The sequence below is a fragment of the Mustela erminea genome, chromosome 7, assembly GCF_009829155.1.
Source record: "Mustela erminea isolate mMusErm1 chromosome 7, mMusErm1.Pri, whole genome shotgun sequence".
In the NCBI taxonomy this organism is placed as follows: Eukaryota; Metazoa; Chordata; class Mammalia; order Carnivora; family Mustelidae; genus Mustela; species Mustela erminea.
In genome coordinates, this window is record NC_045620.1 from 84029672 (window position 1) to 84173850 (window position 144179).

Consider the following 144179-nt stretch of genomic DNA (forward strand, 5'->3'; position numbering starts at 1 on the left):
GGGGACCCCCCCCCCCATAGACACACTGGAATTTGGTCTTAGAATCAGAGCTAGCCACTTTGGGTCTCTTCTTAGCACATGTGCCTTCTTTCACTATCTAGTTAGTGCTGTTGACACAAAACCTCCAGGCAGCTGTTAGTACTTATATTCAAACTTCTGCCATCTGCCTTTTTGTACAATAAAAGTATACTATGTTTATTTAGTATTGTTCTGTACAAAGCTGATAATGCCTTTCACATGAGGAATTACAGTCCTGAAGAAGAGTTAACATAGGTGTTCTTTCTTTTTTCTGTCTTTTAGTAATACCCATTAGTCAGTACATGGAGAATTACCCTGTGTCCTCAGCCAGTGAGAGCTCTCATGGCATGCCCTATTGTGAGCTCTGGATCGATGAGCACTTGTGTTTACTTTTTCATTTTGAGTCGTGGAAGTCAAAGTGGGTATTTCCCCATGGTGTTTCTGTTCTCGTGGCAACAGCTATTAAAAGACATCCAAGTGACAGGGCGAGAAGTGCCACAAACGTGTCAAGGAAGAGCGTCCAGCTGGATGTCCAGATGAGCCCCTTCAAGGAACCGGATGAACAAACAAGACAAAAATCAGCAGTTAGGCCTGGAGGCCGGGACCCCTCTAATGAACATCGGAGCACATGAGCATATGAAACTGTGAACAGTTAACTAGAAGGAAGAGTCACAGGAGACTTGTCACAACTTTAGGGGATTTGAAGAGAAGGATATCCCGATGCATCTCCTTCAGACCAGGCTGAATAGCTTTGATCCGGACAGAGTCCCCTACTAGTCAGTGTTCTAAGTTACAGACAACAGCATCCACTGTAGTGGCAAAAAGCAAAAAAGCACTGATTACACAGTATTAGGAGTACACTGAATTTCTGAGGAGGGAAACAGGTGGGTTGTTAGTAGCCAGAAACAATGCAGCTAAGGGTTCTGAGTTCTAAAAAACTTTTAACAGAAGTTACATCGCTGCCACTGCCCACCCCCCCACACACCTGGGGCATTAGGAACCAGTGTAGAACCACCCCCCATCCCCCACCCCCTGCCAGCAACTGCAACCTCCCAGTGTAGCTCTACCCTGTATTCCTCAGTGCTACCTTCACAGGCTCGCCTCTGAATTTCATACAGGTGCCTCTGCTTGGCAGGGCTTCAGGGAAATCCAGGAAGGTCGTCTCTAGTTTTCTTAGCCCTCACAGATCAGGAAGCTACACCTGAGGGAGGTTAGAAGGGGCCTTGAGCCAATGGGTCTGCCACAGCCCCCACTTAGAGGACACATGCCCCTATTCCAGACAAGGTCAGAAGTTCCCTAAATGCTTGTTAGGACAAACGCAGACTTTCATATGAGTGAATGAAACACTTCAAACCCTGGCGGTGCTACGCCCGCCAGCCAGTGGATCTCTGTGGTATCACCATCTTTGTTCAGCAGTTTTCATTTGACAGTTACATGAACTTGCACTTCTTTTTTTATCCCGCAAATGAGCAGAAAAGCAGAACTGAGAGGAATGATAGTTGTGATATTAAGCATAGGCCTCATAAGTTTAATAAAACTGAAGGAAAGTTTACCAGGAGTACCAAAAGCAGTCAACCCATAGCCTCAATGAGACCCTTACTGAGGAAAAAAAGTTGAGTTGCTTATTCACATGTAAAGAACACATTTAAACTTGTAACACTATATATGTGTGTATATACATATGTGTATATGTATATATTTTTTTGATGATTTTATTTTTAAGTAACCTCTACACCTAACATGGGGCTCGGACTCACAATCCTGAGATCAACAGTCACATGCTCCACTGACCAGGGCAGCTAGGCGCCCCCACTAAAACTATTATCATTGAAAAATATGTCTGATGGACAAAGTATCATTAGATGAGCCATTTATCTGGATGAGAGTGAAGTAAAGACATGAGGGAAGGACAACTGAGGGAAAGGTGCCTTCCTCACCACAGCAGCAAGGGATTCGAAGGGGTGTCAGGGGCTGATCAGTCTGGGCTGATCAGTCTACGCCATGTCTATCATGGTCAGGGCTCCATGGGCTACACAGAGCTAAACACTTGTCCTGTGTATGCTGCTTCCTTGTTGGCTACAGTGAAATCTCCTTTCGCCTTCTGACTAATATCTTCTCCCACTTACAAACATACTTCCCCCTGCATCATTCCCACCTTAGGGATGCTGGTATCTTCCAACAGAGCCCAGAATTGCTCATTGCTGAGGTAGCCACTAGCCTGCTCCTGAGACTTTCTTTCTGTGAACAGCAAATGACTGGTCCTAGTACTGATCCTACGACCAAATTCTCTTCTTTTCCTTCTTTTTTTCCTTTGCTTTCTTCTTCTCTTTCTTTCTTTCTTTTTTTTTTTTTTTTTAATATTTTATTTGTTATTTGACAGAGATCACAAGCAGGCAGGGAGAGAGAGAGAGGAGGAGGAAGCAGGCTCTCTGCTAAGCAGAGAGCCTAATGCGGAGCTCTATCCCAGGACCCTGGGATCATGATCTGAGCTGAAGGCAGAGGCTTTAACCCCCTGAGCCACCCAGGCACCCCTTCTTTTCTTTTTTAAAAAGAAATGGATTGGAACTTCACCAAAGAAACAAAACCATCTTAATTGGGACCAATGGAGTCATTACTGGAGCTAGGGGGCCACCCTGTGGCTAAGTGTCAAAAAATGAGGTCCAAGGTCCCCCCACCTACATTTCTGCAATTAATCTTTTCATCCTAAAGAGCAGACAGGAACACCAAGACAATATTTGCTAAGTTTCTGTTCAGAATGTTCTATTGGCTTTCCTAGATAAAAGATTTAGGCCAAGTATGTACCTAGACCAGCATCATTAGCATCACTTAGGAACTTACTAGAAATGCAGATTTTAGGTCCACCCAAACCCACTGAATCAGAAACTAGGGGTGGGGCCAGCCATTGAGTTTTAATAACCCCTCCCCTAGGTGATTCTGATACCAGGTAGACTGAGAACCACCAGTTTAGACCATCTAGGTAAAAGATCATCTCCCTGGGCTGGGCCACCATAGCAGCTGTACTAACTTGCTGATTGTAATCATTGTGTCATTCATTCAGCAACCGATGCATTTCATTCATCTAACAAATGCCTAGCATGAAAGCCTATGTGATTGGAGCAGAATAGCTGAGGGGGAGTAGAGGAAAGGAGTTTGAGAGGCAGGCATGGGCAAGGTTGTGTAGACAAGTAGACCACAATGAGGATTGATGGGTCATGGGAGCTGCTGGAGGGAACTAAGGGAAGAGAGAAGACTGTCTTATAAATAATCACTTTGGCTATAGATGGAGAACAGATTGTCATTGGAAGCAGAACAGGTAAGAAGCTAGAACAAAACTCAGGAGGGGAATGGTGACTTGGATGGGGTATGGCAGTTAGATGTGTTGAGATGGCTGGTTCTGAATGCATTTTGAAGGTAGAGCCAGTAGGATTTACGGATGGATTGGATGTGAGATGAGGGAATCTAGGTGGACTCCAAGGTATTGTGCCTGAGCGAAACATATTAAGTGAGAAATAATTAAGTGCCTACTAAGATATACTTAAGATGTATTGCATAAAGATCAAATGTTTTAGTAGGCAAGACCAATTAAATGAAGATAATGGGTTGTTTTTCTTTCCACATAATTTACCCAGTTCTTTTAGTCAATATATCTCTTCTTTTATAAAAATGTTTTAATTTCAATAAGCTACTCAGTGGATTGTCACAGACAATACTTTTATGCACTTGTATCTACAATGAACATAGAGGTTGTATACAAGGAACACAGAGGTTGTACTTAAGGTAATCAACGGCTATTCTTCACATTAGAAGTAGAAACAACTCCTTTACCAATTTGCTACTTTTCTTCCTGTGGTGCAAATTAGCAGCAATTATGCATACCTGCAGACATACATTTTAATATCTAATAGAGCCATACCCTCCCCCACTTAATTTAGCAGCCAGATACCTGGCAACCTTAACCATCTGGAACTCCGGTATGAATTCCCAAACTATTCTCAGCAGCTTAAGTGATTTATCTAAAATTAGGGTTAATGGTTTAATAAGCTTAATTATTTGATTTCCTCTGGCAAACTTCCATTTTTCCCAGGTTTAATCTAATTCAGTAAGTGGTTATTGAGTGCCTACTGTGCACAGGGCACCCTGTCAGGCTGCCATGAGGAGTGTACAAGGGACAGCAGAGAGCAGATTACATTCACCTGGAGGGGAAGGAGGCGGAGGGGAGCAGACCCACTGGCTGGCATAAGGAGGAGAGAACGCGGGCAGAATACCACCTAGGAAAGAAGTCTCAGAGCTTTTGATTCAGCACTAATAACACCAGATAAAATTAAAGAGCGCCCTAGGCTAAATTACAGCAAGCTCGGTGCCTGAGCTTTCCTAACAACGACAATGAGTCGTAAAATTAAAAAGAAAGACGATTGTTAGTAATTTAATTTCTTACTGGGAAATGATACAGACATTTTGGAAAACATTTAACCAAAATAATTAGCATTTAACTTAAAGGGTCTTCTCTGGTTGTCATAAATGATTAATTAAATTTGGACTATCTCCTTTCCATTAGAATTAGTAGGATGTTAATTAAGTGTAAATGTATTGTAAACGTACCTGAAATGTTCTATTAAGGAAGAATTTGAAAACTGTATATTGACTGGCCAAATAGACTGCTAGTTTGATCTTTTCATATTAATGGGCTGTGGGCTAGATGTACTGGGACTGGGGAGCAATTGCTAAGTTGTTGTTACCTTGGGTTCTTTCCTTTATTTCAAATTTCCCATAATAAAAGTTTTTTTGTTGTTGTTGTTTGTTTTTGTTTTTTAAATACACAGAAAAGGGGGTGCTTGGGAGGCTCAGTGGGTTAAGCCTCTGCCTTCAGCTCAGGTCATGATGTCAGGGTCCTGGATGAAGCCCCACATCAGGCTTTTTACTCAGCGGGGAGCCTACCCCCCCCCCCCCGCCTGCCTCTCTGCCTACTTGTGATCTGTCAAATTAAAAAAAAAATCTTTAAAATACACATTAAAGTAATAGAATAGCATAAGGAACGTCCATATAGTATATTCATCACTCATTGTTCAATCTCATTTCATCTACATCCACTCACATCCCCCTCCTATATTATTTTGAAGCAAATCCCAGACATCATATAATTTTATCCATGAATGTTTCAGTATATATCTTTAACAAGTAAGGACTCTTCTTTTTTTTTTTTTTTAAAGATTTTAGTTGAGTGAGAGTGCGCATGCGCGGGGTGGGGACGCCAACTCCTTACTGAGTAGGGGAGCTCAGCCCAGCCTGACAGGGGGTCTTGATCCCAGGACCCTGTTAACCGACTGAGCCACGCAACCGCCCCCAGGTAAGGACTCTTTAAAGAAATCCCCCAAGCTCTGTTATCATGCCTTAAAAAATTAACAGTAATTATGTAATAAAATCAAACTCTGGTCGGCTTGAATTTCATTTGCTTTGTAAAGTTACGATGTGTATTAGTTTGATATGATTTCAACTCCATTTGTCTACGAGTTGAGTTGTTTTAATCCACCTGCTTATGACAAAGACCCCCCAAAAAGTTCTTAGAAGTTAAGTTGTTTTGATATGAGATAAGTTGTGTCAGGATGGTATCATCTGTTCTCACTGAGAACAGGCAGGGAACTCAGTGCAGGGGTGGGGGCCCTGTTGGGGCTTATCAGTAAAGACGTAAGAAGCGTCTACCGCAAGTTAGTCTATAAATAGCGAGAGCGAGAGACGGTGAGGACTATCAGAGAGGGTTTGTCCGAGTTCAGCTGTACTTTGCTAATGTAAATAGCTCTCGGAAGACCTTGGGGCGATCAGCTTCTGCCTGGGTCAAGGCTGCGGTAAAGGTGACTCTTTCCTCCAGTCGGGAAAGCTGAGTAGCAGCCATAAAGGAGAGCCTCTGGCCCGCGTCCCCCGCAACGCGCCCTAGCAACCAGGGATTTTCACTTTTGCACTGGCAACAGGACGGCAGCCCTGAGTTGGTTAAACCATCTCTCCTGAATACCAGCTAAACATAATCATATACCACAATTAAATTTAGACTTTACTCCTTTTGTCTTTCCTTGTCTGAACAATTATGTGATTAATCTCTCATTGGTTTGGAGTGTGTTGTTTACTGGCATGAGACATTATCCTGTTTGCTATTGGCTTGTGACATTCCCACACTGAACCTGTGTTAAACACTGCTGACCCTTGAACAACATGGGTTTGAACTGCATGGGTCCACTTCTATACAGTTTTTTTTTCTATACAGTACTGTAAATATATTTTCTCTTCCTTAATAGTTTCTTTAGCTTATTGTAAGAATATAGTATGTAATGTATATGACATACCAAATACATATTAATCAACTGTTATCGGGAAGACTTCCAGTCAGCAGTAGGCTATTAGTGTTGAGTTGTGGGGAAGGCAAAGTTATATGTGAATTTTCGACTGCATGGGGTTTGGTGCCTCTAACCCTCACGTTGTTCAAGAGCCAAGTGTAAATTGCTGGCAAAGTCCTACTCAGTCTCTGATCATTGACATGCCTCCCCAAGAAAGTTACAACTTTTAAAAGGTTTATCTGAATTAGGATCTGTATCAGATCCACACTGCAATTGATTGGTATGTCTTAGTCCATATGTTCCCCTATACCACCACTGCCTTGCTCTTTAAAACTTTCAAACCACTAAACAAGAACTTCTCCCTTCCCTTGAGCAATGTGGTTTGAAAATGTATGATTTGGGACAGCTACAAAACATTTTACTACTGTCCAAGGTGAAAGCCTGTCAAGGTCCCAGCAGGAAACAGCTGCTACAGCCAATTTGAGGAGCAATGAATATATATAAATATATATGGGGTGCCTGGGTGGCTCAGTCGGTTAGGCGGCTGCCTTCAGCTTGGGTTATGATCTCAGAGTCCTGCACTGGGCTCCCTGCTGAGCAGGGAGTCTGTTTCTTCCTTTCCCTTTGCCTCTCCCCCTCATCCCCCACTTCATGCTCTCTCTTTCTCTCAAATAATAAATAAAATAATAAAATCTTTAAAAATACACATATATACATATATATATATATACATGTATAAACGCATAATCCACAATCATGGCAAAGTGTAGGGAAAACTCAAGAATAATGAAGTATCTTGGGACTGTTCACACTCTAGACCTCTGGGGAGAGTGATGACCAGAATGCAGACAGCAAGGTCTGTATGGAGAGGGTCACCTCACAGGTGAGGGCTGAAAGCAATGTGTTGTAAGCCCCAACAGAGACAGAAGTTTAATAAATACTCCCAACCATGCTCTGAGCTCTCCTGGTGCTCCACACTGGCCAAACCCCCAAGTGGAAGGCAGAGGGCAAAGGAGTGCACCAGTGTAATTCAGGTTAGCCTCCAAGGTCACTGAAAAGCACGTAGAAGAATAGAAAGACATGAAGAAACAAAAAGAAGGTATAGGGGAAAAGAATGCCAGTTGCAGAACCAGACTATTTAGGTTCAACTTTTGGCTTCATCACCGACTAGTTTTATAACCTTAGGAAGTTAATCTCAATGCACCTCAGTTTCCTCATCTGTATAATGGGGATTTTAAAAGTACATGAATGCCAATAATAGTATTTGATAATAAAACCCTTGGTGAGATTAAATGAGATTATTTAATTATTTTAATAACTTATCATTAAATTATTAAAATAATTAAATTAAAATTAATTTAATTTAATTAATTATTATGTGAATTTCTTAGCATTGCCTAGTACATAGTAAATGTCCATTAAATGTTAGCTATTATTGTTGTAATGGATATTACCTTAGAACTGTCAATGGAGATATCAATATACAATAGATTAGGGTACTAATGTAAGTTGGGAGACTAATTTGTAGTATTTGCAAAACAGAGGGCTGAGATCTATTAGACAAATTGCCCAGACTGAGGCTGTCAGAGGGTACTGGTGGTTGGAATTGAAGAGAGAATTTCCACAGCATTTCTTTAGAGTAATAAAGAGGGGTTTGGCAGTCATTGAGCCGCGGTCCCTCGGCTATGAACCCACCCTCTGCACTTAGGTTTCACGGTTCTGGCGGGGGGGATCTCTCCCTGGTCTGCGGCTCCATTTAAGCTCTGCCAGTAGGGGGCAGCAGAGGAGGCCACAAGGGGGAGCAAGAGGGCTTTTTTTTTTTTCCTGTCCGTGTACTCCTCCCATCTCCACCACCTTGGCAACGCTTCTTCACCTTCGCAGCAACAGTTCATGCCAGTGGCATCAGCTGTTTGCAGTTTAGTTTCCCACCTCTCTCTGACGTAGCTGCTCACACCCACTTCGGCATGGAGAGCCATCTGGCTGGCACCCTGTCCCCAGACATCTGAGTTTCAGCTCTACGGGCCCCTGGACAAGCTCCTACATTAAAGAATTCCAACAGCTTGTCTTTGTGCTCCCAGCAGTGGTGTGGTAGTGGCCTCCTGCAGATGCGGTGTCCATGGAACCTGACTGTTCTTTTGCCATTCAGTTTTGCCCAGTTAACAACTCTTACGTTAACTTTTCTCAGTTAAAATAATGGCCGTGGTTTCTGTCTCTGGACTGGACCCTGACTCACGGGGCAGGGTCGTGCCTCTCCTCACCCAGGCTGAGTGAGAGGGGCGTCAACTAGAGGTCTTAGAGGGCTGGCTGTGTCCCCTGCAGCTTTGCAGGCAAGTGGATGAGTGTCTGCCCATCACTCAGGAAATCTACAGGCAAGAGGCGGGCTGATGAGCTGCTTTGGAAGAAGGATGGGTGACCCCTGCAACGCCCCATTTCTCAGGACATGGAACACAAGAGTATGTCTCATGGACATAATGGTGGCTGAACAAGAGAGATGGAGCCAGTGGGATTGTCTTAGCCAGCAAAAGGCCCATCTAGAGGAACAATGGAGGAGCAAAGGAGAAGGTCAAAGTAGATTTTTAGGGACTGTGTGGAACAAAGAAACTGCTGCATTTCTAGGTGGAGAGAACTCAAGTGAAGCCAGCAGTATTAGGGTTCTTGAAAGAGAACCCCATGAGAAAACGAGTTTTTTAAAATTATGCACATCATTTTCTTCCTTTTTAAAGATTTTATTTATTTATGTGACAGAGAGAGAGACAGCAAGAGCAGGAACACAAGCGAGTGGAGGGCCGGTGGTGGGGCGAGGGAGAAGCAGGCTTCCCACTGAGCAGGGAGGCCGATGCAGAGCTTGATCCCAGGACCCTGGGATCATGGCCTGAGCCGAAGGCAGACACTTAATGACTGAGCCACCCAGGTGCCCCCAGAAAAATCAGTTTTAAACCCTTCCTGGCCTGAAGAGCATGAAGCCCTCCTACCATAGTACCAGGCCAAAACATACTTGGCCCCATCTAACCCTGACTCCTGTAATCTGGACAGGTCCAAAAGCAGAGTTAGAACACTGGGTGGGGGTGGGTTCTTGGAGCTGGGAGCAGATGGAGGCTTATTATTTCTCCCCCTAACACACACACACACACACACACACACACACACACACATCCCTCATAGCATGCCCTTGTAGGGAGGGGGAGAAGATATAAAATCAGATTTGGAGTTCTGAATACTTAGGACTGACATCTTAATGGCTAAACTGAGACCGTTTATGATTTAAAGCTATGACCTCTGTTTACTTAAAAGTAATGAGGCTTGCAGGGTTTGGTGCAGGTGAGGGGGAAGACTTACTAACACCCCCACCCCAATCCCCGCAAAGGGGATGGGATTTAAAACTAAAGTTGTAGCAACACCTGGGTGGCTCATTCGGTTAAGCGTCTGCCTTCTGCTCAGGTCATGACCCCAGGGTCCTGGGATGGAGTCCCACATTGGGGTCCCTGCTCAGTGGGAGAGTCTGCTTCTCCCTCTGCCTCTCCCCTTGCTCATTCTCTTTCTCTCGCTCTCTCAAAAATAAATAAATAGGGGCGCCTGGGTGGCTCAGTGGTTTAAGCCTCTGCCTTCAGCTCGGGTCATGATCTCAGGGTCCTGGGGTCGAGTCCCACGTTGGGCTCTCTGCTGAGCAGGGAGCCTGCTTCCCTCTCTCTCTCTCTCTGCCTGCCTCTCTGTCTACTGTGATCTCTCTCTGTCAAATAAATAAACAAAATCTTTAAAAAAAAAAAAAGTTACTGTGGGGACTCTCATGCAGGCATTTTAAGCACAATTTGCCTCAAACTGTTGTGGGACCATTGAGCACGGGCAAGAGAATTCTTGAGATGTACCCAGCAACTTAGTAAGTTTATTTCAGTAGGGCAGGGACAGGACCTGTGGGCAGAAAGCTGCAGATTCACTGTATAAAACTGGTCATTATATGCTTAGTAGCTCTAGGGGGAAGGGACATGCAGGGAGTACTAGATCATAGATGTTTTCTTCGAAATTCTACTTTTAAAAATACTTTTGCAAGATTTCTCTGGTGCTTATCATCCAGCTTGATATTAACTATTGGTAAGACATACAGGCAGTCACAAGACCCTTTAAGAATGTAGCAACCAGGGCGCCTGGGTGGCTCAGTGGGTTGAGCCGCTGCCTTTGACTCAGGTCATGATCTCAGAGTCCTGGGATCGAGTCCCGCATCGGGCTCTCTGCTCGGCGGGGAGCCTGCTTCCCTCTCTCTCTCTCTGCCTGCCTCTCCATCTACTTGTGATTTCTCTCTGTCAAATAAATAAAAAAAATCTTAGGGACGCCTGGGTGGCTCAGCTGGTTAAGCGGCTGCCTTCGGCTCAGGTCATGATCCCAGCGTCCCGGGATCGAGTCCCGCATCGGGCTCCTTGCTCAGCCGGGAGCCTGCTTCTCCCTCTGCCTCTGCTTACCACTCTGTCTGCTTGTGCTCACTCTCACTCCTCTCTCTCTGACAAATAAATAAATAAAATCTTAAAAAAAAAAAAAATCTTAAAAAAAAAAAAAAAAGAATGTAGCAACCAGTACGTATTTGATCCTTGTCCGAACTATGCGGGCCCTAGGTCAGGCTTCTGGGCTAACGGTGAACATTTTTCTGCTTCTGTCGCTCATCAGAACCATCTATATTCTTTATTCTCCAAGTCTCTACATTCTCTTCTACCACTATTATCCATTTTCTTTGGTTTCTTCAAAGTCACAACAGGCCAGGTGCTTTAAAAACACTTTCACATTTAATCTGACAATAACCTCCCAGACTGACAATTGTTACTGTGGCTGTTGGACTGGCAGAAAGAAAGGGCTACTTAAGATGGCGAAAGTCCCCGCCACCAAACCTGAGCTTGGACAGGAGAACAAAGACCCAAGCAGGAATCTGAAAACCCTCCGGCCCCGGGCTCCCGTGGACCAATGCGACCCCGATAAGCAGGAATCTGAGACCCCCGCCCTGGGCTCCAGTGGACCAATGAGACCCCGACGAGCAGGCGAAATATCCAAATAAGGGAAACTTGCCAAAAGACCCCTGAACTCCCTCAAGGCCCCTTAAAAGCCCCCTTTCTCCCTGCCTTGGGCGCGACTTCTGCCATTCTGCTTTCCAGACTCGCGGAACCTCGCCTGAGGGTGTCCACCTCCTCCTGGCGCAACTTTCCTGGCTCCCCCTCTCCTGAGCCCTGAAACTTCGCCAGAGAGTGTTTTTAATAAATCTTGCCTTGCACCCACTTTGCCTGGTGTTGTGTTTATCTCACCAGAAAAACTTTACAGTGGCCATTTCACAAATGAAGATATCTAGGCGAATGGGCCCTGAGTTTCAATAACTCACCCAAGGCCATACAACTAATGAGTAGGAGAGTGGAATTTGAACTAGGCATATTAGATTGACAACTCAGGCTCTTTCCACTAAGCCACGCTCCCTCTTGGTTGATAGGATTTTCATCTACTCAGGTTTGGAAGCTGGAAACCAGTAAGGTGTTCTTGATTACTCTGTCTCCTTCGCCCCGTGTGGAGATGGTTTACTGGCCCCACCTCCTAAAGGACACTGAACATGTCCTTTCCTCTTTCCCACTGTCATCATCTTCCTTTGGCCCTTCCCTTTGTTCCTTGTATGAAATCCTGCACAGTCTCTTAACAGTTCCCATCCTGTAGGGGCCTACTTAGCCAGAGCGACTCCATCTTGGTTAAACAGCCATTTTGTTGTTTGTGCAGTAAAACTTAAACTGACCCCTCCCCGGATTCCCCCCCGCCTCCCGGGAGGAACTTACTTAAAAGCAAGTCTGGGAAAACAGTAAAATATGGTCGACTAGTCCCTGATAATAGAGCCCAAATACAAGGTCGGGTCAGGTCAGGTAGAGATAACAGAGCCCAGAATGCAAGGACAAGTCAGGCCAGGTGGAGGCAATCTCATTGGCCAGGCTCAACCACATGGCCTTTGCTCTATAAAAGCTAGTCTGTGAAGCTGGGGGTCGTTGCTCTCTTCGTAAGAGACGGCCCTGGCTGGTTGGTTTGATTCTCCGTGCCGGCGCAAAATAAAGCTTTGCTTGACCTTTGCTTTGTATCAGTCTCGCTCCTTTGATCACAGCTCCCATCAGTCCCTCTTGCATGCGACCCTGCTGAAGAGACGTCCTCATTTTAAAATCGAACTCTAAAAAGGCACAACACATCCAGAACATGTATCGAGAGCCTTAACAATGTCTATACCCTTTTGGGGCACCTGGGTGGCTCAGTGGGTTAAAAAGTCTCTGCCTTCAGCTTGGGACATGATCCCGGGATCCTGGGATCGAGCCCCACATCAGGCTCACTGCCCTGTGGGGAGCCTGCTTTTTCCTCTCTCTCTGCCTGCCTCTCTGCCTACTTGTGATCTCTCTCTGTCAAATAAATAAATAAAATCTTTAAAATTAAAAAAAACACAATGTCTATACCCTTTCAATCAATAATTCTCTTTCTATGAATCTACTTCCAAACAAAAAAATCCTGCATATATAGAAAAAGTTAAATGCACAAAGATGGCGGAGGGCAGTGTTATTGATGTGGAACAGTCATCCTCTACCGCTTTTTAAAAACTCCATTATGGGATATATTATATATTAGTTCATTTCAACTCCAAACCAACAGGAAAACGTGGCCCAGGCCATCCTGGGGAGGTCCTTGGAAGACCCTGCGGCGTGGGTCCTCCTTGGTCACTGTGGAAGGCCCCCACCCCCTCAGTTTGCCTGGTTCCCTCAGTTCTAGGAGCTCACCAGCCTGCATGTCACCCTTGGGGACACACAGATACACAGTGCGGCTGGCTGTTCCTCGCTGTTCCTCTCTGAGGTCTGGCCACCTCCCTGGAGTGCTGCCTTGACAAGCATGGACTCCTCCCCCGGCCTGAGGATCTCTCGCCTGGGGAAGGTTCCCCAGCCCCGGCTCAGCTTTCCCTCAGAGCCATTTCCTGTCTCCTCTGCCTGCAGCCATCACTAAATCACCTCAGGGGGTTTCGGCTTTTGAAAACAAAGGCAGGAAGGGAAGTGTTTTGTAGACAACTTCTTTCAGCCTGCCACAGACCTCCCTGGGGGAAAGTAAGCACAATGCCCAGCTACCAGCTGGAGGAGGAAGGCAGAAACCTGGAGGGGGAAATCCCATCAAGGTCAAAATGTGAATACTAGGGGCGCCTGGGTGGCTCAGTGGGTTAAGCCTCTGTCTTCAGCTCAGATCATGATCTCAGGGTCCGGAGATCAAGCCCTGCATCTGGCTCTCTGCTCGGCGGGGAGCCTGCTTCCCTTGCTCTCTCTGCCTGCCTCTCTGCCAACTTGTCATCTCTCTTTTTCAGTCAAATAAATAAATAAAATCTTTTTTAAAATTGTGAATACTACACATGAAGTCTGTGGGCTGCGCAGAGAGGCTGATGTAGTCTGGACATCACACAGTTTGTACAACCGTTCACCCCACTTGCTTATTCCAGGAGCAAATATCTGAAGTTTTGGTGAAGGTGGTTGAAAGAAGTTATTTTTACAGCAATGGCACTTGGTTTTCCCGGCTTTACAGTGTCTTCCATGCCTGTGGAAGTCCCTCTCGTCTGTGGCTTTAATTGTCTCGGCCATATGACCAACTACCCGAGCTCCATCTCCAGCCCTGACCTCTGAACTTGAGCTCCACGTCTCCAAAGGACTGAACAACAGCACCACCCAGACACCTCCTTTCACTTCTTGTCCCAAACCCGCCTCACTGTTGTTCCTGAGACAGCTTCCCCTGCACGTGTCTTCTTTCTGTCAGTGCAGTGGCAGTGTATATAAGCCAAGCAGCATTCCTCTCTACACCGGCCCCTTCCAGAAGCCTCAAAATGCCTGCCAGAGGCCCCAGTTTAGGGGCTTCTTTACAAACGTTGTCCTGTTACCACCTCAAAGGCAAACAAATGAACTGGGAAGAGCCCAAACCCAAGGGCATCCGAGCTAGTGGCCAATCTAGACCTTCTAAGTTGCTTGGAGTGAAAGCCCTGACCAGCCAGAACACCCTCGATACCGAGAGACAGGGAAGCAGGGGAGAAACGACCAGGAGGGACGGGAGATGGAGAAAGAGAAACACAGAGACAGAGATCGAGAGACAGGAAAAGTCAAGAGACAAAGGTGAAGCAGAGGTTCAGGAATAGAGACGGTGAGGGAGACAGAAGGGATGAGAGACAGAGACAGACACCAAGACATAACAAGACAGATGGCAGAGGCAGAGAGATAGACAGAGGCGGACTAAGGAGATGGAGAGAAAGAGGTGAACAAATTGGACAGTCAGTTAGCATCAAGGAGAAAGGTTCAGACATGGGGAGGGGGGAGAGACTCAGGGTTAGGAGACAGAGTGGCGCCCAGCGAACCTCTCTTACCCCAATCCTACCACAGCCCAGCCCCCACCTCCCCTCTCTATCCCCCATTGGCCCTCTTATCTGAAGCAAAAAGGTGGGGGGCAGTAAAGCAGATGGTGGGCAGCCAGGCATGGGGAGGGGGGAGTTCGGTGGAATGCATGTAAGGAGAACAGCCAGTGGGAGGGTAGAAAATGATAAAGACCAAGGTAAAGGTACACACCCAATGTTGAAGAGTTCCAAGGATGGGGTAGTGGAGGTCTGGTTGAGATAAGGGTGGGCTTGATGAAGGTGGGGGATTTATCCTGGGACCTGATACACAGTGTGTGGACTATACTGGTCTTTTGCTAAGCTCAGAATTACTTTTCTGCTCGTAGTCTGCTTATCTCAAATTCTACTACCCGTAAATTCTTGGCTTTTTGAGACCTTTTTTATTTGACCGTGATTTTTTGTTTTTTGAAGTTCCCTTTATTTTGATTTGGTGTCCTGTTTCTCCTTTTGACCTGGTTGCCTATTTGGACTTGGCCCAGTTCTCTGTCCAGCAGAGTATCTGGGCTGGAAAAGACCCAGATCTCAGCTCCTGGGGTTAGGTGACTCCCCCAAAGGTCTTCTGTGTATTCAGTGAAGACCAAGGGTCACATATGCAAATGCCTTCTGATATCAGGCAGGTAACAAATGTGAAGAGGCTGGCTGTTAATTAATCCCTGTTAATCAGCCAATCCCCCAAAGCCAATCCTCTGGGCCTCCTCACCCCAAATGAGGCTGACTCCTTCGCTCCAGCAATTGGATATTTTCTGTTTTTCTTTTTGTTGTTCTTTACTCTTCATTTTATAAAAGTCTTCTGCCTCCTACCCTATTTCACAAGCAGTGCTCGTGGGATTTAATTTTTATTAAAAAACAAAAGCAAATGGGTTAAGCCGCTGCCTTCAGCTTGGGTCATGATCTCAGGGTTCTGAGATCGAGCCCCATATCGGGCTCTTTGCTCAGCAGGGAGCCTGCTTCCCTCTCTGCCTGCCTCTCTGCCTACTTGTGATCTCTGTCAAATAAATAAATAAATAAATAAATAAATAAAATCTTAAAAAAAAAAAAGCAAATAAAATCAATGTGCAAACCCAAACAAACCCATCAGTGTGCTACTTTCTGCTTTTGCTGTGACTCTTGGTTTAGACAAAACCTATCAGGACAGGTTCAGGAAAACCCAAGTCTACTACGTCCTAACTGCCTGAGGCCCCAAGCTCCACGAGAAGGTTATGTGCACGCTATTTATAGCTGGGGTTCAGACTTTTACAGACCTATTTTATAAACGAATGCGGCATTCAATGTAACCCAGACTGCTCAAAGTGCTGCTGAGCAAAAAGATCAGAAGGGATGAACCGGTCTAACACAGGTCACGTTGTGAATCCCCTCCCCCACACCCAGCCCAATGGTAGTTCTCTATGCTCCAGGATTCCGCAAGGCAGTAAACGCTAAAGAGCTGGGTCATTACGGGCCTGTAGGTTATCACTGCTGGCGGGGGTGATGGTGGAAAGGGACAAGCATCAGAGCCGTCCACCCTCGGAGTCCACCACGGATTCCCCATCAGACCTGGCTGCTCAGAGAGCCTCTAAGCGGCTCCCGGCTCGTGTATCCACACGCCTCCCACCCTTTACGAGACTGCTTAAGTCCCACCTCACCCCTTAAGTTTTCCCCAACCACTCCTGCGCTTGTGCCGGCTGGCACCAAGTCGCGCCTCTGTCACACGCCCGCGTGTTTCGATGCGAGTGCGGACGCGAGTACGCAAAGACCGTGGGACCGCCTCCGGCGTGGCGGCGCTCCTCGAACGCTACCGCGTGCCCTGCGCAAAATGAATGAACGAATGCATGACTCAGCTTGCGACCTACGCAGGACCCCGCTCTCCGGCAACAGACAAACATGAGCCCCGAGCGCGGAAGGCGAGGACTGACGGCCGAAGAAGATCCGGCCTCCTATAGGCCAGAACGGCACGAGGGGTGGGCTCTTTGGGGGCACCGGTCGTATATTGGTCGAGCCTCCAGTCTTAGGGCTGGGACTGGCCGCGCAGCTCCAAAGACCGCCTCCGCGCGGAGGAGGGCGTGCCCTAGGGGCGTGCCTGGCGCTCGGTCCCGCCCCCGGCGTAGCGGGCTCGGGCGTGAGGGCCGCGGTCTTCACCTGGGACCCCCGTGTCTGGGCCGCCGCGTCGGTGTGCTGTGGTCGCAGGCCTGGTCGGGGCCTTCAGAGGGCTTGAGGCGAGGTAGGTAGCTCCGGCGCGCGGGCGCGGAAGTCGAGGCTTTGCAACCCCCGCCCGCACGGCCCGTTCCCCCTGCCCTGCAGCCTCTCCGGGTCTACGAACGGGGCGCGTCGCCGGGCCCCGCGTTCCCCGCCGGGAAGGGCACAAAGGGCTCCTGGGGGCAGGGGGGCCTCGTGTCTTCGCCTCCATTTTGCAGGCGGAACGGCGAGTGCCGGGCGCGGAAGCGAGAGGCCGGGGTTGGAAGCGCCTGAGCGCGGGGAGGCCGGGCCGAGGGGGGCGCGCGTGCCCACGTATCCTCCTGCCCGAGCAGCTGCGCTGCTGGTCGGCCCCGGCCGCGGACGAACTCACTTTCCCTCGCGGTCTGTCCTCGGGCGTGTGCTGTTTACCCTGCGCTCTCGCCGGGGGCCAAGTGGCCTCGGGAGTCAGGCGCTGGCGCTGCTTGCGGTCGGTGCTAACGCGGGGACCCTCTCTCGCCCGCTGAGGGTCATTCCCACGGGGAAGATGGAGACGAATGATGCTTCCTTGGTGCCGTGAATGCAGCAGCTGCCGAGGGGGGAAAAAGTACAATGTCTTGCTTTTTTGTCTGGAAGGGCCACCCTTTCCCACTCTCATCCCCGGAACTGTGCTCAGCAGCCTAGGGGCACATGCTCTGGTCCTTTGTAATTATTTGGTTGGGCTCCGTGTATTGTTTATAATAAAAATGAGCGGAAACCTGCCAGTGCCACAGCAGTTTGAACCTCACTGGGAATTCAGTGAGGAGTGGGGCCTGCGCGAAGATTGGTAGTATTCATAAATACCCTAACAGCTCCTAGATCTAGGGTGGGAAGGGTGTTGCTAAGATGCATGACAGAATCTATAGGTCATTTTGCCTAGGGTTTGGTTAAAAGAAGTAGAGGTCACCACTTAATCCTCGTTTGTGCGTCACCTGGATCAGTTCTAGGTTACTCAGTACTGAAAAGAGTAAAGAACTCAGTTTCACCTCTCCTGAAAAACTTTTTTTTTTTTTTCTCCTGAAAAACTTTTAAAGCTCTCCCCCACCCTACAGCTAATTAATCACGTCTTCCTTTAGGTTAGTTTAGGTTAGTTTCTACTGCCTCTGCTTTAAACATCACATTGTAGTTTCCCTAGCTCCTAGAACAGTGCTTGCAACATAGAAGATACTTGGGGACTAAAGCCAAAACAAAACAAAAAAACCCAGCAGTGTAGCCAAACCTTGACAAAACAAAAATTTTCATTCCTTTAATTTTTTAAAAAAGATTTATTTATTTATTTATTTATTTATTTATTTGGGAGAGAGAGAGAGAGAGATCACAAGTAGGCAGAGAGGCAGGCAGAGAGATGGGGGGGGGTGGGGAAGCAGGCTCTCTGCTCTGCAGAGAGCCAGATGCCGATGCAGATGCCAGGCTATCCCAGGACCCCGAGACCATGACCTGAGCTGAAGGTAGAGACTTAACCCACTGAGCCACCCAGGCACCCCTCATTCCTTTAATTTGTTGGGCCACTTATTTTTACAGATTAGGGATGCAGTTTACTTCTGGCTCTTAAGTTAAATTAGGCTTTATCTGTCATGTTACTAACTCTGGATAAGTTATTTAGCTTCTCTGTGCCTCAGTTTCCTCATCTGTAAAATGGGAGTTACAGTAGTACCTAGTCCATGGGTTCAGAGGATTGAATAAGATATTGATATAAAGTGCTTAGATAGTTCATGGCTCAAAGAAAATGTTCAGGAGCTGTTAGGAGTCATTAGGATAAAAATAAACAGATATTTAAATAGATTTACTCATGTTAAGTTTCTGTGTATACTTGACCCTTCAGGGTCTCTCTGCCTGTTAGTCCTTATCTGTTGCTTGATTTTACAAAGTCCTTAAGCCTCTTCTGACTCCTCCACAGTGAACATATTCCAATGAGTATCTGTTATTCATTTAGAGTCTCACCACCTACTAAAAATTAAGTGCCTGGTAATAATTTGGCCAAGTACTATAGTAGTAGTTGATACACTATTAGTGTGGTCTGATACTCAGAATGATCCTGTAAGAGCAGGGGAATAGATGGGGCCTGTTGTGGCTAATAAGAAATCTTCAGGATGATTGGTTCAGCCAGAAAGGCGGAGGTTGTGGGAATGGACTTGGAGTGGCTTTTCTCCTTGTAACTTAACTGTTCTCATGAAGAAACTGTCTCCTGTCTTTGGAGTTATTCACAGACACTGCGTAAAGTGGAATAAGCCTTCTCATTGACTTTAGACCTGTTGGCTTGACCTAGAGGTGACAGAACCTGTAGGGGATGTTGCCTCACTTCCAGGTTTTCCTGTACCACTTTCTGGGGGCAGGATGCAGGCAAAGTTGTATATTTCCTTCCAGCTGTAGGTCCCCTTGGCACATCAGTTTCTCTTAAATCATTTGGAGTCTCCAAAACAAATACTTTCTCCTTTTCATTTTTAACTGTCACAAGAATTCTGGTCTTTGATTCTGTTTTTAATGTAGCCATAATGAATCCTGAATCCTTTCTAGGGAATATGGTTCTTTTTGGGGTCTCCTTTCCAGATCTGACATACTATAATTAGCTATTAAAAACCTGCTCAGGGTGTGAACTTTCTCTGGTGTCCTATTGCAAAGACTTTAAGGGCAAAGACCATAAATTTCCTTTTCAAATGCTCCTGGCATAGGATAGGCACTCAGTGGAGTGTGCCGTTGGCTCAGTCTGTAGAGCATGCAACTTTTGATCTTGGGGTTGGTTGTAAGTTTAAGTCCCACATTGGCTGTAGGGATTACTTTTTAAAGATAAAATCTAAAAAAAAAAAAAGACAGTGAATGGTTGTAAAGCCACTGTAGTAGTTCTTTCCAGTATGCCAAAACAGGTGTGCTGATTAACCTGGTGCTTCTGAAACATTACCAGTCCCTTGGAAATCTTGCTCAAATATAAATTCTGATTTCAAGACTCTGGTAGGGCCGGAGAATCTACATTCCCAGTAGACTCTGAGGTGATGCCCATGCTTCTGGTCTTCAGACCACACTTTGAGTAGAAATAGAAACATGCTAACATAAGTATCTGCATTTGGTTTTTACTTTTTTTTTTTTTTTTAAAGATTTTATTTATTTGAGAGAGAGAAAGCACAAGCAGGAGGAGCAGAGGGAAGGGGGACAAGCAGGCTCCCCACTGAGCAGAGAGCCTGACATGGAGCTTTATCCTAGACCCTGGGATCATGGCTGAGCCAGCCGCAGAACACTTAGTGACTGAGCCACCCAGGTGCCCCTGCATTTGGTTTTTAGAAGTACTGCTAAAAACAGGCTTTGTTTTCTTATGGTTTTGAGATAAAAGTCTTGAATATATGATCTTTTTTTATTTATTATGTTATTCTATTTTTAACAATCTTACATTTTGTTCCAAAAAACTGTTCGTGAAATCATTCCAAGATACTTTCCATATAACAAGATTTTTAATAGAAGTAATTGAGGCATATAGATTGAAAGAAAAGTAAGATGAAGTCAAGGGTAAGATTAGTATAAAAGGTGTGTGCCCTTCTGTCGTAAGCTTTTTGCTTGGATAGGATTGCAGATTTGTTGCTGAGTTTCCTAGTATTCAAAGCAAAGAGGAAAATTTTACCAGTTTCGCCAGTACCTTTCAAGTAAACACAAACTGGCTGTTCAGTGAAACACTTGTTTTTGTTGTGGAGACCGGAGAATTCTCTGGTACCTTCTCCAAAAGAGGATTCTTTGGTACAGTGAGCAGCGTTTTTATCAGTAAGATTCTTATCGGTCTTCATACATGTAATCTGACTGCCTCATAGAAAACACTCAGTACTGTGGTACAAGCAGTGGCTTGTGGAACAGCAACCATGGTTCCAGGACCGGCTTGCTCAGACAGTAGGAGAGATTTTTGTTACAGGAAAGCTGTTTTTCTGCCTTGCTCTTTGGTGGGAATAGACGGTATGGTTATTAACACGTTGAGTCCTGAGTATCCTCATGGTTTGAGTTTTGTTAGATGGGGACAATCTGCTACGGAGACCAGAGAGCTTGTGGTTGAGTGGACAGGGGGCCGGAAGCTCAGCCAAGCTCCTTGTAGATATGGCAGGGGCATCTCTTTAAAGGCCTTTCATAGACCTGCGTGATGAGTTAGAAGACCGGCCTTCCTGTGAGGCTGTCTGGTGGTCCCAGTCAGTTGCCAGCCAGCCTGTGTGTGAGTGAGTGAGAAAGCAAGAGAAGCAACCTGGCCACAGCCTTCCCACCATATTGATTTAGAGGGAGCCAGTGGCTCCTTCCCAGGTGCTGGAGGATTTGTTCCTGACTCTAAGCAAAACAGAGGGGAGTAGTCTGAGGGGAAGGAAAGGGGCTGCTGGTGCGGGAGCTTTTTTCTGAGGATGGGTTCGGGCCGTTACCAAGCCATGGGAAACATGTCTACCCTCTGCAGCTTTGAACCTCTTTTTCCTTATCACTTGGCTTTGACCTTCCTTTTTACTTGGCTTATTCCTTTTACTTGGCTTTGACCTTCAAATAAAAAGGTGGACACAGCACCCATGGTGCTCTGCCCCACAGGAAAAGACAGGGTCCATGTGGAAGACTAAGGGACTTGGGGCTTCAATAGCCAGGGAGGGAGCAGGTAGAATGGCGGTTGCTCTTGGCTGTTGACCTCCCAGTCTCAAACTTCCAGCTGCAGTATTCCTGGCACCCACCCAGCTCTGAGGCAGGCCCTGGCCTCTTGTCACTGTCCCTTTTGTTAGCTCCCCTGCATATGTATTTACCCCCTATCATGCTGCCTCCCACGCCTGGATTGGCTTCTGCCTTAAGTTCTTTCCCACAAATATTGTTCCCCACCGAAGCTTCCCAGCAACCTGACAATGTGGGGTCCTACCCCGCCCCTTCCCCTTTTCCTTGTAGGCAGTTTCATGTTTTTAGAGAAAGAGCAGTACTAAAGCCTCTTTGTCTGGTTCTCTGGTCGGATTCCGCCACTATGTGTGAATGGCATTCACCACCCATACCTGTGGCCTCCTGTGAGAACCCGGGGAGTCTGAGGCATTTGGCTCTGCAGTGGTAGGGCTTGCTCTGTGAAGTGACACCTGCCCTGTGTCGTTGGTATAGGTGGCTGACTGTGTGCTTGGGGACAGAGATGGGCCTTGCCCCAGCACAGCTTCCCTGACAAAGTTGGTATAAATCAGATTATTTTGTACGGAGGTGGTGATTTAACAGATCCTGGAGATAGTGCTCAGTTTGATTAGAGGAGGCTCGCTCGCTGGTTGGTCATTCATTCCTCTATCCGAACAGTTTATTATTTATTTATTTTTTAAAGATGTATTTACTTATTTGGCAGATAGAGAGATCACAAGCAGGCAGAGAGGCAGGCAGAGAAGGGGGAAGCAGGCTCCCTGCTGTGCAGAGAGCCAATGCGGGACTCCATCCCAGGACCTTGAGATCATGACCTGAGCCGAAGGCAGAGGCTTAAGCCACTGAACCACCCAGGTGCCCCCATCCGAATGGTTGAGTTAGAGGAATATCCTGTCTCTCCTAACGCAGCCCTCCTTTCCCCCTCCTGGGTAGGAGTGAGTGGGAAGACGTGCCGGCAGCTGTGACAGGGCTGCACCAGGCGGGGGCATGTACTACCACGAAGGGTCAGGTGTCCAGGCCTGCAGAGTCAGCATTGCCACATAGGTGACGTGGGAGCATATTTTTACTGTAGGGCAAGCGGATGCCAACCCTACCTCACTCCTAATTATATGTATCTGGTAGCTCATATGGCCTCTGTGGGAGACTGATAGAGAATTTTAATAGCAAAGTCCAGATGGTTGCTAGAATATCCTGAAGCTTATGTGGCTTGTGTCTTGGTTTGGCCAAGGACAGGGCAGTTCTGGTGTGTATAGACTTTTTCCAGATGGAGGGTGGAATTTACTGTTCGTTTTCTGCGCTCTGAGACCTTAAGGCCCTCACTTCAACCTTGCGGTACTTCCCTGTTATAGAGGAGGCCTCTGCTCATCGCAGAGCGGCTAGCCTGTAGGAAAACTGTGAGATCCGTGATCTCTGAGCAGGAAGGCCCCACACAGAGTTATAGGTTCTGTAAAGCTATTGGCCTGGGAGGCAGTGTTGGTCCAACACCACAAGTCCTTTTCATCATCAGGAGCCGTCCATTGGAAGAGGAGTAAGTTGCTTCTCATTGAAAGTGTCTAAGCAGAATCCGCAGCTCCATCCTCACCTCAGAAGGTTAGAAGGGATGATGATCATGTAAGATCTAGAACCTATGGAAATGAGGGCTGGACCTTCATGCCAATGCCCGCCTGGCAAGGGCTGACAGGACTGAACCTCAGAAATCTAAAACTTGTGCATTTGCTAGGCTACTTCATCAAGAGTGAAGTTTTAAAAAATTCTTTTTTGCCTTCAGCAGTCACTACTTCGAGGAGTTTTCCCTGCTTTTTTCTATCCTTCGTGCTCTGTAGCATCTTATATACAACTTGGAACTACCCTCGTGGACTTCTTTTCATTCACTTCCTTCACATGTGTCTGTCTTCCCATAACTTGTGTAGTTGGAGGGGCATGGTTCGTCAGGCAGATTAACAAGTAAGATTATGAAGAGACTGTTTATCCACACTGAGAAAATAAACCTGCCTTTTCCAAAGCACTGTTTCCATGAAAATCATCATTTCAGACCATCTTAACCTATTGCTGAAGGGTCTCTGGGGACAGTGTTAACCTAGTTCCAGTTTGTATGCACACTTGAAAATGTGTCCTGAATAAGCTTATAATTCTAGCTCACCACTCCCCACCCCCCAGGATAAATAGGTACCTTCTTTTTTGAATGAGTCCAGACAAGACATAAAAATTACATCATCAAACAAATCATTTGTTTGCACCCTTTTCTTGTCCCAGCATCATCTTCTTCCTGCTAGGTCACAAGACCACACCCGTCAGTGGATGGGGAAAGCGGGTAGAAGGGGAATTAGCCACCCATCATGGCCTGACTGTAGCCATTGAGAGAGTTTCTAGGAATGGAGCAAGAAGTCGAAATTGGTGTCTGCAGGTTATACTCTTCCAGCTCATGGGCTCAGCTTACACACATTTTTTATGTGTAGCTTTTTTTTTTTTTTAAATTTTTATTTATTTGACAGATCACAAGTAGGCAGAGAGGCAGAGGGGGGTGGGGAAGCAGGCTCCCCGCCGAGCAGAGAGCCGGATGCGGGGCTCAATCCCAGGACCCTGGGATCATGACCTGAGCCGAAGGTAGAGGCCTAACCCACTGAGCCACCCGGGTGCCCCTGTGTGTAGCTTTTTAAACAGCCACAAGGTGAGGCTGTGGCTCCATGGAAACCTGTTTTAGCCGGCCTTGGTCACTCATCTGTCTGTCCTGTCTCTTCCCTCTTCTCTGTGTGCTGATCTGCTCTGTAACTTGTTCCCTTGATGCTTCATAAAGAGCTTGGGTTCTGGAGTCATAGCGTCCAGGATTTGAATCTCTCTCAGCCTTGGTTTCCCCCTCTGAAGGTAGATAAGGGACCTGCCTCCCTTGGGAAAACCAGCTTGAAGACTGCTGGCGGGGTGGGTTGTAAATCACTGCCACCCTTAGAGGTACCACTTGGTGACACAGGCGAAGGACATGCAGGTGCATTCCCCTCAGCCACTGAGCTGGACGCCAGTGCTGTGTGCTCTGCCCGCTTCTGCCTAGTCGGTGGTGGTTCCTGGCTGCCTTGCTTGCAGTGAGGAAAGATGGGGAGTAACCACAGCATCCCCCCATAAGGGATCTGTGAAATAAACCAAAAGGCACCCTTCCAGCGGAATACAGTGCTGGGCAGTGATATGAAAGAAAGGAAACTCTCTCTGTGTATTGCTGAGGAAAGGTCTCCGAGATCATTGTTTTTTTTAAAAAAGGAAAGAAAACATTCTGAAAACAGTGCACTGCTTTCTTGTAAAGAGGGAGAAGGATGAAAGATTTTTGTGTTTGTTTGCAAATGCATCAAGAGGTGAGAGACATACACAAAAATTACTGAGACTCTACACCTGTTTTTATGGGCTTATCTAATAATAAATATTCTGCCTTTGTTCTGTGAAACATTGGCTGTTTTTTCTCCCTCAGTTGGATTCCTTTGTGGCTTGCAAGGTGACTTGTTGGCACTGATTCGGTACCCCACACTCCCACACGACGCTGATGACCCCTGCTGCCACTCAGTATTCACCGGGCGTGGGCCACTGTCGGCTCGCCCTATGTGCGGTAGCTGGTTTTAGTGAGGGATGGAGACAAGGGCAGAGGGAGACTTCTGCAGCGCATTTTATATTACAACTACCTGTTACCTGTCCAAAAACATTGTTCCTCTGCCCCACCCGGGGGCTGTGAAAAGTAAGAGAGTCCGTGTGAAGTGTGTGTGCTCTTCTGGGGTCGCCTCCGATTGGACCTGGAGCCTCATGTGCCCAGGCAGACAGAGCGCTCTCAAGGGGCAGCTGTGCCCACCCAGTTTCCCAGTGTGCGAGCTGAGCCCTTTCCATGGCCAACCCCACTTTCTCAGCTTCCCCATTGCTCCCAGCACCTCCTCTTGCTATCCCTCCAGCCTCTGGTCTCCGCGGAAGCAGGACTATTTTTGTCCAGGTTCTAGCTTTGAGGTTGGCCCAGTGCATTCCGGGTGGCCTCTGAAATCCCAGGCACTTAGGTTTCTGTTGTGCCCCTTGCAAATCCTCCGGGAGTTGTTCCGCTCTCACCAGCCCCAGCCCCATCCACCAGTGCTCCCAGCCTGGACTTGTTGCCTGTACCCTTGGGCTCAGGGAAGGGGGTCTCTGTTATCTTTGCAACTCTTAAAGGAATGGTTGTTATTTTCAGGTCCAGTTCCCACATCATTCCTTCTTCCCCCACCAGGTGCTCACCCTGGTCTCCCTTGCTCGCCTGTGCATGTGCATGCGTGCTCGTTGGCGCGGGCTCTCTCTCTCTCCCTGTCACTGCCACATGCATACATGCTATGTGGCCATTGTCCTTGTTACCCACCTGCATTTCCCCCCCTTCCCTCAGGTGCCAGTTGATCATACCCCAAGCTAGTGGGAGAAGAGTTGCTGCTTGCCCTCTCTCTGGTCACTGGCCATCCTCGGAATGAGAGCTGGCCACCTGCTTCACAGCCCGAGGTGGGGTTTCTGTGTTTTGAGAGGATCCTTCCCCCTCCGCTGGGCACAGTGGGCACTGCGGGAACACCCGAGGCACAGCCACGGCCGGAGCCCTGACCTGCTGTTCCCTGGAGCAGAGCAGCCAGAACCAGGCCAGAGCGGCCTGCCGACAGGAACATTGCGGCAAAGGAACTGGGTGTAAGCCTTGGCTCTGATTGGGACCTGCCTTCACCCGCCTGGGCACCTGCTGCTGGGTCTGGTGCTGGCCTTGTAAAAGCAGAGGACATAATGGTCTGCTCGTCTGTCCCCTTCAGAAAACTCCAGGGCCAGGGAAAAGCCAGACCTGTGTTCTCCTCTGAGGAAATAAACACTATTTATTCTTTATTTTCCTAACAACAACAACAAAAAAAGTCCTTTTTTTTGACATACTGGTTTCATAAGTACGACATAGTGGTTCCACAGTTATACGTGTCACAAAATGCTAACCACTGTAAGTGGTTAAGTATAGTTGCTACCTGCCAGCGTACAGTGTTATTCCAATATTATAGAACATATTCCCCATACTGTGCTTGTTTACTTTATACATCCCTGTGACTGACTGACTTTCTAATGGAAGTTTGTACCTCTTAATCCCTGTCACCCACTTCACCCATTCCCCACCCCTTCCCCTCCGGCAACCACTAAGTTTGTTCCCTCTGAGTCTGTTTCTTTTTGTTGCTCTCTGTTTTGATTTTTAGACTCCAATTGTAAATGAAAACATAGGGTGTTTGTCTTTCTCTGACTTATTTCACTTAGCCTAATACCCTCTAGATCCATCTGTATTGTCAGAAATGGCCAGATTGCATTCTTTGTTTCCATATTCTTCAGCTGTTTCCGTATCTGGGCTTTGGTCGTAATGGTGTGGTGAGCAGGGTGGCATAGATCTGTTCAGATTACCGTTTCCCTTTTCCCCCGGGGACAGTCCACGAGCGGGCGAGCCGGAGCATACGGCACTGCCAGTTCGCCTGTTTGAGGAGCCTCCCTATCGTGTGCCATGGGGGCTGCTCCGGTTTTGGGAATTTACCGGCACTCTGTGGGGCTCCCTTTTCTTCACCTTGCCGCCAACACTTCCTGTGTTTTGTCTTTTTTGATTTTGGCCATTCCAACAGATGTGAGGTGAGCTCTCATTGTGGTTTTGATTTGCATTTCCCTGATGATGAGTGATGTGAACATCTTTTCATGTGTCTCTTGGCCCATCTGTGTGTCTTTTTTGGAAAAACGTCTGTTCAGGCCCTCTACCCATTTTTAAAAATCAGATTGGTTTTTTGGTGTTGTGTTATATGAGTTCTTTATATATTTGGATAGTAAAACCTTATTGGATACATGATATGCAGGTATGTTCTCCCATTCAGTAGGTTACCTTTTCTTTCTGTTGGTGGGTTTCCTTTATTGCAGATGTCTGTTTTAATCATTAAAAAGCAAGGTTTCCTGGACACAGATGCAGAGAATATATCTTTTTCTTTTCCTTTCCCATTCTGTAGAGAGCTGAAGGCTTCAGGGGAACTCTGACCTAGGGACATCTCAATGGCCTTGGGAGAAGAAAAGGCAGAGGTGGAAGCATCCGTGGACACAAAGCCCCCGTCTTATGGGCAGTGGAGCTGCAGGGAGCAGGAGGTGGACATCGTGGGGCTCGTGAGCAGGGAGCAGGAGCCACCACTGTGCCTAGAAGCTGAGGCAAGGACTGCCTCCCCTGTATGGGGAACAGAGGGGCTGTCTGCCCCTGCCTGCTGTGATGGGGCTGACCCTAGTACCTCTGCATCCTGCCAGCCACAGGCCAACGCCAGCAGCAGGGAGCCAGTGGCTGGTAGAGCTCAGCTCGCTCTTGGTTGCCTGCCTCCTCCTGCTGGCGCGGGGACTAGAGACCTTTTGCACTCTGTGGGAAGCCAGGTAGGTAATAAGGCAAATGGGACTGTAAGTTTAATGTGGTCCTTTGGGATTATGTTCTAGCATTTTCTTACCATCTTACCTGCTTTCCCAGCCCCTGTACAAGGTGGGGAATTGGTGGGCGAAGGTGGAGTGTCTGGGTATGATGATTTCTGTTTAATAGGCTCACCTAATGCCCAGAGGGCTGGGCCAGAGGGAGCTGAGTCCTATTTCTGCCTTGGTGATCTGAACTCTTCGGCGGCTGGGGGGGGGGGGGGGGGAGAAGACCCTGAAGAGACTTGAGGAGGGAGGGTCCAGGGCTGTGGGCTCCTTGAGGCTCTGAGACTGTATCCCTTTGGGACCCAGGAAACCTGGCAGAGCCCTGGAGCCCCCGTAGTGGGCGGCACTGTCCCTGGGTAAGAAGAATTTCTTGGGCCTTGCTGATTGCAGGGAAGCCTTGCCTAGTCAAGTCACGGGGAGCATGCAGTCCTGCTCGGCTCTGTGACGTCAGGCATATCATCAAATCTTTCAGGCCCTCAGTATAATTGGGAAGGTGACCTGAATGATACTTCCCAGATCATGAATATCCTTCCCAGCTCTGACATCTTGTTACTTTCTACTTGCCAAGGCCTCCCACAGGAATGGCTTTGGTCTCTTCAGTATCCCTGTGGCCTTGGCTGCTGCAGGCTGCCGCCGGCTGCCGCCATATGGTTCTGTCCTGTGAGGATGGGCTGATCATGACTGTCTGGGAGGAAACAGCAGCTGGGCCCATCTGCCTGGGAGCCAGGGGTGGTGGGAAGCCCAGGGCACCTGTGAGTCAGAGATTTGGTGAGGCAGGAAGCAAATAAGCAAACCTGGAAGTAGCTGTTTCATGAGCTTACTACAAATGGACTTATTATTGTGGTACCTGTTGTTCATTGAGCTCTTACCCTGTGCTTCTCACACCTGAGTTCCTTTAATCCTCGTGTCCTGAGGAAGGGGTACTTTTTTTTCCCTTTTTAAAAAAAATTTCTTTCAGCATAATAGAATTCATTGTTTTTGCACCACACCCAGTGCTCCATGCAATATGTGCCCTCCACAATACCCACCACTTGGCTCCCCCAACCTCCCACCCCTCGCCCCTTCAGAACCCTCAGATTGTTTTTCAGAGTCCATAGTCTCTCATGGTTCACCTCCCCTTCCAATTTCCCTCAAATCCCTTCTCCTCTCCATCTCCCTATGTCCTCCATGTTATTTGTTATGCTCTACAAATAAGTGAAGCCATATAGTACTTGACTCTCTCTGCTTGACTTATTTCACTCAGCATAATCTCTTCCAGTAGGAAGGTGTACTATTACTATCGCCATTTGACAGACCAGGGAAGGGAAGCCCAGAGTCCTCCGTCCGGAAGGTGGCAGTTGGGTTTGCATAAGTCTTTCTGGTTCCAAAGCCCACGCCCCTAGCCATTGGGTTGTCCTACCTTCCTCAGGGGCAAGTTCTTCATCAAACAGACTGGAAACTCAGAGTTGAAGAGGCTGAGATGAGGGACTCACTGATTTCGTTTATAAGAGGCATGAGCTGAGCAGGTGGGGCTGGTGGGTCCCCTGCCTGTTGGGTGTGGATGTATCTCAGGGCAGGGGTTTCTGCTGCCCAGGACACGCTTCTCCACGGTTAGGTGGTGTGCCCCAGCATGACAGCCGCGTGAGCTGTGCCTGCTGTCTGCTTGCATGAAGACTGGAGGGTAGGAGTGGTTTGGGGACCACGGTTGGCTTCCCAGAGCACGAGGAGCTTCCATGCTGGCCACTCGCCACATGCTGTCCAGTTCTCGCATCAGATGGCAGACTGCTTGCGAGAGTTCTCCTGAATATCATCTGGGTCCCCAAGGAAAATTCCACAGCTCTCCTCTGAGAAAGACACTTGGTTTGCTTATTTTCACCTGAGTGCTTTTTCTTCCCTCTTCTCATTACAGATGGAGGAGACCAGGCTTTCTGCCTCAGAGGATCTACCTCAGGCTCTCAGTGTTCCCAGAGCTACAGGCCTTTGCTCAGGACACGATGCCGATAGCGAAGATGACTCATCCCCGGTTGAGTCGCCGCGAGCGCTAGACCTCAGCCAGCAGCCCCACTACTCAGGTTTCCCTTTCCCACCAAGGTGGAGGCCGCTGGCAAGCCAAGCTGCCCCTGCTCCTCAGTTCTCCAGCTGCAGCGTCTCTGCCTCCTCCCTCGGTAGTCTCCAGGGTCACCGAGAGAAGGCAGAGTCTCCAGGTTGCTCCATTGCCAAGGTCTCCTCCTCTCTGCAGCTGGTCGTCCCCCCGCTGGCCCCCTCTGTGGCGGGGCCGGGGCTCCAGTGGTCACCACAGCCCCCATCTTCTGGGGTTGATGCTCCGGGGCTGGGCAGGAGGCGCCTCTCCTTCCAGGCCGAGTACTGGGCCTGTGTGCTGCCAGACTCCCTGCCTCCTTCCCCCGACCGCCACTCCCCGCTCTGGAACCCGAATAAAGAGTATGAAGATCTGCTGGACTATACATACCCGCTTAGGCCCAAGCCTCAGCACCCAAAGCACCTTGACAGCCACACGCTGGCTGACCCTGTCCTGCAGGACTCAGGTGTAGACTTGGATAGCTTTTCTGTTTCCCCAGCAAGTACCCTGAAGTCCCCCACTAATGGCTCCCAGAATTGCCCATCAGCAGAGGCTTTCCTGCCATTCTCTAGGCCCAGAGAGCCAAGCCTTATGCGGTCACCCTCTGGAGTACCCCAGAAGCAGGGCAGCCTGGGACTGGCATCTTGTAACCAACTCGCATCTACGCCCAGAGCCCCAGGCCGTAGGGACGCTCCTTGGGAGAGCAGAGAGCCAGCCCTGAGGGGTGTGAAGGACTGGCTCCCCGTGGGCAGGCACCTTGAGGTGGGATCTCCCCAGCTGAAGACAAGAGGGTGGTCCTTGCCCAGGACGGAGAGAGAGAAGGGGGCCAGCCGTGGTGCCTGGCACCCTGCCTGCACAGAGTCCAGATGGAAATCAGAAGAGGAGGTAGAAAGTGATGATGAGTATCTTGCCCTGCCCACTCGGCTGACGCAGGTTTCTAGTTTGATTTCACATCTAGGTTCCATTCCTACCTTGGTGACCCTGCCCACCGGGGCTGCCAAAGGGCAGACCTCCCTGGATCCGTCAGACAGTGATAGGCCAGCTTCTCTCCCATCAGACTCGAGCCAAAGCCAGCTTCCTTCGGGGACTGTCTTCAGAGGGCCCAGGGGCCCCGAGGGCCAGAACCACTGTTTGCTGCACTCCTTCGTCCAGGCAAGGGGCCCTGGAGGGGACGGCAGTCTGGGGAGCAGCCAGGCGCTGGGGGTCTCCGGACTGCTGAGAGCACACTCTTCCTTGCCAGCTGTGTGGGACCAGCGCGCGTGCTTGGACCCAGATGCTACAGGGCAGCCTCTCGGGAAGGGAGAGCAGGGAAAAGAATCGCTCATGCAGTGTGTGAAGGTAAACAACGCTCAAGGGGCTTTGCCTAGAGGTGTGTGTTCTGCCAGTGCGTGGAATCAAACGTAGTAACCTGGAGCACTTCTTACGGGCTAGGCACCGTGCTGTGCCTTCTCTTAGTGGATTCTCACAACTGGGCCCAGTAAGGACTGCGGTGGTCGTTTCACATGTGGAGAAAAGGCAGTGAGGGGTTAGGTAAGCTGCCCACCCGAGGCGGGAGCCTGACTTAACCACCACTCCAGGCTGCTTCCTGGGGCTCTCGACCTTGAGGATTGAGAGGTACTCTGCACAAGAAACGTCCGTGCTCACATGCCCTTAGGAAATACTGAACTGAACCAAGGTAAATGGTTTTCTTTCTGTAGGTCTTCTGAGAGTTTTAGTTTGATAAAGTGGTGGAACCGCTGAGTTGAAGTCCTGGAGACACTGTGTCCTGGCCATCTTGGTCACCAGACCTCTCGTCGACTGGGGGCTGTCTGGAGGTGGAATTCACAGTCTGTGGAACGGGGTCACCAGCATCAGGCAGATCTGAATTTGAATCATGGCACTGCCATCATTTGGAATTTTGGCTCAGTCTTTTGAGTTTGCTCATTTGTGAAGTGTGGAGCCTTGCCTCTTCGGGATGATGTGTGGATCACATGAAATAATTCATGCTGAGGGCTTTGCATAGTCCCTGACACAAGGATATTCGGGAACGTGACTCTCCGCACACACACAGTCCATGCGTGGCCTCGCCCTGGGTGAGCGCACGGACACTGCACACACGCAGTAGTAGGCCGGGTGGCGAGACCCAGGGCCGGCACAACAGACATTTCCTAGCATTTGAGGGCTTGAATCAGCCCCGTGATATCCATGTATGATTCTGTTTGTCCTGGGAAGCAGGAAGGACAAATGTTAGCATGTGCCTCTTCTGTGGTAAAATACTGAAGACAGTCTTTGAGGCAAATGCAAAACAGGGACACACAGTTTTGATTCACTTGTTTCCTGCCATGGGTTCCGGTTTGTCACGATTATAGTCCTTTATTTTGTTTTCCTCAGGGACATAAAGTTAGCAGTGGTGCTCACCCAAGAATTGGTTCGCATGTCAGGGGTGCCTGCTCTGGGCTGGATCCTGTTCTCCCCTCGTGCAGGGCAGGCTTCTCTCAGCCTGTCATGTTTGGTGTCACAAAGGCTGAGGGGAGACCAAAACCATATTGCCTTCACGGAGGTCTGGAGTTATGGGGTGGGGACAGGCAGGGAAGGAGGGAAGAGACTGACTCCTCAAGGAGGGGAGGGAGGGAATGTTCAGGAAGGGTACACAGTCTGTCTCCCAGAATCCCCTGGCTTGAACACCTAAACTGCAGTTTGGTCGGTAACACCAAACTTGTGTTCTTTTGTCTACACAGACATTCTGCTGTCAGTTGGAAGAGCTGATCCGCTGGCTGTATAACGTAGCGGACGTTACCGACCACTTGATTCCATCTAAGCCCAATCTTACAGGTCTCAAGTCTTCTCTGCAGCTTTACCGGGTAATATGTGGTCCTGGCTTCTGGCTGTTCACTCACCAGAGTGGTGGCTAAGTACTTGATTACAAAGTAAAAGCTCAAATAACTGATACCCGGTATGTGATTGCACAATTGACTGTTTTACCCGAAATTTAATTAGAGGCCCTTTTCAGATTTTTACTGCTGAGAAACCAAAATGTAGGAGCGATTTCCCAGGCCAAGCAGAGTTTGGAGAAAATATATTGATCCTCAATCAGATCTACTTAAGGGAATTTGCCATGTAATTTTGCAGATGTCTCGGGGTTAAATGTAGAACTGCACTACTACGAGTCACTAGTCACATATGGCTATTTAAATTAAGTACAATTAAAGATTCCTATTTTCCAGTTATACTAGCTACATTTTAAGTGTCCAGGCATCATATTTGTCTAGTGGCTACCGTACTGAACGGTGCAGATAGTACATTTCCATCATCATGGAAAGTTCTGTTGGACAGCCCTAATTGGAACCTGCTTCTCAGTGTATTTGGTTTTGGGTTTTTTCTGTTTTTGTTTTTGTTTTTGCCTCTTTTTCATTAAGGTTTTGTTATTTTTAAAATCTCTTTAATTATGAGTTCTGGTTAATTTGACTTTAGAGTAGGTGTTTGGTGTGATAGTGTGTGCCTGCTGTTATGGAATAGTTGTCAATAGGTCCCCCTTCATTTTCAGAAGTGTTCTGAGATGTATGATAAATTGTACAATTACCCTAAGTGTAACATTAATCTTGACTGAACTACCCACAGACCTCTAGCATGTTTGGTTGGCCAAGCATTTCTAACCTCTTTTGAAGGAGCACAGGTAGTGTGTGGGGTCTGAGCCTGTGAGGCTAGTCTAGAAAGGGTTTTCTGAGACAGTTCTTTGGATTTCTGTCACCTTATCAATTGCCTTTAGAGGCACCTTAGCAGAGCAGCATACCCCAACACCCCCCCCCACACACACCCTTTCAAGAGAGCGAGCCTTTGTCTTCCAACGTGGCACCAACTAAAATGTGAGGGTAGGGACTTCCCTGAATGGGCCAGCTTTTGTACTTTAGTGGGAGTGCTGTTTACTGCTTTGTGGAGAGATTGCCCGGAGTTCCTTGCCCAGAGTATGCTTGAGGAAAGAGAAGGTTGGGTGGGACAGGGTCCTCCATGTGTAGCTTCCGAATGTGTGTGCAGAGCAGAGCAGGGCCCACTCCTTCGGGGCTCAGGGACAGTACTGCTGTGGGGAGAGAGGACACTGCCTGAAAGTTGCTCAGAAGTGTGGGCCCAGTGTCTGAGCTTCATCCCTATCAAAGCAGGTGCCAAGTAGAACAAGTCCAGTCCCTCCATTTCATCCCTCACTCTGTCCTTCTCCCCATCATCGTGCAGGCTAGCCAGAGCAGCTTTCTTGCTTTGTGGGTAGAACTGAGATCTGAGGGACGCCTGGGTGGCTCAGTTGGTTAAGCAGCTGCCTTCGGCTCAGGTCATGATCCCAGCGTCCTGGGATCGAGTCCCGCATCGGGCTCCTTGCTCGGCAGGGAGCCTCCTTCTCCCTCTGCCTCTGCCTGCCATTCTGTCTGCCTGTGCTCGCTCTCTCTCCCTCTCTCTCTCTGATAAATAAATAAAATCTTTAAAAAAAAAAAAAAAAGAACTGAGATCTGAGCTGGGCGTTATCCTCACAGGTCATTAAGACTAGCCCTCTTGTGTGTCACCCACACAGCTGTGTCACAAAGTGGGACTGCTGTCGGCCCCTTCCCCACACAGATTGGTGCATGCCGCATGTGTGGGGGAGAGCTAACTCGACCCCTGCTGAGATGATAGCTCATATAAGCATGTCTCTGTGTGTGCTCACATATTGTCAACTCTGACTTCATCTCATGTACTTTGTGTCCCATAAACACAGTGGGTTTATGGCAGCATATAAACTACAGAAAATACTAAAGAATAAAATAATAAGTACAGGTATTAGGGCAGCAGAAAACTAAAGATAGGAATATAGTTAAATCTAAGATTAAGATTTTTTTTTAAGATTCTATTTATTTATTTGGCAGATCTCAAGTAGGCAGAGAGGCAGGCGGAGAGAGAGAGGAGGAAGCAGGCTCCCTGTTGAGCAGCGAGCCTGATGTGGGGCTCGATCCCAAGACCCTGGGATCATGACCTGAGCTGAAGGCAGAGGCTTTAACCCACTGAGCCACCCAGGCGCCCCTAAGATTAAGATTCTAATTCCAGGATGTGAACCACCAAGTTCTGTACCCTGTACTAAAGGTCGTCATGGATTTGACTTTACACATCTTAGCAGCTAGAGGAACGTCAAAAACAACTACAAGGCTTGGTACCCACAAGGGGAAAACAAATCAGCTGTTTAGGAGACTCACAGCTTTCCTGAGGCCCAAGGTCCGCACAGAGTAGGACACTGAGGGAAGAAGTGGGTGGGGGTCCCTCTCTTGTGGGTCTTACTAGGTTCGTTAGAATAGAAGTGTTTTGAGAATCCTGTAGCCTCGTGAGTTTAAAGAAAACTCCATGAGATAAGACAGAAAGAAACCTGGACTCCCAAGCTGTTCATGAACCAGGCTCTGTTGGGGAGAAGAAAACTCTTACTTTGTCCGACTGTAAACGGAAAGAAGGATGGAGTATTTCCTTTGGGCTCATAGTAGGTGAAGTTAAACTAATGCACTGCTTACTTGGGGAATTGTGATGATTGGGTGGGTTTGTCTTCAGGTTAGAGGGGAACTGAGCTACTGCTCCACAAAGGATCATTTTGAGTAAGTTTTATCAAACGATAGTAACAAAACTTCTTTCTTTTCTGATATGCTTTAAGCAATTCAAGAAAGATATAGATGAACACCAGTCCCTGACAGAGAGTGTCTTACAGAAGGGGGAGATTCTTCTTCAGTGCCTGTTGGATAACACCCCAGGTGAGATGCCTGAAGTTTTGAATCGAGCCGGCTCTCATTCCCTCTCAGCAGCTGGTCCAGGGGCCTAAGGGTCACTGGTAAGGATCCAGCAGTGCAAGAACACCACCCTTCCCCCCACCCCCCTGGCACCCACTACCTTAGATACTGATGGCTGCCTGCCAGCCCTCACCTCATCACTGTCCCTGCAGCCCAGAAAGCTGGTCACCTAAAGGTAAGCGGAGTCGAGCCTGCGAGGAGACACTCTTTCACCTTCTCCTAATACTGACCTGCATGGGAATGCTGGTTTTCATCCAGTCACCCTTGGTTCTTTAATAGGATGTTCACAGTAGGGGGCCCTCAGGGGTTCCCCTCCTTTCCCAGCACAGGCTGAACCCCTCTCTGGTTATCTGCTCTCTGGCTTTCTGCTCTGAGGAAGTATCCGTTTCTGTAATTGAGAGCAGTCCATTCTAAGGGAATGGGCCGAAGGAAGAAGTGCGCTGATGAGAGGGGACAGTCTCGAGTTCATTTTGCGGGGTGGCTTACCAATTTAGGAAAACGTAAAATCAGACTTTGAGAGTACACCTAAGCGTGCAGGGTTCAAGGATTTACGATTGGTGTTGCCCTTGCTGTGGACAGATGGGACATGGAGGATGAACTTGGGAAATGCTAGGCTAAAGCAAAGAACTGATAGATTGCCAAAAGCAACCCCTGATTTCCCGTAAGACTAAAAAGCAAGAGCTAAAAGATCCCCTTTATATTCTGCCTCAGTTTGGAGTGAGGTGGGGCTTCTGCTGGAAACAAACCACAGAAGCAAAGCTGGGCCAGACCCTTGGGCTTGGGAGGCGGTGAGGTGGCACTTACCCGACCAGATGGGTGCCTGCGAGCGAGGTGACCTAGAGCAGTTTCTCAGCCTGGGTGGTATCCGCATTTGGGGCCGAATCAAGCTGTGTGAGGAGGGCGGCCCTACACAGTGCAGAAGTTTAGCAATATCCCTGGCCTCCACCCATTAGATGTCAGTGGTACCTCCACCTCCTTTCCAGTAGGGACAGCTCTACCTCCCTCCAGATGTTGTATCCCCTGGGATATCCCCTGGGAAGATGGATGACCAGGGTTGAGAACTGTGAACAGGCAGAGGGGTTTCGGTGGGACAGGGAGCCACTGAAGGACTTTTCAGCAGGGCAGCTACCCAGTGTGAATTATGGGAGTTCTTTGTTTTGGTTCCTTCGCTAGGGTTTTTGGGTTTTATTGGGGCAGAAACAGTCCTTCAGGCTCCTGTGCTACTTGTCCTCCTGAAAGCCGTGCCCGGACACTGTGCTGCAGCAGTTGACGTATTAGTCAGCCTGAGACGGATGGTGTTATTACTCATCTCAGTTGTGAACCTGCCTTGGACCACACAAGCAGGGACAAGCCCTGCCTCAAGCCCCCTTGATGCTGACTGCCCTGGTGCTGTGCCCTGTCTGGAGGTGTGGGGGCCTGAGCAGGAAGGGAGAGAGCTCCATAGTAGGAAACTCTGCCCAGAGGCTGCTTTTAACAATAGGCCTTTTAAAAGCTACAGGTTCTTTGACCTTCATTCAAAAACCAACCCAATAATACTTCTCAGTGCTTAACCTGGAAAAAGAACACCCCCCTTTCCCTTGTCTCAAAATAAGAGGCATTTAGGGTTCCTGTGATTTTCAGATATGTACTCAGGCTCTTTGAGATGGACACATTGCCCCTCCCATCCTCTGCTAGGACTAACCAGAAACTGGTTGTGTGAAGACCACACATTCCCCTTGACCTTCACTGAGTTGCTCCAGCTAGATGTAGGCGTCTGACTATCTCCTGTATGTCTGTATTCAATTAAAACACAAAAGCCTGGCTGGGAAAGATTGCATTCTCACTCCCAGCTTTCCTTTTACTTGGCCCCAACTAAATATTCTAACATCCTAAAATAAAAGTTCAGAACAAAAATAAAGGGTCTCTGAATTCCACACTAAGGAAAACGATCTGGTGACTGTGGAGTGGTGAACAGCTGCTGCCCGCAGGCCACCTGCACGCCTGGGCTCCACCTGCATGACACGGCACTGCTCTGGCCTCCGTAGAGGCTGATTTCACCGCAGCATGCGCTGGTTCCTCCTCGTGCTGCATCCTCTGTAGATAGGCAGCTTCCCCTTTCCCTTCCGCTGCTGGCAGATGCTGCAGCTGTAGCAGGAAACTGGAGGGAGTGTTAACATAGCTGATAAAGGCTCAGGAAGCTAAGGCAGCCTCTGTGTTTAACAAAGGAAATAAGGTTTTTCAGAGAAAAGCCAGCCTGGTGTGTGATGCACTCTGAACCTAGTCCATCCCTTCCTCAGATGAACACTTGGCCTGTTGGAGGAAATCTTGGCTTCACTAACCTCTTGTCAGCCTGCTTTCAGAACATTTTCTTTTGAAGTCTCTTCCTTGAGGACCCACGAAAAAGGGTTCACAAGCGTTCCTGAATACATTACTAGGCTAGCTGTATACATGTTAAGTACCAGTTCCCCAGCCAACAGAAGCTGTTAGGACCTGATAGCAGGGCCTAGTGTCCTGATCTTGGCATCTTGTTTTATGTAAGTCTGCCTCATACGATCTGGGTGTGCCTTGTGCTTAACTCTAAAAGCCAGATAACACCAGTCACCAGAGAACCATGCTTATGTGCCTGTTTGTGAATTATGTAAATCCAGAGTGGAGCCAGTGAAACTTCTCCGCTCCAGTCAGAAGTCAACATAGATCCTCCAGTCAGCAGCAGTCCCTGGAGTCACTGTTAGAAAGCGTAGACATCCTGAAACTATGGCCCTGTTCCTATTCTGAGTAAAATGCTGTAGCCTTCTGTGATTCTTTAGAAAATGTAATTACATGTTGTGTTTTTGTTTTGGGAGGGTTTTTTGGCCTAATTGCTTTGAACCTCATTTGTTAGTGTTAAAGGATGTCCTCGGGAGGATCTCGAAGCAGCCCAGTGAGCTGGAGAGCCACGCAGATCGCCTGTATGATGCTATCCTAGCTTCTCTGGACATGCTAGCTGGCTGCACCCTTATTCCTGACAACACGCCAGTGGCACCCAAGAGCACTGATGTAAAGGGGATGAGCCTGGTAAGTAGGCAACTCAAGAGAAGAAAATCTGTCCTCAGACCCCAGTGCCCAATTAGGATACAGAACTCATCAAACAGTTGGCTGTTTCTTAGAAGCTTGCTGAACCAAGTTATTTAAGTAAATGAGATGCTAGGAGGGGACCCTGACACTGAAAAAGGAAGATGCTATCATTGCCAGGAAGGAGGTTGGGTGTCTTCCTGTGGTGAGGGGGCTCAGTGGTGCCTTCCATGACTTCCTTTCACCCTTGCTGCCTGCTTTAGGACTAGGGTACCCCATGCTTGCACTTTTGTGGCAGTCCCTCCACCCCTTCAAGACAACAGTTGCAAAACTCCTCTATCCCTAAACTTTGTCTGGATTATGTAAGCTTCTCCAGTATAGGGCCACTGTCAGGCTGCCTGTTCTGTAGGCTCTTCCTGCCCGGCTCCTTTGGTGCTCAATCTTCAAGCAACTGGACAGCACCAAGTGCCCACAGAGACTGTTACTGATAGGTCCCCCTCCCTCCCTTCCCAACAGTGATCCCTGCAAACGCCCAAAAAGGGCTAGGGGGATAGGTGGGATGTAACCTGCCTTAGAGACTTAACATCTTTCTTTAGATCTTTGTGAAAGTTGAACAGGGAATGATAGGGAAGAGGGGTTGGTGCCCAGTGTGGGATCGCCACTGCCTAACATTCTATATGATTCCACAACTGGACTACACTTTTTCTGAAACTTCCTCTCCCACAGCCAAAAAAAAGTGGTACTTAATTCACAGACTTTCTAGGTTCACTGTAGCCAAGAGAACATAAAGGATAAAATCAAAGTATGTCAAGACAAGGGAGTCCCTGTACTTGCCTCAGAAATTTGAGTAAGAGTCATTTTAATTCTAAAATAAATACAGTGATTGTCATTTCTTCCTCTGCAGCATTCTGCCTGTTAAAATAAAAAGTTTCTCTTTCTCTTTCAGGCATCTCAAGCAGATACGTAACCTGTCGACTAAAATCTGGCGGTGGGAAACTTTCAGGAAGCCCTTGTAAGAGCCATTAAACACTGAAATCAAGGGGTAAACTTAACTGTAATGTACTAGCTTTAAAATACCTTTCTCATCCCTGAAGTGTAAGGGCTGTTGAGCTACTTTTCTTTATTTAAAATGAATCCTTCCAAACTGAGGTTTTCCTTTTGGTGCTTCTCTATAAAAGCATGTAGTTTTGCAGTTTTTGATCAAACAAGGCTGATAAAGCTTATTTACAGGTCTTTCACTGTTCCACCCCGCCCCAATCCATTTAAAAAGACCAGAGCTCCTAAAATAGTCCCTGCTGAGAGCCTTTGAAGAAGGTTCACAGGAGAGAGAAGGTACCAAATACTTAGTATTCTCCGGTATACCAGAAGACCAGTATACCAGAAGACCGAAGAAACTTGGGGGGTAGGGGGTGGGGAAGAAATACTGGCCAAGAACTTGGGGTCTTTTTATAAAATTAACTTAGGTTTATAAATCCCTCTTCAAAGTTTTAGAAGAGACTTTAAATCTCTAAATTAATAGTTCTAAACGAATTATTTTTGGCTGTTAGGACATCTTGGGGGTTATCTTTGGGGTTCAGTAGGGCTCCATCTGCCTGCCTAACTAATATGGTAAAGGAAAATGTGTCAGGGACTTAGGGAACTGCCACTGAGCTTCTGCAGGACTGTGGCCTGATTATCCACACCTTAAAGGGACCTCTAGAGCGACACCACCGTGTATTCCTACTCTCCCTTAGAAGAGTAGTACAAGATCAGGGAGAAGGACATAGATAGGGTCATGCAGCCTGGTTAACTACAGAAACTAAGGCTGTAGGTAGTGAAGGAAAAAAGGGAAATTCTTCATTGCTTGGGAGTGACATGTACCTTGATAAGAAAAAATATATAATCAACCATCAGTTCTGTAGCTTTCTAAAGCAAAATGTTAAGACTTCAGAAAAGGTTTCTTCACACTTTATCTTTTTTCAGACTCCTTCCAGATTCTCATTTGAGGAGGGTTCATTCTTAAGGAAGATCTCATGTTTATAAAGAAAAATGAACAAGTCATCTTGAACCTAAAGAAGGTGACTTTGGAACCGTTACTCTCATGAGCAGATGTCCCCTTAGAACAAAACATTTAATACAAAATTACCTTCTTTAAAAGTTTAGGACTTTAGTTTTGAGGCCATGTATGTAATCCTACCACCATCTCATCTACTTCCATATGAATTTCAAGTCCTATTATTAAATGTGACTTTTTTGCTTTAAAATCCGACTTTATCGTCACTGGGAAAAGTTGCTGTTAAATTCTAATATTTAAAAATTAACTACAAAAGTAAACTACGTAAAATGCACTATTTCAAGTGCCTGCTGCTATGGTATGATTTACCAATGAGCAAGGGCATGGAGCAAGGACATGATCAGAATTCAACTATGTGTTTTGATTCTGCCACCTCCATATTAATCTTGGTTCCATTGTGAGATTTAAAAAGGACAAAACAAAACACCTCCAGAGCAAATAATTACAGACATAAAATATTCTTAAAAACCTACAAATGCTTTAAAAATGTATAATGGCCTCTGTTCTTAAATTGATCTATTTCACCTTCTCTTTGATGTGGCTATAAATTGGTATATGCCTTTCTACTATTACAGGATAGCCCTAAGGTGTTAAACCCGTTTATATTTGCTAGTATTTGATAGACCTGTTTGTATTTAAAAAAAAAAAAAAAAAAAAGGAATCCACAAAGATGACAACCCTAGGGAAACAAACTTGGCCAATGTTATAGCAAGTGAATGCTGAATATACCATTCTGTTCTCATCCAGCCTAATAATTACCAGTTTCAACAGACAGGAATTTTGGGAGTATTTTATTTCAGAGTACCCTGTTTCCCAAGAAACTAATTACTTTACTCAGAGATGATCTAAGATATTTTTATCTCCTTTGAAATAAGGTGTGACTGAGGGTACTCTGGACCTAGCTATGAATGCCCATGGAAGAGGTCTCAACACAGCTGTAATTTTTTCTTTTTTTTTTTTTTAAACACAGCTGTAATTCTTTCTTTAGCAGTGCTGGAAGGAGTTTAAGATCACCCTTAAAACGCTGGCTGAAATGGTTTTAGCCTAGGAAGATGCTGCCAGCAGCAAGTCCATGAGCAGACGTGACGGGGTTAGAAGCAGACAGCCAGGCCGGCCAACTGCACTGTGGTTGGTGCACATTCGCCTTAAGGACAGCAGTGGCTTTATACAGACGTAACAGTAGTTATGAGATCCCAAGTTTACCGGTAGTAAAGGCTGCTAGTAGTCCCTATACATAAATAGAATCGAAGTCCACAGGGAAGTGTACGTAGTACTAAGATCTGGGTTCGGGTTGCAGCTCCACGGCTAGGTTCATCTGCAAATAGGAGACAATATCAATACAGGGCTATTTTGAAGCTTCAGTGGGACATAAGGGATGAGGTCAAGTTCGCTGCAATGGCAACACATATACTAAAGGAAATTTCAAAGAACAGGAAGTTCCTGCTCAGACCAGAGTGCCTATCATTCTACTAGGATTTCCCAGAGATTGCGACCCCTCAGGCTTAGGACACTTCACTTATATATGCTAATTCATGGCAAGTGGGAATTCCCCTTATTAAGGAACAAGTTATTAAAGCCCATAGTAGCTTGAAGTGTTTGTATATTTTTTTCAGAACTGCATTTATTGTCCTACGCGAAAAAGCAAATAGGGAAGCATGCTGAAACATTTTGCGGTAAACCCCAGTCTTGACTGCCACGGGGGAAAGAACACTAGATTTTCAAAGCTAAATAAGTATGTAAATATGCTTACATCTTAAATTCATGTAATGTTCGTTCTTATTAACTCACCAATAAGCTGCCAGTTTGAAGAGCATCACACTAACATTTGTAGCATTCATCTACTTTAGAATAAAGTTTCTGAATTCTTTCCCCCTTTATACTGTATCATTAAGGCAAAAACCAAACCTTTGAAGCACTAAAAAAACAAAAAACAAAACTTTACCAAAAAATTATTGGTAAAACTTGAGGGATTTTCAGTTGCCTTATGCGAGGATGAATAGATCCAACAAGCACATCTATAATACAAAGTAAACTATGATTTTATTGTGAAATTCTCATAGATGGAAAAATTAAATTGAATATTTATTCTGTCCATTTCATTTTACAATAATCTTACCACTTATTTTTGTACCATGTATTTCAGTTGCCTGTTTAGTGAAAATAAAGAAACCTATCATTTTTGGCTTGTTTTTAGTTTAAATTTTATCACTGGATTAAAGATCCCACCATAAAACGTGTTGCCAACAGCCACATCCCAAGTGTCTAAGTAGAGAATGTTTTGGCTGCTATTTCAACCCCAATCTTTGACTTCTGTCACCTCAAAATGTCATTGTTAGCAAAAGGTCTTTGTTTCCCACAATAAAAACAAATCTTAGGACCTTTAAGGTCCTATTTAACAAAATTTCACATGTGCAAAATTCCACTGAAATAAATACATTTTTCTCATTTATCATTCCCACCTAGCATTTGTGTTTTTAGTTAATTTTTAGGGATATAATTCCTAAAATTAGGGCAATCAATAGTAAATTTCCTGTTTCTACTTTAATGCTTTAACTCTCCTCCAACCTAAATTATGTAATTGTGGAGGATAAAATAGTTTGACATGTGACTCAGAGCATGGAAGAAACAGTATCAGCACATACAGAATTTAGTCTGATCACTTGCCAATTAAGAAAGGTGTGCTGCTTTCCACCTCTACCACAGAACAAAATGTTGATTGATAAAGCCATTTCAAATGGTTTTAGAGAAGGAGCAGAGGATAATAGAATGGGTAGCATACATTCTAAACTTGTTTTCCATACAACTTAGTCTCCCGGAACCACTAAGCTTGGTTAAATCCCTACACAACACAGAAGCCACCCTAGGTCATATACTGGGTATATTATCTGGAAAGCATATTGGATGCTGCTCTAAGATAGGTCTATAGTGCCCTGGTTGCACACACAAATGGCTGTTTTGAGTATAATGCAAGGCTCTATTTCCCTTTAACCATAAGAATTAAAACAATACTTATCACCATACAGTTTGATATTACTTCCAATAAGTACAATATTTATTAAACATATCTTCAGTTGTTTTGTTACATAGTGTGCAACAAATTACAATATTCTGCAGCCACAAATTATATGCAGAGTATGAAGAAACTATTAATCAGATAGTGTAATCTTTCCGTTTATAACTCTACAAGGAAGAACTAGCAAATCAGATCTTACATAGAACATCTCACTAAACTTTATGCATGGAAAGTGACAGACACTGGTTGTGCTGTTTGATACAAAATGGCTGAACTTCATCTTCAGAAGACTAAACCTGACATCTAAACATGCCAATATAAACATCAAAACAAAATATATTCTAACCAACCACGGGAAACAGTCTGGTATCAGGAAAGCAACAAGGATTACACACATTATTTTATAAACCAGCACACAAAGGTTTAAAACAGTTCTGAAAATGAAGTTAGCTGTCTTGAGTCAAGGGAATAAAAAAAAAGTCAGTATTGACCATTTACAATCTCTGACCTTTGTGGAGACGGTAAGAATCTGTTGTAGTGCAGCTACATACAGTACAATTCAGGCAATTTTTTTTCACTTGGGTTCAGATTGCAAATTCATTGCTGTGAGAGAAGGACGGAGGCAAATTTTAGCAGCAACCTCCACCTGACTGCTTGACTGGAGTGCTCTGAATTTTCACATTGGACTTCTCTGCACCACCAGCTGTTGCTCCAGGACCCATTCGCTTTTTAATCTCAGCTGCCATCGTCATGAAAGACTGTTCTACATTCGTTGCATTCTTAGCACTGGTTTCCAAAAATGGAATTCCAAGGGAATCAGCAAATTCCTAAGAGAATAGTAAGGTTTAATTAACACTGAAAATTTTTTCCCACTTAGTACATTTCTATCATCTGAAATGGGGACTGAAGACAGACTGAAGTTTACGGAATCCAGACAGACACTGCCCGGACTGTAAAGGCTGTCAGCTGGCTGTGGCTGTTGGGTGACTCCGTACCCACACATCATCCAAACTGAACACTCAGTTAACATTCAGTTTGAAAATCAAACTTGAAACATACCTTTGCTGTTGTGTAGTCTACTACTTTCTTTGTGGTCAGATCGCATTTGTTCCCTACCAACAACTTGTTGACGTTTTCACTGGCGTAACGGTCTATTTCCTGCAGCCACTGTTTAACATTATTGAAGGACTCCTAAGAAGACAGACGTTTTTAAGAATGATCATACAATTCTGAACACAATCACTCTAAATAAGCAAGTAAAAACCAAAGGTCTTTTCCTGGCCTATGAAGAACTAGTGAGACAACTCTAGCTACAAAATAACAACTGCAGTGCTGGGAAGGAAGTCAAGTGATATATTAAAATGACTATCAGTACCTATACGAAAAGAGATTAGAATTTGAAGGCTTAAAGAGAGAAACAGTACATCAATAAGCTACAGCTCAAATGAAAGATTTTAGCTATTTGAAAGAGCAAGCACCAGAGAGCACAAGAGCAGCAGGCATAAGGAGAGGGAGGACTATGACCTGAGCCAAAGGCAAATGCTTAACTGACTAGCCACTCCGGTACCCTGGAATATGCAATTTTAGCACACCTATAAACAGCTGGTTTTTGAAATCTTTTTTTTTTTTTTTTTAAGATTTTATTTACTTATTTGACAGAGATCACAAGTAGACAGATCACAAATAGGCAGAGAGGCAGGCAGAGAGAGAGAGAGGGAAGCAGGCTCCCTGCTGAGCAGAGATTCCCAATGTGGGGCTCGATCCCAGGACCCTGAGATCATGACCTGAGCTGAAGGCAGAGGCTTAACCCACTAAGCCACCCAGGTGTCCCTTGTCCAATACTTCTAATGGCACTGACCAAAGTCTATGATTCTAGTTATCTCCTAATTAGCTACTTCAGAGTTGAGGTAAAATTTAACATTTGCCACAAGAAAAATAAATTCTAATATTCAAAGTTTATCTTCATTCTTTGATAGAAAAAAAGGACCCTGAAATTTTCTTTCTGATCAAAAGAACCCTCGTGGCCCCTGGACCCCCATCTTTACACTATCTCTATACCCCCTACATTATTTCAACAGCTAAACTTAAATACTCATTTTTTTTTTCTTTTAAAGATTATTTTAGAGCATGCTCGCGTGGGAGGAGGGCTCATGCAGGAGGCGGCACAGGAGGAGGAATGGGAGGACAGACTCCCTGCTGAACATGGAGCTCCATTTAGGGCTTGATCCCAGAACCCCAAGATCATGACCTGAAACCAAGAGTCAGCTGCTCAATAGACAGCCACCCAGGTGCCCCCTCATTGTCCTCTTAAAAATCTTCCTCCAGGGTGCCTGGGTGGCTCAGTCATTAAGCGTCTGCCTCCAGCTCGGGTCATGATCCCAGGGTCCCAGGTTCGAGCCCCACATCAGACTCTGCTCAGCAGGAAGAATGCTTCTCCCTCTCCCGCTCCCCCTGCTTGTGTTCCCTCTCTCGCTGTGTCTCTGTCAAATAAAATCTTAAAAAAAAAAATCTTCCTCCAGCTCATCCCATTTCTGAATCATATCCTCCATAGGCAAAGACCTCTAATCTCACTTTTGGGAACTAAGAGGTTTAATTACTAACAAATTCCTGCTAATACTCTGCACCAAGAACACAGTATACACTGAACAATACACAGCTCCCTACAAACTCTTACCAACCAAAATGATCAAAAAGTTAGTTGGTAATAAATATAAGGAGAGTCCCTTGAAAGCAAACATAAAACCAATCACTAAATTTCCTATTTACCAAATGAAAAAATAAGGGAAAAAATAAAATTCTGGTTGGCCAATTTATTAGATATTCAAATAATGGAGGGAAGAAAAATACCAATGTACCTGTTTTAAAAAGAGTACTGCTTTAAATGTTTTCCAATGTGACTCCTTTATATTTGGGAGTAGACAAAGTATTGTGCCATGTAAATAACACTGATGCCCTATGTACAAAGTGAAAGACTCTGAAATTTATCAAGTAGGAACTTCCTACTTTGTCACAGCAGTACAGTTTCCTCCTGGAACTTACCTGATCTGTCACATCATACACAACTATGATGCCATGGGCTCCTCTGTAATAGCTGGAGGTGATTGTTCGAAATCTTTCTTGGCCTGCTGTGTCCCACTGTTAACAAAATAATCAAGAAATCCAAACAATTACATTAAATAAGAGTTGGGGGAAAGGGCAGGAAGAGGGAGGAGAGTTTAAAATTTACATAGTTTTAGAGATTATCAAGATTTGACATGGAAACATTAACCCTCAATACACACCTAAACTGCATGCCAAATACCTGAAGATTCGGAAAAGAAGGTAATGCGTTTAATTTAGCTTGCTGTGATGCTCCCAGTAAACTTATTCAAAAACTGTATCATACTTTTCATATTCCCTATAACCCTTAGCACTGTGCAAGGCATTCAGTGAATGCAGAGACAGGTTGACTCAATTAGGAAAGCTGCTGGCCTCACACCCCATTAACACTGTATCCTTTCACAAATAAGAGAATCACTTGTTAGAACATGCACTGAAAGGACCTACTTCGGATAACTACTAGTCAAGATAGCACTTTATCTCAGTAAGATACTATCTCAGTGCTAGGAAAAACAATGTAAGATGATTCCATATCTTAATAAAACTCGTTTTAAGATCCATTTACCACACTTCAACCATACAGGCTCAAGCAATGAAAACAAATGCTTATGTTATGTTAAAATTCTGGGTTTAAAAAACTAATGTTTAAAACATCAAGAGGCAAACTCAACTGTTAAATTTTAAAAGCCTTGGTTTTAAGGACAGCAATGAGAATTTGGTTTGAATTACTCCTAGTCAATGACTTCTTTTTTTTTTTTTTTAAGATTTTATTTATTTATTTGATAGAGATCACAAGTAGACAGGCAGTGGGGGGGGGGGAGAGCAGGCCCCCCACTGAGCAGAGAGCCTGGAAGTGGGGATCAATCCCAGGACCCCAGGTTCATGACCTGAGCAGAAGGCAGAGGCTTTAACCCCTGAGCCATCCAGGTGCCCCTAGTCAATGACTCTTTGTGCAATTAGAATAGCTAACTACCCCACTAAAAGAAACTGGTTGAAGATAATACCGATGGGGTAATAGCACAATGGTTACTTAATGGTTACCATTTTAAAAAATGGACTCGATGCCTAAGACAAATGGAGATTAAAAAGCAACAGCCCCCTTTTAAAAAAATTAAATATTTTATTTTTAAGCGATCTCCACATCTAACATGTGGCTCAAACTCACAACCATGAGATCAAACAGTCCATTAACCCAGCCAGCAAGGAACCCCAAAGCCTTTAAAGGGAGGAATCGTAAAGTTTTGGAATATATCCATCAACTTGACAACTGATCCCCCCTAACATCTTAAATGGCAAAACTAAAGGTTCAGGAACACTCAGTGAAACCACTTCCTTTTTTTTTTTTTTTAAGACCCAGCCCACACAGGGGTATTAAAAACAAGTTGCAATTTGTGGAAAACCTGAATACAGACTGGATATCATGGCATTAGTGTCAATTTTTTTAGATGTGAAAATGGCGTTACACAGTAAAATAGAGATGCACAGTCAAGTATTTTTGGAGTAAATTTAATGTCTGTAATTCAGCATGCTCCAGGGAAAAAAAGGATGAAGCAGATAAGGTAAAATGTTAACTGTTAATCTAAAGCAAACAAGTCACCACAGCTTCATTACCTTTACTGCCCAAAGTGCTAAGCTTGAGAGCACAGAAGACTATTTACACATACAGTTTAAGTGAGGAGTATCAAATTCTTTCAGGATATCCATGGAGAAGCATGAGCTTTGGAGTCAAGGCAACCTGACTTAACTACAGATCCTAGGTATCACTCACCTTACAGAACTGCTAAAGGGGTTTAAATGAACTAATGTTTGTAAAATGCCTAGCCTGATTACAGAAGCTGCTCCATAAAAAAATATTAGTTCCCTTCTCCACCCCCTTACCCCTTTCACAAAGATAGCAAAGTTAGACAAGAAAAGGAAGACACTATTCCTGAACAAACACTAACGTAAATAATTGTCTCCTTGCCACTCTGAAAATTCCTGTGACTTCTTATCCTAACAGTACTTTCCTCTCCAACTGGTCACTCTTGGTATCTAATTCTCATTAACCCTTGTAATTAAAGGTAACTGATTTTTCCATGTCTCTCCCACTGAAATGGCATCTCTTCCTATGGGGCTCTGTTTTCCTTCATGTCTGTAATCTTGCATCTACCTTTGAATGGATTAATTACGAGAAAAGGGCATGAATCCTGAAATGCAGGGGAGAAAAAAATTCAAAGTCCAAATCAAGAGAAAATTTATCCCATGTAGTTCACACTGGCTGGACTCTATCTCATATTTGATTTTAGGAATTACATTTTAATAAAAGGCACTCCTATAATGTGCAAGAGTGACCAAATTGTAAAAAGTTCTGGAAGCAATGACTGACTTCAGACGTAGAAGTCTGTGATAAGACAACCTAAAGGGTAGGCTGCCAACAGAAAATGAATTAATCATGTTTTAGGTGGCTCCGAAAGGCAGAGGAATGAGAAATTAAAGGAAACTGGCTTCAGCTCAATATAAAGAATTAACAATCAGAAGTTATTTATAAACGAAACCAGCTGCTTTGAAAAATGGTGAACTTACCAGAAGTATTCAAAAAAAGGCACCAGATAGGAAAAGGAAATTCCTACTGAAGATGAAAGGAAGACTGAGCGACTGACCTGTAAGATGCCTTCCAGCCACAGGAAAGGAGCAATAAATGGATGTTTCGCAAATATACACTCGAACCCCTTATGAGCTCAATGATCACACATAATATAATCATTTCATATCAGTAAGTTAGACAGCTGGGTACACCTTTTTTTGCAATATTCTTTGTGGTACCAAGTATAAAGTTGGCACTCTACATAAAATGGGAAAAATCAATATGGAAGGTTATCTGTTCACTGGTTTAGAGTAAGCTATCTCTGATAACCATATCCTTGCAAGTCCTAATTTGTAGTATTAAGTATGCTCCTTTTATCAAAATCCAGTTCTTTTGTAATGTACCTTCTTTTTTCTTACCAAAGGCAGATGAAAAAAGGGAGCGACTAAAAAAACAAACTGTCAAACATCCATTTATTTGGGTATGTCACATAACCAGTAACATTTATGTAATGCTCAGAAGTTCACAACAGGCTTTCACACACATTACTGTATCCACAGACACAGAGCTACTGGATTTGGTTCTCACAACTACCTTTTAAGTTAGTAAATCAAGTATCATCATGGTCCTTTTAGAGATAAGAAATGGAGTCCCAAGAAAAAGGCTGAACTAAGTTAAACACATGACTCTTTGACAATATATACCAGAGTGAGGATAATATATTCAAGTTTTCGGACTCCAAATCCAGAACTCCTTTTGGCAGTCAGTGGTTCCCTATTACCTTGTACGAAGAGTCAATACCAAAAGAGACCCAGAAATTAATGTTTTTGAAGACCAATGATATGTCCACAGTTGTAATGCCCAAACCCTATATAAAGGTGATACAACTGAACTACTACCATTGCCTGTTTTTAATTCAGGGCTGGGGATCGAAGGAATAAGGGGGCTAGGATGGCACAGAAACAAAATACTGAGGAAAGCAAGCTCTAAGTCACTTGGTTCTACCAGTAACTACGGCAAGTCATTAAATCTCCTGGCATTAGATTTCTAAGCTGTAAAACTATTTCTTTTTTTTTTTTTTTTTTTTAAAGATTTTATTTATTTATTTGACAGAGAGAAATTACAAGTAGATGGAGAGGCAGGCAGAGAGAGAGAGAGGGAAGCAGGCTCCCTGCTGAGCAGAGAGCCCGATGCGGGACCCGATCCCAGGACCCTGAGATCATGACCCGAGCCGAAGGCAGCGGCTTAAACCACTGAGCCACCCAGGCGCCCCTGTAAAACTATTTCTGAACAAACACTAACATAAATGTTAAAAAGCTAAATTCCTTTCCAGTAATTCTTGTTTCTACAGAGTTGGTACACACAATCTAATAAATACAAAAGAACTAAATAAAACTCTCCAACTAGCCATATATGAAAACCCTTTCCTAAGGTTTCTTTACTGTTCCAGTAAAAGACATCAGGAAAAGCTCAATTTACTTTGACTATTAAGACAAGGTAAACTTCAACTGAGGATCCTCCCTCCCCCCACTGATAAAAGCACAAGAAAAAACTAGGACCAATTATAACTTACAACATGTATTTCTTTACTTTATGAACATAAAATTCAACTAGAGAAGTCATTTTAAGTCTAAACAATTCTTATTCTACCATTCCATCACAAGTGCGTGATTAAGATCCTTTAAATTTTAGCATGTTATAAAGTGACAATACATTTTAAATTTACCAAAATGATTTCCCAAAACAAATTCTAGTTTTAAAATGACTTACTATTTGAAGCTTGATTGTTTTCCCATCTAACTCTATAGTTCTTATTTTGAAATCCACACCAATTGTGCTGATGTAGCTTTCTGTATATGTATCATCCTGAAAAGAAAAAAAGTCAACAAATAAAATTAAGGTTCAATAGAGGAAATAAGAAAATATGTCAACTTATATCTACAAAGTATGATAAAGTTTATAAGCCATAACATGTTGAGAACAGCTACTTCATCCCACTCCAGTACTCAGTTCATGTTCTGATTACAATACACTATATAATAGCAGTTTCTTCTTAAGATTTTCTCAATAGCTATTCTTTAATTTTACCAAACATCTCTAGGCAAATTCTTTACATACATCATATCAAAAAAGGTTTTATATTTTCAATGATTACAAATGACTTTTCTAGTTGCTAATCAGCAAAATTCTTGCTCCCCTGACCCTCCATCCAATATATTCACCACAAAGAAATGCTCACGTCATTCTCTTCCAGTTTTTTTTAAGAAGTCAATTTTACTTCCTAGCTATGACATATATAATAAAATTGATCAATAAAAATTGAGATATAATACACATACCATAAAATTCAATTTAAAGTGCACAACTCAGTAGGTTTTAGTATATTCCCAAAGTTGTATAATCATCACCATAAATTTAACTGCAGAATGTTATCATCCCCCTGAAAGCAAACCCTGTTCCTGGTAGCAGTCACTCTCCATTTCCTCATCTCCCCTTTGACGCCAGAAACCACTACTGATGTAATTTTTGTCCCTGTGGCTTTGCATATTCTGGGCATTTCCTGTGAATGGATGTGGCCTCTTGTGTGTGGCTTCTTTCACTCAGCTGAAGTTTTCAAGGCTCATTCATGTTACAGCATGTACCAGTACCTTCTTCCTTTTTATGGCTGAATAACATTTTGTTATCCATCAGCTGATGGACATTTGGGTTGTTTCCACTTTTTGGCTACTATGAAAAATACTGCTATGAACATTTGTGCACAAGTTTTTGTGTGAACAATGTTTAACCCAATAATAAATAAACTTTTAAAATTACACCTGTTTTCCTCAAGTCATCTGTTATGACATTCAGAATGGAAACAAAACTTCTTTTTTCTTTAAAGTGAAAATGTGGGATGCCTGGGTGCCTGGGTGGCTTAGTCAGTTAAGCATTTGCCTTTGGCTCAGGTCATGATCCCAGAGTCCTGGGTTCAAGTACCATATCAGGCTCCTTGCTTGGTGGGGAGCCTGCCTCTTCCTCTTTCCTCTGCCTGCCACTCTCCCTGCTTGTGCCCTCTCTCTCTGACAAATAAATAAAATCTTAAAAAAAAAAAAAAAAAGTGAAAATGTCTGTGAAAAGATACGTGAATGGAGAGATCAGGCTATCACCACCTAAACCCACTGAATAATCTTAGCCAGCACAAAGCAACATTTAGCAGGTACTCTGCCAACAAAGATGGGCCTAAATCTATTAAGAGCAGCCCTATCAAACAGAACTCTGATGATGAAAAGGTTTTATAAACTGTGCTAGTCAATATAGTAACCACTAGCTAGTGAGAATAAGGAACCGAATTTTAAATTTTATTCAAATTTAATTAATTAATTAATTAATTAAAATGTAAAAAGCCACAGGGCTAGTAGCTACCATAAGAATGGCACAGTTCTGGGGCTTCCAACTACACTAACAGGAGAGATAATGGAAGAAGTTTAAAGTCACCACAAAGAAGCAAAGTGACAAATCTAAAATGCTGGATAATCTATATAAGGAACTGCACAGGTTCTGCCAAAAGTAAAAGACATGAAAAATACATAAATAAAAAAGGGGATTGGAAAAACTCTAAGAAACTGAGCAGCAAACAACCAAATGGGATGTATATACCATGTTTGAATTCTGATTCAAAGCATCTATGATACCACACTTCTGAGACAATCAGCAAAATTTATTTTGTAAGCTGACAATGACATTGTTATAAGAAAATATCCAGTTTTTATTCATTTTTAAAAAGATTTTAAGTAATCAAAGCAGCGTCAGCCTTGAACTCACAACCCCAAGATCAAAGGTTACATACTCCACTAACTGAGCCAGCCAGGCACCCTCAAAATGTCCAATTTTTAGAAATGCATTGTGAGAAGTATAAAGGAGTGAAATGACATATTTGGAATTCGCATTACAACACTCCAAAAAAGAGTAAGGGAAGAAATGAAAACAGTGTGGGCAAGTCTCCATAATGTTGAATGTGATGTGTCCATGGAATTAAAACAAAACAGATCTCTTAAGAGAAACTGTAAAATGTGGGGCTCCTGGGTGGCTCAGTGGGTTAAACCTCTGTCTTCAGCTCAGGTCATGATCTCAGGGTCCCGGAATGGAGCGCCACCAGGCTGTCTGCTCAGTAGGCAGCCTGCTTCCCCCTCTCTCTTTGCCTACTTGTGATCTCTCTCTGTCAAATAAATAAAATCTTTAAAAAAAAAAAAAAAGAAAGAAAAGAAAAACTGTAAAATGTGTCAGAGATTTCCAAGTGGCTAGAGGTAGCCATGTTGACTTCCTCATATAGTCACATTTATACACATGCAAAAATCACTGGGTAAAAGGATCTTTTTAAAGCATTGATGAAATTTGACAAAATGCTGATCACAAATACTAGGTATTCATTTTTTAAAACTTACTTCTTTCTAAATGAGTGCCTAATAAGTATCAGGTACAACAGAAAGTGAACGAAGAACCAAGTGAGTGCAATAAATATTCACTTAGTACTCCCACATGACATGTATTTTGCTGTAAATACTATTAATGCTTTGTTAGAATTCTTATTTACGTGCCTAAAATCTGCCTTACTTGCCTGCCTCTGAGCCACTGCACATTCTCTTCCTTCTGTCCAAATTTTCAACATTTCTTTATGCATACCTCCTAATCCCCAGCCCCGGGTCATAATTTTTATTTATTCTTGGATTTTGAGCTCAGGAAATACCGACTGTCCAAACATTCTTTAACTCCCTGGCCAACAGTGCTCTCATAGCTCTTGTAGCTTATATATTTCTGTGCTCTCATAGCTTATATATTTCTTTATTATACTTCGTGCAGCTCATCTCTATTCTAGGGACCGGGGAATCAGTACTTTTTAAATGCTTCCCAGGCAATTCTGTATGTAGGTAGGCAATACTGAAAACGTGTGACTTAGATCAATAAGCATCCCAAAGAGGATTTTCTTTAAAATACAGACACCTCAGGCTATAACCATTTTCATCAAGAGACTCCAGATTCTTCCCACATACCCAGCACTGCTGATCTAATACAGGGATGATTCCTGATTTTAATATTTGCTAACTTAATAAAAATTAAGTACTGCCTAGTTTTAAAGTCCTTTAATTACAAATAAAACTATGCTTTTCGTATTTACTGTCAACGTGTATTTTTTCTTTGGTGAGCTGCCCGTTCATGTATTTGCCCGTATTTCCATTAGGACAAACATCCTTTTCTTATTTAGTATGTAAGTGTGCTTTATATATTGAGAATGTCATCCCTTCCTCATATATATATTTTTTGCTAGTATCATGTTTTCTACCTTTGCATGTGCTTGACGTTTATTTTAATGCAAATTTAACAATCCTTTCCTGATACGTTTCCATGTTAGAAAGTATTTTCGCACAAGATTATGAGCCGCTTATGTTTTATTCTAGTAGTTCCTTGGTTTCACTAGCTGTTACATATAATATAATTATATATATTTTTAGGGGGGCCTGGGTGGCTCAGCCAGTTAAGTAACTGCCTTCGACTCAGGTCATAATCCCAGGGTCATGGGATCAAAGCTGCATCAGCCTGCTTCTCCCTCTCCCTCTGCTGCTCTCCCTGCTTGTGCTCTCTGTCAAATAAAGAAGTAAAATCTCAAAAAAAAATTAGGTATTTTTAATTTTATTTTTTTAAAATATTTTATTTATTTATTTGATAGAGAGATCACAAGTGGGTGGTGGTGGGGAGGCCCCCTGCTGAGCAGACAGCCCAATGGGGGGCTTGATCCCAGGACCGTGAGATCATGACCTGAGCCAAAGGCAGAGGTTTAACCCACTGAGCCACCCAGGCACCCCAGAATTATGTGTATTTTTAATGATATTCATTAATATGGTCACTCATCAGAAAAGTCACAGTAAGTATCTGACATGCTATCAAGCTCACAGGGGTGAATTTTAAGCTTAGAAAACTTGTAATCTTCCCTTGAAAGCTTCAATTTTATTACAGGCAACAAATGCTATCAGATTTTTTTCTTGAAATGAGTCTCAGTTCATTTGAGAAAATATCTGCCCAATGCCACCAAATTCTACATAACTACAGTTTGTCAGTTATTCTTTCAAATAAAACAAAAAAGGAACAAATTTAAAAAATGGAAAAAGCAGCTAGTTCGGCTCACTCAACTATGTAAGTGCTTTTACTTTCCTCAAGGCAATCAACATACTTCAGTGTGCAGTACAAGTGCTTTATATGTACTCCTCATTTTTTTCACACAGAACATGTTAAAAAGAACACTCAAGGATCAAGATGTTTAAAAATTAATCGTTCTTACTGTTCTCATCAGTAACTCTGAGGTGAAAACACCCGCCCGCCCCATGAATAAATACAGGGAAGTACAGTGCCCACACGTTACAGTTCAGCACTTAGCGCTGCCTTACCTTGGTGCTGAGACACTAGCAGTTTTACCCACCACTGCATCTGCAGCATCAGAGCAGATATCAACAGTGACAGAGGCAAACGTCTTTGTCTTAGTACTAAGTAAGTACTTAGTAAATGCTAATGGTTTAGTATTATTAAGATAAAAGCTTTAATCTCTCAGACCCTCTGAGAAAGTCTTGATTATCCCCCAGGGTCCATACTCTGAGAAACAATGACCTAGACAGTAAGAAGGAAAACAGGCTAAATTTGAAGGCAGCTGTGGAGTCTATTCAGTAGGTTTAAAGTTATACACCTGTTTGTAAAGTGTAGCATATAAAACACTACGCCACTGTCAGGAAAAAAAAAAAGTCTGTACCACGCCCTGCTTTTTCTTTTATTCTACTAAAATTTTACTTGACGATTCATTCTTCATCCAGTCACTTAAATACAGGGCAACTAACTAAACTCTACCAAGAGTATCAGACATTGTAACTTTATAATCATGCTTTGAACTTTTTAAAAGCAACAGCATTTCTTCTACTTCAGAGTCCAAGATATTATTGGGAATGTACACTTGGAGGCTTTTAAATACATAAATTCTGGAAGAACTATTTAATTCTGAATAAAATGGCTTGATCCTCTACCTAGAAAACACACACAGCATTAATTTCTTTAAAGGCATTTCAATTTCAACTTACTGCAAACCTAAGAAGGAGGCAAGACTTTCCAACCCCAGAGTCGCCAATCAGAAGTAACTTGAATAAATAATCACTGCAAAAAGAAAAAGAAGATCACATTAATAAAAAGCATACTGCACTGTAAGTTCTACAAAATATGGCCAGTAACAGATCACTTGAGGACCCTCTAAAAGGCCCATGAATGTCTTCAGAAGCCCTTTTCATGAATCACTGAACATGACAGAATTTTTGCGGAAGTAAGATAAGCAATGCCACCCATGATCTCTTGAGATCAATGAACTTCTACTTCCAAGGAAAGAATGAGAGAAAATATAAGTAATGCAATGCCTGGAGAGCCCAAGAGACTTATGCTAAATAAATTCCACTCCTCTGCAGTATATATAGGGAGTTAACTTTCCACTGTTCTTGTCAATGAAACATAAATCTCTCAAACTCCAAGGCCAGATCATTATTTCATGGTAATCCTCCAATGTAGGGGCTTTTAATGATCCTTTCCTAACATGTACCTGGAATTCTCCCCATTAAAAAAAAGAAGAAGAAAAAAAGGATCATTTAACTTCTGAAAACCTGTATTAAAAATATTTTATTAGACTTGAGATGTGGTAAAATCAAATGCTGTTTACATCAACATACAACTTTACCAACTTTCTAAGTTTGTATTAAAGCTTTCTTCTGAAAACTAGGCTCTATTATGTACATTAACTTGCCAGGCCCAGGGATTCCTTCCAGAAGGACTGCTTCCTGGACCTGAAGACAACTTACTGCCCACAGCCTCCCAAGGAGTCCCTCAGAGATCCTTTTCAACTTGGACCACTGCTATGTATTCTTTAAAGTAATTTCAAAAGGACCCAAAGCCCCAGTATTTACAGATTTTTAAAGGAAACCTATTCATGATTTTCAGTTTTGTCCTTTATCATTAAAAGAAAGAAAAGGTACTTTAACTTACGATAAAACCTAAATATCACTCACAATTTAAATTTAGATGACAATTATCATTATTTAAATGTAAGCAAGATATAAAACTTTCAGCAGTGACTATCTCTGTGGATATTCATCAACTGCTAAGTTTACACAGAGATACATATTACTTAAATTTTTCTAGGGTTACCAAGTTATTTTAATACACTTATTGTTCCTAATTATATCTGGAAAAAAAACATTAAAAAAAAATCCAAAGTGCCCTTGTCAGCAACAAAATAAGTCACAGAAGGAAGTAAGACGCTTTTAAACAAGTCATTAGGAAGGGGAGTGAAGCACAGGATGAACGAAATAACTAACATCCTTTCCAGTTTGAGATCCTAAAGAAAAAAGGAGGGGAAGTGGGTAATAATTATAAAATTTACCCTTAATAAATACCTAATACCAAACAACTTTTATTAGCCAATAAAGCTGCTGACTTTAGTACTATTTACACTCCTTAGACTAAATAAATTCTTAAGAATGATGAACACTGAACACTGGCAATTGAGTACACGATACATGTTAACAAATAACATTTCACATTAGCAAGACTAATCTCACCATTAATACTACTAGAGTTACTTCATTTTAAACAGAAATTTAGAAACAACTAATGCCCTGAATTAACCAATCTCCCAGAGCACTGTGCCAGACATCCAGAAAACACTCCCTGAACTGGCCGTACTGTAACCCATTACAATAAAGGACAGCACTGGGCCACAAATGTGCCTGAGGTGTCATTCATTACCTTAAAGATCAACTTCTTTTTTCAGAGTAACCATACGGCTGAGAAACAAAAACAGGAATGCTTCCTAGTAAGTGTGTTACAAATTACATTATGGTTAAATGAAATTAATAGTCAATTTTCTAAAAATCAACTTTTTCAATTATCACTTCTTTTTAACTTTAGTGATGTTATTATGAAATATTTAATTTGTAAATTTCTGATAATTTAAGGTTCACGGCTATTATAAATAATATGAACAGTTGCTCCCTCTTCTTTGCAATGAAATAATTATTGCTAAAGACTACTTTGTTCTCTCCCAAACAATCAGCTTTACTAACATAAGAGACATGAAGGAGAATGGGAAACAAAATCAATCTCACAGACTTCTTCTTGTTGAATAAACATACCTGGAGACTGTGATCAACAGCATGTAACTTGTACTGGGACATTTAAAATTACCCACCACCAAAAAAATGGTAATAAAATACAATTACCTAACTAATGTAGTACCTTATTTCTAAATTATTAATATTCTGAATGTTCAAGACAATTCAGAGATTTGAGACTGCTTACTAATATTCTCTAACAATAATTTATAAAATAACACAGTAAAAATGTTGAAAAAAATACGCCAATCTAAAAACAGAGAGCATAAGGTGAGAATTCTGGTATAGAGTCAAGAATAATTTAGCAAATGGTGAGACTCTCAATGTATTCTTCCTCTATTCCCCAAGATCTTGGATTAGTCTACAATATAATTTGACCTAAATGAAAAAACTGGATTGTTCCATTTTAGAAATCTATAGTCACAATTTTAGTAACACTCTTCTAGATTTTCTAGTAAGTCCTACTCACTGTTCTCAAATGAGAACTTTGAATCTTTTTTTTTTTTTAAGATTTTATTTATTTATTTGACAGAGAAATCGCAAGTAGGCAGCGAGGCAGGCAGAGAGAGAGAGGAGGAAGCAGGCTCCCCGCTGAGCAGAGAGCCCAATACGGGGCTTGATTCTGGGACCCTGAGATCATGACCTGAGTCAAAGGCAGAGGCTTAACCCATTGAGCCACCCAGGCGCCACCTCCTCTAGTCTTTTTCATGTCTAATTTACTATGACAGTGAGTATTTTCTCCCCCTCAGTATTCTGGAATCCACTTTTCCCCACTCTCATGTCTGACATATCTGTCTATGAGTGTGAAGATAAACTGACTTATTCTGTGTATCCAAAATCAAGCATTGTGCCTTTTACAAAGCACATGCTAACAGATCAGAGAGCATTTTAATTTTGCATTTTTAATCTTTTTCTTTCATTGTGAAATACAACTAAGGAAGATCTACAGCCATGACTGATTAACATTTCGGATAAAACTAGGTTAAAAAAACAGATGGGGACATGGCATGTCAAAAGGACACAGAAGCCAACATGAAAGTTCTATCACTGGTCAAGGCAGAATAACTAGAGCCACAAAATAAACCACCATGTACTGGGTTATAAGCCAAAGAACAAAATAAACATCCATGAATTCATACTGCTATCAATTATTAAATAAATAAATGGGAGAAGAGACATAACATGTGTAGAAGGAATCAGAGAAGTAGAAACGTGTATCAATAAATCACCATATTAAGAACCACTGAAGGCAAAATCCACTGGTGAATGCTAAAAGTTGTGAATGAAACTTAAGGAAAAACAGGATATTTACATGGCCTCAAAGTATGTCCCCCCAAATACTTACTGCAGTGGTGGCTTTAATGTATGTCCACCAATTCTTTGAACTGGACTTAATTCCATTTTGTTGAGTGTGGGCACTTAATGACTGCTTTCTAAGCATACGGAAAGGGAAATACAGTAACTTTACAATGGAGAAACCTGACAGATACCACCTTAACTAAGTGATTAAGGTGAGTATCACCAAGAATAAGTCATCCTGATATCATGTATGCTCTGATATGATGTAGTGAGTAGAGTGCTTCACCTCTACAATATCTTTCCCAAAGTCCATAACCCCAGTTCAATTATGAGAAAACATCAGACAAATCCAAATTGAAGGACATTCTACAAAATACCTAAGAATACTCTTCAGAAGTGTCAAGACCATGAAAAACAGACTGAGAAACTCAGAAACTGATGGACGCTAATACATAGGACAACTAAATACAATATGGCATCCTGGACTAGATTCTGCAAAAGAAAATGGACATTAAAAAAAAAACTGAAGAGGGGCGCCTGGGTGGCTCAGTGGGTTAAAGCCTCTGCCTTCGGCTCAGGTCATGATCCCAGCGTCCTGGGATCGAGCCCCACATCGGGCTCTCTGCTCAGCAGGGAGCCTGCTTCCTCCTCTCTCTCTGCCTGCCTCTCTGCTTACTTGTAATCTCTGTCTGTCAAATAAATAAATAAAATCTTAAAAAAAAAAAAACCTGAAGAAACTGTAATAAAAGTCTATAGTTTAGTTAATAATGTACCAATGTTAATTTCTTAATTTTGATAAATGTACCTTGGTATGAAAGATGTTAATATTAGAGGAAGCTAGGTGAAGGGTATACAGGAATTCTCTGTACTATTTTTACAACTCTTCTATAAATCTAAATTTATTTCAAAATAAAAAGGTTTTAAAAAAAACAAAGTATGAGGACATTAGTTAAATGGGTACAAAACAAAAAGCTCTTTGAAAAGTTAGCTCCTAATATTTTTTAAAGAGACATATATTTTGTGTTTTCTCAAGTTAAATCAACAAATCATGTATCTGCTATAATCAATAAAATAAAATCTTAACAGCTGCTTTTGAAGAACAAGAATTTTTATTTTCAGGGAAAACTCTTATAAGCTGCTTGAACCTGGAACAACACAAGCAGATAATACTTTTAATTTAAAGAGGAGACGATTAGTGAGAAAGCTAAGAAAGTTAAGGTAAGACTAACATAGATTAAGGCTAGACAGAAAGGGGTAGATTTGGGGAAATCAACAGCCTTTAACAACTGGATTGTGGGGCAAAAATAAACCAAGTGAAAAATTTTTTGCTATCAGTTTCTCCTGTAATTCAATCCATGGTCTATTTTAGTAATATTGGAGATTCTTTATTTCCATTATTTAAGATTTGGACATAATCTTGATACTATCATTTTTGCATGCAAGCACTAACAGAAAATTTTCTGTACCTTTAAAAAAGACGCTACTGAGAGAGTATGATGCATTATACTAATGCTACTGTGAGAGTATTAAGCATTGTACTTTTAAAAAGTTACTAAAATAAACTTTGGTTCAAAACTGTACTTAGGTAAAATGGTTTCCTTCTCATGAAGTTACCAAACTGCATACATAAAATATGTAGTAAGGCATTAATCTGCTTATGTCTGAATCTAAAATGCTACTGGTGGGGCACCTGGGTGGTTCAGTTGGTTAAGCGGCTGCCTTCAGCTCAGGTCACCATACCAGGGTCCTGGGACTGATGCCCGCATCGGGCTCCCTGCTCAGTGGAGAGCCTGAATCTCTTTCTCCCTCTGCCTGCTGCTCTGCTTACTTGTGCTCTCTCTCTCTCTCTGGCAAATAAATAAAATCTTAAAAAAAATAAAGTAAAATAAAATGCTACTGGAAATTCTAAAATCTCTAAAAAGACTGTTTATGTGAAACACTCTGATGTGAAACAATTACATTTTATTTAGTATAACCCATTTCACATGTTTATTTTTTTAAATCTTCACATACATAAAAATATGGGGGGGAATGGATACTTCTAAATGTTAGGATTACAATTGATATTTTCTTTATACTTTTTTCAAAGTCTGCAGTAAGCTCTTATTACTCTTATAACAAAAAAAAATGTTGAGGAGGAAAAAGTGTTAATTAGAGGGTTTTTCAAAGACTTCACACCTTTGCAAATTTGTTCAGTGTATAACTGTCATAACAGAAATGATTTCTAAGTAGGTAGAGAGTAGGATTGAGGTTATAAGCCGATAGGACTGGCACATTCCCAATACAGTCACAAGTATAAGAAATCAACTTTTTGGGTTAAATGAAAAACATTTTTTTCTTCTTTTATGAAATAAAATTTATCAGATACAGTTCACATGTCAGTGAATATTTTATAAAGGAAAGTTGACTGACACTAACAAACTTTCATCACCCCAACCTTTGGAAGGAAGAAAAGACAAAAGTAAAACAGTGGAGGACTATAACATAAAGTTGTTTTTATCCACGCAGTACCCCCAAAATACAAAATTCATAACATCACCTATATTATAAATATACCTTAGAAAAGGCCTAGTATTTTCAAAAGTTCAGTGGAAAGTAAATTTGTTTTTTATCTGCAAATTCACTTGCATGATGGGAATGTTATTTTTACCTTTTTATAAATATCATACTTGAGAATAGCCTAAAACTAAGTTCACATATAAAATTTAAAACAGGGCGCCTGTGTGGCTCAATGGTTAAGCGTTGGCCTTCAGCTCAGGTCATGGTCCCAGAGTCCTGGGATCCAGCCCCACATTACGCTTCCCGCAGTTCTCCCTCTTCCACTCCCCCTGCTTGTGTTCCCCTTCTCGCTGTCATTCTGTCAATAAATAAATAAATAAAAACTAAAACAAAATTATGACTATGATATCATGACACAGTGGCCAAATTTTAATTCACTATTAAACTATACACTATTAGACTTTGGGGTATAGAATGATTAATTGAAATTTTGGGCTGCAGTTAATTGTGACTAACATCCACTTTTCTTCCTCACTCATTTTAAGTATGCTCCACAGAAAAGAATTCAAAACTGACCATCAAGCTGGAGAAAAGAGGTAAGAACTTTTCATTCCTTCACATGTTTCTACATTGTTTGAATTTTATAAAGCGCACATTAATTACTTTGAGGGTTACACTAAGTAAAATAAACCTCCAGCTATGGACAAAAGCAGTCTATTAGTCAAAATAAACAGTCAAAATAATCAATTATCAAGAATCTGAGAGTACAAGAGCCATTCCTCCAAATTTAAGGAAATAGCCAAGCAATTCTTTAAAAACTGTCCCCATAACCTACTCCTAAAGGTTACACATTTTTGATATTTAGAGACAATCACTTTTTCCAGGTTCCACTTTAGCTCTGTTTAGAACAGTGTTCTAAAAATTTGAAGCAGGAATTCAGAAAGCGAAGAAAAGTTTGGTAGTGCTAAAGAAGTCCCAAGTCATTCAAGTGGACAAGAAAGTAGATAGATGGTCTCACAACCTATATAACAAATATTTGCTGAAACTATGCCAGGGAGGAGGTGTGTTATCCTCTACCTCTTCTATCTCTCAAAGCTTGCGTGGGTTTTAGAGCTGGAAAGACCTGTATTTGAATCCAGACTCCACCACATACTAGCTGTCAGATCTTGAGGCAAGGTACTCATTCCCTACCATGAGCCTCAATTTCCTCATCTGTAAGAAATTCCATTAGTACCCTCTATCATCCAGTTAAGCTTCTTGTCAGGAATAGAAGTAATAAGAATTAGGCATTAGAAATATTTAGGAATAATGCCTCTAAAACCTGTAGCACAGTATCTGTCACAATACAGGAGCACACTAAGTGGCTATTACTATTATTATTATTCCCTTCTCCAAACTGCAAGGTAACTTGATGAAAACCGTGAAGTGTTTTGACAAAAACTTTGAAGCTATTTATCCAAGCTTCTGTTCAAATAGCTGACAAAATATGAGTTCACTACTGAAATCTAAAGCGAAAGTTTAAAAATTACGCAACTAACAGTGGTTAAGTACTATGATCACACCAGTCACAACTCCCAAAGCCTAGTAACACATAAAAGAGTAACAGGGTCTGCAGCAATTGTGCCCTCTCCAGCAAAAGACAGTTCTCTGCTTCACCTGCTTTTACTCACAGAAAAATGTCCATGACTTCTTGGGCCCCAAGTGTCAATATTCAAGAACAGGCAGGAGGGTAGAAAAACTGAGAATGGATGCAATAATTAACTTCAAGCCTAAAGAAGCTTTAAATATCAACCCAGCACAAGATGTGAAGAAAATCAAAGACCGTAACATGTACCTTATAACATGTACTTCACAAACCCTTAACATTTCTAAAAAGACCTCTCTAATCATGAATTTTAAAACAAACTGACCACAGAAATGTTAGTCACTTAATTAACTGGCTCAAATTTTAAATTCCTGGAGTTAAGCACACACACTAAATTAGAAAAAACATACTACGACTGTGAAATCACAGGCCCTTGAGTTAAAATTCCAATTCTTCTATTTACTCTGAAAGCCCTTAGGCAAGCCATTTAACGCTTCTCTGCCTCTGTTTCCCCATCTCTAAAACTAGGACACTATTTCTTCATGGGACTGAGAGAAAGAATTTACATACATAAAATTTATGGCTGGTGGTAACAACTCAAATTCTTAATTGTTGACCACATCCCACTACTAGCACCAAGGGTTCTGGAAAATCCTGCTGCTCAACAGTGCTCTGTTACCCTCCAGCTAAATCAAACCTTCTGTTAATAATAGAAATCACAGGCCTTTTCTCTAAATCTTTTGCACTATTTTGCCACTATATTCTTTGAAAGTATCACAAGATTTAGTCTGTGCTAATGCTATGATACTGATTATACTTGTCTGAGCATGAGTCATGTTCTTAACTAATTGGTAAGGACCTGGGAGCAGAGTCCATGTTTCATAATCAAAAAACACAACAAAAACCCCCCAACCCTTAGCATAATCTTTACTGGTGACAGAGAAAAAGCTGGCTGTTTTCTTTATCAAGCTTTCTTCTAAGATTAAATTAACTCTGAGTGTGTGTGCATGTGTGTGCGTGTGTATACACACATACATGTACACATTTACTGAAGATTTTTAAAAAATCTGTACTGAAAAACTGTTAGACAAAAACAGACACAATTGTGTGATGATTAATCATGTGTGAGAAAAGCTTTAAAACTGAAACCACTTGCCATTTACATATATTCTAACATCCTTTATTAGATTATACATGTCAAATAACATCTGCATAGTACTGTACAGTTTACTTTGGAGACTCAGACCTGAAGTGGTACTAATCACATGTTTTAGATAAAGAAACAGGCTCAAAAATCACAAATAACTTGCAGAGGTAAGTGGCAGACTGAACTTAAACCTAGGGTTTATAACTCCAAATGAGTTTTTTATCACATCACTTTCCTTCAATGATTTATTTTATATACTTAGATGATAAAAATGTAAGTTAAATCATACATATAAAAACCTATCAGAATGAAATCAAACCATCTATGAACTGGCACACAGGACCTGACCAAATATAAAGAAAAGTGTGATTTACTGTTTAAATTAACTTAGAACATTTGCATTAGTAGAGAATAAGTTAGCTCAGCTCAAAAAGCATGGTAAATTTTAGAGTTCAGAATTCATTAGCTTTTAATAAGTGATGAACCAACTGCGCCTCATGAAGACAGGTGCTACCAATCTACAAATAGAGCACTAAATAACTACCCACAGCATGTATTTCACAAAGCTGCTTCAAATGTCCTTTTGTAAACCTAGCTATTCAACTATTTTTATAAGTTCCATCAAAAGCTTAAACTATATTAAACTTGGTTAGGCATTTATTCTAACTATATCCATATGCATTCTGAGGTAGTAAAGATACTAAAAAGATGACCTATTGCTCTTCATGAGAACGCTAATGGTCTGTGAAGTTAGTATGCCTCTGTTTCAAGGCTCTTGGAAAACTTGGAAAACAAGACTCATGTATTAAAAACTTAATGAGAAACAGAAAGGCAGCATTTTAAAAAAAGAAAAAGAACAGAACAGGTCATCAAAATAAAGCGTGCCCAAACACATCTCACATTTTAAAACTAATTAGTTTAGAATACCAGATTTTAAATCATCATTTTCAGGTTTGCACTTTTATGCAAAATGTATGAGCATGTATGCATAAAGAAACAGGTTCAGAGAGTTAATCAAATGCTCCTAGGAATACATAACCATAAATGGGTTAAGAATAACTGCCCTAGGGGCGCCTGGGTGGCTCAGTGGGTTAAAGCCTCTGCCTTCGGCTCAGGTCATGATCCCAGGGTCCTGGGATCGAGCCCCACATTGGGCTCTCTGCTCTGCAGGGAGCCTGCTTCCTCCTCTCTCTCTCTCTCTCTCTCTCTCTGCCTGCCTCTCTGCCTACTTGTGATCTCTGTCTGTCAAATAAATAAGTAAAATCTTAAAAAAAAAAAAGATTAACTTCCCTATATATCCAAAGAATACAAGAACACTAATTCAAAGGGATACATGCACCCCTATGTTTATAGCAGTATTTGTAATAGCCAAGATAAGGAAGCAGCCCAAGTGATCATCGATTGATGAATGGACAAAAGATATATAAAATATGAATTTATATGTAATGGAATTTTATTCAGCCATAAAAAAAGAATGAAACCTTGCCATTTGCAACAACATGGATGGAGCTAAAGTATAATGCTAAGCAAAGTAAGTCAATCAGAGAAAGACAAATACCATATGATTGCATTCATATGTAGAATGTAAAAACAAAACAAGCAAGCAAAGGAAAAAAAATAAGAGACAAATCAAGAAAGGGTTCTTAAATATAGAAAACAAACTGATGGCTACCAGAAGGGAGGGGAGTGGGAAATGGGTGAGATACGTGATGGGGATTAAGGAGTGAATTTGTTGCGATGAGCACCAGGTGATGTATGGAAGTGTTGAATTACCATATTGTACACCTGAAACTAATATAACTCTGCTAAGAAACTAGCATTAAAATAAAAACTTTAAAAAAGAATAATTACCCTCAATCAAGTTGTTGGAAAGTATCTATAGGCAGAGTGGAAATAATAATTCCGTTTAAGTACTATTGTTATTCAAAGGAAATATATTCAGACAAGCAGAATCCATCACTCTTCTTGGACAACTTCAATTACATCATTCAACTTCATTTGTAAAGCTCACTAGTTTGAAGGGCAGACGGCATTAAATACCCTGTGTAAAGACCTTATGCCAAGCAGCTAGCACACAGAGTAAGCACTTGTTAAATACTAGCTACTATTAAAAAATGATGTTTCCACATGTGCACAAAGGCACTAACTAACATACAACACTTCTTGTCATAATTAGGAGTCCACAAACAGGGAACAGAGTAAACTTAATCAGAACCTATCACAACCTTGGATTTAATAAAGCTGAGTGTTCTGGCCACCTGAGCCAACCAGTCACAAAATTACCAAGGAAAGCTTCATTTCCTACTTTTCCTTTGTACCCCATTTCTTTAATTTCTTTAATTATTAAAGTCAGTCAACACACCAACACTTGTTCTCTTGCTCCTCAAGACTATTATTTTTTTTTTTCAAATATCACCCCACGATTACCATTTTATAATCTGAAACACAGAGCAGTTCCAAAGAAAAGCAAGACCTAGGGGTTCTTCCCTAAATTCTATTGTAGACATCAAAGAAGCAGTATCAGCTCCACCTTCTACAGGAAAACAGTGGAATAGTCTGACCACTCCCTTCTCCCTGCAAGACTTAAAAAAAAAAAGTCTTTTTGCCTAACTCTATTACTAAAACTCCAAAATTGAGTTCAGACAGAGTGGTAAAAAAAAAAACAAAAAAAACTGTAAGTGACACATCTAAAATATCTCATGTGCTGGCATCCTATAACCATTTTTTGTTTATTTACACCTTGATACAAAGTATTTTTTCGCAAATCTTAAAAAAAAAATCTCAGGGCCCCTGGGTGGCTCAGTGGGTTAAAGCCTCTGCCTTCCGCTCAGGTCATGATCCCAGCATCCTTGGATCTAGCCCTGCATTGGGCTCTCTGCTCAGCGGGGAGCCTGCTTCTCTCTCTCTGCCTGCCTCTGTGCCTACTTGTGATTTCTGTCCGTCAAATAAATAAATAAATAAATAAAATCTTTAAAAAACAACAAAAAAAACCTCGGGCCACCTGGGTGGCTGTGAGTGGGTTAAAGCCTCTGCCTTCAGATCAGGTCGTGATGGAGTCCCACATCGGCCTCTCTGCTCAGCAGGAGGCCTGCTTCCTCCTCTCTGCCTGCCTCTCGGCCTACTTGTGATCTCTGTCAAATAAATAAATAAAAATCTTTAAAAAACACAAAAACAAAACTCAAAAACTTTAAAAAGGATTTTATTAGACTTTAAATATTTTCATATATTAGAGACAAAAGTAGATAACAGTAGCAAAAAGAATCTATTAATTAAAAATGAAATTATTACAACTACAAATAGAACTATCCTAAATTTATAGTGAAAAGTGGCCAAGAAAACACATGCACACAAGGGACTGCTAAAAGGATGTGAATATAACAAAATGTTAGACCACAAATTACTGACTGCTTCCAGAATTAAAAAGACCGAACTAAGACATAAAATTACTTATAAAGCAAAATTCTCTTCAAAAGTCAATTAAAGAGTTGTCAAGAGAACATCTGATTCTGAAGCTCTTCCATCTTTATTATTTTTTAAACATTAAAAATTTTATTTGGAATATGTAAAAAAAAAGTCAACTCTCATTATAACTTAATTATGAAAAAGAAATTTTTAAATGCAAAATTTCTGTCATCTTCAAATGATCTTATAAGATCGTCTATTCACACAAAACTCTTTAAGATTCATTTTGCAGATTCTGTAGAGCACCTAGAAACTTACACTACCTAAAGAATCATACTTGCTGATTCTCTACAGACATTAAGAAATCATATACCCTATGGTGAGAATACTGGTTATTCTTCTTCTTTAAAATTTTCTGGATTTTTTCAAACCACTACCAACACCACCAAAACGTCATCAAGACAACCAACAAAAAGGCAACTTACTTTTAGTTGATTTATGCTTTTCTAATTAAAAAAGTTTTAAATAAAAATTCTATGACAGCCAATTATGACATACTTATTAATGAAATTATACTGACACACAGACAACAAAACTGATTAAGCTGCTTTTACAAATCCTTACCTTAAAAACAAATTAATTCAAAGCACACTGCTGGGGGGGAAAAAAGTCAAATGTTCCTGAAGTCTACTATGATAGAAGAGCAAAGTTTAAAAGACTGACTAAATCTTGAGCCATAATCTTAAACATCACTCCAGAGCCATATTAAAAAACAAAATAAAACAAAACAATGCATTTACTATAAAATTTTTCTGCATTAAAGAACTACAGTTGATCCAAGTAGACTACTACAGTCCTTCCTATTACAGTTAACTGGAATATCCATGATAGGTAAACATACTTTATTAACACATTCCTTATAGATGAAGTAGCCAAAATGATTTCCTTGACACTAAAAAAAATCCACTAAAAGCTAATGGATTAGAAAAAATGTTTTTGGAATGAGAATAATGTTAAGCATTTTCTCAACCAGTGTGCTGAAATAATCACTGCCTGCTTCACCACCTAGCTCAGAAAATCAAAATCTTTCTTCAGATCTCCAGAAAAATGAAAGCTCTGATCTTTTCCATCTTTCCACTATTCAGATCTCACTTTCAGTTGCTTTTTCTTTTTGTCTGTACTTGAAATTCAAACAAATCAGTCATTACCCTTAATTTCTACTATAAAGATAAGCCAGGGTTGTCATTTCTCCCTATTAGCCAAATAACACAGAAAGTAGTCAAAGGGACAGCTTAAAATTTAACCTTTGACTGATGTATTTATCATCCTCACTCCCAAAACAAGCTTATAATTTAAAGATCATAAAGTAAATTCAATAAAAAAGCTACCTCCAAGTAATCCTATGTCAACCAATAATCTAAAATCCTGGTTTTTTTGAGAGAATCAAACCTCTTTTGTCAAGAACCCATTTTCATTACTAAATTCAGTGGCACCCATGAAGGAGTTTTAAATGTTTCTTTTTTTTTTTAAATTTTTTATTTTTTATAAACATGTTTTTATCCCCAGGGGTACAGGTCTGTGAATCACCAGGTTTACACACTTCACAGCACTCACCAAAGCACATACCCTTCCCAATGTCCATAATCCCACCCCCTTCTCCCAAACCCCCTCCCTAAATGTTTCTAAAAGGAATAAATTAGTAGATGAAAACCAAAACCAAGGAATATTCAGATTGGACTTTTAAACATTATCTAGTATACTATCCCCCCTTCACATTAGCATATAAGTGTGTGCTGTAACACACATGTATTATAATATATAATATACCCAACATACACATAGCTATAAATGGTAGGTATTAAGACAACATCATAGAATCATGAAAGGCACTGACCCATTAAAAGTTTCAATTTAAGAAAAATTTAAGATTTTAAAGTTCAGAACAAGGTATTAAAGTAAAGAGACCTGTATTCGGTGATAAAACTCTAAGAATTTCTTTCCTTCTTTTCTCTATTTTCCAATTTTTCACTAATTACTTTTATGATGGTTAACAAACTTCATTAAAGACAGAATGAAAAAACTGCTGAGGTCACATTGTTAAAAATCTGCCTGCTGGTTGCCCTTGTGACCTTCTCCAATAAAATATCCAGCACCTTTCCTCCAAATAATTTTCAGTAATGCTCTTCCAAAGGTTTTTCCAAACTTTTTCCAAACTGTATAGATACAGTCTAGAATAGAAATATAGTAGGCCTGGTACTGGCTAAGTCAACGGCAGAACAAGTATAAAAATGATTTCTGGGTTTCGTTCTGTTAAGGTCATTAATCTGACCGATGGTTTGGCACGGTTTTACTTAAAAACTGCCATCACTGCCATTTATTAACAACTCTTCCTTCCTCCCCCTTGAAAAATCCTCATTTCCCTACTACTTCTCTAAACCTATTGCTAATAATTCCCTCAGAAGTCTTTTTTCTATACATTTTCCTGAACCCAACTGGCCAACCACAATCCTCCATCCTCCTCTGAAATCTTGTTGCTCCTATCTATCCTGCACATGTGGAAAAAACTAGATCTACTGGTATCTGACATATATAACTATCTATTTTCTATAGCCCATTTTAAACTCCTTGAGGGTAAGGATCATATTCCTAAATCCTAGCACTATAGGAATGTCATACGTGATAACAATGTATACCACTTAGAGTGCTCTTATGTTTTCTTTTACCTATACTAGAATTTCACAACTACCCTGATAGGAGTAACAACTCCTACTATCCTATTTTACAAAAGGAGAAACAAATTCAGAGGCTAATTTGTCATGGTTCTATTCAACTAATCCTAAAGATCTATTTATAGTAGTATATGTAGCAAATATAAGAAACTCCCTGAAAAGAGGAGGTTTACAAGTCTGCAAATCCATGTACTTTATTGCTGCCAGGAAAACCACCAAATTAGGGACCTCCCTGATCTCCCTAACCGTGCAAAACCAACTCTGTCCTCGGAGTCCTTGATAAATTAAAAACGGCCAGCATAGCAAATATGGCACTATGAGAACACTCAACTTCTTAAAGTATATAAAATGTTAATGAAATACAGTGGCATCTGTTTAGTGCAAAGGGGGACATTTCGGCATCAAACCACCGTATTACAAAACTTGAAGTTAGAATGCATTTTGCAAGAGCCATGTGACACACACATGACAGTCAGCTAAACTGATGGGTGGACCTTTTAGGGGAAATGTTTAGCAGTAACTGACCAAAGGAGCAAATATACTCAGCTTTTAAAATACCGATTTTTACTTTAAAAATAAGTATTCCCTCTTTCCCCCAAAGCCTTCTGATACTGAAGAAGCATACTAATCAAATCTCCAATTACTCATTAATTTATATACTAAATTGAAGGAGATTTTAAAGGGCCATTAAGGAGACCCCCACGAAGTCTTCCCAAGGAAAGTGAACACCAATTCCCAGGAAAGGTGTCAGGTGTGTCACATATGCTGTGGTGACTTCTTGAGTAAGCAAGAAAAAGAAATGCATTAACTTTTCATGACACGTCATGGAACCTCACTCCCTATCTTTGAGCATTCAAGCAGGTAACCCAAAACCTACAGATGATAGAGCCCATTCGTTTCTCTTTCAACTTAACAGCAGTCATCCTTTAATCTGATAATATCAGAAAAATGTTCCTAAGTCTTAGTTGTTATTTCTCGACCTACAGAAGACAAAATGACTTCAGTGTCCTCTAAAAAAAAATTCTCACAAATGTCCAGGTTTTCAGGAAGGCAATGGGCCCCCTGAGTTCTTGAAGAACTCCAGGAAATAACTTAAAAAACACTAAAAATTTAAAATCTCTTCTCACCATCTACTCATTCCCCCCAATCCCACGCAGTCCTGAAACGCATCCATATTACATGCAACCTGGCCGGAAGGGTGAAAGAATAGAGCCAACAAGCTCAAGATTTACAAGTAAAGCCTGGTTTCCACCCTGACGATTCTGACAGCTCCGCAGAGTGCGGGCGCAGGGTCTGACAGTGCCCTCTAGGAGAGCTCTCCCACCCTAGCCTCTCCCCTTAAAAACAAGTCTTCCTTCAAAAGTCACTGCCTCCGCGTGAAGCTACCCCTTCCCACCGCCCCACCACCGACTCCCAAACGCCCCAACACCCTCGAAAGACTGCTCCTCCGCACCGGTCCGGCACTCAAGGCCTTCAACCTGACCCGTCCAGGCCCGGGCGGCTCACCCCTCCGGCCCGACCCCTCCCCTCCCCCCGGCCGCCCCTTCTCCGTCAGACAATGGGGCCCGGCTCCCGGCCGCCAGCATCTCCTGCCCTACGACCCTCACCTTACCGCAGCCGAGGCTCCCACCCCTGCCTCAGCCCTCCTCTCCCCCCTTAAGCTTTTCCAAGCTGGCCCACGGACCCAGCCAACCGGTGCTCTCCAGCACTCACTATTCGGGATTCATGCTGGACATGTCACTGCAGCTGCCGCCGCCGCCACCGCCGCCCTTGCTGCTGCAGCCTCCGCCCTGACTCTTCACGCCACGGGTAATCGAGGGAGAGGAATGATACAGGCTGTTCCGGGAGAGCAAACGTCTTTCCCCACTCCGTCCCCTTAGAACACAATCAGCAGCCGCCGCCACTCAGCTATCGCTTCCACCCAAAATGGCCGCCGGCGAACCAGGAAATAGGAAAGCCTTAAACCAAGGGGTCTTTACACAGCGCAGAGGGCGGCCTCACCGCGCGGCACGCCGGGAAAGAGAGTTCGAACACCCAGTGGGCGCTGAAGACCTACGGTGTGGCGCGGCAGCCAGGACTCAACTTCCCGCGAAACCCCGCGCTCCTGGTGCATGCGTATTTGGGAGCTTGTCGCCCGCCCCATTCCCCACTCTCTCACCTCCCCCTCTTGCCCCTCCCTGCTCCCCGCCCCGCTGACTCGCTGGCTAGGACTTCGCTCGGACTCCCCCTAGCGGATTGGCTAAGACCGAGCGGCCCTGGTGATGTCATCAGTGAGACGTGGCAGCCGGGCGAGTCAGCGCCCCAAGAGGGGGAGGAGGGGGAGTGGAGGAGAGAGGGCGGTGTCGGCCACGAACTGAGGATGGGGCGGGGGGTGATCTGGGGACTCCGAAGGGTGAGAAGAGAAGGGTAGAAATCAAGGGACAGACAGCCTGATAGCAGAGGCGGGGAAAGAAGGCCGGCTGGAGTGTACGCCCGGAGGGTCCTTCCGCCTGTGAGCCAGCCTGAAGCTTGAGCTTTCCTGCGGATCCCAGGACGTCGGCGATAAGGACTAAGGACGTAAGAGGAGTCGAGGGGCCTCTGTAGAGAACTTCAGGTCTCTGGAGAACATGAAGCTGTTCTTTCAGTTCTCTTCCTTACTCACCCAACCTCACTGGATCTGGTCATCGTCCAGTGTTGGCCACAGACCACACTACCAATTTCTGTTTTCATTTTTTACCATTCCCTTTCCCACACAGCTCTGATCACCTCAGCCTCGATATTACAGGAGCCTCCGAATGGAGGCTGCCTCTCTTCTCTGCCCCAGACCCTTTGCACACATAGCCAGATTTCTCTTCCTGAAAAAGCACTTCCATGATGAACCCACAGTTTTCAGTGGCTCCACTTTTCGGGGAAGCGATGCAGCGCGAAGTCAGCCAGAAATTTAAGATCATCTTGCCCTGGTCCCAGGCCTCAATTTGAACTGTAATTTTAGTTACTTAATGCTGAGCTGTTCTGCAAGATTGAAAAGTAATAAGTGAGGGAAAGAAGCTATTCATCACTACCTAGTGCCTAGAAACTCCGGGAGTAATAACATTTATAAAACCAAATAGTGTTAACTCTCTTTAATCAGCTCAGGAATTTAAATCTCCACTAAACGTTAACATATTATCTTGGGTTATTTAATTGCAAAGGGCATAGTATAATACATTGTCCAAAGTTTATCTTCCAACTTATCCTAAGAACCAAGAAATTATCTCCCAAGAGTGATTGCAAAATCACTTTAAATTCTCGTGACACTATAATATAGAAAGAAAGCAGTTATTATTACCCACTTAGTAACTATACTCCTTAACCCCCAAATGCCACCATGTGCCTTTGCTGACAACCTCATCAAACAGCACACTAGCATTCTTTCACATGATACTGGCTTCTGAAATGAATACGGTCACCACACCAGAAGTACCCTGAATGGATCAATGACAGACATCCCCCCCAAAAATTTATTACTCTGGACTCTTATCCCTTCTTGCTTACTGTGATTTCACAGAAGAAAAACTCAGAATCTCCAAAGAACTTAACCTGAAATAAAAAATGTTTGTTAACTTGTCTCTCCCCTTAGGAAGTACCCACTAAACCTCCTTTAATTATCTATTTCCTTTCCCAATAAAGAGTTACCTCCTAATTTCTTTTAACTTCATTGAGAGAGTATTTGTAAGAATTAAATAAAACAAAGCATAAAACACCGTAACTTTGGGCCACTTAACATTACCTTTCTCCTTCCCCTAACTCCCCTGGAAGCTTTAAATGCATGTGCTATGTACCAAGAACAGAATATTTCATATCTTGGTAATGGTGGTGTGATATGTGAGGAGATCAGAGGCAGCTTAGCCTGGGAGTGGTGGATGGTTCTTTCCTACCTGCTAGTACAACTTATGTCATTCACATTAAGATTTCCTCCCCAAGGGGCGCCTGGGTGGCTCAACCGAGCCCTGCATCAGGCTCTCTGCTCAGCAGGAAGCCTGCTTCCCCCCACCTCTCTCTGCCTGCCTTGCTGCCTGCTCGACATCTCTGTCAAATAAATAAATAAAATCTTAAAAAAAAAAAAAAAAAAGATTTCCTCCCCAAACTGAGTTTGTCAGTTTTGCTGATTCAAACTTCAATATATTTTATGTTTAGGTGTTTAAGAATGACTGCTTTTGTAGTTCAGATTAATAACTCAGAATAATTTATTAAACTAGCATTTATTCTGTTGGCTGCCCCATCGCTGAATCAGAATTTTCCTAGGGCTATTTGTCCACTTATTCTTTGGCTCATTCTTTTCTTCATTTCTTTTTTCTTCTTTCCTTTCTTCTGGTCTGCCATTCTTCCTTTTTTCATTTATCAAATATTTATGACCGGGTATGTAATAAGTGTGTCTGGAACTTGTACTTAGAACCATGAACAATACAAAGGTGAGTGATTACATCTCTCTGTCTGCAAGGCCTGTAGGGGAAAATGCAAAAAATACATTTAAATGATATGAAGTGTATAGGGACAGAAATCAGGTCAGTGATTGCCAGGAACTAGGAATGGGAAGAGGGAATTGTCTACAAAGTGACACAATGGAACTTTTTGGTTTCTCTAAAATATTGTATAGCTTCATTGTGGTGATGGCTAGTTACTCAACTACATGTTTTGCTTATCAAAACTCACAGAACTATATACCTGAAAGGGGTGAATTTTGCTGTATATTTATTATACCTCAATTATAAACCTGACTTTCAAAAAAAGGATATGAGCTGATATAGAGGAAGGAAACAATTCTAATTCAAACTATTAGGAATGTTGGAGAGGCTGTAGAGAAAGGGGGACCCTCTTACACTATTGGTAGGAATGCAAGTTGGTGCAGCCCCTTTGGAAAACTGTGGAGATTCCTTAAGAAATTAAAAATAGAGCTTCTCTATGACCCTGCAATTTTACTATTGGATATTTACCCCAAAGATACAGATGTAGTGAAAAGAAGGACCATCTGTACCCCAATATGCATAGCAGCAATGGCCACAGTTGCCAAACTGTGGAAAGAACCAAGATGCCCTTCAATGGACAAATGGATAAAGAAGATATGGTCCGTATATACTATGGAGTATTATGCCTCCATCAGAAAGGATGAATACCCAACTTTTGTATCAACATGGTTGGGACTGGAAGAGCTTATGCTCAGTGAAATAAGTCAAGAAGAGCAAGTCAATTATCACATGGTTTCGCTTACTTGTGGAGCATAAGGAATAACATGGAGGACATGCGGAGATGGAGAAGAGAAGTGAATTGGTGGAAACTGGAGTGGGAGACAAACCATGAGAGACTGTGGACTCTGAGAAACAAACTGAGGGTTTTGGAGGGGAGGTGGGTGGGGGGTTGTGTGAGCCTGGTGGTGGGTACTATGGAAGGCAGACACTGGGTGTGGTGCATAAACAATGAATGCTGGAATACTGAAAAGAAATTAAAAAAAAAAAAAACCTATTAGGCATGCTTTCATGAAGGAGGTGATATTTGAATTAGGCCTTGAAAAAAGTAAAATATTGGTCATTGGCAGAAACGGGGAAAAGGGAGCCTTACATCCCAGAATGATAAAACAATGTAAGCATAACCCTAGAAGTGTGGATACACATGTATTTAAGGAACAGAGATCACAGGTTCCATGGTAGATAAGGTAGGAGATATTTAGGTTAAGGTAAGGTAAGGGGGACCCCAAATTCCTTCTAAGGAGTTTCAGCTTTGTTCAGTAGGTCATGGGGAGAGCCAAGAAAAGTTCTGAGAAGGGAAGTGATCAGCCCAGTGTTTTATGTTTGTTTGTTTGTATGTGTGTATGTATGTATATATTTATGTATGTATGTCAGTGTTTTAAAAGAAGCACTTTGGAGTTCTCTGGTGACTGGAGATAGGAAGATTAGTTAAAAGGTAATTAGATTCACTTAGGCAAGAGGCCGATGTCCTGACATAGAGTAGTTGCATCCAGAATGGAAAGGAAGGAAGATTCCAGAGAGCAAGGTGTAGAACCTGAAGGTGTGGAGGGTAGAAGAGGGGTGCTAAAAGTGACCCAGAAACATCCAGTTTACCCGCCAGCATGGAAACCAAGGCCCCAGTTAAAGTCAGAGAACAGAAGAGAAAGGCCTTGGAGAGAAGTACAGGTGGTAGACTGTGCAGTTTGAGGGCAGAGTTAAAGCTGCCCTGGTGTAGAAGTACTAGAAAGACCAGAAGTTGTCCTCTTTCTGAAACAGCGCACACACACACGCGCGCGCGCACACACACACACACACACACACACACAAACACACACGGAGAAAACTGTCGAAGACAAATTCAGAAAACCCTAAAGACTCCACCAAAAAATTACTAGAACTAAGAAATGAATTCAGTAAAGTTGCAGGATCCAAAATCAATCTACAGAAATCTGCTCCATTCATATACACCAATAATGAAGCAGCAGAAGGTGAAATTAAGAAAATAATCCCATTTACAATTGCAGGAAAAACAGTAAAATATCTAGGAATAAACCTAACAAAGAAGTGAAAGATTTATACTCTGAAAACCATAAAACACTGATGAATGAAATTCAAGATGACACAAAGAAATGTAAAGACATTCCATGTTCATGGGTTGAAAGAACAAATATTGTTAAAATGTCTATCCTACCCAAAACTATCTTCAGATTTAATGCAATCCCTATCAAAATACCAGTAGAATTTTTCACATAACTAAAGCAGTCTTAAATTTGTATGAAACCACAAAAGACCCCAAATAGCCAGGGCAATCTTGAAAAAGAAAGGCAAAGGCAAATTTCAGACTTCAAGTTATATTCCAAAGCAGTAGTAAATTTCTTAAAGACTTTATTTTTAAGTAATCTCTATACTCAGCATAGGGCTCAAACACACAACTACGAGATCAACAGTTGCATACTGTTCTGACTGAGCCAGCAAGATGTCCCACAAAGCAATAGTAATTAAAACAGTATGGTACTGGCACAAAAAATAACATATAGATCAATGGAACAGAATAGAAAACCCAGAAATAAACCCACAATTACACAGTCAATTAATCTTCAACAATGAATATACAATGGGAAGAAAACAGTCTCTTCAAAAATGGTGTTGGGAAAACTGGACAGCCACTTGCAAAAAAAAAAAAAAATGGAACTGGACCATTCTCTTTCACCATACACAAAAATAATCTCAAATGGATTAAGGACCTAAATGTGGGAACTGAAACTATAAAAACCCAAGAAGAGGGCACAGGCAGTCATTTCTCTAACATTAGCTATAAGCAACATTTTTCTGGTTATGTCTCCTGAGGCAAGGGAAGCAAAAGCAAAAATAAACTTTTGGGACTACATCAACATGAAAAGCTTCTCCACAGTAAGGGAAGCAATCAACAAAACTAGTAAACAATGTACTGAATGGGAGAAGATATTTGCAAAGGATATATTCGATAAAGTGTTAGTATCCAAAATATATAAAGAACTAATACAGCTCAACACCCAGAAAACAAATAATCCAATTTAAGAACAGATAGAAGACAAGAATAGATATTTTTCCAGATGACCACAGACACGTGAAAAGATGCTCATCATCACTCATCATCAGGGAAATGCAAATCAAAACCACAGTGAGATACCACCTCACACCTGTCAGAATGGCTAAAATAAAAAAGACAAGAAACAGTAAATATTGGCAAGAATGTGGAGAAAATGGAACCCTCTTACACTGTTTGTGAGATAGAAAACTGGTGCAGTCACTGTGGGAAACAGTATGGAGGGCCCTCAAGTAAAAATAGAACTACCATATTATTTGGTAATTCCACTACTGGGTACTTACCCTAAAAATACAGAAACACTAATTCAAAGGGATACATGCACCCCTATATTTATTGCAGCATTATTTACAATAGTCAAACTATGGAAACAACCCAAGTGTTCACTGACAGATGAATGGATAAAGAAGAGGTGGAATAAATATACAATGGAATATTATTCAGCCATAAAAAAGAATGAAATCTTGCCATTTGCAACAACATGAATGGAACTAGAGAGAATAATGCTAAGCAAAATAAGTCGGTCAGAGAAAGACAAATACCATATGATTTCACTCATATATGAAAATTCAAAAAAAACAAAACAAATGAGCAAGGGGACGATAGAGAGATCGAAACAAACAGACTCTTAACTCTAGAGAACAAACAAACAGCTACCAGAGGGGAGGTAGGTGGGGGTATGGGTAAAATAGGTGATGGGGATTAAATACTACACTTATCATCACGAGTACTGAGTAGCATATACACTTAAAAAAAAAAAAAGAAAGAAAGAAAGATGGGGCATCTGGGTGGCTCAGTCATTAAGCATCTGCCTTTGGCTCAGGTCATGATCCCAGGGTCCTGGGATTGAGCCAGGCGTTGGGTTCCTTGCTCTACAGGAAGCATGCTTCTCCCTCTCCCACTCCCCCTGCTTGTGTTCCCTCTCTCACTCTCTCTCTCTCTCTGTCAAATAAATAAATAAAATCTTTTAAAAAATAAAAAGAAAGAAAGAAAGACAAAACTAGACATTTTGTTAAAGCGGTAAGAAGAATAAACTTCACTCAGCAACAACCTTCAAGAATATTTGCTAAAGAACCCTTGATCCTTTTTAGACAAAACAAAACAAAACAACAGCAACAACAACAAAACCCTAACTAAGCCTGTGTGTGAGTTAATGACACAGTAAGAATAGAACCTATGTCTCCTGACTCCCAGTCTAGTGCTCTTCCCATTGCCAGTAAGAGTATTTGCTCAGACCCCTGGAGAGGAAGTGTCAGAGCACTAAAGAGAGATAATTGCCTCATCAAATCCAGCCATCTTTTTAACACAACAGATTAATGAAACCCAAGATAAGACTCTACTCTGTTCAATAGATACTCTCTGGTACCCTCAACAGTGTTCTCTGAAAGTTCCCAGAAGCTAGTGCTATCCTCCACATATTCTCCTCTCAGAACATTATAATCACGCCCCTTTCTGGAAGCCTTCCCCATCTACATCAACCTGAAGTGGACGCTCTTTGTCCTCTCTTATCTACCTCAGCCGTTTTGTTAGTGCTTATGTAATGCCTCACATGAAGCTGTCCAGTTCAGAAGCCTTGGTCCACATGTGGCTATTTAAATAAGTTAAAATTAAGTTAAAAATTCAGTTTAGTTCCTCAGTTGCACTACCTGTATTTCAAGGGCTCAACAATGGACATTAAAGAAGATTTCCTTCACTGCAGAAAGTTCTATCAGCACTACATACTATTTGTTAAAATTTTTTTGTGTATATGTTTTAGTTTTCTAGCTAGACTATGAGCTCCTTGAGGGCAGGGACCACACCTTATTAATTATATATCCCTCCCGTACTTAGCACAGTGCTTTATACCTAATAAACATCCAACATATTCATTGATTGGATCCTCAGGAAAGAATTGCCATATTAGTAAGATCTAGGATTACTTAAACCTTTTCCCTATATTCTCAGCCAAAAATAAATTTCAGCCCATCTTCCCAGAAAGAAGAACAATGTGTTAAAGTGTAATACATAAGAAACTCCTGTCCATCTAGGCATGGTCAGTGGGAAAAAATGGCAAAGGAAAGGATTGGCTGAAGTATGCTATGCCTACCATAGATATCAAACTCCAGACCCTCAATATGCTGAAAAGAACCTCTGTCTGAACACCTGGTTCCCCAACTTCTACTTCCCATGGAGTTGTCCCCAGTTTGGAATATTCTTGAAGGCAGAGTACTGCCAAGGTCATCACAGTGTTCAGTAAATGGCAGGGCAAGGCCACAGATGCATCAAATAAAATCAGATAAAAAATTCCCCAGCTGTCTCTTTAAAAGAAAAAAAAAAAAAGATTCCCTAAGTAGGTCTCAGAACCATCACAGAGGAGTGTAACACCTGTGACTATAAGGAGTCCACAAAATAATAAATCATCCTCATGTCAAAGTGGCATATTTTAGCAGGGCATATTCTGCTACCCTTCACTCTTCAATTAGTCAAGCCACACCAACACTATTATATGCTGCTAGGAACTCATTTTAATTCACTTCTAAAACAATGGCAACCTTGTGGACAATTTCTATTTCACCTAATGGCAGTATTACATAACTTGGCTGGGCAATCCATCTATCTTGGTCTGTCATCTACTCATTGATCCACTCATTCATTCAACAATTATGTAATTAAGCACCTGTTTTGTTCTGACATGGAGATAAACCAATGAGAAAAATTGAGTGGGTCTATGCCCTTATGAAAAATGTAAATTCTCATAAGTGATATAGCTGTTAACTACTACATTTCTTCAAATCTAAGACATCATTCTTTTCCATCATGGACTTAATAACAGCTTTTCAGGAGGCAAAAATGTGCTACCATACTAAATACACATATTGATTTGATGTCGCCATCACACATTCCTTCCAAAAATATCACTAAAGCAATGTGTTGATAAGACAAAACTCAGTTTATTGTTTACCTATGTAAGGGAAAGCATTATCTAGATAGCCTCTGTAGCATCTCAAAGGAAGTTAAGGACAAAATTGGGCTATTTTTGAACTTCAAAAGTCTGGTTTAAAGTGGGTCTTTCACTGAGGGGAGAGGGAAGTCTCGGTTAGCATTGGATAAGGATCACGATATAATAGTTTAGGGTTGATAGACACAGCAATTGAGGCAAGGAGGTCAGAGTCTTGAAATAAAAATTGTTATTTGATGCTTTATTTGAAGAGCAGATGTGTCTTTCAGGCAGGTCCTGGAATCAACAGTAAAGTCATTTGTAACATCTACCTTCCTGATAAAGAGTTGCCTGGAATGGTGAAGTCATGTTGATGTAGACATTGTGCTACCTAGATGGTGCCATCAACATGTGAAAATACACCACTTCAAAGAAATAAAGTAATTACACAACTAAAAATATGTAATTATAATTGCAAAATATGTTTTGATGGATAAATATAGGGTACAATGGAAGCATGTAACTGGGGCACCTCAACTACTCTGCAGAGGTCAGAAAAAGCATCTTTGAGGAACTCGTGGTTGAATTGAAGCAAAAATGATGAATTCAGCAAGATGAAGAAATGGAGAGGAAGGGGTGTAGGAGCTAAGATAGCATGTGCAAAGGTCCTGTGGCAGGGAGGAATATGTAGTATAAAAGATTAGCAAGGCTGGAGCACCGGAATGAGAGGAAAGAGGCACACAGTTTACGCCAGTTGGCTGGGAGTGGGCAAGAGATTGCTGTCCTCTGTTACGCTTCTGAGTGACTTTTTATTTTTGAGACAAACCACCCCACCAAAAAACCCCAAAACAAAAAACACATTTAATGCTCTGAGATCTGAAGACAATATCCCGAGAGTCAAAAATCTAACATTATCAAAGTTTTAAAAAGAGTGATGAATGAGCCTCCATGATAGTCTACCATAACAACATAAGATTCAAATTGTTGCCCAACAACAGCAAAACCAGTTCTAGAATCCTCCTACTTGTGCTTAGACTTGTGATCAAACAGGTTAACTTGATTCTGGTCTGGAGATTTGGCCATGCCCAGGAGGCCAAATAAATTTAAATTAAGGAAGAAGAGTTTTGTTTTTGGTTTTTTTCCCCCAAGTGTTTAATTTATAAGTGGGCAAATCAACATCTTTTTTAAAAAGCCCTGGGATTAAGACCTCTGCTTTGTAGTGATTTTTATTTTAAATACAATCATTCATTAATTCATAAGAATACTTCAGTAATGTCTATGGGGTACAAGCTGCCACACTAAATCTTGAGTGAAAGTTGCTTTCTGTTTTTAAGGATTCTAAGCAGTTGGAGATGGGTTTAGAACCACATGGTCAAACGAAATTCTTTATTCAGAGGCCTCTTTGCTCTGGTTCTCTATGGCTGTGTACAACAATTTGTTATTATCTGCCATGGGTTGACTGGGTTCAACTCAGCAGTTTTTGTGTGATGTCTCTCATGCAGTTGCAGTCTGAAGGGTCAACTAGGGGAGACAGTCGAGATAGCTCACTTACCTGGCTGGCAATGAACGCTAAATGTTGGTCAGGAGCACAGCTGAGGCTGTCACCCAGAACACCTGCATATGTTTTCTCCACGTGGCCCCCGCTTCTCTCAACATGAAGGCTGAGTCATGACAGGAAGCAGTCAAAGAACAAGGATCCCAAGAAGCAGGAGCAGAAGCTGCTGGGTCAGTCGGGGACTAAGCTGGGACTTCTTCTGTGTTACTTCTGCCATATTCTATTAGAGCAGTCACAGGGCCTTCTCAGATTCAAGGGGATGCTGAAATTGATGCCACATCTTGATGAAGGAGTGACAAGTTAACTTGGCACAAGAGCAATGCGGGAGAGGTGGGAGGTGTGGCAGCAATGTCTGGAAAGAATAATCTACCATGTTGGAATGATGAGAATATTTGGACCAGAAGCGTGTACCAAACCTTACAAGGAGGAGAAGGATACAAAAGAGTAACAGGCATGACTCTTGTCTTTGAGGTAGTGCTTAGCAATGCTAAACTCACACGGAAGAGAGTATGTGAAGGCACTTTCAAAACTACATACCAATAAGTATGGACAAATGCACAGGCATCCCCCATGCAATAGCAAAAAAAAAGCTCTTCTGAAAAGTAGAAACTCTGTGTGCAAACCCAAACGGGGAGCCTATTTTGTGTAATTTAAAGGGAGAAAAGTATAACCGGTTATACATTAATCAATTTTCTCTTTTTTTTTTTAAAGATTTTTAAAAAATTTACTTATTTGACAGAGAGAGATCACAAGTAGGCAGAGAGGCAGGCAGAGAGAGAGGAAGGGAAGCAGGCCCCCTGCTGAGCAGAGAGCCCGATGCGGGACTCAATCCCAGCACCTTGAGATCATGATCTGAGCCAAAGGCAGAGACTTAACCCACTGAGTCACCCAGGCGCCCTCTCAATCAATTTTCTAAGTCCTAACTAAAATACTGTAAAGCACCCATATGTAAGTGATAATCAGCTATATTGGGTTGTAAAAGGCTTAAAACATTTGCCACCTGATACCAAATAATTAATATGAATGTCTATAAATCGCTGCTTTGTGTCAAGAACCATGAAGGATTTGAGATCTTTTTCCCAATTGCAAGCTAACAAGTTAGTCTGCCACAGTTTTGTGAATGCTAACCAGAGGCAAATCTGGGATAGTGAGGGAAAGAACAGTTTATTACTCATAGCAATAGAAATAGACAGAGAACGATTATTTTTCTGGCCTTAATTCCCCAACTCCAGTTTCTACAGGTGACAGAATGAGGGTCAGGTGGTACCAGCTAATCACATTCCAGGAGAAGAACCCCAAGATTAGGAAACCTCAGTTTTGTATAATGGACAGGATGCAAGCCCACTGCTCAACCTTTGCTCCAGAGGGAGACATTATCTTTATTGCACTGCATAGCAAACGAACCTACCTTCTGCTCTGGAGAAAAACACTATCTCCTTCTTTGTAGGCTATATGGTCCTAGAAAAGATAGTGCAGAACAAAAGACTGTTGGTGCCTCTACTCACAAGACCTGAAAAAAGAAGAGAGACACATGGAGACTTGTCTCTCAACACTTTGTGGGCAGTAAACGCTTCATCCGAGATCAAGCATTAGCTGAATAGTGTGCCCAATTTGTTGACATTTGACATTTCCAAACATCTACATGGAATTCTGATGTTCTGGCACTTGTTTATAATATAACAAGAGACTTTCCCTGAATATCATTTTCTTATTGAGTTTCAAAAGAGAAAGAGACTTGGCAATACATGATTTTTCTCTCACCAATACACTGAAAACCAAGACCATGGAAATGGATGATGATACCATGTAACCATACATTTATTTTTCCGTTCATGCACTCACTCATTCATTTATTCAACAAATAATTATTTTGGCCTCAGAAGTATAGAAATGAAAAAGACAGTCACGTTCCCTGCTGTCATCGAGCTTATGGTTTAGTGGAAGAGGTAGACATTAAACAACTAATTACACAATGGATTGTTTATTAGAATGGTGGTAAGTATTCTGAAAGAGGGAAAGCCGATATTACTTGGGGAGTCTGGGAGGCTTATCTGAGAGGCGGGTTGAGGGAAGAATGTAGTTAATCAGACAGTAAAGGAGAAATACAGGGAGGAGTGAAAAGGAAGAGAGATTGGAACAATCCCTGAAGATAAAACCTTGGAGAAGACCATTATTCAAGGGAAGGTAAAGGAAAAGAAGTCTACAAAGAAGATTGAAAAGGAGGAGCTAGAGAGGTAGGAGGACAATTAGTATTAAGAAAATTTGTTCAAGGGCACCTGGGTGGCCCAGTAGGTTAATCATCCAACTCTTGATTTTGGCTCAGGTCATGATTTCAGGGTTGTGAGATCCAGCCCCATGTCCAGCTTTGTGCTCAGTGGGGAGTCTACTTGAGATATTCTCTCTCTCTCTCTCACTCTCCTTTTGCCCTTCCCCCACACTCACTCTTGCTTTCTCCTTCCCTCTCTCTCTAAAATAAATAATCAAATCTTTTTTTTAAAAAAAAATCATGGTAAAAAAAGGGTGGACATAAGCCAAATGCTATCAACCAATGAATGGATAAACAAACTGTGGTATATCCATATAATGGGAGGTTATTCATCCATGAAAAGGAATGAAGTACCGATACATGTGTAACTTGGATGAACCTTGAAGACATTATGTTAAGTGAAGGGAGCCAATCACAGAAGTCAACATATTATGTGATTTTATTCATATGAAAGTTCAGAACAGGCAAATCCATAGAGACAGAAGGTAGATTAATGGTTGCTTAGAGATGGTAGTGGACGATGGGGTGAAAAGGGAGTGACAGCTAAGGGGTACACGGTTTCTTTGTGAGGTGATGAAAATGTTTAAAATTGTGCACATACTAAACACCATTGAACTGTACACATTAAATGGATGAACTTAAAAAAGGAAGAAGAGGGCACCTGGGTGGCTCAGTGGGTTAAGCCTCTGCCTTCAGCCCAGGTCATGATCTCAGGGTCCTGGAATCGAGCCCCGCATCAGGCTCTCTGCTCAGCAGGGAGCCTGCTTCTGCCTCTCTCTCTCCCTCTCTCTCTCTGCCTGCCTCTCTGCCTGCTTGGGATCTCTCTCTCTCTCTCTGTCAAGTAAATAAATAAAATCTTAAAAAAAAAAAAGGAAGAAGAATGTGGTGTGGTTCATAGTGCTAAATGCTCAGAGAAATCAAATGGGAAAAAAAATAGCACAGTGGGAGGTGAAGAAAGAAATGAGTTAGATGACTTTCTCAGGATATTTGGCTATGAAGGGCAAGGTATTGAGTGCCTATAGTATTGAGGAAATATGGTTTTTAGATTGAAGATAAGAAAAGAGACCTCAAGATGTCAGTAGAGAGGGAGAAGTTAAAGAGATAGGAGGGAGGTTCATTGGTAGGTAGAGGTCCCTGAGGCAGGAATAGGAGGAAAATCCAGGACACAGGTGAGGGGTACAGTTGGAGACAGTATGGCAAATATCTCTTTTGGTGAAATGGTAGGGGGTGGAGAAAGGCAGGTGGGTATGGAAGTAGGTAGGTTTGTAGGTTGGGTCATCAGAACTTGAGGAAGTTCTCTGATGGCTTCTGCGCTTGCTGTGAAGTAGATCTGGCCATCTGAGGGATTGAGGAAAAAGGTGATTGGGTTGGAAGAATGAGGAGTGGGAAAAAGTTTGAAATGGTTGCTTCTGACAACGGGAAGATGGGGTTGCAGTGTTGCAGGAAAGACTGTAGTTGGAAGAATCTTATTTAGTTCCCACCCAGAAAGCCCAGAGAAGTTGAATTCATAAATATATGCTCTAAGATGATCAGGAATGATGGGCTATAGGGTTAGGGTGGCCTATTGGAGATGGCTTTAAGGATAAATAATTCTGGGTCTGGGTCTAGATACCTGCACTCTAATTTCAGGTAAACAACTTACCTGTTGTGTAATCTTGAATATCAATGAACTCCTCTGAGCTTCAGTACTTTTAAATTGAAACTGTATTTTTTAACTTTTATTTTGAAATAATTTTAAATTCATCAAAAATCCAAAGATTCCAGACTTTCTTAATATTAACAATGTACATAATCATGGCACATCTATCAAAACTCAGAAATTAACATTGGTACAATACTAAACTACAGATTTTATTTGGATTTTACCAGTTCTGCCACTTACATCCATTTCCTGTTCTAAGAGCTAATTCAGGACACCACGTTGCATTTACTCATCATGTTTCCTCCAGTCTTGACAGCTCTTAGTCTCTTCCTGTTTTTTATGAACTTGACACTTTTGAAGAGTGAAATATTTTGTACAATTTCCCTTTATTTTGGGGTGTCTGATATTTTCTCATGATTAGGCTGCAATTATGGATTTTTGTGGAAAAGGAGTATAGAAATGATGTGCCCTTCTCTTCATATCGGGGGGACATGATAGTAACATGACTTATTACTGGTGATGTTAAGTTGATCATTTGGTTAAGATGGTATCTGCCAGATTTCTCCAATATAAAATCATTACTTTTTTCCCATACTCTATTTATTAGAAGTCATGTACTAATTCTAACCCATATTCATGAGGAAGGGGATTCTATGTTTCTGTTTTGAACCTTTGCAATGAAGAAGTTTAGCCCCCCAAATTCTATGATTCTAGGCTGTTTTCTGTAGTGGTACAATTTGAGAGGAATCAGAATGTTCCCTAACATTAATCATCTACCTGTCCTAGCCCATGATTGAAATTCTAAGATTAATGAGGCATTCCTTAGGGTTTTGCATTGCTTACTTTCTGCAGATCTTTTAAAATGCAATCATTTCTGGGATAACCAGTACCATCTTATTGTGATGCATAGTTAAGGATGCTTAGAGGTCAAATACTGCAACCTCCCATACAAAGTGCAACAATTTTTTTTTGTTTTGTTTTGTTTTTGAGAGAGAGAGAGAGTGAGAGTGATAAGCAGGCTCCGTGCTCAGCATGGAGTCTGATGTGGGGCTCGATCTCACGACCTTGAGATCACAACCTGAGCCAAATCAGGAGTCAGATGTCCAACCAACTTAACCACCCAGAAGCCCTCAAAGTGGAAACATTCTTATTGTGGGTATGTATGTCCAACCTGAAAAGGCCCATTGGGCAGACCTTACTCCCAAAATGCCATTTACTGACATTTTCATGGGCAGACTAAGCCAAACAACCAGAAGTTCCCTTTAGACATCCTTGTTCTTTCTCTCAAACTACTCCTACTTCAGCTGACCAGTTCATAATCTTTTCCCGCAATCTGTCCCCTACCCTACTCTCCATCACTTCTATTATCCCCATCAATAAATACTCAGCATCTCCTACCAGTAAAACAAAACCCCAGAGCTGGTTAGATAGGCCCTGGGAGGATCCTAGTCCAGTTTGTCCTATCTAGGTCATACCCCTCTGAGACAAAAAGCTAAGAACTCTGTTCCCAAAGAACCAGCCAGAACTTTTACCATCAGCTTGCAAACATCTCCAGGAGGATCACTGGACTCTTAAAGGCCATCCTCGAATCTCCCCCACCAAGGTTGCCAGTGCTCCACCGTGTTCCTGAAACCAGGCCTTTCGCTTCTGTTTGACCGTGTCTGAAAAATGGAGTCACTAGGGATATCTGTTCTCTGGAGTGACAAATAATGAATCAAGTCCCCTTCTAAATGTCTGCTTTTCCTGTATTTGAGGATTGTCAATATAACTCTTACTGGTCTTCCTGTTTCTCTGACCATGCAACTTGATTTTCTTCTGTTATTTCTTAATGTGACCTGTTTGCAAACTGTCATCAGCCTGGGCGCTCCTTACTGGATTTAAGGCCAATTTTCAGAGGCTTTTTAAAATGTGCTACCCCGGGGCGCCTGTGTGGCTCAGTGGGTTAAGCCGCTGCCTTCGGCTTGGGTCATGATCTCAGGGTCCTAGGATCGAGTCCCGCATCGGGCTCTCTGCTCAGCAGGGAGCCTGTTCCCTCTCTCTCTCTCTCTCTCTCTCTCTCTGCCTGCCTCTCCATCTACTTGTGATTTCTCTCTGTCAAATAAATAAATAAAATCTTTAAAAAAAAATGTGCTACCCCCAGTGAGATGCCAATTCACACCCATCAAACTGATAAATCTGATAGTACCGTGTGGGGCAAACCATGGGTAAACAAATCAAAGGGTGTAGCCATTTAATGGAATACTACATGGCAGGAATGAATGAACTAGCGTTACAAGTATCAATACAGATAAATCTCACAAATACAATGTTGATCAAAGTCGCAGAATGATAAATATAGTATGGTTTCATTTATGTAAATATATAAATACATGGAAAGCATTTCTATATATGTAGTTTGATTTTATTAATATAAACATAAAAATACTTGAGATTATTTGGCATAGCAGGGCCCTCTGGAAAGAGGGAGGGGGATGAAATGGGAAGAGTGACCAGGATAATTCAGCTGTTGGCACTGTTTTACTTCTTAAGTTGCATGGACACCTAAGTGTTTCTGGTATTGGTCTTAATGTAAAAATAAACAAAAGGGATCCAAGATTAGCAATATGTGTTAAAAGCCTCAAAATTGTTTATACCTATCATCTGCTCATTCCTCTTTTAAAGAATTTTCCTAATGAAATAATAGAAGATTTATTTTTTTTAATATTTTATTTATTTACTTGACAGAGATCACAAGTAGGCAGAGAGGCAGGCAGAGAGAGGAGGAATCAGGCTCCCCACTGGACAGACAGCCTGATGTGGGGCTCAACCCCAGGACCTTGGGATCACGACCTGAGCCAAAGGCAGAGGCTTTCACCCACTGAGCCACCCAGGTGCCCCATAATAGAAGATTTATACAGATATACATATGAATGGTTGTGGTGATTTCTTTTTAATAGCAAAAACAATTACAAACAACCTAAAGATTCAACTCTAAAGGTTCAGTTAAAGATTATGTTCCATTGACATGATAGATGGATAGAGCGAAGCCACTAAAATTTTTGTGTTGGGAGAGTATATGGTGGGATGGAAAACTACTGGCCATTTAGTGTAGTTTTTTAAAGGGTGTCACAAAGTGGACATCTGGGTGGCTCAGTCGGTTAAGTGTCTGCCTTCGACTCAGGTCATGTTCTCAGGGTACTGGGATTGAGTCCCACATTGGTCTCTCTGAGTGGGGAGTCTGCTCCTCCCTCTCCCTCTCAATCTCCCTCTCTCTCTCAAATAAATGATAAATAAATAAATAAATAAATAAATAAATTTTTTAATCTTTCAAATAAAAAAGGATGTCATATATGTTCTATATGATTTAAATTTAAAAATGAAGATATATGGACACAGGGGATAGACAACTTGTGACATGTTCCTACAATACAGTAGAAAGAAGCAATTAAGAGAAAAAGAGGGCAACCCTGTTGGGACCCCTCTCTCTCGAGAGCTATTTCTGTATCTTCACTTCATAAACGTCTATCGCTTTACACACACACACACACACACACACACACACAATTAGCCCTCATGTATCAGCTAGGTAGATCTCGAAACTAAAAAGCTTAATGAAAATGTTGCAATTTATAAAATTTATAAAAAGATTTATAAATGCTTCCATTTATAAATGCTACCATTTATAAAAAGATTAAAAACATATATGATAGTATCACATCTTGTTAATGGATATGCACTATTTGAAAAACAGAATAATAGTACCTGGCACATAATAAGTTCTGTGGGTGGTTGTGTTTTCCAAGATGGCCAGAACAAGATTTCTCATCTTACATGATCTTCCTACAATGTGACATTTACATTTCCCCCATCAAGAAGTAAGGTGGGGGGTTTACACTCCCTCTTTTTGGATCTGGGTGGGCCTATGGCTATCAGGGAAATAATGCCATGTGACTTCTAAAGATAGATCATAAAGTGTACTACAATTTCCACCTGGTCTTCTTGGCAGAATCCCTCCTGGAATCCAACCACCAGGCTGTAAAAAGCCCAAACTGCGAGAAGAGTCACATGCATGAGTCCCAGCCAATGGCCCCAGGTCTCAGCCAGCAGCCAGCATCAGCCTCCAGGTCAGTGAATGAGGAACCCTTCGAGATGATTCCAGCCCCAGCCGCCATTCAACTCCAACCTTATGAGAGATCTGCCTAGCTGAGCCCAGTCAACCCTTAGAACCATGAGAGAAAATAAAAGAATTGTTGATGTTACTTTGAGCCGGTAAGTTTTAAGGTGACTTGTAATGCAGCAATAGGTAACTGAATAGTGTTATGTAAGTGTTTATTAAAAGAAATAAAATAGTGAAAGTATCAAAATAGAGACAGGAAATGTACCGGCCAACCTCATGAATGTAAATGCATCAGGGAAGGGAGGGAAGAAGACTGAGACTGGAGAGGACTTAATATGTTGGTCCTTGCCACTTGGAGAATAAAAACCTGGGGGTTTGCCTCTGTCAGGTCCATTTCCTTCACAATGTAAGACCGACTATGAAGAAGGAAGGTCACTGCATATCCTATTACGAGTTGCCTCACAACTCAGCTAACCTAACCCTGTCTCTGATGCAAGAATGATAATAACCTGACTCCTGGAATGGGAGTGAGGAATGTACAGGCACCAGAGAGAGCACCCCTTCTAAATGCAGGAGCCCAACCAGAGTACCACGAACGCCTCACAAGGGCACACTTTCGATATTGCACAAGATCTAGAAGGAAATGGGATGTGTTGGGAAAGGATTCAGAAGACTAGAAGGGCAGAAGGAGTGGAAATTGATCTTCTATCAAAGCTCTAGTATTTGCAGGTAAAAACACTGGCTATTACGTGTCTTCACACTCAAAGCAGTACAGCTAAGGATAGAACAGTATTATTCTGTTGCCTAAGAAAAATTTATGAAGATAGTCATCCTTGGAGAAGAGAGTATAGTGCTGGAAGAATTCCCTACGACAGCACTTCTCAGACTATCTACCGTGAAGGACCAGAGTTTTTCATTTCAATCTAATATGAACTGACATTTTTGCTAAATGAAATGAAAATAAAGTACTAGAAAAATAATTATGCTTAGATTGCTATAAAACTTCCAGATGCTTACTCTTGATTTCTGTGCCTGTGTTGTTATGGGCAGATGAGTAACAGTTTGCTGATAGCCCCAGCCAATGGATCCCACCTTGAGTAGCACTACAATTTGCCCAATTTCACAAGAAATCAGTCTCTTATTTAAAAAAAAAAACCATAGAAAGGTAGGAATTTCTTGTTACATTCTTTAACATTAAAGTAAAATCTGTTCAGCTTCGATGGTTTATCTTTCCAGGAAGTTGGTTCATTCCAAGTAAATATATTCTAAACGGAAACGGTTTTTGTGGAAGAAATTAGGACAGGCTCCCATTTTGTAAAACTCAAGGCTTAAATATAGAATATGACAGATTGGAGTCTCAGGAGTCAAGCTATTTTTCATATCTGGCAATTTTTATTAATTGATCTACCAGTTAATTTACAGAGAAAGAGAAAGAGAGAGAGAGAGAGAGAGAGAAAGCCCTGCTAGTTAATCTAGAGCACCTGTTGTCAAAATTGTTGAGCATAAAATTGCACTGCTCTTGAGACATCTTGCACCTGCCTAACTGAGCCAGATGCACCTGTTTTCCAAGACAACTCCAAAGACAATGCAACTAGTCAGGCTGGCAAGAAAAGAATGAGTTTCATGCAAGGACATGCATTCAGGGCTTAATGAGGCACACAGGATTATTATTTATAACACAACCAACATACACAATTTACAAAGTGATTAAATCTTGTCCCAGAAGAGCTCACATGGATCCATGCCATGATGACCCAATTATTTAGAAGATTTTTTTTTCTTTTCTGTCATAATTTGTTCTCCTGTGACCAAAAAAGGATTTGAACTATGCTGAGATAAAAATTCAAGGCCATAATGGCCTTTGTTTCCCTCAAATTAAATGGTGGCAGAAACAAAGACTTAGCTTAAAAAGCAAAACAAATTAAGAATAACCTCAGCCTGAACCCCCAGATGGGGGCTGTGCACATTTTGATCTTTGGTTTGTCATCCTTGGTATTCTTATGTCCTTTGATTCCCTAAGACTTTACATGCACATTGTTGTTATTCTTTGTAAGTATTTTTAGCTGCCGTACAAGATCCTTCCAAGTCTTTTTGGGTGGGCAGTGTAGTTATTATATCCACTTTGAATGGTGATAATAAAACATTTGGCTTGGGCACCAACTAGTCCAAATGAGGCATGAACCAATCAGAAGTGACACCAGCAGGGAACTCCCAGTACCGGGGGAGCAGAGCCCACGAGGCAGATTGGCCCGGCCTGCTGATGAGAGGAGGAAATGGATGGTTAGGAAAACCACGCCTGGGGTCACAAGTCAATATTTTCTATTTCGAGGTAGTAGGATTTCTTCTAAGCTGTCTGACTTCCAACTTGAACTCCCCCATTCATATTTCTAACCACTTTAAAATAATGATGAAAGTCCAGAATGAGTAGAGTTGATGGTAGATAAGCTTCTTTCATGTCCCTACAAAAAAGGAAGGAAGAAGGAAAGGAGGGGCGGCAGGAAGGAAGAAAATAACATTTTTTAATGAGAATTGGAAATAGAGATTCATTGTGATCAAGTGCTTTCAAGTATCAGTTTTGTCCCGGTTGACTGGAATTGTTCAAGATACCCTGTTCGGTGCTGGCTTTCTCAACAGTGGCACTAACGACACTTGGTATTATGGGCCACAGAACTTTCCTGTGGGGGCTATTCTGTGCATTGTAGGATGTTCAGCAGCATCCTGGCCTCTACCTGATAGAAGCCGCTAGCACTCTCTTAGTTGTGACAACCAAAACTGGCGTCAGACATTGCCAAACATCTTGGACAAGTCTTCCAGTGGAAAACCGGTTTAATGTGTTTGTTCTAAATATATTATCAAACTCAATTTATTTTATACCTGAAGGTCAACAGTTGCAACCAAGAACTGAAATTTATATTAAAAAGAAAACACAAGATTCTTTCTTTAAGGGAACTCTGTAATTTTATCAAAAATGTCCCTCATGCCCTCCTCTGATTGAATTTTGAATGCAAATGGAATTATTCAATTAGGCAACCAAGAGCAGCCATGTATCTTTGAACTGTATGGTTCACAGACCTAATGACAGGTTTCATTCTTCTACCCATCATGAAACACAGAGTGGCATTTGATATTTTTCTAACATTTCCAATAACTTCTTATATTTGTCTTAGATTTATAGCCTATTTCCTCTCATTTTTTTCTTGAGCACATAACTCTATGTTATCTGAGGAATTAACTTAAATTCTTTTTAATTTTCTAATGCAGAAGTTATTTTCAAAGGACTTTGAGATAAGCTGAAACATACCTTTCAGCTTTCCCTGCACCCATATTCATGGCAGCATGTTTTGTGCTATATCCATAATGGCCAAAAGGTAGAATTAACCCAGATGCCCATCAGCAGATGGACAAAATGGATAAACAAAATGTGGTGTATACATACAATGGAATATTATTCAACCTTAAAAAGGAAAGAAATATTGACACATGCCACAAGATGAATGAACCTGAGGACACTATGCTGAGTGAAATAAGCCAGTCGCAAAGACAAATATTGTACAGTTCCACTATATGACACATCTGGAAGAGTCAAAGTCATAGAGACATAAAGTAGGATGGTGATTTCAGGGGGCTGGAAGGAGTGGGGAATTGGGGGTTTTTCTTTAATAGGTATAGAGTTTCTGTTTGGGATGGCAAAAAAGTTCTGGAGAGGGATAGTGGTGATGGCTTGCACAGCAATGTACTTAATACCATTAAACTATACATTTAAAGTGATAAAAATGGTGGGGCTCCTGGGTGCCTCTGTCAATTAGGGATCAGCTTTCAGCTCAGGTCATGATCTCAGGGTCCTGAGATTGAGCCCTGTATTGGGCTCACTGCTCAGTGGGGAGTCTGCTTCTCCCTCTCCTTCTGCTCCTTCACCCCATTCATTCTCTTTCTCTCTCTCTCAAATAAATAAATAAATAAATAAAATCTTTTTAAAAATTAATAAAATGGTACATTTTATATGTATATTTTGCCATAATTTAAAAAAATCAAACCAGAATATATTCTACATACATAAAAATATGCAAACATAATACCTCATTCACAAAAAATCCTGTTCTCTGGGGTAAAAGGCGTGACATCAGTGTAATATCCATGGCCACACCCACTGTTCCTTGGAATCTGGTCAAATGCACTTCCAGATGTCCAGCTGGGCTGCATTTGTGGCTAAGCCAACCATTTCAGTCATCCCTAAAATCTAATTGCTGAAGCAAGTCAATCCCATAGGACTCACTGAACTAGTTTGGACAATTCAAAAGAAAGAACTCACTTTGTTGGTTTTTTTGTTTTTTTTTTTTTTTTTCAGAGTCCCAACCTTGAACTCTGTTCATTAGCCTCAAAGCCATGCAGATGATCAGGAGTTGAGAGTTAACATTATTTCTCCCATCTACTGGAAAAGCAAGGTAGAAGCAGCACCCCTATTTCTTTTCATTCCACAAAATCCTATTAATAAATACTTGACACTGTGTCCATGGAATTGATTTGTTTTGTCAGTAACAGAAAATACCGAATGTCTGTCTCTAGGAGGGTACATAATGTACACAATTATATTCTATACTACTCGATTAAATTAAAAGTTATAAAAGAGAGTTATAAATGTGTGATGAAGTACAATCAATATCCAAACACTTATGTATTAAAAAGGGCATTTATTGTCTGGTTACTGCCAGGGTAGACACTCTAGCTCCACCACTGATCCTACATCCAGGTCAGTACGAGCTAGCATGTTTCTGTGCATACAGGAGGCATTTTATTTTGTAACAGAGAATGTGGAGAGGAAGTGTGGGGAGGGGGAGAAGCTGAAGTGAAGGAGCTGGGAAATGGAAGGAGATAGAAGGGATTCTGGCATCTACCTAGATCCTCGGACTGGTTTGGAGTTCACTACTGGGAGAGAGTTGGAGGCAGAAGTTGATGGAACTCTTCAAAAGAGGCTTTGAGAGACCTGTCAAAACCAGGGATGGAAGAGGAGATGCCCTTTCCTCTCATTTCTAGCTGCCCCAGCACTGTTCTTGGGCTCTAAGAACTGCAAAGTTTGGAAGTATCCAGAGACAACAGCTCGGGGGTGTCAATCAGGGGGTACCACCTGAGGCTACAGAGCAGCAGTGGACAAGATGAGAAGAAGATGAGAGAAGAGGTCATGACAGACACTAATTTTTTAAAGATTTTATTTATTTATTTGTCAGAAAGAGAGAGAACACAAGCAGGGGTAGCAGCAGGCAGAGGGAAAAGCAGGTTCAAGGAGTCCAATGTGGAGCTCTATCGCAGGACCCTGGGATCATGACCTGAGCTCTCATGACCTGGGATCATGACAGATGCTTAACTGACTGAGCCACCCACGAATACCTATGACGAGCATTACTGAAGTACCATTTAATTTGTTCTCACTAGTAATGCTGGGTCACTGTGGAGGAAAGGAGATGGGAGTATCTTTTTAGGAATACAGTGATTCATAAAAGTCAGTAGATACTGAATTACATATAAATTGTTTTTTTTTTATTGTTTTTTTTTAAATTAACATATAACGTATTATTTGTTTCAGGGGTACAAGTCTGTGATCATCAGTCTTACACAGTTCACAGTACTCATAATATCACATACCTTCCCCAATATATAAATTGTTTTTATTTAGCCCCTGTAATAAATCCTGTGAGGCTGGTATTATAATTATGCCCATTTTACAGATGAGGACACTGAGAGTCAGAGAGGTAATCTTTCCTGAAGCCACATGATTCTCAAGAGGCGCAGCTGGGATCAGAACCCAAGTATGTTTGACTCTAAATCCTATGTCTTTAACCACTGTGCTTCACTGCTTCCTACCACAGAAAACAAGGACAGGTTAGGAACATCAGAATTCCAAATGTTGCCAGTTGCCCTACTTTACGCACTAAATATTACTTTATAAAACACTATTAAGAATGCTCACGGTTTAAAAAAAAAAAAGATTTATTTATTTATTTTAGAGAGAGGGGAGGGGCCGAGGGACAGAGAGAAATACCTCAAGCAGACTCCCCGCTGAGCATGGAGTCCTCCGCGGGGCTCAGTCTCACAATCTTGAGATCAAGACCTAAGCCGAAACCAAGAGTTGGACAATCAACCGACTAAGGTGCCCCTACTGCAGTTCTGTCACTTGCTACTAAACTGAAAAAGATGAAATGTTTCTTAGGAGTTCACAAATTCTCAGTGATTGTTTTTCATATCCTTCTGTAATACTTGAAAAATGCTGCACATAAAAGTGGGAGCCAGTAGCCTATCCCAAATCCGTTTAAGATAAGGTTGTTTAAAGACAAATGCCCTTTACATGGGGATGAAAGGTACAGCATAGGGAATATAGTCAGTGGTATTATTATAGCCCTGGGTAGTGACAGATGGCAGCTACACTTGTGATGAGCACGGCATGACATACAGACTTGTTGAGTCACTATGTCGGACAACTGAAACTAATGCAATGTTGTGTGTCAACTACCCTTCAAAAAAAAACAAAACAAAACCCAAAACAATAAAAAGGAAAGACAGATGCCCTCTAAAGTACAATTCTGAAAATTTAAAGAATGCCTCCATATGCCTCTATTTTCTTTGTAACCTGAATGCATATATACGTTATACACCGACACTTAGGACTACATCACATATTATTTTGTTTGATCCTTCTGAAATGTGTTTGCAGTTTTTTGGCTTACAGTCTCTTCTGTAACAAGTTCCTTTATCTTAAACACATTCCAAATATTTAGCAGAACACAGCAGACTGACCCTGGAACCTCTTTGGTAGGATCCCTCTTTCACTGAGCTCACCTATTTGGTTGGAAGAAGTCTTCTCCTAGAATGTTAACTGTCTGAGAACAGGGGCCTTACTTTGCGCTCTGCTGTCCCTCTGCAGCCCAGAATCATGCCTAGAGTCAAATAGGTGCTAGATACATACTGACTAAATGAATGACAGGGGCGCCTGGGTGGCTCAGTTGTTAAGCGACTGCCTTCGGCTGGGGTCACAATCCCGGAATCGGGGGATCAAGTCCCGCATCGGGCTCCCAGCTCCATGAGGAGTCTGCTTCTCCCTCTGATCTTCTCCTCTCTCATGCTTTCTCTCTCTCTATCAAATAAATAAATAAAATCTTAAAAAAAAATAAGTGAATGACAAATGAATGCATCCAGACTAAGGGAAGAAAAAGAGATGGGGTATTTTAGATACAAACAAAATGGAGATCTAGACATTCTCTGGTCCTTTGGGAGCTACAGGCACTGCCTTTGGGGCCTGGCCTGGGCTTTGGTAAAAATTTCTAGCCTGAGTGGCCCAGGAATGACCATGGTCCCCCTACACTCCATCATCTCAATTTTGAAGCCCAGCCTGTGGATGACTTCTTGCATCAGAGGCCCACCAAGGATGCAGTCAAGAGGACTATGGGAGGGGAAGGTCAGTTTCAGCAGACACCATGTCTGATATGCACTCTACTCTGCTCTTTAAAGTGTGGTACCTAGTTGGCGGGTCGGGGGGGGCAGTCATGGTGGCTCAGCTGGTTGAGTGTCCAACGCTTGATTTTGGCTCAGGTTATGATCTCAGGGTCATGGGATCGGGCCCCATGTCAGGCTTTACGTTTAGTGGAGTCTGCTTCTCTCCTTCTCCCTCTATACCTCCCCTTGCTCTCACTCTATTTCTTAAATAAATAAAACTTGAAAAAAGAATTTTAAAAATAGAATGTAGTCCCTAGAATGGCAGCATTAGCATCACCTAGAGCTTGTTAGAAATGCAACTTCTCAGGACTACACTTAATCTACTGAATCAGAATCTGCAGCCTAATGTGATCCCAAAGAGATTTGTAGGAACATTAATGTTTGCAAAGCACTGTTAGGTAAGACATTCTTACGAGTTCCTGCCGGACACAGTGCTAAACATATACGTTATGCCCAGCACAGCCTTTCTGTAGCATCTTTTGCCTCAGTAGGGCCATTTTTATTTATTTTTTTTATTATTTTTTTAAAATTTTTTATTTTTTTATAAACATGTATTTTTATCCCCAGGGGTACAGGTCTGTGAATCACCAGGTTTACACACTTCACAGCACTCACCAAAAAACATACCCTCCCCAATGTCCATAAACCCACCCCCCTTCTCCCAACCCCCCTCCCCCCAGCAACCCTCAGTTTGTTTTGTAAGATTAAGAGTCACTTATGGTTTGTCTCCCTCCCAATCCCATCTTGTTTCATTGATTCTTCTCCTACCCACTTAAGTTCCCATGTTGCATCACCACTTCCTCATATCAGGGAGATCATATGATAGTTGTCTTTCTCCGCTTGACTTATTTCGCTAAGCATGATACGCTCTAGTTCCATCCATGTTGTCGCAAATGGCAAGATTTCATTTCTTTTGATGGCTGCATAGTATTCCATTGTGTATATATACCACATCTTCTTTATCCATTCATCTGTTGATGGACATCTAGGTTCTTTCCATAGTTTGGCTATTGTGGACATTGCTGCTATAAACATTCGGGTGCACGTGCCCCTTTGGATCACTACGTTTGTATCTTTAGGGTAAATACCCAGTAGTGCAATTGCTGGGTCATAGGGAAGTTCTATTTTCAACATTTTGAGGAACCTCCATGCTGTTTTCCAGAGTGGTTGCACCAGCTTGCATTCCCACCAACAGTGTAGGAGGGTTCCCCTTTCTCCGCATCTTTGCCAGCATCTGTCATTTCCTGACTTGTTGATTTTAGCCATTCTGACTGGTGTGAGGTGATATCTCATTGTGGTTTTGATCTGTATTTCCCTGATGCCGAGTGATATGGAGCACATTTTCATGTGTCTGTTGGCCATCTGGATGTCTTCTTTGCAGAAATGTCTGTTCATGTCCTCTGCCCATTTCTTGATTGGATTATTTGTTCTTTGGGTGTTGAGTTTGATAAGTTCTTTATAGATTTTGGACACTAGTCCTTTACCTGATATGTCGTTTGCAAATATCTTCTCCCATTCTGTCAGTTGTCTTTTGATTTTGTTAACTGTTTCCTTTGCTGTGCAAAAGCTTTTGATCTTGATGAAATCCCAATAGTTCATTTTTGCCCTTGCTTCCCTTGCCTTTGGCGATGTTCCTAGGAAGATGTTGCTGTGGTTGAGTTTGAAGAGGTTGCTGCCTGTTTTCTCCTCAAGGATTTTGATGGATTCTTTTCGCACATTGAGGTCCTTCATCCATTTTGAGTCTATTTTTGTGTGTGGTGTAAGGAAATGGTCCAATTTCATTTTTCTGCATGTGGCTGTCCAATGTTCCCAACACCATTTATTGAAGAGGCTGTCTTTTTTCCATTGGACATTCTTTCCTGCTTTGTCGAAGATTAGTTGACCATAGAGTTGAGGGTCTATTTCTGGGCTCTCTATCCTGTTCCATTGATCTATGTGTCTGTTTTTGTGCCAGTACCATGCTGTCTTGATGATGACAGCTTTGTAATAGAGCTTGAAGTCCGGAATTGTGATGCCACCAACTTTGGCTTTCTTTTTCAATATCCCTTTGGCTATTCGAGGTCTTTTCTGGTTCCATATAAATTTTAGAATTATTTGTTCCATTTCTTTGAAAAAGATGGATGGTACTTTGATAGGAATTGCATTAAATGTGTAGATTGCTTTAGGTAGCATAAACATTTTCACAATATTTATTCTTCCAAACCAGGAGCATGGAACATTTTTCCATTTCTTTGTGTCTTCCTCAATTTCTTTCATGAGTACTTTATAGTTTTCTGAGTATAGATTCTTAGCCTCTTTGGTTAGGTTTATTCCTAGGTATCTTATGGTTTGGGGTGCAATTGTAAATGGGATTGACTCCTTAATTTCTCTTTCTTCTGTCTTGTTGTTGGTGTAGAGAAATGCAACTGATTTCTGTGCATTGATTTTATATCCTGACACTTTACTGAATTCTTGTATAAGTTCTAGCAGTTTTGGAGTGGAGTCTTTAGGGTTTTCCACATATAGTATCATATCATCTGCGAAGAGAGATAATTTGACTTCTTCTTTGCTGATTTGGATGCCTTTAATTTCCTTTTGTTGTCTGATTGCTGAGGCTAGGACTTCTAGTACTATGTTGAATAGCAGTAGTGATAATGGACATCCCTGCCGTGTTCCTGACCTTTGTGGAAAAGCTTTCAGTTTTTCTCCATTGAGAATGAGATTTGCGGTGGGGTTTTCATAGATGGCTTTGATGATATTGAGGTATGTGCCCTCTATCCCTACATTTTGAAGAGTTTTGATCAGGAAGGGATGCTGTACTTTGTCAAATGCTTTTTCAGCATCTATTGAGAGTATCATATGGTTCTTGTTGGTATTGAGATTTTTTTTTTTTTTTGGTATTGAGATTTTTAAAAAGATTTTATTTATTCAAGAGAGAGACAGCTTAAGTCCGGGGGGAGGGGCAGAACCTCAAGCAGACTGCACTAAGTGTGGAGCCCAATGCAGGACTCAGTCTCACGATCCTGAGATCCTGGCATGAGCTGAAATCAAGAGTCAAGTGCTTAATCCATTGAGCAACCTAGGCACCCCAAGGCAGTTGAGATTTTGGTGGAGACTGTGGTGAATCTGTAGATCACTTTGGGTAGTATTGCTATGTTAACAATATATTTTTTAAAGAATTTATTTATTTATTTGACAGACAGAGATTACAAGTAGGGAGAGAGGCAGGCAGAAAAGGGGAAGCAGGCTCCAAGCTGAGCAGAGAGCCTGATGTGGGGCTTGATCCCAGCACCCTGGGATCATAACCTGAGCTGAAGGCAGAGGCTTAACCTACTGAGCCACCCATGTTAACAATATTAATTGCCTAGTCCATAAACATATGAAGTCTTTCTGTTTACTTAGATCTTCTTTAATTTTTTTCAGCAATGGTTTTTAGTTTCAGAGTCTGCATTTGCCCAGTTGCCTTCATTCCTAAGTATTTTATTCTTTCTATTGAAAGTGGAGTTGTTTTCTTAATTTCATTTTTGGATTGTTCATTGCCAGTGTATGGAAAGACAACTTATTTTTGTGGGTTGATCTTGTGTCTTGTAACTTTGATACATTCATTTATTAGCTTTAATAGTTTTTTTATGGATTCCTTAGGATTTTCTACATATAGGGTCATATCATTTGAGAAAAAGAGATAAATTTACTTCTTCCTTTCCAATTTATTTTCATATATATATAACTTATTTTATATATCATATCATATCATATCATATCATATCATATTATATTATATTATATATTTCAACCTAATTACTGTGGCTAAAATTTCCAGTACAATGTTGAATAGAATTGGTGAAAGTGAATGCTCCTGTCTTGTTCCCAACCTTAACAATGCTCTTATTTGAAAGAGAGCAGGGGGAGACTGAAAATCTAATTTGAAGCTTTGGTGCATACCTGGACCTTACTGACTGAAATTCTCCATGGTTGATCTGACTGGGCCAGTTGATTGGGAAACCTTTGATGTTATTACCTTTAGGTTTCTCTCTTCTGCTAAATTCCTTGCCTCCTGCTTTCCAGTTTCCAAAATGGTGTTGTTGTTGTCTCTTCTTTCTCTTTCTTCCTGTCTATTAAAAAAAATCCCTTTGCATTATATTACTGTTGTTTTCCTAGGTGAAGAGTATTTACCATCTTTCCTCAAAACTTCTTTTTTTTTTAAGATTTGATTTATTTATTTGACAGAGAGAGATCACAAGTAGGCAGAGGGGCAGGCAGAGAGAGAGGGGGGAACAGACTCCCTGCTGAGCAGAGAGCCCGATGCAGGGCCCGATCCCAGGACCCTGAGATCATGACCTGAACCGAAGCCAGAGGCTTAACCCACTGAGCCACTCAGGCACCCCTTTCCTCAAAACTTCTGAACTGAAATTAATGGGTATTGTGCCAGTTCTCATGTGCTCTTCCTCACTGAAGCACTTGGGCTTAATTCAGTCCCATAAATAAAACATACTTTTCACTTTTCAGTAGATTTTTAGAATTTTGAATGGATTGAACTTTCTCTTTAGACATTGGTTTATTTGAGAGAGAGAGAGAGATTGAGAGAATGAGTGGAAGGAGGGGCAGAGGGAGCAGACTCCCCACTGAGCAGGGAGCCTGATGCGGGGCTCCATCCCATGACTCTGGATCATGACCTGAGCTGAAGGCAGATGTTTAACCGACTGAGCCACCCAGGCACCCATCTTTAGACCTTCTAATAACCCAGAGATACCACTGAGATGACCTACTGGCCCTGACAAGTGTTGTGGGAGACTCTTCCTTTGGAGCACCAGTCATTCAGCAATGTGGAAGGAGTGAGTCACCAGATCATAGGAGCCATCCTGCTCGCTATTTTTGTGGCCTTTTTGCTTATTTGTGCCAATAAATAAACCCTAATTATGAGGGTGCCTGGGTGGCACAGTCGGTTAAACTTCCAACTCTTGATTTCGGCTCAGGTCTGGATCTCAGGGTCTTAAAATCAAGCTCCATGTTGGGCTTTGCTCTCAGTGAAGAGTCAAACTTCTCCCTCTCCCTCTGCCCCTCCCTGTGCTCCCATGTGCATGCTCTCTCTCTCTGTCCCTTCCTTGCTCTCAAATAAATAAATAAATCTTAAAGAAAAAAAAAAACACAACCAACCTTTAATTACAGAAACTTCCTGTGAATTGGCCTTGTATCAGGAAAATGTCCTTCTCGTAACCTAGTTAAGCTGTGGCACCGAGAAGTAGCAAGAGGCCCCCAGTAGAGCCATATTTAGATACTTGTCCCCTGCTTGGGTCTGGGAATCGTTGGCTTCACTGGTTTTAGGGCACAGGCTCTGAACCCCAAGTACACCTGAGAATTACTTACAGAACTTGAAGAAGAAGAAAAAGAAGGAGGAGGAAGGGAAAGAGGAGGAAGAAAAGCTTGTCTTCAGTCCTCATTCCAGACTAATTCAGAATATCTGGGGATGGAGTATAGAAAGTGGTATTTTTTAAAGTTCCCTACTTTAAAATAGGTAGTAAACCTACCCTTTGGTAGGTTCCCTAAAGGGTCTACTAAAACTTCTGGGACCTCTCCAGCTTGTGAGGGTATGCCCTAGGTAAGGCCAAGCCAAAGGAACCCAGGCCATCTCCCTTCTGGAAATGAAGCAACAAATCTTTTGAGTTTTCCTTTTGAAGAAATTGTTTAAAATATGGAAGTTTCAAAAAAAATAAAATAAAATATGGAAGTTTCATAAGAACTTAATCCTTGAGTGTGGCAAGGAGAATTATAATACACCCACCCTGACTTCATGCTTGTGTTCCTTTATATTTTCTTCTCAATATGCCCCACACCCAGTGTGGAGCCCAAAGCAGGACCCAAACTTATGACCTCGAGATCAAGACCTAAGTGAGAACAAGAGCCCAGTACTCAACCAACTGAGCGACCTATGTACCCCGTGAGTTTATGCTCCATAATAGTTCGTGTAACATCTTCTATCCTCAGTTTCCTTATGTACAAAGAAGAGGATGAACATCTCATAGAGCTCAATAAATAGCAATTCTTCTATTGTTTGGGAAATAAAAATAAAAATAAAATAAGAGGCAAAATAAGAGCTTAAAAATGGCCCTACTGAAATTAAAGGCATCCAAATCGGCAAAGAAGAAGTCAAATTATCTCTCTTCGCAGATGATATGATACTATATGTGGAAAACCCTAAAGACTCCACTCCAAAACTGCTAGAACTTATACAAGAATTCAGTAAAGTGTCAGGATATAAAATCAATGCACAGAAATCAGTTGCATTTCTCTACACCAACAACAAGACAGAAGAAAGAGAAATTAAGGAGTCAATCCCATTTACAATTGCACCCCAAACCATAAGATACCTAGGAATAAACCTAACCAAAGAGGCTAAGAATCTATACTCAGAAAACTATAAAGTACTCATGAAAGAAATTGAGGAAGACACAAAGAAATGGAAAAATGTTCCATGCTCCTGGTTTGGAAGAATAAATATTGTGAAAATGTTTATGCTACCTAAAGCAATCTACACATTTAATGCAATTCCTATCAAAGTACCATCCATCTTTTTCAAAGAAATGGAACAAATAATTCTAAAATTTATATGGAACCAGAAAAGACCTCGAATAGCCAAAGGGATATTGAAAAAGAAAGCCAAAGTTGGTGGCATCACAATTCCGGACTTCAAGCTCTATTACAAAGCTGTCATCATCAAGACAGCATGGTACTGGCACAAAAACAGACACATAGATCAATGGAACAGGATAGAGAGCCCAGAAATAGACCCTCAACTCTATGGTCAACTAATCTTCGACAAAGCAGGAAAGAATGTCCAATGGAAAAAAGACAGCCTCTTCAATAAATGGTGTTGGGAACATTGGACAGCCACATGCAGAAAAATGAAATTGGACCATTTCCTTACACCACACACAAAAATAGACTCAAAATGGATGAAGGACCTCAATGTGCGAAAAGAATCCATCAAAATCCTTGAGGAGAAAACAGGCAGCAACCTCTTCAAACTCAACCACAGCAACATCTTCCTAGGAACATCGCCAAAGGCAAGGGAAGCAAGGGCAAAAATGAACTATTGGGATTTCATCAAGATCAAAAGCTTTTGCACAGCAAAGGAAACAGTTAACAAAATCAAAAGACAACTGACAGAATGGGAGAAGATATTTGCAAACGACATATCAGGTAAAGGACTAGTGTCCAAAATCTATAAAGAACTTATCAAACTCAACACCCAAAGAACAAATAATCCAATCAAGAAATGGGCAGAGGACATGAACAGACATTTCTGCAAAGAAGACATCCAGATGGCCAACAGACACATGAAAATGTGCTCCATATCACTCGGCATCAGGGAAATACAAATCAAAACCACAATGAGATATCACCTCACACCAGTCAGAATGGCTAAAATCAACAAGTCAGGAAATGACAGATGCTGGCAAGGATGCGGAGAAAGGGGAACCCTCCTACACTGTTGGTGGGAATGCAAGCTGGTGCAACCACTCTGGAAAACAGCATGGAGGTTCCTCAAAATGTTGAAAATAGAACTTCCCTATGACCCAGCAATTGCACTACTGGGTATTTACCCTAAAGATACAAACGTAGTGATCCAAAGGGGCACGTGCACCCGAATGTTTATAGCAGCAATGTCCACAATAGCCAAACTATGGAAAGAACCTAGATGTCCATCAACAGATGAATGGATAAAGAAGATGTGGTATATATACACAATGGAATACTATGCAGCCATCAAAAGAAATGAAATCTTGCCATTTGCGACAACATGGATGGAACTAGAGCGTATCATGCTTAGCGAAATAAGTCAAGCGGAGAAAGACAACTATCATATGATCTCCCTGATATGAGGAAGTGGTGATGCAACATGGGAACTTAAGTGGGTAGGAGAAGAATCAATGAAACAAGATGGGATTGGGAGGGAGACAAACCATAAGTGACTCTTAATCTTACAAAACAAACTGAGGGTTGCTGGGGGGAGGGGGGTTGGGAGAAGGGGGGTGGGTTTATGGACATTGGGGAGGGTATGTTTTTTGGTGAGTGCTGTGAAGTGTGTAAACCTGGTGATTCACAGACCTGTATCCCTGGGGTTAAAATATATGTTTATAAAAAATAAAAAAATTTTTAAAAAATCTCAATACCAGGGCAACTGATGGCTCAGTGGGTTAATCCTCTGCCTTTGGCTCAGGTCATGATCTCAGGGTCCTGGGATCAAGTCCTGCATCGGGCTCTCTGCTCAGTGGAGAGCCTGCATCCCCCTCTCTCTCTCTGCCTGCCTCTCTGCCTACTTGTGCTCTCTGTCAAATAAATAAATAAAATGTTTTTTTAAAAAACTCAATAACTTTTCTGCAAAAATTCATATGGAATTATAAGAGACCTCAAATAAGTCAAAACAATCTTGAGAAAAAGTTGGAAGACTCACACATACTGATTCTAAAACTTTCTACAAATCTACAGTATTCAAGGCAGTGAGTATTTTTATACAAATACACATATAGATCAATGGAAGAGACCTGAGTCCAGAAATAAATCCATACTGTGATTGTCAGTTGATTTTCAGCAAGGGTGCCACAGACTATTCAATGGGAGAAAGGATAATCCCTTCAAAAATGGTGCTGAGACAACTGGATATGCACATGTAAAAAAAATCAATTAGACCACACCTCACACCATATAAAAAAATTAACTCAAAATTGACCAATACCTAAGTATAACTGATGAAAGTATAAAATTCTTAGGAGAAAATAGAAAACAGGAAAACCCACATGATCTTGGATTGAGCAATGATTTCTTAGCTATAACACCAAAACCCAAAGCTACAAAAAAAAAAAAAAAAAAAAAGCAAATTGGACTGTGTCGAAATTTAAAACTTTTGTGTATTGAAGAACACTACCAAGAAAGTGGAAAGGCAATCTACAGAATGGGAGAAAATATTTGGAAATCATTTATCTGATAAGGGTACAGTGTCTAGAATGTTTTAAAATACAATTACCACTCAACAACAAAGACAAGCCAATGGAAGAAAAGCAGACACCTGAGGATTAACAGAGATCAGAAAGAAGCTTCTAATGTCAAAATGTGGAGCAGGACACACAAACAGAAGAAAAAAAAACCAACTTTTAGGAAATATGAATAATGCTGGAAGAAGGCAATCAATAACCATGAAACAAGAAAGAACAGGATGCTACTGGGGGAAAAATATTCAGAGAATGGTCCTAGAAATTAAAAATAAAAAAGTGAAAATGAGGAACTCAGTAGAAGGTTTGGAGGGGCACACCTGGGTGTCTCAGTTGGCTAAGCTTCTGACTCTTAATTTTGGCTCAGGTTGTAATCTCAGGGTCCTGGGATCGAGCCCCACATTGGACTCTGTGCTCAGAGAGGAGTCTGCTTAAGGATTCTCTTTCCCCCTCCCCTGCACACATATGCACAAACACTCTCTTTCTCAAATAAATAAATAAATAAATCTTTAAAAAAAAAAAGTTTGGAAAATAAACAGTAAATGTCAAAACTATCATTTAACCCAAGTTAGTCTGACCCCACAGCCCATGGAAATAAAAGGTATCTTAGATTTGCAAACATTACCTAACCTGAATTACAAACTTATATTATATTTCCTTGTGATGGATAATAGAGCGTCTGTTATCCTTTGGATATATTGGAATATATATTGGAATATACTGGATCATCAGTAGAACTAGAGGCAACCTATTAGTTTTACTTGTTCTGAAAATATAAAAAATAACAATAATTTCTTGTTTTAATACCTTTATGAAATCATCATATGCAAATTATGGGATGCCATTCATACAAATGGCTACTGGCTAAAGCCTCACAAAATAAATGAGGGTTTGTTATTTGCCTCTTTGTTTTGACATGAAGAATCTTATTCTGGAAAAAATATAAGAAAGCAATGTTTTAAGGTTATGGAATTTTAGAGCTCCGAAGAACCCTTGATTTCTTCTACCCTTGCTTTTTCACCTTAAATATGTGAAAAACTAACCTACTTAGTTGCTGACCTGGGACTGGAATTCAAGTTTGCTAGCTCCAAGGCCACTGTCATTTCTGCTCTGTAGAACTATTAGAAGTAGAAAACAGGAGCACCAATGCCAGCATATAATTACTTTAATATCGGTAAACAGTAACTAGGTCATTCTCTTGTACCCAGAATAAAATGAAAATGAGAGCAGGGACGCCTGGGTGGCTCAGTCGGTTAAGTGGCTGCCTTCAGCTTGGTCATGATCCCAGCATCCTGGGATGGAGTCCCACATTGAGCTCCTTGCTCAGCAGGGAGCCTGCTTTCCCTCTGCCTGTACTCTCTCTCTCTCTGGCAAACAAATAAATAAAATCTTTAAAAAAAAAAAAAAAAGAAAATGAAGACAGAAACACATAACTTTGTCTCCAAACTGTAGTGCTTATGGAAACGAAAGATCAAATCTTCTCATTTAACTTTTCCTACATATACTCAACAACAAGTGCTTATTGAATACAAAATCTATAACAATGTGTAAAGCTGTAGGAATATAGAATGAAGTACAAACAGAATTGTTGTGTATAAGCATTGGCACACTACTAACATCATTTTGTGCAACATTCATTAGTATCCATGAATAACTAGCTTAGGAATGTATTATATGACCTTGAATTCCTCTCCCAATTAAACCACTTGAACACTGTCTTTTTGAATGGTAGTATTTTTTTCATATAGTGAATAAACTATAAGAAATCATAGCAAGATGAAATAGAGCCAAGTCTAGCCTATTGGAGTAAAAAAGTACTTTCCAACATTTTTTAAATGACCCCTTATTGTTATAATATATATGCAGTAAAAAAAAAAAAAAAAAAAAAAAAAAAAAAACTGAAATGCAGATAAGCAAAAAGAAAAACCAGAGCTCATCACATTAGTGCATATTCTGAATCCTGAGCTCTGTAATTATTAACTATAATTAGATTATATTGTACATACTGTTTTGTAACCTGTTTTGTTTTTTTATTCCTGGTCAGCATTCTCTATCTGTCCATTTTAGTAAATTTTATCTCCGTTAACTCCCAGATCCCACACTGTCTTTATCAGTTGGTTTCTTCAAGAAAATTCAGCTCATTTCTGGGGCGCCTGGGTGGCTCAGTCAGTTGGGTGTCTGCCTTTGGCTCAGGTCACATCCCAGAGTCCCAGGATTGAGCCCTACGTCTGGCTCACACTTTTCCCTCTGCCCCTCACGCCCTGTATGCTCTTGCTCTTTCTCTCTCTCAAATAAATAAATAAAATATTAAAAAAAGAAAAGAAAATTCAGTCCATTTCCATTGCATCTGGTTATTCTGTCCTTCAAATCTCTTTTAATTTAGCCCAAGCTGCTGAGGCAACTTGGCGAAGAGTCTCGTCCAGTTGTTCCGCTTTCTGGCTCGTCTGATTGCTTGCTTATGTATATTAGCTTGATCCTCTATCCCTCATACTTCCTAAGAACTGTAAATTGAATCCAAAAGCTTAACATGTTCAAACTAAACGTTTTTGGCCAGACTGTCATAGGTGATATTGGCACTTCCTTGTATTACATCAGAAGACATAGTATTTGGCTGCCCAAAAGAGTAGTTATGAATTGCCTGCTGCATGCCTTGTCCCTAGCAGTACATTATTAGCAAGTGCCCAGGCAGAAGATGAGAGAGGTGTCCAAAACACAGTTGACACATTAGCTTTACCTTCCTCTTTCAGGGACCAGACCTTTTTCTAAAGCCCTGTTCAACTTACTTCTATACAATTAGTTTTCATTTAGTGCTTTACTTTATTTTTTAAAAAGATTTAATTTATTTATTTGAAAGAGAGAGATAGCAAGTGCACAAGTAGTGGGGAGGAGCAGAGGGAGAAGCAGACCTCCCACTGAGCAAGGAGCCCAATGTGGTACTCCATCCCAGGACCCCAAGGTCATGATTGGAGCCCAAGGCAGACTATACATACATTTTACAAGTATAGAAATGTGCATATATTTAGTACATATACCTTCTACCTCCCTTCAAAACTGAGTAACCCAGACACCTCCAGTGCTTTATTTTAGTTCTATTTTCCTCTGATTCACTAAATTTTATATTCTAACAGAAAGGGAAGAGATAGAGTACAAAGGATAGGATAAACTTATTCTACTCCCTAACCACTGAGTTTTCCTTTATTTAAAACTAAAAGATTTAGTTTGAGAAACCAAGAAAGACATTTAACATGTCTATGAATATGGTCAAGCTAGGAAAAAATTGGGGCAACCTTCTAGAATATAGTATTTATAGTAGCAGAATTACTGTAGAAAAGAAGGGTGTTGCATTATATAAATAGCTCTTCCTGGGACTGTAATGATAACTGTGCTTCTGCTATCTAAGAATCAGCCAAGAAAGGTTGGGAGAAATCCATTATGTTACCAAAAAGAAATTTTTTATGCTGGCCCAAGGGACTAGTGATGTTTAGGAGGAACACAGCTTGTTACTGAATGTAGAGTGTGTGTGGGTGAGTTTTAGGGAGAATGGATATCAAAGGGGCATCTTCAGATCCCATGGAACCGTTGTTGGAATTCTGCTAGTTCAACAGGGGATTGTTCTCACTCAGACTTTAATTCACATTGAGTCTCACATATTAAGTAGTATCCTTTCACTTTAAGGAAGTACTAAGTGAAATCAATGAAACAGCCGAATTGACAGGCGTTCCAAGAATTGCAACATACGGAATAAAAAGATCAATTAAATCATTCATACAAGAGCCCATTCACAGATGGCTTTGTGCCACCATAGTACGAAAATAAAGACCAAGCTAGAGTGAGAGTGTAGCTCAGGATTCTGATGTACAAGAGTTTTGATTTAAGTTTAATTTATGGCCCAATAAAGCTCACATCCCAGGTTCTTTGCTCAAGCAATACAATCAAAGCAATACAATTCAATTTTTTCATTCTGCAAATTTTCAGTGCATGCCAGGCCCTAAATTGGACCAGACAGTGTTCCAGGCACAGGGCATTTGACAACAAGCAAAATACCCCTATCCTCACTGAGCTGACGTTCAGGTAGGAGGGACAGATGAGAAATATATTTGTAAGTAAATTAGGTCATGTAGTAGACAGTGGGGAGAGCTACAGGGAAATAAGAGCAAGGTTAGATGGATCTAGCCTGAGTGGAGGAGCAGGTTGTATTTGTAAGAGTAGGCTTTGTTAAGAAGTAAACAATAAGCAAAGACTTGGAAAAGGTGCAAAAATTGGGGGGAGGAGACTTCCAGGAAGAGGTAACAGCTAGGACAGGAGCATCTTGACTTGTTCCAGAAACAGCAAGGAGGACAGAGGGAACAGAACATGGTGGGCCAGGAGGGAAGTGGAAGGAGACCACTAGGGCCCAAGGTTGTAGAAGGATTTCAGCTTCCACTCTCTCCTTATCTACTCTGGGTGAGACGCTGCTCTGGAGGAGAAAAGGAACACAATGTGAATTCCTTTCAAAAGAGTCTCTATGGCTTCTTAGTTGAGAAGAGACTGAGGAGGATAAGGCAGAAGCGGGGAGATCAATTGGGAGACTACTGCAATGGTCCAAGGAAGGGCTGGGAGTGGTTTAGACCAGGGGGTAGAGTGCTAGTGGTGAAAGTGATCACCATCTGGGCAGCTCTGCAGGCAGAGCCAACAGGATTTCCTGAAGGATGGGATGGGGGCTGGGAGAGAAAGACAAAAATCAATGTATCTTCTAAGTTTTTTACCTTGAACAACTACAAAAAATGGAGTTGTCATCAACTGAGGTGTGGAAGCTGCAGATGGAGCAGGCTTTTGGGAAGGAGGGCAGATCGGGAGTTCATTTTGGGTATATTACTTTGACAAACAAATGGGGAAGCCAGGGGACAATTGGGTATGTGAGTCTGGAGTTCAGTAGAGCAGTCTGGGCAGGAGACATAATTTGGGAGTAAGGACATAGAGGATAATTTACGTATTTCTATTCTTTTACATGTACATGTACATGTGTAGAAATATACATATATTTAGAATATACATACAATTTAGTATGTATACCTTTACCTCCCTTCAATCATTATCAACATTTTGCCATGTTAACTCTCTATTTCTCTAAAAAGTTCTTTTTTTGTTTGCTTAAACAAGCCATTTGAAAGTTGGAGGCATCTTGTTGCTTCACCCCAGAATACTCCTGCATTCCTGACAGGAATATAAAGTCGTGAGACTGAATGAGATAACAGGGGAATGAATGGAGATAGTGATGGAGCCAAGGAAGGGGCCCTGAGGCATACCAAGGGTAAGGGTTCTGGGAGAAGAGGAAGAACCTTGAAGGAGCAACCACTGAAGGAGACAGAAACCAAGAGAGTTTAGTGCTGGTGGTAGACATTCTCTTCCAATTGCTTACCTTTACCAGAATGTAAAGAGGCAGATACAAAAGCCATTCAAGGGATTTGTCCTTCTAACTTTGGAGTTTCTCCTTCACACTTACGGAACTGACAATTTATTTTTTCCTTGTTCTACTTAAGTTGGAAGTAATTGTGAAAGGAATCCAATAACTCTTCCAGATTGTTTTTTTTAATTAAATTTATTTATTTTCAGCATAACAGTATTCATTATTTTTTCACCACATCCAGTGCTCCATGCAATCCATGCCCTCTATAATACCCACCACCTGGTACCCCAACCTCCCACCCCCCCGCCACTTCAAACCCCTCAGATTGTTTTTCAGAGTCCATAGTCTCTCATGATTCACCTCCCCTTCCAATTTCCCCCAACTCCCTTCTCCTCTCTAACTCCCCATGTCCTCCATGCTATTTGTTATGCTCCACAAATAAGTGAAACCATATGATAATTGACTCTCTCTGCTTGACTTATTTCACTCAGCATAATCTCTTCAAGTGCCGTCCATGTTGCTACAAAAGTTGGGTATTCATCCTTTCTGATGGAGGCATAATACTCCATAGTGTATATGGACCACATCTTCCTTATCCATTCGTCCGTTGAAGGGCATCTTGGTTCTTTCCACAGTTTGGTGACTGTGGCCATTGCTGCTATAAACACTGGGGTACAGATGGACTTTCTTTTCACGACATCTGTATCTTTGGGGTAAATACCTAGGAGTGCAATTGCAGGGTCATAGGAAAGTTCTATTTTTAATTTCTTTTTTTTTTTTTAAGATTTTATTTATTTATTTGACAGAGAGAAATTACAAGTACACTGAGAGGCAGGCAGAGAGAGAGAGAAGGAAGCAGGCTCCCTGCTGAGCAGAGAGCCCGATGTGGGACTCGATCCCAGGACCCTGAGATCATGACCTGAGCCGAAGGCAGCGGCTTAACCCACTGAGCCACCCAGGCGCCCCTATTTTTAATTTCTTGAGGAATCTCCACACTGTTCTCCAAAGAGGCTGCACCAACTTGCATTCCCACCAGAAGGGTAAGAGGGTTCCCCTTTCTCCACATCCCCTCCAGCACATGTTGTTTCCTGTCTTGTTAATTTGGCCATTCTAACTGGTGTAAGGTGATATCTCAATGTGGTTTTAATTTGAATCTCCCTGAGGGCTAGTGATGAACATTTTTTCATGTGTCTGATAGCCATTTGTATGTCTTCATTGGAGAAGTGTCTGTTCATATCTTCTGCCCATTTTTTGATATGTTTGCCTGTTTCGTGTGTGTTGAGTTTGAGGAGTTCATTATAGATTCTTGATATCAACCTTTTGTCTATACTGTCATTTGCAAATATCTTCTCCCATTCCGTGGGTTGCCTCTTTGTTTTTTTGACTGTTTCCTTTGCTGTGCAGAAGCTTTTGATTTTGATGAAGTCCCAAAAGTTTATTTTCGCTTTTGTTTCCTTTGCCTTTGGAGACATATCTTGAAAGAAGTTGCTGTGGCTGATATCGAAGAGATTACTGCCTATGTTCTCCTCTAGGATTCTGATGGATTCCTGTCTCACGTTGAGGTCTTTTATCTATTTTGAGTTGATCTTTGTGTACGGTGTAAGAGAATGGTCAAATTTCATTCTTCTACATATAGCTGTCCAGTTTTCCCAGCACCATTTATTGAAGAGACTGTCTTTTTCCACTGTATATTTTTTCCTGTTTTGTCGAAGATTAATTGACCATAGAGTTGAGGGTCCATATCTGGGCTCTCTACTCTGTTCCACTGGTCTATGTGTCTGTTTTTATGCCAGTACCATGCTGTCTTGGTGACCACAGCTTTGTAATAGAGCTTGAAATCAGGTAACGTGATGCCCCCAGTTTTATTTTTGTTTTTCAATATTTCCTTAGTAATTCGGGGTCTCTTCTGATTCCATACAAATTTCTGGATTATTTTTCCAGCTCTTTGATGCATTCCTGGAAAACTATAAACTCCCAAAATTGAACCAGGAAGAAACTGACAACCTGAATAGACCGATATCTAGTAACGAGATTGAAGCAGTGATCAAAAACCTCCCAAAAAACAAGAGCCCAGGACCTGACGGATTCCCTGGGGAATTCTACCAAACTTTCAGAGAAGAAATAACGCCTATTCTCCTGAAGCTGTTTCAAAAAATTGAAGCAGAAAGAAAACTTCCAGACTCTTTCTATGAAGCCAGCATTACCCTGATCCCCAAACCAGGCAAAGACCCTACCAAAAAGGAGAATTTCAGACCAATATCACTGATAAATAAGGATGCTAAGATTCTCAACAAGATCCTAGCAAACAGGATCCAACAGCACATTAAAAAGATTATCCACCATGACCAGGTGGGATTCATACCTGGGTTACAAGGATGGTTCAACATTCGCAAATCAATCAATGTGATAGAACAAATTAATATGAGAAGAGAGAAGAACCACATGGTCCTCTCAATTGATGCAGAAAAAGCATTTGACAAAATCCAGCATCCGTTCCTGATTAAAACGCTTCAAAGTATAGGGATAGAGGGAACATTCCTGAACTTCATCAAATCTATCTATGAAAGACCCACAGCAAATATCATCCTCAATGGGAAAAAGCTTGCAGCCTTCCCGTTGAGATCAGGAACAAGACAAGGATGCCCACTTTCACCACTCTTGTTCAACATAGTATTAGAAGTCCTAGCAACAGCAATCAGACAACGAAGAGAAATAAAAGGTATCCAAATTGGCAATGAAGAAGTCAAACTCTCTCTCTTCACAGATGACATGATTCTTTATATGGAAAACCCAAAAGACTCCCCCCCCCCACAAACTACTAGAACTCATATAGCAATTCAGCAACGTGGCAGGATACAAAGTCAATGTGCAGAAATCAGTGGCTTTCTTATACACTAACAATGAAAATACAGAAAGGGAAATTAGAGAATCAATTCCATTTACTATAGCACCAAGAACCATAAGATACCTGGGAATAAACCTAACCAAAGAGGTAAAGGATCTGTACTTGAGGAACTACAGAACACTCATGAAGGAAATTGAAGAAGACACAAAAAGATGGAAGACCATTCCATGCTCTTGGATCAGAAGAATAAACATTGTTAAAATGTCTATACTGCCTAGAGCAATCTATGCTTTTAATGCCATTCTGATCAAAATTCCACCAGTATTCTTCAAAGAGCTGGAGCAAATAATCCAGAAATTTGTATGGAATCAGATTGTTTTTAAGTAACCTAATAAACCCTGGGTCATTGACTCCACAAAGGATGGAAAGGTAGAAGAATACACCACTCTAGAAGATGCTACTTTAATATCTTGATTATTTTGAGCTGAAGGTGCTTGAAAAACTGATTAAAAAACAATAATAATAATGCAGGGAGAGGCTTTCTCCAAACTCACCTCAACTGCCCAAACACAGATCCTCCAAAAGGAACTCAGTTGTCAAAAATCCTCTCCCTGGGATTTTCATTAACCTGGGAGGATTTAATTTTATCACTAGAAGTCCACAGCACCCCTAGACAAACGTCACATGCTCTCATCCCTCCCATCTGTTCTTTTGAGGACCCATCATCTTTCCTAAAAATCGTTTACTCTCTCTTAAGAGACCTACATTCTTTCTCCCCTTTCCTTATTAAGATGATGGGTAATCCTGAATTCTAAGCCACCTCTAAGCCACATCCCTGGGTGTCTCCCAGGTATAAATGAGGTACGGGTGTTAATCAAGTTCTGTTTGTTTTTCTTTCATTACATTAATCTGTCTTTTATTATAGAAGTCTCACCCACGAATTCAGAATAGGAAAAGAAAAACTATTTTTTCTTCTCTATGTGATGGAGAAGACAGTTCTCAGCATTGCTATCTGAATTGGTAAATAATGATGATGATGATGATAATAATAATAATAATAATAATAAATCAATCCATTTTCAAAACTAAAACCAATCAATCGAATTCAGAAACTAATTTAGAAAAAAAAAAGTTGAATAACAATTTGATTTTTTGTTCTAATCCACAGTTAAACCCTTTTTAAAATTTTTTAAAAAATATTTTATTTATTTATTTGACAGACAGAGATCACAAGTAGGCAGAGAGGCAGGCAGAAAGAGAGGAGGAAGCAGGCTCCCTGCTGAGCAGAGAGCCCAATGTGGGGCTCGATCCCAGGACCCCGGGATGATGACCTGAGCCAAAGTCAGAGGCTTTAACCCACTGAACCACCCTGGTGCCCCCCCCCCCTTTTTAAAAAATGCTATTCACATCCAGCTACACAAAATAAACTGTGGCCAAATACTACAATATTTTCTTTCTCTTGAAATACTGTACATACTCGAACAACAGCTGAGATAAATAGGGTATCTGTAGGTTAAGAGCAAACTCCCTCCCTGTACCTGGTCCTTGGGCAGAACTCTGAAAACTTTCATTTTTAGAGAGAGGTTGCTAAGCCATCAAACTAATCTTGTCCATTCTTATGTTTCCTGAACACTGGAACCTCTCCCTTCATGTCTCAGGAAATAACAAGCCACAAAATTAATCAGATGTGGATTCAAGATTAAAAAGACACTTTATAATAAATAAAAATAGTTGATGTCATCTACAGCCTGGAACCCAGAGATAAAAGACACTGGCTGGAGAACAGGGTATACCTGGGTTCAACATCATGCATTTTATTGAGCCAGAGAGAAAGTCTGGCCACTCCAGGGAAGCTGGAGAGAGACAGCTCCGGAAACAAACAGGTCTGCTTGGGGATGTCCCTGCCTTGGACCCGGTTGCTTCTTTCTCCACCTTTGGGTCTTCACCTAAGAAATTCTCCACTCTCCCTTCCCAGTCCAGCACCAAGTTCACAAAAGAAACTATTTCCTAGACTTGGCGGCTATCTGGTTCAGAACAATACCATCAGCAGCTCAGTCCAGATCCCTAAAGAGGAATTCGAGGAAACAGAGAACCAAGACAATAAAAGGGGAAGGAAAGAGACCCAAAAGAGTAGAGTGAACAGAGAGAACCGCAGAAAATGGGAAGGACTATGAGGACAGTTTTCCACTTAGTACGCCGTATACTAAATGTAGAAGGACCGAAGAAAAAAGGATTCTATTTTAAAATGAGCTGTTTGCACATTCTAGGAGAGTTGCCAAGGGATGTTTCTTGTTGGAAAGGCACTGAAATGGGCTTTGTTAGGCAGAGGGAGGCCCCCGGGGGGGACGTCTAGAAGCAGGCTATTGAGGGAAGAGGAAAGAAATCACTCTGCACAAGGACCTTGGAGGTCATTTACAATTGGGCCGTGGAAACCTTTGCAGATTTATCCCTTTGACACAAACCTTCTCTTTCCACTGAAAATGAATTTAGGCTGCTGTCCCTAGGACTCGCGGTTAATCTTGTGACATTCTAAATGTTGAGTTTTGCCTAAGGGCTACCCGCAGGCCACCAGGACTAGAGCTGCAGAGGAGAACTGAGAGAACCCGCTCTGGTGTCGTGGTGACACAGGGTTCCCCACATCATGCTTTTAGCTAACAGAGACCATCTGTCATGTTGGAGACGCTGCTCTGTGTGCTCTAGCCATGTGACGAATACAACCTTATGAAATAAAACCTTCCAAATCACTATTCTTCCAGTGTTACAGGTGGGGGAAATGGGGTCAAAGAGGTTAAGGGACAGTGTCTAAGGCAGTTCTGGTGGCAAGAGGAAAAACTGCGCTTGAACCCAGGCAACCCCGACCTTCAGACAACAGGATTCTAAGCACTTCACTACCCTGTCCTATGAAGATGACAGAGACTGGAGAGTTCTTGCTCCTCCTTTCCACTGTGCCCTGTACACCCCTTCTCCGGCCTTCTTCCAGGCCTGCATACCACTCCTGCCTCTCCCTGATAGCATTCCTTGAAAAATCCAACCCAGGAAGTGGGCTGTTTGGGCTTATTACAGTTTGAGGATTATCTTGGTAGCTGGGGGAGGGGAGACGTCAGGAGGGGAGAAGCCAAGCTCTGTGGGAGGAAGGTGGGGGAAGGGGAGACACTGAGAACTGACGAGGACAGGGCCCGGGTAGGGCCCGGGGTCCGGGTCCGGGGCAGTGGCAGACAGTGAGCGGGGCTGTGGCTGGAGGGGGAGGGAGCAGGCCCGGACCAGCACGGACTTCTCAGCCCCACCCTTTCCCTGCGTGGTAGCACTCAAGCAGGGCAGGACCTGGCTGGGAGGTAGCTTGCAGTAAGGGATGCCACACCTCCTTCAGAGCCACGTTCCTGACCCCCTAGCACAATGTCTGGAGTCTATGCTGGTTCAAGGGCTGAATACACGAAAGCACCAACTCTGAAATACACGCTCTTCTGTCTGTTGTTGGTTTTTCCCTTGTTTCAGCAACGGACTGAGCTTCTCTGGTTGCTATTGCATGGGTACATTTCCTTCTGTTTTGACATTTAATCTAGAATCTAGAAACATCCATTAAGAAATGGATACAAGCCCCCCCCCCCCATTTCGTGTGAGTGCCTGCAGGGAGGGGTGGCGATCTGACACTGACTGTGCGCCACCTCCCTTGCTCCTTTCCTACCAGCCCATACTCCAACCAGCACTTTCTGCCTCGGCCTCACAGTCTGGGTCATTGACTGACTTTTGACTTCACGTGATTAGTAAGCTTTGCACTGTCAGTTCCTCATAAGTCATCAGCCATCTTCACATTTTCTTTGAAAATTATTTAAAAGTTTGAAATTTTGGAGATCTTGAACGCCAAGCCCAATAAGCTGGTTAATTCTGAAATGCCATTATTAAAAGAGCATAATGTTATAAGCCACATCATCCAAATGCTCAATGTCCAAATGCTTCTTTATTTTAAGATTTATTTATTTGAGAGAGAGAGAGCAAGCAGGGGGAAGGGCAGAGGAAGCAGGAGAGAAATCCTCAAGCAGACTCCCTGCTGAGCGTGGAGCCCAACCCTGAGTTAGATCCCAGGACACTGAGATCATGACCTGAGCCAAAATCAAGTCAGATGCTTAACCGACTGAGCCACCTGGGTGCCCTTCAGTAGGTACTTCCTGAATGCAAAATGAGGTAAGTGGATCACCACACAGGGAATTTAAACACCTGTGTCCTCTGCCTAGCCCTGTCACTTACTTGCTATATGATCTTAAATCTCATTTAACCAACATCAATGCAAACTATTTAAAAATATTTGCATTCAGATCCAAGGTTTTGGGTTTTTTTTAATTCTTTTTTTTTTTCCTTCTGAGTTTTTATTTAAATTCAAGTCAGGTAACGCATAGTGCAGTATTGGTTTCAGGAGTAGAATTTAGTGATTCATCAATTCCATAGAACACTCAGTACTCATCACAACAAGTGCCCTCCTTAATGTCCATCACCCAGTTACCTCATGCCCCCACCTGCCTCCCCTCCAGCACCCTGTTTGTTTTCTATAGTTAAGAGTCTCTATGGCTTGTCTCCCTTTCTGATTTCATCTTATTTTATTTTTCCCTCCCTTCCCCTAAGTTCATCTGTTCTGTTTCTTAAATTCCACATATGAGTAAAATCATATGATAATTGTCTTTCTCTGACTGACTTATTTTGCTTAGTCAATACCTTCTAGTTCCATCCATGTCATTGCAAATGGTGAGATTTCATTCTTTTGATGGCTGAGTAATATTCTATTGTGTATGTGTATACACACACACACACACACACACACACTACTTCTTTATCCATTCATCTGCTGAAGGACATCTTGGCTCCTTCCACAGTTTGGCTATTAGGGACATTGCTGCTATGAACACTGGGGTGCAGGTGCCTGTTCAAATCACTATGGTTGTACCCTTTGGAAGAATACCCAGTAATGCAATTGGTAGGTCATAGGGTAGCTCTATTTTTTTTTTTAAGATTTTATTTATTTATTTGACAGAGATCACAAGTAGGCAGAGAAGCAGGCAGAGAGAGAGAGAGAGAGGAGGAAGCAGGCTCTCTGCAGAGCAGAGAGCCCGATGTGGGGCTCAATCCCAGGACCCTGGGATCATGACCTGAGCCGAAGGCAGAGGCTTTAACTCACTGAGCCACCCAGGCGCCCCTGTTTTTTACTTTTTGAGGAAACCCCATGCTCTTTTCCAGAGTGGTTGTACCAGTTTGCATCCCACCAACTGTATAAGAGGGTTCTCCAGATCCCAAGTTTGTGTTATGGAACTTGGTATACAGCATAATGCTCTCCACCCAGAGAAAAGTTGTCCATATCCTAATCCCCAGAACCTGTGACTAATTAGCTTTAGAAAGCAAAGGGGAATTAAGTTGCTATTCAGATGACCTTAAAATAAGGTCACTCTGGAGTATCCAAGTCGTATCAGGTGTTGAATTCAGCAGGTGTTGAATGGATAAATAAAACATCCTATATCCATTCAATGAAATATTATTAAGCCACAAAAAGGAATGAACCATTGACACTTGCTATAACATGTTTAAAGCTCAGAAACATGCCAAGGGAAAGAAGCCAGACAAAAAAAGTCACATACATATTACATGATTCTATTTATATGAAATGTGCATGATACACAATCTAGAGAGGCATAAAGTAGACTAGTGGTTGCCAGAGGCTAGGAGGCGGGAAGAACAGGAAGTGACTGCTAATGAGTATGTGTTTTGGGGGCGGGTAGAGAGGGGAGTTGTGAAAATGTTCTTAGTGGCAATTCTTGTGCAACTTGGTGAACATACTTAAAATTACTGAATTACATACTTTAAAGGGGTGAATTTTATTGTATATGCATTGCCTAAAAAATAATTATCTCATCAATAATTCTATTTTTAGCAAGTCAAACAATACAGAGATAACTAAAGAAAAAGCTAATTGCCTCTCTCCTCATTCCCCATTTAACTTTACCCTCCCATATTAAAAGTTTGATTAACTTACTTGGAGTCTTTCCTTCTTGATCTTATATACCTACATGCACATAAAAGGGGTTTGTCTTCGTTTTTTATCCTTGAAAAAATGAGGACACTTTATATGCAACTTGTTTTCTTCATTTAACTTCTTAGGGATATCCCACCAACTCCATATATATAAATTTGCATAAAGTTCCTACCTCAGATGTGCCATAATTTCTTTTCCTCTCAGTCTGATGGTTTAAGAATGGTATAATATATCAAAACACCAAGTTGCACACCTTAAATATATATATATGCCAAGATCTTTCAAATAAAGTTCAAAAAAACATATTGAAAAAAATGGCTTCTCATAAATCTTATGCATGTCTTTTGGTAACCATATAGACAAATTTCTGCTGGGTGTGTCTACCTATGAGTGGAATCATCAGATCATGGAGCACATATATTTTCATTTTTCATAAATAATTTCAGTTTTCCAAAGGGACTGTATAGAAGTATATTTCCACTAGTAATACCTGAGTAACTCACTTGCTGTATATCCTTACCAACACTTGGTATTTTCTGCTGTTTTAATTTAGTCATGCTGGTGGCTGTGAAGTAGTGTTGCCCTATACTTTTTAATTTTATTATTATTTAATTTTTTACTGAAATACACCTATCGTATATCTCAGTGAATTTTCACAAACTGAGCACACCCCTATGACCAATACCCAGATTTAGAATGTTTTTAGACCTACAGATATCTATGACCTTGTAATTCTACTCCTAGTCGCATATCTAATAGAAATGCACATGAATGTTAACCAAAAGATAAAACTCAATTTTGATAAGTTACCTTTTTATTACATTCCCCTTAAATCTTAATATATTTTAATAGAAGAAATAAAGCATTGCAGTTAAGGTTGAAAGCCCTTTTGACTTCCAATCCCAGGCTTATTACCCTCCCCTAGGTCCATGGACCCTGAGGCAACCCCTTATAGACTGGGTATTTTTACACCTTTTCATTCATATATTTTTGTTCCTACATTTCCCTGACTCCCAGTAAGACTGAGCACCTTCTCTTACTTCCTCTTTTATGAATTGTCTTTTCATAACCCTGGCCCATTTTTTATTATCTCTTATTTATTAATTTGTTGAAGCCTTAGTTTAGTAAGACATCTGCCATTTTCCATCATTTTTATTGCAAACATTTTCCCTCATATTTTCTTTTTACTCTGATTATGGTATCTTTTGCCTTGCAAAAAAAATAATAATTTTTATATAGTCAAACATGGCCATTTTTGTCCTTTAAATTTTCTGGGTTTCTCATTTTCCTTAAGATGACCACGCCCTCAAGGTCATACAAATATTCTCTCATATTTTCTTCTAATGTTTAACGACTTTTTTTTTGAAGATGTTATTTATTTATTTGAGAGGGGGAAAGTGAGAGGGAGGGAGATCATAAGCAGCGGCTAATAGCAGAAGGAGAAGCAGACACCCCACTGACTAGGGAGCCCAGTTTGAGACTCTATCCCAGGATCCTGGGATAATGACCTTAACCAAAGGCAGACGCTTAACCCACTGAACCATCCAGGTGCCCCACTTTATTTTTCATATTTAGATTTATTTGGAAAGCACTATATTCCAGACACTGCATGGGACATGGGCAAATACCCTGGATTGGGCTAGGAGTTTCCTATGCAGGTCAGAAAGTTAAATTGAAGCCACTTTTGTCTTCAAACATTTCCTATATAGCTGATGAAAAAGAAATGTAGATACCACTAAGAATCGTTAGTCAGCAGCTAGCCTAGCATTTGATATTTTGTTAACAGGAAGTAGAAAAATATTCCCCCATTTGGTGAAGTGAAATCAGATGAGGATCTTTAGTATATGTGCTGCCCAAGCGAGCACCAGATGAGGATTTTTTTTTTTTAAGATTTTATTTATTTATTTGACAGACAAAGATCACAAGTAGGCAGAGAGGCAGGCAGAGATAGAGGAGGAAGCAGGCTCCCTGCTGAGCAGAGAGCCCAATGCGGGGCTCGATTCCAGGACCTTGAGATCATGACCTGAGCTGAAGGCAGAGGCTTTAACCCACTGAGCCACCCAGGCGCCCCCAGATGAGGACTTTTAATCCATGACTTGCATCTGGTGGTAGCTGAGAAATGGGGAAGTCCTGAAAGTATTCTAGTTTTCTTTCCAGGTAATAACAAGATCCAGGGATGAGTGTTGAGGCTAGCTGAAAAGGATTGCCCAAGTTTGAATCCAGAGAAAGCCATTTTGGGTGTTTTATCTTTCCTTACCAGTGTTGGCTCTCTCTGCTTTCTTCTCACGGGGTCCTCCCTCAAGAGCCATAGACTTTTCACAGCAAAGCTGGTCGGAGGAAGCGTGGTTGCTTAACAAAACTGTCGCTGCTGCCCTCACTACTCAGACTTTTGCAATCGCCAGGGTCTGCCTTTGCACTTCCTCAACAGGGACCAAAACACACCAGCTGCTTTAAACTGAAGTACTTCTCCGGAGCCAGCCTTGAAGAACACAGAGTCTGTACTTAATTTGTTGAGCTGTGGAGAGCTGCTCTAAGTTTTTGAGGCAGTTTCACCCTGGCTCATTTCAGGTAGGTGAATCCGGCCGCCTCCGGTGGATGTGAACACCAGACACCTGACTTCATGGAAATCCTCGGCATCTGTTCCTGCTCGCCCCCTTCTGGCTGAGGAAGCTCACATCACCGAACGATCCGTCTTACTCATTGCGGCTGCCCCAGAAGGCACACATTGACCCAGAAACCGCTGCCTGGCCACGAAAAGGGAAAGCTCATTTTGGAGAAAGATAAAACATTTCAACTTTCCTTAGATCGTTTTTTGACATTGTGTAGTAGATCAATCAACAGTCCGTTCAGCTCCTCCTGAAAGTTTCCCCCTAGTTAACTGAAGAGGGAAAAGGGATCTTCGAGTTGGGCTTTTCTTTATTCATTTAAAATCCTTTCCTAACGATGTTTTTTTCCCTCACAGATCAGAGGGAAGACATGTTTAGGGAGAGAACCAACAGCTGGACTGGGGCACGTGGTGCTTGGAACTCTTCACTAAATTATTTTGCTTCAGAGGGGAAGGTTGCCACAGACTCTAATTTTGCTCCCTGGCGTGGTTTATAAGGTTAGTCAAATATCCTGTACCACAGAGTGCCTGAGTTAATGATTTATCTAACCGGGGTAAAAGCCATATGCCACGGCAACGCTTCATCTTACTGTATTTTTCAAAAGCGTCAGCTTTCGTAGGCTGATGACAGAGCTCAATGTTGTCACTAGACTATCTAGAACACATGCATTTATTACGGTCACATTGCTGCAAGTAGCAATAAAGACCTTCCTTTTTTTTTTTTTTTAAGATTTTATTTATTTGACAGACAGAGATCACAAGTAGGCAGAGAGGCAGGCAGAGAGGGGGAAGCAGGTTCCCTGCTGAGCAGAGAGCCCCATGCGAGCCTTGATCCCAGGACCCTGGGATCATGACCTGAGCCGAAAGCAGAGGCTTTAACCCACTGAGCCACCCAGGTGCCCAAGACCTTCCCTTTTTGATAGCACTCTGATTTTTCTGATAACCCTGAAAATAAAGACGAGAAAAGTGACTCAAGGAGACAAGACAGCATGTGGATAATCTGTAAGTTAGATCAGATCTCAGCTCTGAGGGCTTTTTTTTTTCACTGTTTTGAAAGTTATTTAATGACATGGAAAAAAATGTGCTTAATGTATTTCAGAAAATGAAACGTGTATTTCAGAAGGCAAATATGTACAGTATGGTCCCTGTTTGTGTGTGTATTTTGGGTCTACAAAGATGATAGCAGGAAATAATTTCTGCAAGTGATGGAATGTACATTCTTTGTACATTTTTCCCAAATGTCTACAATTTGCCTATGGTCCTTTTTTTTTTTCCCCCCCACATTAAAGCACTCACTCCAATAAAAATTGGAGTATTTTTATTTTATGTACAAGGAGTTGGCAGTAAGGTAGGTATTTTGGATATCTGCAGTTAAGACGTTCATTTAATCCAACTTAATGAAATCTGGTTTTTTTGAGTACTGACGGAAACACTGACAACACATATCAAGGCCATATTTCCAGATCAGACTGCGTTGGTTTGAGCAGACTTGGCAAGGTTTTTCTTTTTCTTTTTCTTTTTTTAAAAGATTTATTTATTTATTTGACAGACAGAAATCACAAGGAAGCAGAGAGGCAGGCAGAGAGAGAGGAGGAAGCAAGCTCCCTGCTGAGCAGAGAGCCCGATGCAGGGCTCGATCCCAGGACTCTGGGATCATGACCTGAGCCAAGGCAGAGGCTTTAACCCACTGAGGCACCCAGGCGTCCCTTCTTGGCAAGGTTTTGATAACAACATGTATTAAATCTTTAAAGGTTTGGTAGAAGTCACCAGTGAAGTTGTCTAGTCCTAGACTTTTGGTTTGGGGGAAGTTTTTATTAAGTCAATCTCCTTACTAGTAATCAACCTATTCAGATTTTCTATTTTGTCATGATTTAGTCTTGGAATTCTGTGTGTTTCTAGGAATTTATCCATCTCTTCTTGGTTGTCCAGTTTGTTGGCATATAATTATAATAAATTCTTTGTATTTCTGTGGTATTAGTTGTAACTTTTCCTCCATTATTTCTGACTTTGATTCCTCTTTTTTTCTTAGTCTAGCTAAAGGTTTGTCAATTTTGTTCATCTTTTCAAAGAACCAGCTTCTATTTCATTGATCTTTTTTCTAGTATCCATTTCATTTATTTTTTGCTCTTTATTTCCTTCCTTCTACTTAAGCTTGGGCTTTATTTTTCTTTTTCTAGTTCCTGTAGGTGTAAAGTTAAATTGTTTGAGATCTTCCTTTTTTCTTATGGTAGGTCTGTGTTGCTATGAACTTTCCTCTAAGAACTGCTTTAGCTGTATCCCATAGATTCTTGGTAGATCATTTTCCTGTTTTTATTTGTCTCTCTCAAATTTTTTTATTTGTTCTTTGATTTCTTCAGTGATCCATTGGCTGTTCAGTTGCCACTGTTGTTTAAGCTCCACATTTTTGCAGTTTTTCCAGTTTTCTTGTACTTGATTTCTAGTTTCATACCATTGTGTTTGGAGAAAAAGCTTGATATAATTTCAGTGAACTTCAATTCATTGAGACTTGTTTTGTCACCAGATATATGACCAATCCTGGATAATAATCCATTTTGAGTTGAGAAAAATAAGCTGCTGCTTTTGGATGGAATGTTCCAAAAATGTCTATTAAATCCATTTGGTTTTATTTAAGATTGATCTTTCTTTATTAATCTATTCATTGATATAAATAGTGTGTTTAATCCCCCTACCATTACTGTATTATTGTAGATTTCTCTTTTTTAGTTTCATTAATATTTGCTTTATATATTTTGATGTTCCTTTAAAAAAAAGATTTTATTTATTTTATTTGAGAGAGAATGAGAGAGAGATAGAGAGCAGGATCAATGGAGAGAGGGAGAAGCAGACTCCCCACTGAACAGGGGGCATGGTATGGGGCTTGATCTCAGGACTCTGAGATCATGACCTGAGCCAAAGGCAGATGCTTAATCTACTGAGCCACCCAGGTGCCCCTACATCTTTCTTTCTTTTTTTTTTTTTTAGATGTTTATTCATTTATTTGAGAGAGAGAGCACATACAAGTTGGGGGGTGCAGGCAGAAGCACAGGGAGAGGGAGAAGCCGACTTCCCACTGAGCTGGGAGCCCCATGTAGGGCTTGAGCCCAGGACCCTGGGATCATGACCTGAGCTAAAGGTAGACACTTAACCGATTGAGTCACCCAAGCACCCCAACTACATTTGAATTTTCAAAAGAATCAATGCTTATTAGAAACAATGCATTGTAAAGTAGATACAACTTATTGATAATCATAGTTACAGCTTTAATAAGCTTATCCTGAGTACTATAAACTTGTCATGAAATTAGGAATCAAGTTTAAGTTGGCTCGACTCCTACTTTTTAAAGCATATTTTCCCATAAAACCATAAAATCACTGTAGTGGTGAATGTGTTGTTTCTCCCACAACCCTGTACACCTACTTCTCACTCTCTATCTTCCCCCAGCATCCCTCAGTCCATAGACTACTAGAAAAATCCCGAGGAGCCTAGTTCTGAAGAGCACCCTCTGTACACCACCTTCTGAATTGTTCTGTGTGGGTTTAGAACCAAGAAACAGAAATATAAGGCAATGGATCTACCAACCCAATGAGCTAAAATAATATTATCAAGTTCTTCTGCTTTGTTTCAAACCTGTATCTCTTTATCTGCCTTTGTGGCTCAGTAGGTTGGGCGCCTGACTCTTGATTTTGGCTCAGGTCATGATTTCAGGGTCATGAAATTGAGCCCTGCCTTGGCTCCATGCTCAGTGGGGAGTCTGCCTGAGATTCTCTCCCTCTCCCTCTGCCCTTCCCCTCACTTTCTCTTTCTCTCTCTAAAATAAATAAATCTTTAAAAAAATTTTTTCTAAACATAACCACAATATCTTTTTCAGATCTTAATATTATCTTCAAAATCAAGTATCCATTAGTAACACTCCTTATGGTCCCACTCTGTCTCCACATGTGCTCCATCCAAGAGATACAGATAAAATTCATAGCCGCTAAGCAGGCTAATTGGCAAGCTACAGCTTTTGGCCTGAAGTACTTGACCAAGCTGCTCCCGAAAAAGTAAGAGTGAGTCTACTTCAGTAACCTTCTTGCTAAGCACCTCGTTCAATCTTGACTTTGGTCTTTGTAATCACATCATCAGCAGGGAAGACGGATGTGGCAGAGAGAAAGAGAGAAAGATCATCCATCTGGACATTGTAAAACATGGGATTCAGGTAGTGTGGTCCTCCATGTGGCCTGGTCCCATTCATAAATATCTCAGTCTGTCCTTGCCCCTTTGCTTCTAGCTTTGTGTTTTAAGATGATTCAACACACTGTAACTTCTTTTTGATCTGTAAGCTTTTCTGTGCCATGACTTAGTCTACGATAGCTTGCCTAATAGGAGGCTTGGAAACCACCATTGCATCAGATTAATTTCCCACATTATGAATTTAAATCAGGTAATCTGATACCAATGCCTGCTCCTTTAGAATTACACCATACAAACTCCTTGAAGAAATCACGTATGCTCAAAAATCTATTGATTTCCCACAATCAAAACATTTTAGGGGCACCTGGGTGGCTCAGTCAGTTGAGCGTCTGCCTTGGGCTCAAGTCATGATCCCAGAGTCCTGGGATCCAGCCCCATGTTGGGCTCCCTGCTCAGCAGGAGCCTGTTTCTCCCTCTCCCTCCTGCTTCACCTGCTTGTACTCTCTCTTCCTATCAGTCAAGTAAATAAAATATTAAAAAAAAAATTTATTCAGAGCAGGCAAAGGATACTTTCTTAAAAAAAAAAAAGTAGAAAAATGAGTGTTTAAGACCATAAGAAGAGTCACAAAGAAACCCAGGGGGAAAAAAGACATTTTAAAGTGAGGTGATACAGGCGCCTGGATGGCTCAGTCAGTTAAGCATCTGATTTTGGCTCAGGTTATAACCCCAGCATCTCCAGATTGAGTCCAGCATCGGGCTCTCTGCTCACTGAGGAGCCTGCTTCTCCCTCTCCCACTCTGACTGCTTGTGCTCCCTCTCTTTCACATAAAAATAAGTAAATAAGATCTTTAAAAATATATGAAGTGAGGTGATAGAATGAGATATTACATACAACAAATGAATCAATCAGAATTTTTGTTCAAAGTAGCTTTCTGGAAAAGCCTACAAATAATGACTAACTCAGTAATAAACACCTTGAGCAATTAGATTGTAGTTTCTAAATACAGTTTCCTATGAAAAGGAACCATACTTCTTACGGAAAGGGCTAACTCCACGTCTGAAATAGAATATGTATACATTGAGACTTGGACCATGTTATCCTACCAGAAAGCAAAGAAGTTATCAGAAATTAATAGGATCCTGTCAAAATGACTTAGAAGCAAACTTGAAGACATTCCTACTGACCCAGCATGGAACAATTTGAGCATCAGTAAGAATAATAGCTGTAATGAATTAAAACACATTAAATATGGATAAATAGTAAGTTCGAATTATTCATTAAAAAAATCTCATTGGCCATTTTTAAAGAATGCTAGAGAACCAATTCATCATTTCTAAAAATGTACAGGAGGTAAAAGAGAATCTATTTAACTGATTAATTTGTAATATTTTTACAAAAACTGAAAGGATCACTGAACATTAAGATGGATACTACTCTGTTCCATGTATTTAATGGCTTACTGAATTCTGTAAAAGAAACGGAATAGGTAAAAATGCTTTTGCTGTGTGTTTAATAAGTTCTTACTCACAGATTCAAAATTCAGTAGCTTTGTAAAAATGTTAATAAATGATCACAAAAAGCATTTTTGTCTGTTCTAATAGACTGCAATCCATTAGTCATTTGCGCTAGCTTTCCAAGGAAACCTTCATTTAAATTTGTACTCCTATGTTTCACAAGTTTCACGAGGGGACATTATTCCTATATGTTTATATTCATAGCTGCAGGAGACAAAAAAATTACAGCATGACATATTTTTAAAAGGACCAACCAAATTAGATAAAATGTCATGACCTTTACTTCTCTTTTGTAGGCTTATTTTAAATTATCACTTTATCCTGCATAAAGCAGTTTTTCAAAGGGCATGTGATTTTTCCATTCTAATAAACTTCTTTAGAATTCCATCATAAAGAGAACTAACCTTCCTCCTTTGCATGCTACTCTATAATTTTCTATCCTATCCTATGGGGGTAGAGATTACTGCATTAATTCAATAGCTTATTAGGTCAATTCACAGGAACTACCATGGCTATAATATATATAGCTGTCCCAGAATAAAGGGAGTTTGAGAATACACGTTATATCAATTACACTCTTCCAAAGAGCGAAATGGACTCTAAAATGAGTGAACTAGGAGAAAACAGGCGTCTAGAAGTCTGCTCCTAATTATCAGGTCTTAAAGCATATACGCATGGGAGTGGTCACACCCAGGGTACATATTACACTTTTTTTTCATTCTTCAAAGGCAACAGTATTCCCAGATAAGAACTAGTTCAAGAAAACAAAAATCCCAATGTTGCCAGAAAGTTGTGTTAAGCATTTGTGTTGAATGTCACTGTGAAAGGCTCTGTGTTAGAGTTACCAGAGAGGAGGAAATATAATCATTCTCTCAAAAGACTTCCACAAATAGTGACCAACTTTGAGTGCTTCTCATGGACCATGCTCAGCACTGTGTGTGTGTGTGTGTGTGTGTGTGTGTGTCATGTGTGTATCACTATATATATATATATATATATATATAAAATCTTCAAAGCTTCACTATAACCTCCCCAGATATATATTGTTATTTCTACTTTAGAGATGGAGAAACTGGAGCTCAGAGAAGTTAAGTAACTTGCCCAAAGTCACACAGCAAGTTGAGTGTTAGATCTGGTTAGGAACCCTAGCAGTCTATCCCTAGAGCCTAAGCATTTAATTATTAAGATCTCCTCCCCACTGCAAGTTTGATCAAGAGACAGAACATTTACATATACTTAAGATACACAGATGGGTAAGTTAGAGATTTTTGGCTTCAGTCCTTACTCTGACATTTTAGTCAACTCTCTTTGTGGCTCACTGTCTTCATCTGTCAAATGGGCCTTCCAATGCTTATCTAGCTAATTATGAAATTATTATGATAATGGATGTGAAAGTGCTCTGAAGGGACATATAGTATACAAAGTGCTGTTTTTTTAAGCAATTGAGGGTCCCACATCTGTCCCCTGTCTTTGTGGGGTCAAGATCCAGATTGATATTGTCATTCAACAAATCCTTTTTGAAGATCTACTATGCACCCAACAAGTGCTTGGCACTACTTGTGTAGAAGATGAGCAAACCAGATATGGCTACAGCCTTTGCTGAGTGCACAGTCTCAAATGAAGGACAAACGTTAAGCACACAAGTACACAAATATGGGTATAATTTTAAATTGTGTCTTGAAGGAAATGAACACCTCACCATTAGGAAAGAGACCAAGAGAAAGGACTTGGGAGAAATGACTTTTACACTGGGGCAGGGAAAAACTGAACTCATGGGGTGAGACCTGTGGTGTCTGAGTCATGGTGCAAGAGGCCCCCATCAGCACAGGGCAAGGCAGGAGCCTTGTGGGTGCTGTAGTGGTTTTGTATTTTGACCTAAGTGCAATGAGAAATCATTAATGGGTTAAGAGTAGGGGTCTGGCATGGTCAAAGAGTTGAAGGTGTTTGCCACAGTAATTGCACTGATGAGCCACGATGTCAGGGCTGGGTAAGGGGTCAGTGAAGAGAGAAGGGGACTGCAGGATGGAGAGGGAGTGTCAGGTCGCTGGGGCTGAGGGGTTTGATGGCATTAGTGGAAGGAGAGAACAGGGTCCTTGAATGAGTGAAGAAGACAGTGGTAAAGTTTCTGGTCCATGTTGTGATCATGAGAGCGAGTGGTGGTGAGAGTCAAGTGTAGCTAGAGATACGAATTCAGAGAACTAAAAAGCCAGGATATGTTACCTGAACTGGGAAGAAAGTTCCAGCTCACAGAGGGCTCATGTGTGGGTTTTGCTCAGGTCTGACCCCTGCTGGTAAATGCTCGTAAATGTGGGCTGAGTGGAACTCCGAGAGTTTATTGAAACCAGCAGCCACAGGCAGCAAAGCAAGAGGGCTATTCTCACTTGGACATAACATTTTCACTTTTCAAAATGTCTCTTCTAGGGCTCAGAATGTCCTCACAGCTAAAAAACCCCTTCTAGATAATTCCAGGCTCATGTTATCAAATAATAAAATGCGATGCATGAGTAGTTGGAAGAACATGAATTTCTCCATAAATTTTGTTTTTACTTTCTTTCTTAGTGAAGCATAACATAAATTTTATAAAATACACAAATTGTAAATAGCTAGATTAAATTTTAGAAATGTGTAAACCCATCGCATTACAAATCTAACCATCACTCATATTAAATACAGAATATTCAGGTAACCCAGAAATTTCTCTCTTGCCCACCCCAGTCACTACTTATTATACTATCCTGACTTTGAACAACTAGATTAGTTTTGTCTGTTCTTTGACATCATGTAAATGGAATCAAACAGTATGTGTTCTTATACTTTGTTTCTTTGACTTAATAAATATCTGTGAAATTAACCCATATTACAGATAGCAGTAGCTCATTCCCTTTTTTTGAAAAATCCATTTAGAAAATATACCACCATTACTTATTCATTCTCTTGCTGATGCGCATTTGGGTTGTTTCCAGTTTATGACCATTATTACTCTTACGATGTCTTCTGTTGATCATACATATGTATGTATGTATGTATGTATGCATACAGTAGATATCTAACTAGATTTAGAATTGCCAGGTCCCTTTAGATAGATGCTGTCAAAGGTTTTCCAAAGAAGCATTCCTGCCGCCAGTATACAATAATGCCAGTTGTTCCACATTTTTTTGCTAACACTTGGTATTGTTTGGGGTTTTGTTTTGTATTCTAGTAGGTACATACTCTCGTGTTAGCCAACTGTTAGAGGGGATTTCAAGAGAACCCCCTTGGAGGGTTTGACTTGTTTCTCTTGGAGTTTCTGTGACACAGAGGCAAGTGCCAAACCTAGTTCTGAAAAAATTCTCCAGGCTAAAGCAGCAAGTGGTAGCAGAGTAGAGACAGCTGCATAAAATGTGGAGGACGCTCCCTCTGAGGGCAGGCAAGGCCTAGGTGGTTCTTATGGACCAAATGCAGGTCTAAGATCCCTTCTGGATAGAGGGCAGCAGTTTCCAACAAAGAGGTGGCCTGAAAGACGAAAAGGAGGAGTCTAGAAAGGCAGTCAGAGAAGGGGCATTACCAGTGTCCAGGGAGTTGTCATCAAAGAGCCCAGCACAAGAATCTCTGATAGACTCAAGGAAGGGCCCCATGAGAGGCCGGGATCTGCCTTCCCCAGTGGTCATGTTTGTGAGGTGCCTGTCAGTGAGATCTTTCTGTCCCTTCCTAACCTGAAGGAAGAGCTGGCTGAGGGCCAGGAGAGAGCAGGAGAACCCACTGTTGCCTTTCCAGCCTAAAGCAAGCCAGAGCTGAGAGAAGGTTCAAATTAGGTAAAAGTGTGAAGCTGTGATTCGGACACTAGCCTAAACATTTTATTTACTAAAATATCCATGATAAACCCCTATACCACAAAGCTTGCTCTCCTTGCAGAACTGCCTGCTTCATTTAATGGCAATTCCCTCCCTCCTGTTGCTTCAGCCCAAAGCCATCAATTCATCCTTGTGTCTTCTCACAGTCTGTATGTCATCTGTCCATCAACAGATCCTGCCATCCCTACTTTGACATGTTCTACATTTTAAAAGGAGGCTGAGGAGTGGTCAACTATGTTGTGTTTTCTGTATTTAGGATGTCCTGAATTATCAATTGTTGGCCAGCTTTCAAGAAGATAAGAATTAATACAGTTTGTATGTAGGTTTGCCATGTTTTGCAAAAAAAATGCTCTATCTCTTCTTTTGCATATGCTTAAGCTACTAAAGGCTAAATCATCTAAACAGAGACCAAAACCTAAGAAAGGAACTAATAATTCATTAAAGTGAAATGATCATCGTTGCTACTAATTCCTATCTCATACAATCTAATACAAAGGAATTGTTGGCTCAGGATAAATGACATAGATCCTGGGGAGATGAACTCAACCTAGAAGATGGAAATTTGATTTGGGCATAATTACATATGAATATGGGTTTTAAAAATACAAAGCCTTAACTTAGAGTTTCATTGTGTTTTAGAATCATTGCTGCCTTTATGTTTATTTTTTTCTTTCATGATTGAGTTTTTATTGCTTGTTCTGAGGTGTTCAGTTTGTACACAATTCCTTTTCTTTAAAAATACGCTCCATGCAGGGCTTGAACCCACAACCCTGAGGTCAAGACCTGAGCTAAGATGAAGAGTTGGACATCTAACCGACTGAGCCACCTAGGCGCCCCAATTTTTATACAATTCTTAATGTACATACTAAAAATCTAAAAAAAAATAAAAAAATAAAAAAAATCATGGAGTTGTGATTCTTCTCTAAAAGTTAGTCCAGTGATCTTCCAGCTTAAAATTTGGAGGCAAGGGGTGCATGGGTGGCTCAGGCAGTTAAGCATCTGCCTTCAGCTCAGGTCATGATCCCAGGGTCCTGGGATCGAGCCCTGCATCCAGCTCCTTGCTCAGTGAGGAACCTGCTTCTCCTTCTCTTCCCCGCTTGTGCTCTGTTGCTATTACTGTCTCTCTCTCTCAAATGAATAAATAAAATCTTTTTTAAAAATTTCGAGGCAAATATTTCTTAACAGTATATCAAGTACCTGTATCTTCAAATGCTGATATACTATTACACTGTTAAATCCCCTTAATTCAAAATTTAATATCATATACACTGCATACTCAGATTTTCAGTCTTGCATAGAACATTAAAAAAGATATTAGGAAAACTGGACTACCATGACCAAGATGTTATAGAGTATACAAAATTCTGATAGGAGGAACCAAGATCAAGGAGTGGTTTTCTTTAGGAAATAATTCTACCAAAACAACATGGGGAATAGAACTTAAAATATTCAAGACATATTAAATGCATGACCGACTCCAAATTGTTGTTCAGTATGCTTGGTATTATAGGATATAAAAAGAACTACCCCACCCAAGGAATGTTAAACTGACACACAAGATCACACAATTGAGGATATCAAGATCCCATATTCAATATCCCACTGTTTTCTGATTATACCAAAAAATAAATAACCAACAAATGATTTCACCTCTTAAAAAAAATTACACTTGAAAAATGGAATGAGGTGGGATTCTCTCTTCAAAAATTTTCTAGAGCTACTAAATATTTACATTTACAAAATAGTTGATAAAAATATTTCTCTGGATTGTACAAACAAGTGGACAGTGACTATGATAAGAACTGGTATATGGTATTAATCAGACTTGGTTTCTTTCTCTCCTGCTTCATCAGAAGCTAGACTCTCCTCATTTTCATTTTCTCTGATTTCTGCAGGTGAGTCTTATTTTGTTTTCTGGTTAGCTACTTCAGCCTGGTTTCCCTTCACTCCCCTCTGGTTAGCACTTTTTTGTCTGAAGATTTATCCTTTCCTGTCACCTTGTTTGGTTTCGTTTCCACCTTTACAGGAGCATATTTGGCTGACAACTTCTCTGACCTTGCCTTGGGTTCCTCCTTTGCTGCCCGTTGGGCAGAGCTAACCTTCCTCTTGGCTACCATGGTGGTGAGGCAGGTGTGCGATGTATGTCTGTGGCCACCAGGAGCCTTTGCAAAGCTGGGCTGCTGGCCATTTCCACTTCTCCACTCCACCTGCTGCCCAAGCTGTGGCAGCCCTACCCTAATGTTTAGGTATCTGTTGAAATCACCTACTAAAGGAGAAATATGTGTTTGCCTATGGAATTTATAAATATAAACACAGAGATCTATGGCCTTTATTTATTTTTTTAATTTGACACAGGGACAGAGACAGAGCACAAGCAAGGGGAGTGAGAGAGGGAGAAGTAGGCTCCCCCCTGAGTAGGAAGCCCGATGTGGGACTCCATCCCAGAACCCCAGGATCATGACCCGAAGCAGAAAGCCAACGCTTATATGACTGAGCCACTCAGGGGCCCCAGAACTATGGCTTTAAAAGGAACATACTGTTTTCATGATAATACTTGTTAATCTCACCAATAAGAGCAAATTCATTGTTAGCAGACCTGCCTTATAAGAAATATTAAAAGAAATTGCAGAAGAAATGAATATGGAACAGAGTTGTTCATGTAAAAATAAGGCTTTCCCCAAATAACATGTTACTTTAAATATTCTAAGATTCCTTATGAAAACTAAAATTCAAGGGATTCTACTTCCAGAATAGCAGCTTGAAGTACTACATGAATCTGTCCCCCAGCAAAATAAAGAAATGAAGAAAATTATAAAAAATACCCATTTGAAGTCTCTGAAAATTGTCCTAAGGTCATACAGAAAATGAAGAAATATTTATTCAAGGAACTCTACTAAATTTCAGTACAAACAGAAAAGTCTGTAGTGCTTGATCCACAGCTCCTTCTCGCCCCCTTCTCCAACTCAGCTTTGGCAGAGTGCCACTTCAGGCAGATCTGACCAAGAAAGCAGGGTTTTCTTTCTCTTGAGTTTCCAGTCAAGGGATAAGGCATCTCATGAGATGATGCCACTAACATGTCTTATGTTCTTCATCTCTGACTTGCAGAAGCTATATTCCCGATGAGCATAGCCAAGAAATTCAGACTCCTCTCTTCTATGCAGCTTTTATTCCTATGATGGAGGCTCTCCCCAGGCACGGCAAATGGAGAATACTGGGATCCCAACCGCCTTGTCACAGCTCACTAGGAGGGTAGAGGTTCCACACAAGGAGAGGCAAGACAAGAATGCTAGAGGCTACCCGCTCCCTTCGGCTCGGGTTATGATTTCAGGGTCCTGGGATCGAGTCCCACATCGGGCTCTCTGCTCGGCAGGGAGTCTGCTCCCTCCTCTCTCTCTCTGCCTTCTTCTCTGCCTACTTGTGATCTCTCTCTGTCAAATAAATAAATAAAATCTTAAAAAAAAAAAAATGCCAGAGGCTACCATCACTATCTAGCATCTGGTTTGTAAAACACTTACAGGTCACTTCTACTGTCAGTTCCAGAGGAGTGGCTCAGAGACAGTGCCTATTAGAGGAGAGAGTTCAAAGCTCTTTCCAAAAGAACTGACTTTTTCTCAACTGGCATAAGAAAGAGCCAAAAAATTTGAAGGTATATCAATTGAGATTATATAATCTGAAGAATAAAGAAAAGAAATGATGAAGAAAAATTAACAAAGCTGTAAAAAATGTGATACCAGTAAACACACCGACATATGTGTAATGAGAGTAGCCAAAAAAGAGGAGAGAAAGAACCAGAAAATATATTCAAAGAAATAGTGGCTGAAAACAACCCAAGTTTGATGAAAAATAATACATAAATTAATCTATACATCCAGGAAACTTAATAAACTCCAAGGAGGATAAACACAAAGAGATCCATGTATAGGTATATCATAATAAAAATGCTGAAGTACAAGGACAAAGAGAAAATTTGAAAGCAAAAGAAAATCAATTAGTCATGAATAAAGAAAGCCAAATTAGATAAATGGCTGACTTCTTATTTGAAACAATGGAGGCCACAAGTTATTGGAATGACATATTCAAAGTGTTGTAAGTGTCAACCAAGCATTTTATATCTGGAAAAACCACATCTTGAAAATGAAGGCAAAATAAAAACATTCCCAGTTAAACAAAAACTGAGCAAATTCATTGTCAGCAGACCTGCCTTGCAAAAAAATATTAAAAGAAGTTCATTAGTCTAAAAGCAAGTGACTTCAGCCAGTAATCAAAATCAACATAAAAGATTATACTGGTGAAGGTAATTATCCAATTACATAATATAAGAAAACAATAAATGCATATTATCCCCTTCTCAAATTATTTTAAAGCAATTGTATAAAGCAATGTATATAATTGTATGGTTCATCCTGTAATATGTGAAATGTATTATATTTGGCAATTAGTAGCATAAAGATGTTGGGAGCAAAACTTTATGGAGTAAGGAAAGTACACCACATGGTAATTCTGATCCACAGGAATAAATAAAGAGATTGGAAATGGTTAACAAGAAGGTTAATATAACAATCTCCATAAATATATACTTGCTTTCTTTCTTCTTTTAGCTTTCTTAGTAGACATAAAATTATATAAATAGCTATAATAATGAATTTTGAGTTTGTATCATCATAGAAATAATACATATGACAATAATAGTACAGAAAGGAGGAAGAGAAGATAGAGATATATACTGGAATAATGTTTCTATATCTCACTGAAATTGAGTTGATTTAAGTCTGAAGTCAATTTTGTTAAGATATATATAGTAAGTCCTAGGGCTATCATTTAGAAGATAACTCAAAAATATATTAAAGAAATAATTAAAGGAATTTAAATATTACACTAAAATATCCACTTAATGCAAAAGAAAGCAATATAGAAATAGTAGGGGAATGAAAAGACACGAGACATATAGAAACAAAAAGCAAGATAGTAGGTGTATATTTAACTGTTTCAATAATTTAAATTTTAGAGGCGCCTGGGTGCCTCAGTGGACTAAAGCCTCCACCTTTGGCTCAAGTCATCATCCCAGGGTCCTGGGATCGAGCACCGCATTGGGCTCTCTGCTCTGTGGAAAGCCTGCTTCCTCCTCTCTCTGCCTGCCTCCCTGCCTACTTGTGATCTCTGTCAAATAAATAAATAAAATCTTTTAAAAAATTTTAAATTTTAAATGTATCAATAACTCTCCAATTGGATCTAATGCTATCCAACTTTTAGATTCAAAGATAAGAATAAGGAGCTGGAGTGGTTATACTAATACCAGAATAGACCTTAAAACAAAAAAGTTATAAAAAGTGAGGTAAGTAGGAACATTTATAATAATGAAAGCATCAATCCATCAGGAAAAATATAATTATAAACATTTACACCTAATAGAACTCAGAAAGCATGAAGCAAAACTGACAAAAGTGAAAGAAGAAATAGTTAATTCAACAATAATGGTTAGACACTTCAAAACCTCATTTTCAATAATGGAAAGAGCAATGAGGCAGAAGATCAACAAGGAAGTAGAGATTTTGTTTTTAATAAGCCAAGTAGATCTAAGAGTTGTCTATGAACACTCCATCCCAAAACAGCAGAATATAATTCTTCTCAAGTTCACATAGAAAAGTCTCTAGTATAGACCATATGCTAGGCCATAAAACAAATCTCAATGCATTTAAAAGGATAAAAATAACACAGGGTCACCTGGGTGTTGCAGTCGGTTAAGTGCCTTGGTTTTGGCTTGGTTTTGGCTCAGGATCCTGGGTTCAAGCCCTGCATTGGACTCCATGCTCAATGTGGAGTCTGCTTGAGATTCTCTCTCCCTCTCCCTCTGACTCTCCCACTGTGCTCTCTCTCTTTATCCCTAAAATAAATACATCTTTAACAAAAATAATATGAAGTACATTTTCTGACCATGGGGGAATGAAATTAGAAATCAACAATAGAGGGGCGCCTGGGTGGCTCAGTGGGTGAAGCCGCTGCCTTCGGCTCAGGTCATGATCTCAGAATCCTGGGATCGAGTCCCCCATCGGGCTCTCTGCTCAGCAGGGAGCCTGCTTCCTCCTTTCTCTCTGCCTGCCTCTCTGCCTACTTGTGATCTCTGTCTGTCAAATAAATAAATAAAATCTTTTAAAAAAAAAAAAAGAAAAAAGAAATCAACAAGAGAAAAACATTTGGGAAACACACAAATATGCAGAAATTAAGCAGCACATTTCTAAATAACCAATTGGTCAAAGAAGAAATCACAAAGGAACTAGAAAATAGTTAGGAATATTTAGGGGTGATGCAGTTGGCTAAGGATCCAACTCTTTTTTAAGAAAAGATCTTATTATTTATTTATTTATTTATTTATTTGACAGCGATCACAAGTAGGCAGAGAGGCAGGCAGAGAGAGGCGGGGGTGGAGTGGTGGTGAAGCAGGCTCTCTGCTGAGCAGAGAGCTTGATGGGGACTTGATCCCAGGACCCTGAGATCATGACCTGAGCCGAAGGCAGAGGTTTAACCCACTGAGCCACCCAGGCGCCCCAAGGATCTAATTCTTGGTTTCAGCTCAGGTCTCATCTTAGAGTCATGAGATTTAGTCCCACAGTGGGCCCCCAGAGTCTTCTTGGGTTTCTCTCCTCTCCCTACCATGTGCACTTGCTCTCTCTCTCTCTCTCAATCTCTCTGTCAAAAATAAACAAATAAATCTTAAAAAAAGAAAATCCTAGTGAATCCACTAAAAAACTTTTAGAAGCAATAAACAAGTTCAGCAAGGTTGCATGATACAAAATGAATATACAAAATCAGTTATATTTCTGCACTTTAACAATGAGCAAACCAAAAATGAAATTAAGAAACAATTCCATCTGCAATAGCATCAAAAAATAAAATATAGTCAATTCTTACTATATTCTACAAAGTCACCAGGAACACTGAATTAACATATACTGAACCATTTCTCCTAGGGAGGGTACAAGATTAGGTTCCTACAAATTTCTGGTTACATTTCACCAACTGATCAATGCATACCCTTGTTTTTATATGTGTTTCTATTTAAAGACACCTGATTTAATATATATTGCTGATTTGTTCACTTTGAACTCAGACCCAATAGTACACATCAAGAATGATTACAACTTAATAACCAAAAGACAGCCCAATTAAGAATGAGTAAAAGATGGAAGGGGAGGTGAACCATGAGAGACTATGGACTCTGAAAAACAATCTGAGGGTTTTGAAGGGACGGGGGGTGGGAGGTTGGGGTACCAGGTGGTGGGTATTATAGAGGGCACGGATTGCATGGAGCACGGGGTGTGGTGCAAAAATAATGAATACTGTTATGCTGGAAATAAATTAAAAAAAAAAAAAAGAAAATGAAAACATAAAAAAAAAAAAAAGAATGAGTAAAAGATCCGAATAGACAGTTCTCCAAAGAAAATACACAAATGGCCAATCAACACATAAAAATATGTTCAACATCATTAGTTAACAGGTAAATGCAAATGGAAAACACAGCGAGGGACCACCTCACACTCACTAGGATGCCTGTAATCAAAATGACAGATATAATAACTGTTGAAAAGGAAGTGGGGAAATTGGAGCCCTCGTAAGTTGCTGGTGGAGATGTAAAAGGATACAACTACTTTGAAAAACAGTCTGGCAGTTCCTCAGTGGGTTAGATGTAGAGTTACTATGTGATCTAGCAATTCTACTCCTAAATATTTGCCTGAGAGAAATGATAAATAAAAACATAGGTTTGCATAACTTGTAGATGAATGTTCATAGAAACATTGTTCCTGATAGTAAAAAAGTTAGGATGACCCAAATGTCCATCAACTGAAGAATAGGTAAATAAAATGTGGTTTATCCCTACAATAGAATATTATTCAGCAATAAAAGAAATGAAGGACTGATGCGTACTACAACATGAATGAACCTTTAGAATATTATGCTAAGAAAAGGAAGCCAGTCACAAAGGGTCATATAATATATGATTCCACTTATATAAAATGCCCCAGAGAGGTAAATCCATTGAGATATAATGTATATTAGAGGTTTCCTGGGTCTGGGGGTAAATGGGGAAATTGGGGATGACAGCTAAGGGGTGCAGGGTTTCTTTAGAGAGTAATAAAATATTCTAAATCTGTGATGATGGTTACACAACCCTGTGAATATACTAAAAGCCATTAAATTGTACACTTTATTTTTAAGACTTATTTATTAGTTTGGAAAATGCATAAGCAGGGGTAGGGTCAGAAGGAGAGGGAAAGAGAGACTCTCAGGTAGACTCCCTGCTGAGTGTGGAGCACGATGCAGGGCCCGATCCCATGACTCAGATCATGACCTGAGCCAAAATCAGGAGCCTGATGCTTAACCAACTGAGCCACCCAGGTACCCCTGAATTGTACACCTTAAATGGATGAATTGTATACTATGCAATAAAGCTATTTTTAAAAAGGAAATGATTTACTAATTTCCAAAAAGATGTTTATGAAATGATAATTCAAAATAATAAAGAAAATAATGTTTTCAGATAACCTGACTTAAAAGACTATAAGAGGATTTGAAAAATTGTTATTTGATCCTGTAAGATGTTTGAACAATGAGGATATTAAAAATATTGACTATGAAAAAAAATATTGACTATGATATTTTTCCACTTGATCATCTTCTCTCCTCCCTTTATCTTTCACTCACCAAATCACGTTGTTATGTCTTTGTCTTATACTATATTGATTTCAAAGTCTATTTCACTTCAAATAGAACTCTGTGAACAGAGGACACAGAAACCTCTGAAAAGAATTATTTTATTCTACATTTATAAGTTTAAATTATTACTCATTGATATAATATGAAAAATGATTCCAAGTAACAGGAATATAATAGGTCTATATCATTTGACTCTACCTTCTAAAATCTATTTTTGTAGAAAAAAGTCTAACTTTTCTCACTTGTTTTATCTTTAGATTGGTTTCTTAATGGGAATAAGAACCCCATCCAAATGAAGTTAAGGAATTTTTTTTTAAGATTTATTTTTATTTTTTTATTTTTGAGAGGCAGGGGAGGGAGGAGAGACGTGGAAAGAGAGACTCTCCCACAGACCCCTTGTTGAGTGCAGAGCCCATAGGGCTTGATCTCACGACATTGAGATCACGACCTCAGCCAGAAACAAGAGTTGGATGCTTAAATGACTGAGCCAGCCAGGTGCCCCCAAATTTTTAAAAACCTATTTGTGCTGTCTGAAAGTTATGTATTTGCCCCCAAAGATTAGATCTAAATTCTCTAACCAAATTATGGCTTTTTCTTTCTAAACTCACCCTTTATCATTAGCAATTGTCACAATTCCAGAGTTGTTAACAATTTGGCTGTGCTTTGTGGAAGTTGTTTTATTTTAAGCTTATTTAGATCATTCTCTCTGGGTCTAACAACACTTGAGAATTTATGCAGCCTTTCTTTTATATTGTGCTCTAGAAACCAAAAGTGAGGCTGAAGAAAACTTATGAGGCAAATAACACTTTTTTCTCTCTTTAAAACTTTTGTAGTTTTTCTATTTTGTCTTCCCTATTCCCCTGGATGAGGACTTTTTCCCTGAGGTTTATTTCTCTTGTTATTTGAGGCCAGAGCATCTGAGCATCGGCGATGGCTGTGAAGATCGGTAAGGGAGCGTTGGAGAAGAAGGAAAGCATGTTGGAAAGAGTCTAGAAGGTTGGAAAAGCATGTTCTGCCTGATGGGATTGGAGAAGACGGTTACTGAAAATGACAGAAAGTCATGCTCTCAGCACTATGAAGGTTTGTCTCTTCTTTTGGGAACTAAGAGATAGGAATCATAATAAAAGGAGGAAAGGAGACCAGAAAAGGATAGAAGGGTAGACAGCAGACACAGAGAAGATCAGAAGTGGCCAACAAAGAGTAGAACCCAGGAGGCCACAGATGGAGAACACAGGAGCAATGAATCTGGTGGGCACGGCAGTCAACAAGA

General features: G+C 41.3%; 2 protein-coding genes and 1 pseudogene across 5 annotated transcripts; 1 reads left to right on the forward strand and 2 right to left on the reverse strand.

Moving 5' to 3' along the window:
• Nucleotides 1-16829: 16829 nt before the first annotated feature.
• On the forward strand, nt 16830-42276 carry CEP68 (centrosomal protein 68). 4 transcript variants are annotated; one of them, XM_032352280.1, is made up of 7 exons: nt 16830-16942; nt 27516-27921; nt 29846-31351; nt 32731-32853; nt 35646-35742; nt 38639-38811; nt 39755-42276. In XM_032352280.1, exons 2-7 carry the CDS (start codon nt 27559-27561, stop codon nt 39773-39775), a joined length of 2283 nt encoding a protein of 760 aa, XP_032208171.1. In that variant the 5' UTR covers nt 16830-16942; nt 27516-27558; the 3' UTR covers nt 39776-42276. The 4 variants fall into 4 exon arrangements, with proteins under 4 accessions (XP_032208171.1, XP_032208173.1, XP_032208172.1 ...); XM_032352282.1 differs by having other exon boundaries at nt 27516-27708; XM_032352281.1 differs by lacking the exon at nt 32731-32853.
• Nucleotides 42277-43332: 1056 nt separating this feature from the next.
• On the reverse strand, nt 43333-73323 carry RAB1A (RAB1A, member RAS oncogene family). The gene is made up of 6 exons (XM_032352284.1): nt 73078-73323; nt 56631-56703; nt 51307-51402; nt 46914-47009; nt 44934-45065; nt 43333-44701 (listed from the first exon to the last, which is right to left on the reverse strand). The coding sequence occupies exons 1-6, from the start codon at nt 73098-73100 to the stop codon at nt 44504-44506; spliced, it is 618 nt and encodes a 205-aa protein (XP_032208175.1). The 5' UTR covers nt 73101-73323; the 3' UTR covers nt 43333-44503.
• A 62692-nt stretch (nt 73324-136015) lies between these two features.
• LOC116596381 lies at nt 136016-136317 on the reverse strand (annotated as a pseudogene).
• Between the last annotated feature and the right edge of the window lie 7862 nt (nt 136318-144179).

Coding starts and splice junctions, on each gene's coding strand:
- CEP68 (XM_032352280.1), top strand. CDS start 27,559: ATGGCCTTGGGAGAAGAAAAGGCAGAGGTGGAAGCATCCGTGGACACA. Junction 27,922..29,845: donor TGCACTCTGTGGGAAGCCAG/GTAGGTAATAAG, acceptor TTCTCATTACAG/ATGGAGGAGACCAGGCTTTC. Junction 31,352..32,730: donor CGCTCATGCAGTGTGTGAAG/GTAAACAACGCT, acceptor TTGTCTACACAG/ACATTCTGCTGTCAGTTGGA.
- RAB1A (XM_032352284.1), bottom strand. CDS start 73,100: ATGTCCAGCATGAATCCCGAATA. Junction 51,403..56,630: donor GCCTCCTTCTTAGGTTTGCA/GTAAGTTGAAAT, acceptor TTTTCTTTTCAG/GATGATACATATACAGAAAG. Junction 45,066..46,913: donor TGTATGATGTGACAGATCAG/GTAAGTTCCAGG, acceptor CTGTCTTCTTAG/GAGTCCTTCAATAATGTTAA.